This window comes from Rana temporaria, chromosome 6 (genome assembly GCF_905171775.1).
Source record: "Rana temporaria chromosome 6, aRanTem1.1, whole genome shotgun sequence".
NCBI classification, from domain to species: Eukaryota; Metazoa; Chordata; class Amphibia; order Anura; family Ranidae; genus Rana; species Rana temporaria.
Genome location: NC_053494.1, coordinates 137216047 through 137360225, shown reverse-complemented (window position 1 = coordinate 137360225; position 144179 = coordinate 137216047). Strand labels below are relative to the sequence as shown.

Here is a 144179-nt window from a genome sequence, read left to right as displayed (position 1 = left end):
TAGGGAATCGGCTAGTTGTTTAAAATATGAGCAGTACTTACGGTTTACGAGATGCATCCTCTCCGTCGCTTCCGGGTATGGGCTGCGGGACTGGGCATCCTATTTTGATTGACAGTCTTCCGAGAGGCTTCCGACGGTCGCATCCATCGCGTCACGATTTTCCGAAAGAAGCCGAACGTCGGTGCGCAGGCCGCACGGACGTTCCGGCTTCTTTCGGCTACTAGTGACGCGATGGATGCGACCGTCGGAAGCCTCTCGGAAGACTGTCAATCAAGAAGGAACGCCCCGCTCCCGAAGACCCATACCCGGAAGCGACGGAGAAGATGCATCTCGAAAACGGGTAAGTACTGCTCATATTTTAAAACAACTAGCCGATTCCCCTAGACAAAACGAGCAGGAATCTAAGGGGAAAAGGTCACAAAATTAATAAATGGGTGAACTCCCGCTTTAAGTACTGAAAATGAAGATATATAGACCATATACAGAACTTAGGAAATTTGCCTTCGGATACATTATTGCTCACCTACTTGGGAAGTCGTTTCCCATAAGTTGAAAGGGTAGATTATTTGCAAAATGATATAACCTGCCACAATATTTGGTATTCATATGGACACATTTAAACCTGAACTTCAGGAAAATAAGAAATGTTTTGTTGCAGTGGTGCTGCCAGCACACTGCAAGAGTTAAATGTTCTTTTTAGGTCTAGTGGACCACTGTAAGATCTGTCCCCACAGCCTCTTCTATGCCCCAGCAGCCAGAGATCCTCTGACATCAACAAGTCCAATGCAGAGTCCATAGCCCTTCGATGAATGTGATGATGCCAAGGACTGTCCACTTAGGCCCCGTACACACGACCGAGTTTCTCGGCAGAATTCAGCCAGAAACTCGATCGGAGCTGAATTCTGCCGAGAAACCCGGCCGTGTGTACACTTTCGGCCGAGGAAGCCGACAAGTTCCTCGTCGAGCCAAATAGAGAACATGTTCTCTATTTCCTCGTTGTTCAATGAGGAAAGTGGCTCGCCGAGATCCTCAGCGGCTTCACACAGAACTGACGAGCAAAACGATGAGTTTTGCCCGTCGAGTTCCTCGGACGTGTGTACGGGGCCTGGCAGAGTGTAGGGGAGTAGAGGAGAATGTTAGCTTCCGGGGTGGTGGGGCAGGGGGGTCAAGTAAGTAAAAATTATTTTTGTGGCCTCGTAGACCTAAATGAGCATTACATTTTGCAGTTAAAGAAGAAACATTTTTTTTATCAATACAATGGAATAAAAAACAGTACATAGAAAAGAAACATAGGATGCATGTCCATCATTCAAATCACCAGTTCTCTATCAATCTACAGCAATAGTCATGTACCAGGTGTGACCAGAACTGTGTGGCTAGCAACAGAACACCAAACACATATAAGTGAAAATATAATGATTTATTTAGGTAAGTGAATAATATAAATACAACCACCTCCAATATGACACAGTGCAACAAACCAACCAACAGACAGAGACCCACAAATAACAACAGACAGATGTACAATAATAGGGAAATGCCAGAATCATAAACAATAGCCAGGCCAGGGTCATACACAGCAGATCGGCAGATGCACAAAGGGATATTCCAGAAACATAAACGTTAGCCAGGCCAAGGTCATACACAGGGAGATCAGCAGATGGGGTAAGGAACACAGGACAGGGAGAGGATGGATGGTCAGGACAGGGAGACAGGATCAGGAACTCAGGTAGCAGGTTTCAGGAACAGGTTCAGATAATCAGGCAGCGGGTTCAGATCAGGGCACAAGGACGATACCAGGGCAAGGTATGTTTACACTTGCTGGGTATTTATAGGAATGCCTGTAATTGGCCTCAAGTCACACCAAAAGGTGCTGTCTGCTCCACACTGCCGGGATCCATCCGCTGATGGACACCAGCTGTGGCCCAAGGATGATATAACACCAGCAGGGAGAAGTTCCCTTGACAGTTCAAAACTGCCAGGAGACACTGCTGGTGGACCTCAGTACTGCATGCCAAATGTAGATATTACCAGCGGATGGAACCTTTCCTGACAGCAATGTACTGTAAAAATACATTGCAAAGAATGAAAATCGGGTAGAGGTGATGTTCCTGTACAAAGGCGGTAGGCCAGGGGAGAATCGAGTTACAGCATAGTACAATATATATAACCAAATACAAAGTGGTTAATGCTCGATACCAAAGCATGGATGAGTGTTTTGGACACAGCAATACAGAAAAAAAGGACAGGACATAGCAGTTTCCCATAGAAAGGGGGAGAACAACAACTAAGGTCACGGGTTGAAGTTTCTCCAGAGATAAATAATACCCTTGAATTACTATGAAACATATAAAAAAGACCAAAGGTCTATAAACAGTCAGGTGTAAAATGACAGAGGGCCACACTTGATAAATATTGACAGAAGCGGGAGAGATATGTTATTCACAAAGTAACTAGCGGGGGCAAAAAAAAAATGGTACAGCGGGTCAGAGGTCGGTGCAGTTTGGACCATCAAGTCCCAAGAATAGTACATCCAGCTAGACCAGATATCGTGACATTTCTCAAGGGTATTTTTAACAGTGTAAATCCACTGCTCTGCCTCCATTACTCTGTCCACTTCCCACTTACACTCTTGTAAAGTGGGGCAATAGGTTTGTTTCCAAATATTGGTATAAGGCTCTTAGCAGGGTTCAAAAGGTGTGGGGGGGTTAGGACTTTAAGAGAGAAAAGGGTGGCATGAAACAGGTAGTTAAGGGGAGTAAATTGTATTATTTTTTTTGGACCCAGGGTGAGATGTCTGTCCAAAAAAACTTGATTTTGGGGCAGTGCCCCCCTAAGTGCATAAAGATGCCCTCCTGGGCGCAACCCCTCCAATAGTTACTGTTTGTGCCTGGGAAGATCCTTGCTAGTCATGAAGGCAATTTGTACCAGCGGGATACAAATTTATGACACGATTCTTGGGGCTTAGAGCTAACTGAGGACACGGGTGTGGTGTAAAAGGGTATGGTGTAAATTCTAGCCCCAACTCCAGTTTCCATTGTATATATAGTGTATATAACTTGGTTCATGCACGTTAATTACCATTAAATTCCACCTTTGTGTAGACATCCAAAAGCCTTGAGACAGCTGATGTGTTGCTGTTTCGGATGTGATACCGGCAGCCCTAGAAGACTCAGAGCTGTCACTCAAGTGATATTTCATAGTATTCCCCTTCACTCCTCCCCTAGATAAAAGGTTATGTAGGGAGGTGAGGGGAGGGGTGGAGGAGCTGGGCCAACACAGAGAGTAACTGGACACTACTAGAAGAGGGGAGGGCTATGATATGCAAGGAAGAAAGAGGCTTGCTAGGGAATTTACGAGTCAATCTTTCCACCATGGTGAAAGGCACCCTGCATTAATACAAATAATTTATGTAAAAGAAATACACACATTAGTAAGATTTAAAAACTATTTTTTTATTCTTTTTATTGCAAGTTTGAAAAGTTAAGTACAATACAGAGCATATTGGGCATACCCAGGCTCATGGAACAACCCAACATCGAAGAAAAAAAAAAGTAAAACGGAACAACACAAAAAGTAAATGCCACGTACACACGATCGAATTTCCGACAACAAAAGTTGATGTGAGCTTTTGGGCAGAATTTCCACATTAGACCACAAAAAACTGATTGAAATCACAGTGAGTTAAAACCTCAAATCAGGTCTTAGGGACAAAGGAGGATAATAAACAAGGCACCTTTCCAGGTGTAATCACCTAGCCGAGTACTATATAACAAAGAACAATAACACAAAATACCATTTCTCTGGGACACATCAATTACACTGGTATACATGTTAATTAATGTAAGGAATATTAGAATCAGCATTCGTACACTGGGATTCTACCTAAATGTCCCATCCTTTTGGAACTTTGTGGCACAAGTAAGTAGCCTTATAAAGTGATAAAGCTAAATTAACCAGATTCTTTCAAAAGTTTAGCGAAGAAGCTGAGTACAATAGCTTTACAGGCATAGTAAATAATAAACCCAAAAGAGCTTCTGGAGGCCCTACGAGGGGCTAGAGCAGGGGTCGGGAACCTTTTGTCTGAGAGAGCCAAGAACGCCACATATTTTAAAATGTAATTCTGTGAGAGCCATATAATATGTTTAAAACTATAATATCCACATCTCCCCCACTGTAATATCCACATCTCCCCACTGTAATATCCACATCTCCCCCACTGTAATATCCACATCTCCCCCACTGTAATATCCACATCTCCCACTGTAATATCCACATCTCCCCCACTGTAATATCCACATCTCCCCACATCTCCCCCACTGTAATATCCACATCTCCCCACTGTAATATCCACATCTCCCCCCCACTGTAATATCCACATCTCCCCACATCTCCCCCACTGTAATATCCACATCTCCCCCACTGATAATATTGTCTGCTTGCTTACCACTACACAAGCAGGTAGATCCACGAGCAGTTGAGGCAGGTGATGATGACGTCAGTGCGCCGCTCACCTAGGCCTCCACCGGGTGTACCAAGATGGCCGCGACTCCGGAGCTAGGCCGAAGCCACTGCCTTTCCTATGGGCTCAATCCGCAGATCGGTACACCACGTGATCCACGGATTGAGAGGCGAGAGTCAGATGCAGCCATTAAAAGAGCCTACCATCGCGAGCCATAGGTTGCCGACCCCTGGGCTAGAGGGTCTACCAGTCCCAGTAGACACACCTCAATCTTAAGGGGCACCAGAGAGAAAGAATGAATGAAGTCAGCATTATAAATACTTAATTTTTACCTGCATTTTTTTTAAATTGGTGACAGGATCTATTGAAGATAACACTAGAAGCATGTATAGTACTGAAATCACTTCCTATCTGCAGTATTGAGTCACTACTCTAATGCCCATCCACATAGGGAAGCACTGCTTTTTTCATGGCTAGCTGCATACAAATTTCTGTGATATGATGCCCCTGTTTTACATTGATGTATTTTTTATTAAAATCTTCTCTTCTGCAACAAACTGCTAGGCAATTCTTGTTAAAACGTACTCTGTCTTTGTCTGCAACTGCTTGCCTCATTCATTGTAAAACAGCACATGGCTTCATCTAGCAGGAACAGTGATTAATTATGTAGATTGCATATTAACTGACACCATGTCTGGGCTGCTCTCCCACTTGATATTCATGGAACTGTTTTATTCAGTAGTATACAAGACCTGGGTTTCTATCTCATGTCATATGGCATCTTAGTCAGGTTTGTTGTTTTCCCTGGAGTTTACTTTTTGTTTTTGTCATTTATTTGATAGTTATTCTAATTATATTAATTTAGTTGTTCTCATTAGTGATCTCCATATAAACATATACAAAGAAGTAGGACCACTTTCATGTCTGAACTTGCTCTTGTATGCTAGAAGTCATACACAAAATGTTTTAGGCTATACCCTTCATCAGGTGTACCAATTAGAGAACATTGCAACATTTTATATCAATGTAGTCATGTGATCCCGTTATGTCATGTGATTGCACCAGCAGTGTCCCACCTGCTTTCTTATTGGTACATTAAGTCCTTCACATATGAATATTCTACTTGCGAAATGTCAAGATGCGATCATTGTTCTGTCCACCAGACTTATATTCTGATTACCTGTATCTGAGTTGTTGAAATAACATTTAAAGTTTGTAATTTACATAAGACAATCATATGTGGAGTGCAGGCTCCATCTAGTGTTTTTTTTTTTTTGGTATTGTTTCAGTTCTGTTATTTGATTACTACTGTATGTGTAGTTAAGGAAGTTGTTAGTAAGCAGGGAATTTCTGGGTACAGGGCCAGATTAACAATGGGGCTGATGGAGCTGCAGCTCCAGGCCCCTTTCTCAAGATAGGCCCATTTGCCCAAAAAAAAAAAAAAAAATTTTTTTTTTTTTTTTTTTTAAAAATTTTTTTTTCTAAAATTGAATTTGGGGGGTTGTAGCTCGATGACCAGAGGTCACAGAAACCCCACATTTGGGGGTAGGCATGGGAAGAGCTACCCCACAACTGGTTAAAATATGGGACGGCTATCATTTTTGGTTCCGGAGATACGGGCCTGCTTGCACAGCCTGTCAGAAGCTACATTCAGAGCGGCCAATATAAATACAAGCTGACACACTGCAGCAGACTGATAGGATCACAGTGCTTATATTAATTATTTGTATATTACTCATGGTAATTAACCCCTCGCCACCCAGGCCAATTCTGAGGCCTCGTACACACGACAGAGAAACTCGACGTGCCAAGCCCGTCGAGTTCCTCGTCGAGTTCCTTGTTGAACTTGTCGAGAAGCTCGGCAGGCCTGCTTTGCGTACACACGTAACATACCAAAATCTGGTCGTTCTCCGGCGCGATGACGCTCACGACGTATGACGCGACTATAAAGGGGAGGTTTGATTTTGTTGGCGCCACCCTTGGGGCTCCTTTTGCTGATTCCGTGTTTACGCGTGTTAGTAAAAGTTTGGTGAGTGACGATTCGTGCTTTTCAGTCTTTGTGCTTTCAGATTGATCTCTGCCGTTCAGTTTGTACTTGTGGGGGTCGTATCTAGGCAATCGAGATGTGCGGTCAGGTCGTATTGTTTTACATTGCGGTCCTGTCCCCGCGTTTTTCATTGTCAGGGTCGTTCTTCATAGGTCTTGCTAAGTCGTCGCCGACTTCGTGCTAAGCATCTTCTGTGTATAGGTCTGTTTGTTTATGACCTAGACGATGAGGAGTTCATGAACAGGAGGAGGACGCGTTCATGGACCAAGAATTGGTTGCTCCGTAGGAACCAATTCTCTCACATGCCTTTGCTGCGGGAGCTTCAGGAAAATAATCCTGTTGATTACAGGAATTTCCTGAGGATGTCTGATCCCGTCTTTCAGCACCTGTTGGCTTTGGTGTCCCCCTATATTACCAGGCAGGACACCGTTATGCGGGAAGCCATCAGTGCTGAGCAGAGGCTAGTTGCCACCCTCCGTTATCTGGCAACTGGGAGAAGCCTTCAGGACTTAAAGTTCTCGACGGGCATCTCCCCCCAGGCTCTGGGCCTCATCATTCCTGACACCTGCTCTGCCATCATCCAGGTTCTGCAGGAGGAATATATGAGGGTAAGTTTTCTCCTTTAATATCACATTTTATGTCTATAATGTATGCTAATGTCTTGTAGTTATCTCCTCCTTCCCTAATTACCATGTCTGGAATATGCTGTGAATGTCCCCTTTGCCCCCATGCATGCTGTAAACTTTGATGCCCCTTTTTTGGCCTACATGCATATTTCCCATCACTTACCTCCCCAGCATGCTATCCTGGGCCCCAACCTACCTAGTCTAGTCACTTCCCAATGTATTGTGTTATATCCATTGTAATGTCCCCCCCCCCTCCCCTCCAAAATGTGTTGTAAAGTCTATGTTCACCAATAATCCAAATTATATTTTTTTAGTACTCCCAAACTCATCTAGCCCTCCCCTCCAAAATGTGTTGTAAAGTCTATGTTCACCAATAATCATAATTTTTATTTTTTTAGTACTCCCAAACTCATCTAGCCCTCCCCTCCAAAATGTGTTGTAAAGTCTATGTTCACCAATAATCATAATTTTTATTTTTTTGTACTCCCAAACTCATCTAGCCCTCCCCTCCAAAATGTGTTGTAAAGTCTATGTTCACCAATAATCATAATTTTTAATTTTTTGTACTCCCAAACTCATCTAGCCCTCCCCCAAACTTGGGCACTGGCCCATCAGAGGGGGTGTTTAATGTGTTAATTGTCTAAATATATTTAGATATAATATGCTAGTTCCCAGAAATGTTAGAATGCTTATAATGTCTTTGTATAATCTGCTTGCAAGGTTATGTGGCTAATTTTTGCATTTTTTCTTCCCCAGCTTCCGTCCACACCACAGGAGTGGCAGTCTGTGGCTTTGGACTTCCAGACCCGATGGAACTTCCCCAACTGCGGGGGAGCCATCGACGGGAAGCACGTCCGCATCGTGCCTCCACCCCGTTCAGGATCCCAGTTCTTTAATTTTAAGGGGTTCAACAGTATTGTGCTGATGGCGGTGGTGTCAGCACAGTATGAATTCCTTTTTGTGGATGTCGGGATGAATGGACGGATATCGGATGGGGGAGCCTTCAGGCAGACGGAGTTTGCGCTTCGCCTTCAGGATGATGATCTGTCATTGCCACCGGATGACCAGAATGTAGAAGGCCTGCCATTTGTTTTCCTGGCTGATGAAGCGTTTGCCCTGGGACCCCATCTTATGAGGCCATACCCTCAGCGCACCCTCACCCCAGAGAGGAGTGTCTTTAATTTCCGGCTGGGCCGAGCACGTAGAGTGGTTGAGAACGCTTTCGGCATCATGGCCAGCCGGTTCCGCCTTTTCCTCACCTCTCTCCACATGGCGGAATATAAGTGGAATACTATTATTTTTGCATGCTGCATTCTCCATAATTTTTTGCGGAGACAATCTCCAAATTATATGGCCCTGGTTGGGCCTGAGGCACAACTTTTGGCTCCATCAGAAACTTTGGCGGGCCTTGAAGCTGGCCACACAGGACTGCCCCCCCAGAGTGCCCGTGAAGTCCGGGACAAATACATGGACTATTTCATGGGTAGGGGGGCAATACATCTCAAGCAAATTTGCCATAATTTTAGCTTTCACCAAAATAAATCATAATCTTTTTTATAAACTTGTTATGTCTTGCTTGTGTTGTTTGGAGTTCTTTACTAAGTGTAACTAAGTGTATTTTCATTATCAACTAGCAAACATTTCCCAGGTGACCCCCAAACCAAACACATAGAAAATTTAACGTATTTTAGGAAAAACACCACACACTTTTTTGATGTTCAAAAGCTCTTTATTTTCCTAATTTTTTTTTGTTTTTTTTCCAAAATACCCTACAAAATTTTTTTTTTTATTTTTCTCATACAATATACAATCATTTTTGTATTTTTTCTGGTCTTTTTTCTCATACAATATACAATCATTTTTGTATTTTTTTTGGTCATTTTTCTCATACAATATACAATCATTTTTGTATTTTTTTTGGTCATTTTTCTCATACAATATACAATAATTTTTGTATTTTTTTTGGTCATTTTTCTCATACAATATACAATCATTTTTGTAGAAAGTGCGAGTATTGCCTCTTTTAGATTTGGATAACAATATCAATAAAATGTGCCAGCATCCCTATTAATTGTGATTGGTATGACCTAATCAATAACTCAAACAAGGGCTGCTTGCGGCCTAGTTGATTGACTATAGATCAAAGGGGGAGGAGGAGTTTGTTTGGGATTTTCGAGGCACTGATATGCAACAATATAAAAAGTAGTATAAATATTTATTTAACAAATTATACAAAAAAATACAAGGCATTTGGGACAAACCCCACTAATCAGATAGATCAGAAGACCGTTGGTCTGATCGGTGGAGTCGTAGTCTCGACCGGTTTCGCAGTATACAACTGCTTCTTCAGGAGAAATGTCTACAAGTATACAAATAAAATATAATAAAGCAACAAGCAATTGTGTACAATAATTTGATAAGAAAGAAAAATACATAAAGTCAATATTGTGCTTTGTAAGGGAGTCTCAAGACTACTCACCTTGGTTTGCCAGAGTGATCATGAAAACGCTCGGGCAAGGAAACCCCCTAGGGCGCACGTGGGGGATAATAAAGACAGGCTCTGGTGGAAGAGGTTAATGAGTTATTCTTGATGGTTAATATGTTTAAGGACGGTTGTGCAGGGATAAGCCGGGATACAGTGAAAAAACCGTGAAGGGGAGAGGAAGTTAGGACATATGTCCTAACTTCCTCTCCCCTTCACGGTTTTTTCCAACGGTATTCTGATCTATCTGATTAGTGGGGTTTGTCCCAAATGCCTTGTATTTTTTTGTATAATTTGTTAAATAAATATTTATACTACTTTTTATATTGTTGCATATCAGTGCCTCGAAAATCCCAAACAAACTCCTCCTCCCCCTTTGATCTATAGTCAATCAACTAGGCCGCAAGCAGCCCTTGTTTGAGTTATTGATTAGGTCATACCAATCACAATCATTTTTGTATTTTTTTTGGTCATTTTTCTCATACAATATACAATCATTTTTGTAATTTTTTTGGTCATTTTTCTCATACAATATACATTCATTTTTGTATTTTTTTTGGTCATTTTTCTCATACAATATACAATCATTTTTGTAATTTTTTTGGTCATTTTTCTCATACAATATACAATCATTTTTGTATTTTTTTTGGTCATTTTTCTCATACAATATACAATCATTTTGTATTTTTTTTGGTAATTTTTCTCATACAATATACAATCTTTTTTGTATTTTTTTTTGGTCTTTTTATCTTAATAAACATTAAAATCTGGTTATTTTATTTTTTTGTATTTTTTTTTTTATTAAAGAAACTGTCAAATCTGGTTATATTATTATTATTTTTTTTTTATTAAATAAACTGTCAAATCTGGTTATATTATTTTTTTTTTTTTTTTTTTTTAATTAAATAAAGTCTAAAATCTGGTTATATTATTTTTTTGTTTTTTTTTAATTAAATAAAGTCTAAAATCTGGTTATATTATTATTTTTTTTTTTTTTTTATTAAATAAAGTCTAAAATCTGGTTATATTATTTTTTTTTTTTATTTATTAAAGAAACTGTCAAATCTGGTTATATTATTTTTTTGTTTTTTTTTTAATTAAATAAACAGCAAAATCTGGTATTTTAAATTTTTTATTTTTTTTTTTCTGATTCAGACTCTCCCCAAAACATCTAGTAAATTCTTTAATTTATTTTCCACCCTCCTTGTTCTTTCGTTAATTTTTCTGTTGGCCAGATGTATCTCCTCCACCTCTTCTCTGCAGGCCCATATTTCTGAGATCACCATCTGTATAGTATGCCTGTCCAAGCCACCACCTGATCCTGAAATGTGGGACAAAACAATTTTTAAAAATTAGGCAGGCCTACATCTACATTACCTGAAGCTGGGTTAGTTATATGTTACTTTACCTGATGTGGTGGCAGGCTGCGCATCATCACCATCCCTCGGGGGTGTGGCTTGCTGGACTTCTTGCTCCCGTGTTGAAGCTTCATGACGCCCTACGAGAATGAAGAAAATGGAAACAGGATTTTTATAGCTTATAGGCCTGAAAGAGGAATATGATTCACTTTATACAATTTCTGGGACTATTGATGTTTTGAAAAACCCCTCAGGGCAAAACACAGGATTGAAGGCATTCACAAAGATCATGACAAATCTTTGAGCTTTGGTCTACTTTTAAACATGTAAGCCAACCAAGTATACACTGGATCACCTCACCTCTGTGTGAACCCCAAAAAGGGTTATTAAAGGGGACAACAATTATGCAAATGAGTCCACATGTGTCACCGACTGCTGAGCAGACTCTCCTTTTACTGTATATTTAATTTTTTTAAAAAGTTTTGTGGTTTTAATAGCACATCTACATAATTTTCACGATTGATCTCACCACAATTTTAGAAAAATGTCATAATTTGTAGGATTTTAAACACAATATTTTGTCGTTCCGAATGGACGTCCAGTTTGACGATAAATTCTTGTGCATAAAAAAATAATACAGTACAACCTGAAATAAAAAACACATGGCGCGGAACAAATCTTACAAAATATATAACAAACTTACTTCTTCTAATCACTCTCCTGATCCTCTTCATTTGTTCCCGCTCACGTTTTTTAAGGTCACACCACCTTTTCCGGATCTGTTCCTTGGACCTTTTCACCCCAAATTTCTGATGGAGACTCCTCCTCACCTTCTCCATTATTTGGGCCTTGACCTTATTAGGGTACTTATATGGCCCATGCCTCCCATCGTAGTCCTCTGCTTTGAGGATGAGGACCATCTCCACCATTTCCTCAAAGGTCATGTTGGAGGCCTTAAAACGGATTCGCCGTGCTGCCATATTCTCCATGTGCTTCCAACAAAAAAAAGATGGAAAAGGGGCGGGGAAAATACGACACCATGAACGTCAGGGGCGGGGAGACGTGCGTAAAGTCCCACATGCGCGTGTATAAAGGGCTACCACGTGAGTAAAAGGGGCGTTCACAGTTTGTGGAAGACGGCGGAGATAACGATGGGGTCAAAGACCGGTATGTAACTACATTTTACATGTTATTCTTGATTGAATGATTTTGTGGCCTACATCTTAGGTTCATAAATTAAAACATAGCTAGTTTGAAATTTTAAGGTAATGGGCCGCTATAGTGCCGTCGTACGTAAACAACGCTTTGATTATGCATTTTGATCCAACTACTGTTGTGTGGGCAATCTCGGTTCTCATCAGGATGTCTTCTAAAAACAAGTCGGTTTAAACATGATGCAAATGGTCGCTTTTATGTCTTGACCAAACTATATCGGAGTGCTTTTCTCTAACTAACGTTTCATACACAAATGAGGATGAGATCTGGCTTATTAATTCGACACAACTGGTCATCTGTTTCCTAGGAACTGACCCAACATGATCTGCTGCCAATTCCTCCTTGTCGTTTTTGCGACGGAAGATAAGGGGCGGGGGGGAAACATCAATTTTTTGTAAGCATGGGCGGATGTCGTGTGCGGAGTGTATATAAGGCTCGAACACATGTAGCGTCCATACGACCGGGTTGCGTAAGAAAGACGTTTGAACGACAAGCGTGTAGGTATGCTTCGAACTTGGGACAGCAGTGGCATATTCAGGAAAGACAGACATTTAAAGGAGCAATAAGCCAAAATTGTTTGGGGCAGAAATAACTAACTTTACATTATATCAGTCTTGATTTCATGTCCTCATTGTCCCTTTTTGCTTTTAAGCAGCTGTAATCCTTTGCATAAATCATCACTTCCTGGTTCTCTGGCTCCCTCTCAAATTTATCAGGGGAGCTTGTCACTGTGGTCTAAGCTGTGTGTCTAAAAATCCACCAAAACAATGCTAATAATTTTAGAACTAAAAATATGCCCTGCTTTTTTGTTTTTTGGTTCTGTGTGTCTCTTTACTTCACAGAAACATTAAATACATTTAAAACCAAAAGTGAAACTAGAGGCACATTATATGTATGCACTTGTATGTCTCTAGACACTGTAAACAGTCATTTCCTCCAAAAATATAGTTATCCATTAGTGACCCTTTAAGGGCTAGCTTGTGAGAAAGAGTAATTGACTTTATAGACTGTGTATTGACATTATTTTTTTATCCTTGGTTTTGGACAGGAAAAGATGAATCTCTTTAACAGACCAGAATTCTTGGAGATCTTCATTGATCGGTGGCAAGAACTTCCTGTTCTGTGGGCCACCAAAGACCCCATATCTAGAAATAGAGAGTTGCGCAAAACTGCACTGGAGAGCCTGCTCCCACTTGTGCGGAGACAGGTGGGGTTTGATGTGACAACTGACCAGTTGGAGGTCAAAATTGGGACCTTGAGAGGCACCTACAGGAAGGCACGCAACAAGGTCTTGGCTTCGATGAGGTCTGGAGCTGGAGCAGGGCGGGTATTTAAAAAGTTGTGGTACTACAGCAAACTGAGCTTCCTGGATGAACACCTGGAGGTAAGGGAGTCACTTTCTAGCCTTCCCCCCAGAAGGCACAGAAGGTCCAGCCTTCCCTCCAGCCAACCTGCTGCTCCCTCTGCAGATGAACCCTCTCAGCAGCCTTCCATCCTGGATGAAGATCCGGATTTGCCCAGCTGGAGCCAGGTATATAGTACTTTCAATGTGCAAATGTGTGGTGTTTAAATGTTGTTAAAGAGATGTAAATTAAGATGTTAAAGGTAAAAAAAAAATTAGATCTAAAAGTGTTATACCGAAAATTTGTCAGTATTGGCCATGAATTTTTGTGGTGTGATTGACCATAAAACATGGGTCAGAATGATTGGCTTAGCTAAGTCGTGACTAAAAAAATGCAACAGTCAGGAGCTTAAATAACTAAAAAAAAATTTTTTTGAAATAGTAAAACTGTACTTTTTTTCCATACACAGGACGAGACCAGGCAGCAGGAGGATCAGGAAAATGCCAGGCAGGAGGAGGACAGGGTGAGTGGCTTGGAGGAGGCTGCAGGCCCAAGTATCTGTAACGTGGTGGCAGGCCCAAGTGGAGCGGATGAGGTGGCAGGCCCAAGTGGGTTGCACGAGGTTGCTGGGCCAAGCACAAGATGTCAGGTGTCTCCTCTTCGCCTGCGTCCGAGAAGGCAGGTGAGGGATACAAGGGTGCGTGACGCCTCACTAGCCCTCATTCGGGACGCCCATGCAACCCTACAACAGCCTCCCACTGCTCAGGAGGGATTTGTAACAGTGGTTTTGGCCAAAATGTCAGAAATGACATTAGACCAACGCCTCCTCTTTGAGGGACTCCTCATCACCCTCGCAAATCAGGGGGTGAGGGGTCTTCTCACGGAGGACACTGTGATTTGCCGCCATCCCCATCCTCACACACCACATAACTCCCAAGCTCCCCCACCTTCTTCTTCTTCTCATGCTCCTTCTCAAGCTCCCCCACCTTCTTCTTCTTCTCATGCTCCATCTGAACATTCTTCTTCCTCTTCTTCTCCTGCTCCTTCTGAACATTCTTCTTCCTCTTCTTCTCCTGCTCCTTCTCAACATTCTTCTTCCTCTTCTTCTCCTGCTCCTTCTGAACATTCTTCTTCCTCTTCTTCTTCTACTACTCCTCCTCCTTCTACTCCTCCTCCTTCTACTGCTCCTCCTCCTTCTACTCCTCCTCCTTCTACTCCTCCTCCTTCTACTGCTCCTCCTCCTTCTAGTGCTCCTTCTACTGCTCCTCCTCCTTCTACTCCTCCTCCTTCTCCTGCTCCTCCTCCTTCTAGTGCTCCTTCTACTGCTCCTCCTCCTTCTACTCCTCCTCCTTCTACTGCTCCTCCTCCTTCTAGTGCTCCTTCTACTGCTCCTCCTCCTTCTACTCCTCCTCCTTCTACTCCTCCATCTTCTACTACTCCTCCTCCTTCTACTACTCCTCCTCCTTCTACTGCTCCTCCTCCTCCACCTCCTCCTCCACCACCGTCGGCTACTCATCCTCCACCACCTTCGTCTACTCCTCCTCCTGGCATGAGTACTACCCCTGTGGCACCACCTCCAGCCAGGCAGAAGAGGAAGGCTGCTGAGAAGGCTGCAGAGAAGGTGAAAGAGCAGGCTGCAGGGAAGCCACCAAGGAAGGCCTTGAAGAAATCCAGAAAGTGACTCCCTTACTTCCATGTGGTGTACCAGAGTTCAGGCTGCTATAGTACCACAACCTGGTGACATCTGCCTGCCCTGCTCCAGTTTCTGACCTCGGGGAGTCCAAGACCTTGATGCGTGACTTCCTGAATGAACCTCTCAAGTCCCCATTTTGGCCTCCAACTGCTCACAAGTCACATCAGGCCACACCTGGCTGTGCACAAATGGCAGCAAGCTCTCCAGTGCTGACTTTTGCATAGTTAATTTATTTTTATAACCAAAATAAATGGTACATTTTTTTTTTACAGTTCATACTTGTCCTTGTATTTTTTTACATTTCAATTTTGCAAGTGAGAAGGCAGGTTATTATTTTTTAAAAATTGGATATAAGGTGTAATTTGAAAGGGACACATGAGATAAGACAAAGCAATAAGGTTTCTATGGGGGGAACTTGACATTACAAAAAAAAAAAGGATTTGCATTTTTTTTAAATTTAAAATTAAGGTGAATATTAAAAGCAGGATTTAAAACACACGACCAAAATAAGGTGACAATAAAAAAAATAACAAATATTGAGACCAGTAAGAAAAAGGTTCCACCTAATTTTAAGGAACTCTGTGTGAATATCTTAAAAAAAAAAAATTATATTGCTGTTTTGTGCCCTTACAAAAAATTGTGTAAAGCGCTGCAAATAAACGATTAAATAATGTTGGAAGCGACACGAATGTGCTATCTCCATTCCAAACGCTAGTTTTACCTATGTTGGTCTCCAGTGTCTAAGTTTTTGACAGGTTTCTTAGCATACACACGACCGAGTTTCTCGTTTAAAAAACAGCCCGATGAAGAACTCGTCGAGCCAAAATCCACTGCCATCGAGAAAATAGAGAACCTGCTCTCTATTTGCTCGACGAGTTCCTCGGCGGCTCCATCGGGCTGAAAATGTACACACGACAGAGTTTCTCGACAGAATCCGGCTCTTCACCGAGATTCTCGACGAATTCTGCCGAGAAACTCTGTCGTGTGTACGATGCCTGACACTTCTCTACTACATGTAAAAATCATCATTTGTTTTTTGCTAGAAAATGACTCTATGGTGGTCTTTGCACTTTTTATGTTGCACGGTATAGAGCTGCACGATTCTGGCTAAAATGAGAATTGCAATTTTTTTGCTTAGAAGATAGATCACGATTCTCTCACGATTGTTGCGGCGTAACATCATCTTTCACATTAAAACAAAACAAAAAAAAAATGGGCTAACTTCACTGTTTTGTTTTTATGGTTTTTATTATTCATTGAAGTGGGCAAATGCAGTGTGACATAAAATATTGCAGCAATAGCCATTGTATTCCCTAGAGTCTCTGCTAAAATATATATAATGTTTGGCAGTTCCAAGTAATTTTCTAGCAAATAATATTACTTTTTAACTTAAGAAACAAGTGTTGGACTTTAGGTGGTTAAATTTAGATACAATGTTAGTTAGTTACAATGTTTCATTTTGTTTACAAACTTCGCAGACTGCCCAGATGTTTTCTTTACACACAGAAGTCTATCCCTTTGATCTAAGAAGGAAGTGTCAGTTACAATTCATTCATTAAAAAAACAGTTAGTTAGTTAAGTTAGCACATTTTTTTTTGGTATCCTAAGCGATGCTTTACATTTTTTTAGGTTACATGTTTAGAGTTACAGAGGAGGTCTAGTACTAGAATTATTGTTCTCGCTCTAACGATCGTGGCGTATGTAACCTGTGTGTATCTGGCTCTGATACTACCAGTGCCTACCCAGCCACTGACTAGTATCTCTCCCCAGCCTGTCCCCACACACCCTCTCACCTGCTGACCTGTGGATGGGGGAATCACTCCTGCAGTGTTATTGTGTTCTGCCAGTGCGTACAATGATCAGTGTTGCTAACTTTAGCTGGCAGCACTGATTGTTTTAAGAAAAAAAAACAGGCTGGTTTTACTCAAGTTGATTAATAGATTGACTTGTGTAAAACCAGCCAGCCCATACATAGATCGACTATGGCTGGTCTCTGCATAATTGGCGTAATTTCAATCCATGTATGACCCGCTTAACCACTACTCAGTCCCTAAATATCCTTCCACTCCTGTACATAGTGCTCACTGTCATACTCTCCACACTCCTCTCCTGTACATAGTGCCCACTGTCATACTCTCCACACTTCTCTCCTATACATAGTACCCACTGTCATACTCTCCACACTCCTCTCCTGTACATAGTGCCCACTGTCATACTCTCCACACTTCTCTCCTATACATAGTACCCACTGTCATACCCTCCACACTCCTCTCCTTTACATAGCGCCCACTGTCATACCCTTCACACTCCTCTCCTGTACATAGTGCCTGCTGTCATACACTTCTCTCCTGTACTTAGTGCCCACTGTCGCACCCTCCACACTCCTCTCCTGTACATACTGCTCACTGTCATACCCTCCACCCTCCTCTCCTATACATAGTGCCCACTGTCATACCCTCCACACTCCTCTTCTATACATAGTGTTCACTGTCATACCCTCCACACTCCTCTCCTATACATAGAGCCCACTATCATACCGTCTACATTCCTCTTCTGTACATACTGCCCACTGTCATACCCTCCACACTCCTCTCCTGTACATACTGCCCCATCATACCCTCCACACTTCTCTCTGGTACGTACTACCCTCTGTCATACCCCCTCACTCTTCCTGTACATACTGCCCATTGTCATACCCTTCACACTCCTCTCCTGTACATAGTGCTTTTTTCCGTACCCTTTGTACTCCTCTCCTGTACACAGTGCCCACTGTTAGACCCTCCACATTCCTCTCCCTCACCTGCACATACTTCCCAGTTATATACCGTCCATACTCCTCCCCTATGTCGCTCACCCACAAAAACAGTTCTTTAAAATTATACTGAATATCCTCAATGTTACCAGCTCTAGAATGGACACACTTTTGTTAGTTCAACTAAAGAAAATATCAGTCCTCATATTTGTTCTGCCCCATTATTAGTACTCATTTAATTTTGTGATTACTACTATGATGTATAGAGGAACATTGGGGATCTCAGCTACTCTAAATATAGCACTTATATAAAAAAGTGGCCCTGAAAATATTTTTTAAATGTTGGCAACTGTGCACTTAGGCACTGCCCAAGGGCCACCGTCCACCGGGTCAGTAGGGGCCCCATGAGAGGCTCCTGGGATCCTGTGATAATAAAGCGGTAGTAAACTTTCCTGACATTACTACTTTTTAGAGGCCCTGGGGTAGGTTATGCCACAACGTACAAGTATGCACAGCATATTAGCACATTAGTGTACACTTACATTTTCAGACTGAGCCCTACAGTGCTGCGATGAATTAGGCGGGGCCTGGACACTTCCATCTTCACCCGGTCTTCCTTCTGGGTTCTGTGCCTTTGGTCACTTGCCTTGGCTGGGCTGCGTTCATGTCATTCCCACGCATTTATTTATTATTTATTACACCCCATTCACACCTCTGCGACAAAACGCCCGACGCCGGCCGCTCGTGCCGCTGGAGGGGAGAATTCCCATTGCTGTCTATGAGATGGTTCACATCTCATAGACGCCGTACACCTGCGGCATGAAAAAAAGTCCCGGACCCTTTTTTTCAGGCGGCATTGGCGTTCGGCCATACAAAGCAATAGGAAGGATTTGTAAAAAAAAAGTTACACTATTCGCGGCAAAATACGCCTCGTACGCGGCGTTACTTGTCGCGGAGGTGTGAATGCAGCCTAAAAGGCCCCACCAAAATCCTCAGCACCAGGCCCATGATGTTCTTAATCTGGCCCTGTCTGGGTAGAATCTTCACAGGAAGTAAACAGCCACCATGTCTTGAGAAGACACTGCAGGGAGCAGGACATGTCTTGCTCAATCTATCCCCATCACCCCTTAGAGAACTTAAAAAGTATGTTTTTACTATCACATCTTGTATTGTATATCGTTGTTTCTGCTATGTATGCTGTATTGTATGCAATAGTGTACTATGCAATAGTCTATTTCTGTTATTTTGTAGTTTCACCTAGCTTGTTCTAGAAAAACTGAGATCAAAGAAATATGGTATCTGAAGTTTATGGGATAAGAAGATTTAGTTGAATGTCCTTGAGACAGAACAATCATGAATTCACATGTACAATCCTGTAAATATGGGTACAAACAGGATTACTGTAAAAGAAACGATGACCATACCAATACAAGCAATGTTGGTGCAGCAATCTCCCATGCTGTGCCTTTGTGTTCTGACAGAGAGGCACCCTCCAGAACACACTAATCAGCGCTCGCAGTCTCCCAAAATGGAACTCGTACGTAAGTATATGACTTAAAGTGTTACTAAACCCAGGACTCTGCATTCACTATTAGGGATGAGCCGAACACCCCCATGTTCGGTTCGCACCAGAAACTGTGAACACACCAGACGTTCATGTGAACTTTAGAACCCTGTAAAAGTCTATGGGACTCGAACATCTGAAATCGAAAGTGCTAATTTTAAAGGCTAATATGCAAGTTATTGTCCTAAAAAGTGTTTGGGGACCTGGGTCCTGCCCCAGGGGACATGTATCAATGCAAAAAAGGTTTTAAAACAGACGTTTTTTCGGGAGCAGTGAATTTAATAATGAAACAATAAAAGTGAAATATTACTTTAAATTTCGTACCTAGGGGGGGTGTAAAGTAAGCATGTGAAATAGCGCATGTTTCCCATACTTAAGTTAGAACTGTCTCTGCACAAAGTGTCATTTCTGAAAGAAAAAAAGTCATTTAAAACTGACTTGCGGATATAATGAATTGTCGGCTCCCGGCAATTCAGAGAGAATTTGTTCATAAAAAAAAAAAAAAGTGTGGGGTCCCCCCAAATTTAATTACCAGGCCCGTCAGGTCTGGTATGGATATTAAGGTGAACCCTGCCGTCAATTTAAAAAAAAATTACGTGGGGTTCCCCCCAAATATCCTTTCCAGACCCTTCAGGTCTGGTGTGGATCTTATGGGGAACGCCACCCCAAATAAAAAAAATGGCGTGGAGTTCCCCCAAAAATCCACACCAGACCCCTTATCCAAGCACGTAACCTGGTCGGCCACAGAAAAGAGCGGGGGGGGTTTATCAGAATCTGTAAGACCCCTTTAACAAAGGGGACCCCCAGATCCTGCCCCCCCCTATGTGAATTGGTAATGGGGTACATTGTACCCCTACCATTTCATGAAGGAAGTGTAAATAGTTGTAAAAAAATACACACACACACCGTGGAAAAAAGTCCTTTATTAAATAGAAAAAAAAAATCCAGCGGTGGTAATCCACTCTTGATCCCGGGGGCTGCAACGTTGCCGGGATCCAGAGCGCAGCATTGCTGGCCGCCTGTCTCCACCGGAGACAGCCCGGCGAATGACGCTGCTGAAGCTGTGACATTTCTTATATTGGTGAGGCGGGGCCAGCCGTCACATGACCCCGCCCCCTCTGACGCAAGGGGGAAGCCTGGGCTTCCCCAGTGACGTAGCAGAGGGTGCACCAGAGGGGGCGGGGTCACGTGACGGGTGGCCCCGCCTCACCAATAAAAGAAATGTCACAGCTCCAGCAGCTGTCTCCAATCTCTCATCGCTGGACCGGAGAGGAGATCACCCCCCGTCGCTGGATACCGACAACGTTGGTCTGGAATGGATATTTGGGGGGAACCCCACGTCATTTTTTTTTAAATTGAAGGGCCTGGTAATAGAATTTGCGGGTACCCCACGCTTTTTATTTTTTTTATGAATGAATTCTCTCTGAATTGCCAGAGCCGACAATTTATTATAGCCGCAAGTCAGTTTTAAAATACTTTTTTTCTTTCAGAAATGACACTTTGTGCAGAGACAGTTCTAAGTACAGGAAACATGCGCTATTTCACATGCTTACTTTACACCCGCTTTACATGCGCTATTTCACTTTAATTGTTTCACTTTAAGCATTATTAAATTCACTGCTCCCGAAAAAACTGCAGTTTTAAAAAATTGCATTGATACATGTCCCCTGGGGCAGGACCCAGGTCCCCAAACACTTTTTAGGACAATAACTTGGATATTAGCCTTTAAAATTAGCACTTTAGATCTCCCATAGACTTTAACAGGGTGTTCCGGGGCTTTTTGAATTTGCCGCGAACACCCCAAATCGCCGAACAGGCGAACAGGCAATGTTCCAGTCGAACATGAGTTCGACTCGAACTCGAAGTTCATCCCTATTCACTATATCTGGTCTCCCACAGTATACAGAACATGGAAATACAATTATTTTAGTAACTATAAACTGCCAAATGACTTTTCTCATCAGCAGTATATAGCAGTCTTGTGACTTCTATCAGTGTCCAGCTGAGCATTGGTTAATGCTTTTAGGAGGAGTTTTCGTTCTGCTCTGACTGTCCTATGAGGCTGCATGACCCCTGACCCTCTGTCTGGACATTTCTGATTGGCCCTGTGCCGATTACATACAAAAAAACAACACATAAAACCGAGCATGTGCAGAGTGCTCCCAAGGCTCTCTACAAACAGGAGATGGTTTGGGGACAGTGGAAGAAGGGGAGGATCAGGTTCAGAGACGATAGGGTCAAACAGCCTTTTTACACAATGCTCAGGATTAACCCCTTAGGTTCCACAGTGAGTATAACAAGAATGCTTTACTGCATATACAGACTGATTTTACTGTTGGGGTTTAGTAACACTTTAAGTTGGGTGGTGTATTCACAAAGAACTGGTACTTGCAATCAAGAGCCTTGCAACCAGAGGGACAATTTGCACTTGTACTTGGTGTGTTTTCCAGTATATTGTCTGATCCACCAGCTGGAAAACTGTCCTTTTATAAAACCTCTGCTCTGGGGATCTTTGTAATCTAAGCTACCTTGTATCTGTGTGCCTGAGTAGTACTTTTAGGTAATTTCTTCATGATCTAAGCCATAGCATTTGTCATTTGGACTGATATTGGCCTCATTCCAGAATCATCAAATATAACTTAGGTGGGGGTAGTAAATCTTTAAGACCTGGTACTTGCAATCAGGGTCCTTGGGACATGATTTTAGAGGTATCACCTGCACTTGTACTATGTGTGTTCTCCTGTAGACTGTCTGAGCCACCAGCTGGAAAATTGTCCTTTTATAAAGCCTGTACCTATTTCTACGGAGATCATTGTAATCTAAACTATCTTATGTCTACAAAGATGGCTGTTGTTTGCAGGAGGTAGCATTCTTGAGTAGCCATGAAATCTATAATGCATGCAACGTCTTGTACAATGCAAGGTGGCCTGATTAGTGCCCATTTGTCATTCGGATCGACACTACCCTCATTCAAGAATCATCGAGCACCAGTTTAATTAAATCTACCCCACTGTGTTAATTCTCTTGCATTGCACACTAATTCACTAATCACTATTCAGTGGGCTTTCCATAGGACTTCATGGTAAGACTACAGTCTCTTGTTACATGCTTCTGTGCAGTGAAGCATCATTCTCTTTCCCTAAAGTATACGTAAAGGCAAAACTTATTTTTTAAGTTTTGGATAGAGTGAGGAGGGAACGCTTGTCAGTTTGTATTGCTGTCTGTGCCCTCATTAGGGCCTCTCTATTTGTCCTGTTTACTATTATCTTTGAAAGTGAAAGCAAATTAAAACCCCACATTTTGGGTTGTCACCAAAAAAGTAATAGGGGGGAAATCTTCCAATGGGGAAACTAGTTCTGGTGACTTGTGGGTCCCCAAGAAATTCCTTTCATTTGCAAGGATTTCCTCTAACTTCCTGTTTGGCTATGGGACATTAATCGAAATCTCTGCAATGGGACAATGGCATCTGGAACGATCAAACAGGGGTTATAACCCTCTTTCACTCTATCCAAAATGAAAAAAAAGTTTTGCCCATAGTTCTACTTTAATGTAAAGCTTTATTGGGCTAATTTAGAAGGGGTGCTTGAAACCTTTCTTGCTCCATCAAAATTTAGCAAGTGAGGCAGCCAAATGTAAAAGAGAAATTCCAGGGTGAAAATTAGAGTAACTCAAGAGATATTTGGGGTCCCTAGGGTGAGTTTAAATATATACCAAATTGTATTTAAAACTAAAGAGAGTTTTCCCTTTGAGCATAAACCCGTATTTTTTAGGTTTAGATTTCATTAAAACAGAAGTAAATTGCACATTCCTCTAATTACACACTACTAATTTTATGGCTGCTTCAGTTTATTTCTATCCTAACTATCTCTCTTTTGTATAATAGACGCTAAGTAATTGAAATACAAATTGTGCTTTTGCGTATACTTGTTTAAATGGTTATTCCATTTTTGTTAAAGTAGATGTGTCGAGATTATGATGTAATCGCAAAGCTTGTGAAAAACACACATTCTAGCATGACATGTTTGTTAAACACCCAAGTAATTATAGGACATGCCTAAGCACAAGGTGTGTACCTGTCAGCTGTATTTAATCATTTTTTTATGTAATCTTGGATGCTAATCACCCTTGTTCTTCTTCCTTTTAAATATATTTAGGTAATACACTGTTTTTCCGATGCCAATAAGCAGTGCCGGCCCAAGACATTGTGCTGCCTGGTACCAAGAATGAAATGCTGCCCCCCCAAAAAAAAAATTACGCCCACCAAAATGCCCCCACATGCATTATTTTATATTATGATAACTAAAGTGGACCTATCATGGCTCTATACATGTATATAAGAGTATAAAAAGGACCTGTTATGGCTCTATTCATGCAATTAACCCCACAGTGGAGCGGAGAGCGGAACGGGAAGAGCGGTCGGGCGGCAATTAGCCCCACAGTGGAGTGGAGAGTGGAGCTGGCGGAATGGGATGGCGTGCAGGCAGGAAATGTGTTGCCTCCCTGAAAGTGCTGCCTGGTACAATGGTACCATCGGGTCCCATGGTAGGGCCAGCCCTGCCAATAAGATACCATCAAGCAAAAACACTGATAGGAACTGCAGCGTAGGAAGATGATGCAGGAAGACTTTCAACCATGGCCTAATTTTTACTTTTGCCTAAACCAGGGGTGTCCAAACTTTTTTCAAAGAGGGCCAGATTTGATCAAGTGAACATGCATGACATTCTTTGAACCATTAAAATTTGGTCTAAGTGTGTTCGTTCGAGCACTAATACACGCCAAAGATTACCTACAGGAGAATCTCCTGTTTACACGGCGGCCTCTTTAAAATTTGGTCTAAGTGTGTTAGTTTGAGCACTAATACCCTGCCCAACAAAAATTCTCTTGCCTTTGTGGCTGTGTGTGAGTAAAGAGATGAGCTCATATGTATTATTTGGATATACCGTATTTATTGGTGTATAACACGCACCTTCACTTTAAGAGGGAAGCTTTAGGAAAAAAACTTTAAATTTTAAATAAAGAACTGTGAAGCAAAATAAGGGTCAGTGCCCATCTGCAGACCCCCAATTGCCATGAATGCAGCACCCCCAATTGCCAGGAATGCAGCACCCACCATTGCTAGGAATGCAGCACCCACCATTGCCAGGAATGCAGCACCCACCATTGCCAGGAATGCAGCACCCACCATTGCCAGGAATGCACTCACCATTGCCAGGAATGCAGCATCCACCATTGCCATCAGTGCAGTCTTGGAGGGGACAGGGAAGGGACAGGACAAGCGCCAAAGATTACCTACAGGAGAATCTCCTGTTTACACAGCGGCCTCTTTAATAGAAAGTCCCGCCTCCTTTGATGGACAGAACAGTCGTTCAATGGCAGCACCGGAGACGGGAGACGGGACTTCCTATTACAGAGGCCGCCTGCAAACAGGAAATTTTCCCATGTGCATGGCACTCGTCCCGTCTCCTCCCTGTCCCATCCAAGGCAGCCAGCCTATATATCTTTTGTGGCCCTGGCGCTGGGAGATCAGCAGGGCCACAAAAGATATATATGTTTAGATATCCAGGCGGGTCATTCAAAACCGGACTGCAGGCCGCGATTGGCCCGTGGGCCGGACTTTGGACATACCTGGCCTAAACTATTTCCGCACCAACATATGGTCAAAAGTCTGAACTTCAGGCAGATAAAACACACAAATAATGGAGCTTTGTATTCATAAGGAATCTTTAAATGTATTTTAAATGCAAGCAGTGTAGTACCTGAACTTGACCTGGCATCAGCCTTGTAGTACCTGTACAGCAGAGCTGACTGTGAGAGGAAGAAGCAGCATAAAGAGCCAGTCAGATATGTTGCAATGCTCTATCAAGTGCTATCGAGTGACATTCTGAGAGAAGGAAAGAGTTTGCAGAGTTTGCTGCTTCTCATTCACTAACTTCTTACTGTCTAGTCAAGTTAAAATTAACTACAGGTAGCCTGCCTTTCTAAACACTGTTATACTTTGTGTCTGAGCTGTGTTAATTTCAGAACTGGGTGGACAGAGACACTATAGGGCAGTACACTACAGGCTATAATTATCACATTTGGGGAAGAAAAATATTCAGGCTGGTTAGAAAACATTGTCCAATTAGTATGCCCAATTTAAGATCATAATATCATGTATCCATGTCTGAATGCTTACTAATTGCATAGGGACTTGGTGTGCAAGGAAGAAAGTGCTAAAAGCAAAACACTGCTTATAGATTTAATTTTAAACAGACTCTTGTATCATAAAAGAGTGATAACAAATCCAATGAGTTTTAGGGGTTCATAGGGTCCTCCTTCATTAGGGTTTGGTAATGTTGAACAAAGCATGTATTGAACTGATAAAAGTGGACCCTGAAGAGTAGTTTGTATGATCGTTCCAGATGCCAGTTAAGCCATCTAATGAGTGTAGTCTATGTTCTCCACTGCGGAATTGTTGTTGGAGAGAAAGACAAGAGGAACAAGATTGCTGTATGGTTTCCTCGGTCACTGGAGAATTTATCCTATTGGATGCTGCTGCCCAATGTGACTCTGGTGACCATCTTGGGTCAGTCAGAGCTTATTTAAAGCCCTGGTTCCCAGGTATAGCACGCATTTCACAATTGCGCAGTGTAGGGAAAGGTACCCTGCCTGTTAGGGACAGTGGTAGCAGTAGGGAAAGATTCCTGATGACGAGGTAAAGTTTAGGGTATGCGACTCCTCTTGACATCTTCTCAATTAGGCACGAGCCAGCCTGGCCGCATTCTGTCCTCTTTACATGACATGAACTTCAAAAAGTCCACCACAGGGTTCATGAGTCCCTCCTGGACCCTGACACAATAACCAGTTTACATTCTTTCCAACCAGGTGACTAGGTCGTTGTAAAGAAGCTTGAGGGATGAGACAACTGGGTCCACGCCAGCCACTGCAAGAAGCTGCTCAACTACACAAAAGGATGAGAAGTATCTTTGTTTACCGTATTTAACGGCGTATATCGCGCACTTTTTTGCCCTGAAAATCAGGGCAAAATGGTGGGTGCGCGATATACGCCGATACCTGCTTTCCCGCGCCGAGTTTTGAATACTGCGCCGACATATACCGAGCGCAGTACACTCGGGTATAGTCGGCCAGTCTCGGCTTCTTCCGCAGTCACGTCCTGGACGTACAGGACGTGAGCGCGACAGTTGCCGAGCCTGCCCGAGTGTACTGCGCTCGGTATATGCTGGCGCAGTATTCAAAACTCGGCGCGGGAAACGAGCGGGGAGGACGCGAGGACGCCGCAGAAGGACGCCGGACCCGCCGAAGAAGACACAGGACCCGCCGAAGAGGACACCAGACCTGCCGAAGAGGACACCGGACCCGCCGAAGAGGATACCGGACCCGCCGCAGATGGACACCGAAGCCGCAGAAGGACACCCGAAGCCGCAGAAGGACGCCGGACCCGACGAGGCCGCCGATGGACGCCGCGCAAGACACCAAAACTGTAAGTACAAAAATAACTTTTTTTCCACATGATTGGGGGTCACTTTAGGGGTGCGCGGTATACGTGGGAGCGCGTTATACCGCGATAAATACGGTATTTATATTTTTAGTTTGGTGTATTTTCCAACTAGCTAAGAAAGTGAACAGGACCTATGAATTCACAGAATCCCCCCTTGGGGTCTACTCTGAATCTCCACCAAGCTTTAGTGCCCCAGCGATGACAGCAGTACATGTATGTATGATGTTCATATTGGTATGAGGAGTTTTGACTAGTAAAAACTCCAAACAGACACTTGTCAATAGGACTTAACGATACATTTTAAAAGGGTAAAATTATTTATAGTTTTAACAATGGCTCTGGTTCTTGCCAGTTTGGGTATCGGGACAACTTGGTAGCCCACAAGTGTTCTTCAGCTTTTGTTAGGTGCTTATGCGGGTCTACAGCTTATAAGGTAATTCTCCCTAAGACCCCTTTCACATTGAGGAGTTTTGCAGTCTCGGTGTGAAAGCCTGAGTGCTTTCACACTGAGGCGATGCGCTGGCGGGACGACTCCAAAAGTCCTGCCAGCAGCATCTTTGGAGCGGTGTGTTTACCGCTCCTCCACCGCTCCTTGCCATTGAAAACAATGGGACACCGCAAATGCAGAGGCGCATTGCCGGCGGTATTAACCCTTTTACGGCCGCTAGCGGGGGTTAAAACCGCACCGCTAATGGCCGAATACCACCGCAATTCCGCGGTAATTCCGACGGTATAGAGCCGCTAAAAATAGCGGCTCTAAACCACCCCGCACCTCCCGCCCCAGTGTGAAAGGGGCCTATTGCAAAAGGTTCATGCATTCTGGTGAAACTCATCCCAGCATCTTATGTTACGGCCAATCGTGAGGATCTGATGGCCCGAGAGAAGGTAAAAATGGCAGGAACAGCTAGAAAGGAATTGTTTACCAACCCCGACCAAGTCTGGGCATGGTCTCCTGCTTGTACAAGGTGGGGGCTTGAGCTTATAAAAAAATTGAACAATTTCTCATGCAGTGTGGATGGGATGTTCAATGTAACGGTTGAAGCTACAAGGAAGATCCCACAGGAACAATGGCAGATCAAGACCCTTCTATTAAAAGATGGCCCATGATTATCTGTTGGCATCCAAGGGGGGTTTCTGTGAATTCATAGGTAAAGATTGTTGTACCTGGATCGGGGATACTAGTGACAAAGTTCAGGCCCATATGGATAAGGTTAGATCCCTGCAAGGCAAAGCCAGAGCTATAGCTATTGAAGGTTGTAATCCTTTTAAGGGTCTTGGAATCTTTGGGGATTTATTTATTTTTCAGCTGATCATGGTTAAAGGAAGTAGGGGTATATATACTCATCTTGTTTTTGTTTCTATTCCTTCTATATGCTGTGAGGAGGTGCTACTGTTGCCTGATTGGATGAGTGAACAGAGCCCAAGCAGATGACCACATCTTCCTTGCTGAGATGAGACGCCCCAAAGCCCAACCCATGTACAAGACACGGAGGACCCCAGACAGACCGGCCTTCATGTCCTCCTCTAAGTCATCCCTCCTGAAGAACAGAGTCTACAAGTCAAGCCGTGTTTTCCTGTTTATGGACTGTAAGGACTAATTCATTTCCAGGTATAAGAAGAAAATCAAGATATATCGAGGGACACATTGGAGCATATGAGTCTGGTGGGAAAACGTGGAGGGAAAAGGAAAGGACGTGTATAAAAATAAAAATAAATATTTTTATACACGTCCTTTCCTTTTCCCTCCACGTTTTCCTTCTCCTCCCCTTTTATATACAACTACTAGTGATGGAGACATTAGCCTTTCAACAGTCACTGCCTCATTTAAAGTCCTAAAAATATACCTTTTCTTTTTAATGCTCTAAAGAGTGGACTGGGGCAGACTGATGCCAGTTGAGACCCGTTTTGGTAGTGGAAAGCTTCTTGAGGATGCAGAGAAGTGTTTGCAGAGTAGGGATATGTCCACCAGCGAAATGCCCCTGTGCAATGCACAGACGATCGTCTGGTGGGGATGTGTTCACTCTGCAAAGACGTTATCGGTTATGGGGGGATGCCCGCTTTTTTCCTTCTGTGTGTGTTTGATCAGCACATGGAGGGACCATGGCTTGCCCCTGCAGATAATCTCCCATCCACAGGAATGGTAGTATAATACGGGTATGCATTGTTCTCTGAACAATGCAGAATAAGGATTCAGGCCAACGGTAAAAGCGGCGGTTTATGGGTGCATTGTGGTCAGACAGCGTCCATGATTTCAAGGCCAGTCATGTGGTTTCTTTTGTCTTACTGCTGAGCATGGCTTACAGGTACAGGGGGTGGGAAATCATACATACTGCCCCTTCATAGATGCACCCATACCCCACCCTAGTCATTGTTTATTGGTTGAGATTTGTATAACTTCTCCTGTTTGAAGGAATGCCTGTGCTTGATTGTGAAGAAACCAAGCTCTATTGTTATATAAATAAAGATTACTCTGATGATCAGCAGATGAGTTGATCGAGCTGTGGCGCCAAGGATATAAGGATTGTGGTTATGTCTGTGTTACTTATACGGGAAACAGGGGTTTACTAAGATGCATTATACCAAGAAGCTAAAAGGGCGCACTATTAGCGCAGCAGACATGGATTATGCGCAGCGTATAGTGGAATTCCCACGACACCACACACACACACACTACTTGCCCAAAAGTGGTAAACTGATATACCAGAGTTGCCAAACAGATCTGAGGCTTTTTTTTTTTTTGGTGGTTGGCCTTCTTTAGGCTTCTTCAGGTATCCTAGTCTGCTTTTGGAAACCCATTGGTGTTCAATGTAGACTGTAGATTATAGGCATTGAAAACTACATGGGAGTTACCTCAGAGCTTCTTGGCTGCACTCTTTATTCCACTGATTATATGGATCTCACAGGCAGCACAGAGCTTTGATTATGAATGTTTTTGACTTTCTCTCTGAAAGAGGAAAACCACTTTATAGCATTGGCTGTCCATTACAGCAAGCTACAAAAGTAATATTTTTATGACACAGTGCTTTACGTACTGTAAATTCACACTGGACTGCCCTCAAGGAGCTTATAAGCCAATGTCCAGTGGCGGCCCGTAATGCAAGGAACAGGGGCGTTGCCCCCCTATCCATGTATCTAGCCCCCTAATCTACATGTGAGGCGCCGGATGCATGGATTCTAATGTTTTTTTTTTATTTTTTTAAGCACATTATTAGAGCCAGAGGCTCTATACATATTGGTATACTTATCATAGGGATCTAATCATCTGACATACATAATGCACTCTTGACACCCACCCCTCCCCCTCTATGTTTCTCATGGAATGCAATCTCACTTAATGGGCTGCTATTAAACCAGGGGTCCTCAAACTACGGCCCTCCAGTTGTTCAGGAACTACAATTCCCATCATGCCTATTCATGTCTGTGAATGTCAGAGTTTTACAATGCCTCATGGGATGTGTAGTTCTACAGCTGGAGGGCCGTAGTTTGAGTATCCCTGAATTAAACAAACTCAAGAACTGTCAAGGCTTAAATATTCACAATGGGTCACCGAGGTTTGTTGTAGAGGGAAGGCTAGAGAATGACATCTAACTGCTGCAAAGTGTAAAGTTTCACATATCTGTAACTGGAACCAACAGTCCCCATACATTTAGAAAAAAAATTATATTTAAAATGTTTTTTTTTTTAAGCAGACCCTACACATTTGCACTTGCATAGCAGCATTTGTGATTTATTTGTGAACTACAGTGTCCAGCGTTACTTTGCTCTGATTAAGCACTATCCAATTGGTGCCTGGGAACGTGCTGTTTGTTTTGCAAATGCAATTGTGAATTAATGCATAAGTTAATAAGGATGCAATTGCTTCGTCTTCGGGTGGATAAAAGATGCAGTTTATAAACCAACTATGACAATTACAGTATCTCACAAAAGTGAGTACACCCCTCACATTTTTGTAAATATTTTATTATATCTTTTCATGTGACAACACTGAAGAAATTACACTTTGCTACAATGTAAAGTAGTGAGTGTACAGCTTGTATTACAGTGTAAATTTGTTGTGCCCTCAAAATAACTCAACACACAGCCATTAATATCTAAACCGCTGACAACAAGAGTGAGTACACGCCTAAGTGAAAATGTCCAAATTAGGCCTAAATTAACCATTTTCCCTCCCCGGTGTCATGTGACTTGTTAGTTTTACAAGGTCTCACGTGTGAATGGGGAGCCGGTGTGTTAAATTTGGTGTTATCGTTCTCACTCTTTCATACTGGTCACTGGAAGTTCAACATGGCACCTCATGATAAAGAACTCTCTGACGATCTGACACTGGGGAGCTACAGTTCATTGAGGGAAACATGAATGCCAACATGTACTGTCACATACTGAAGCAGAGAATGATCCCCTCCCCTTGGAGACTGGGCTGCAGGGCAGTATTCCAACTTGATAACGACCACAAACACACTTCCAAGATGACCACTGCCTTGCTAAAGCAGCTGAGTGGTAATGGACTGGCCAAGCATGTCTCCAGACCTAAACCCTATTGAGCATCTGTGGGGCATCCTCAAACAGAAGGTGGAGGAGCGCAAGGCCTCTAACATCCACCAGCTCCGTGATGTTATCATGGAGGAGTGGAAGAGGACTCCAGTGGCAACCTGTGAAGTTCTGGTGAACTCCATGCCCATGAGGGTTAAGACTGTAGTGCTGGAAAATAATGGTGACCACACAATTTGGGCCCAATTTGGACATTTTCACTTAGGGGTGTACTCACTTTTGTTGCCAGCGGTTTAGACATTAATGGCTGTGTGTTGAGTTATTTTGAGGGGACAGCAAATTTACACTGTTATACAAGCTGTACAGTCACTACTTTACATTGCAGCAAAGTGTAATTTCTTCAGTGTTGTCACATGAAAAGATATAATAAAATATTTCCCCAAATTTGTGAGGGGTGTACTCATATTTGGGAGATACTGTATATTCTTTACAGGACCATTGCCAGAAAATAAAAAAAAACTCAATATAGACTGCACATTTTTATCTGAGCAATCTTTTTAAAATACAAATGTTGCACCCTCCTAGGTAGGTGCTAGGAAGAGTTAATAGGGATTTTGATAGGTACATTTAATAGCCACACTGTAGTCAGTGTGACTGTATTGTTTGGTAGGCAAAAGCATATTCTGTTCACTATAATCAGTAAAACTGCTAGACAGGTTTGCCCAAATGTGTTCAGCTGCTGCCATTCTGGTCTATAGTTTCTTCTGTATCCAGGGAACGGGATAAGTTTCTGGATGATAGGTGTGAAGCTATTCAGATGGCAGCCCTGGCCTATCCCAGAGAGGCAGGTAACTGTATATATTCAGTGAGCACACTGAACCCTGAGTCTTTTGCCCTGCCCTCCCAGACAGAAGTTGCTGTTGGTAATGCCTTTAGGTAGGCAACCAGAGGGGCTTGAATGCTGAGACCCAGAAGCTAAAGGGAGTTGACTAAGGGGAGCTGTCTGCTGAAGATCTGTTAGGTATCATGGGAAAGTTTAATTTGGAAGTTGGATGGAGGCCACCAGCTGCCCAAGGACCTTGTGAGTACTGATCCCTGAGAGATCTTGGGGAACTGTATGCTTTAGGTACCCATCTAGTACTACATAATCAGCCATGGATCCATTTAAAGGGAACACCAGTTGGTGTCCTGAAGAGCTTTGTCCACATAAACTCCTTCGTAAAAAGGGACTCTGCTCTTGTGGCTCTAACTACTACTTCTAAGCTGAAACCTACTGTTTGTTTCAAGCCTGGACTTAAAGGGGTTGTAAATAAAAAACATTTTTTTCCCTAAATAGCTTCCTTTACCTAGTGCAGTCCTCCTTCACTTACCTCATCCTTCGATTTTGCTTTTAAATGTCCTTATTTCTTCTGAGAAATGCTCACTTCCTGTTCTTCTGTCTGTAACTCACCACCGTAATGCGAGGCTTTCTCCCTGGTGTGGAGAAAGCCTCTTGAGGGGGGAGGGGGCGAGCAGGCAAGTCAGGACACTCTCTACTTTGCAGATAGAGAAAGGAGCTTTGTGTTAGTGGGCGTCCTGACACTCCTGCTTGCCCCCTCAACCCATAAGAGGCTTTCTGCACACCAGGAAGAAAGCCTCGCATTACGGTGGTGAGTTACAGACAGAAGAACAGGAAGTGAGCAGAAATAAGGACATTTAAAAGCAAAATCGAAGGATGAGGTAAGTGAAGGAGGACTGCACTAAGGTAAAGGAAGCTATTTAGGGGGGGGGGGAATTCCTTTACAACCCCTTTAATTATAGCTTGCTCTGAAAAATACCTAAGTCCTCAGTTATACATAGTTTTTGTTTTTGGCGTATCCCACCACTACCTTCAACCCCATCCAAGTGCTTCAAAAATAAAAACCACAAAAAAAACACCCCCTAGACTGGTTATTGAAGAAACGTGTGAATGAGCCTGTAATGATCTGTGGGGAAGACCTAGACAGTAATCCTGCTGCCCCTACGGGAGTAGTGCTACACAAATGCATGTTGTTGGTACTTTGCGAATATTCTGGTCAGTTTCCTCCCTCACCCTGCATTTTTCTGAATGGGCAGCAAATGCAATGGATGGCCATAGTAGCCAATAGAGGTTTAAGGGGTGGCAGGAAAAGGCGAGTTAGGAATCAACTATGTAAACTAGAGTCTCCTTTACTTTACCTACCCTCTGCAGTAACATTGTAGGAGATCACACCCCATGCAAATTAGTGCCTGGGTATGAATTGTGTGGTATGCATGTGCAGTTATACAGCTGTAGCACCCTCACCCTAAAACGGGGTTACGGTAAATTCAGCTGTGCTATGTGGTAGCTAACCTGGCTAATTTGTAGTCTTTAGAGATCAAATGGGTCTCCTAAGCCTGCTTCAGCTGTGGTTTCTCCCTTTTACCAATAGGTAGCACTGTTGCCTTTGGCATTAGTATGATGAGCGACATTGAATTCAGGTTAGGAATAAACATACCTTTCTCAGCCAATCAGTCCTGGCCACTATGCATGCTGGGAGAAGGTATTTATTTGTAGAGAGTTAGGTGATCTAGGTCTTCTCCGCCCATACTGTGATTTGGGTGGGTGCGTGAGAAACAGCTCCTGCTGGGGAGGCCTAAAGCCTGAGGCCTAGCTATGTGCTCAAGGCAATACTCAGAGGGATGGAGTTCTAGGGAAGCACCAGAGGTGACTCTACATGAGCTGGGGACTATGAAGTGGCTGGGAGGACTTCAATAGAGAACTCATCCAAAGGAATCTGCATATGGTGCAGTGGAATAAGTTCAGTTACTATAGGAGACAGCCTATTCTAAAAAGTACATATGTGCTGGTTCAGCCCAAAGGCTCTTTACCTGTATGGCTGTCTGCCTAATCTGACCTTTTTGTCTAAGGAGTCTGCCTGTCTCCTGCAGCTTCAGGAGAGTTGTGAGGGCCACATGAAATAGCCTGGAGGGCCGGATTCGGCCCGTGGGCCTTGTGTTTGACACCTTTGCTGTAGATCAGGGGTCTCAAACTCAAATTACCTGAGGGCCACAAGACAAGTTTCCATATCCCATGGGGGGCCACATGCAAACTTTCAAACTTCAAAAACAGTACTGGTGTCAGCGAACGCATTATTAACCCTGACCACTACACTGCACACTGACCACTACACTACACTACACACTGACCACTCACCATCAGGGTACAGCACATCAGGGCACAGGGCACAGCACACATGAGTGCACAGAGCACATCAGGGTACAAAGCCCAGCACATCAGGGTACAAAGCCCAGCACATCAGGGTACAAAGCCCAGCACATCAGGGTACAGGGCACATCACAGCACAGCACATAGGGGTACAGCACAACAGGCCACATCATGGTGCACGGCACATCAGGGCAGGGCATATCAGGACAGGGCACATGGCACAGTGCAGGACATGGCACATCAGGACAGGGCACATGGCACATCAGGGTACAAAGCCCAGCACATCAGGGTACATGGGGCACATCAGGGTACATGGGGCACATGGCACATCAGGGTACATGGGCCAAATCAGGGTACATGGGGCACAATCAGAGCACATCAGGGCACATGGGGCATATCAGGGCACACCAGGGCATATCAGGGCACATGAGAGCATATCAAGGCACAATCAGGGAACATGGGGCACACCAGGGAACATGGGGCACATGAGAGCACATCAGGGCACAGCACATCAGGACAGGGCACAGCACATCAGGACAGGGCACATGGCACATCAGGGTACAGGACATGGCACATCAGGGCACAGCACATCAGGACAGGGCACATGGCACATCAGGGTACAGGGCACATGAAACAGCACATCAGGGTACAAAGCCCAGCACATCAGGGTACCCCATGTACCCTGATGTGCTGGGCTTTGTACCCTGATGTGCTGTTTCATGTGCCCTGTACCCTGATGTGCCATGTGCCCTGATGTGCTGGGCTTTGTACCCTGATGTGCTGTTTCATGTGCCCTGTACCCTGATGTGCCATGTGCCCTGTCCTGATGTGCTGTGCCCTGATGTGCCATGTCCTGTACCCTGATCTGCCATGTGCCCTGTCCTGATGTGCTGTGCCCTGATGTGCTCTCATGTGCCCCATGTTCCCTGGTGTGCCCCATGTTCCCTGATTGTGCCCTGATATGCTCTCATGTGCCCCATGTGCCCTGGTGTGCCCTGATGTGCCATGTCCTGTACCCTGATGTGCCATGTGCCCTGTCCTGATGTGCTGTGCCCCATGTTCCCTGGTGTGCCCCATGTTCCCTGGTGTGCCCCATGTTCCCTGGTGTGCCCCATGTTCCCTGATTGTGCCCTGATGTGCTATCATGTGCCCCATGGCACATCAGGGTACATGGGCCACATCAGGGCACAATCAGAGCACATGGGGCATATCAGGGCATATGGGGCACATACGAGCACACCAGGGCACAATCAGGGCACATGGGGCACATCAGGGCACATTCAGGGAACATGGGGCACATGAGAGCACATCAGGGCACATGGGGCACAGCACATCAGGACAGGGCACATGGCACATCAGGGTACAGGGCACATGGTACCCTGATGTACAGAGCCCAGCACATCAGGGTACATGAGGCACATCAGGGTACATGAGAGCACATCAGGGCACATAAGAGCACATCAAGGCACAATCAGGGCACATGAGAGCACACCAGGGCACATGAAAGCACATCAGGGCACATGAGAGCACATCAGGGCACAACCAGGGCACATGAGAGCACATTAGGGCACATGAGAGCACACCAGGGCACATGTCAGCATTTACTTGTTGTTTTCTTCAAAGGCAGAGTAGCGCAGGAAGCGTCTGTCATAAGTTCACTTGTCTCTCATGTCACGCTGCTACTCCCCGGCAGCCCCCCCCCCCTCTCTTCTCGTCCATCTCAGATAATGTCACAAGCAAATGGGGATGGACGAGAAGAGAGGAGGGGCCGCCGGGGAGTAGCAGTGTGACATGAGAGACAAGTGAACTTATGACAGACGCTTCCTGCGCTAATCTCGACTCTGTACCTCGATCTACACTTCCGCGGTACCGTCCTGCCTGCGGGCCAATTAAAACCGGTCCGGTACTTTGAGACCCCTGCTGTAGATGATAAAAAATAATGCGTAAATCATGTGTTACTGTTGGGGGCACTGCAGTCAGAAGACGTAGGGGCAGGGGCTAGGTAACAAAACAGCCACAGGCATAGCCCCCAACTGTCCCTGATTTCAAGGGACTGTCCCTGGTTTAGAACAAAGTCCCTCTGTCCCCCTCATTGGTCTCTCATTTTGTTTTGATCTATATAGATGTATTTAAAATGCACTATTTATCATTCAAAAAGTGTTTTACTGTGCTAAACCTTTCATCCAATTTCTAAATGGCTGCATTTGTAAATGTCAAAAGCCAATATAATAGAATAGTAGTGGTAAAAAAAAGCACATGTGGGTTTAACAATTTTTTTTGTGTAAATCTCCTTTAAGGGTGTGTGTCTTATGCCTACATACTTTTGCTGATAGGTGTCCCTCGTTCCCATTTCAAAATGTTGGGAGGTATGGCCACAGGTAGTGGTAAGAGTGCTTGTAGTGCTGTTTATTGACTATGGTGTCTTATCTTAGGTTAGGCTCACATCTGTGCGAGTGCTGGAATACGTGTAAATCACATGCATTCCCACACCCTGATTCAGTCGCACACAAAATGCAGTGCTTTAAAGGAAATATGCAGGGGTGCCATTAACTCTTAATGGCTCCTCCACTTACTGAAAAACATGCGGTTTCCTGCACATGGAAACGCGGCACGGAGAGCTGCATAGATGTGAACCGGGCCTTAAAGTGATACTAAAGGTTCAAATTGTATTTTTTAAAACAAACATGTCATACTTACCTCCACTGTGCAACTTGTTTTGCACAGAGTGGCCCCGAACTCCATTTTCTGGGGTCCCTCGGCGGCCCTCCGCTTCAGATAACCCCCTCTGGGAAGCACTCTCCCAAGGTGGTCACCTTGCGGGCACTCTTCCATGTCCTGCATTCAGCATTCATAGCCGCCAAGTGCAGGACTCAGCCCCGACCCACGGAGCCCACGTCATTAGATTTGATTGACAGCAGCGGGAGCCAATGGCTGCTCTGCTATCAATCTATCCAATGAAGAGCCAAGAACCCCGGACAAAGGAAGAGCATGTTCTCGACGTGTGACTTTCCAGGGCTCAGGTAAGAAAAATGGGGGGCTAAGGGGACCGGTAATAGTCAGATGTTTAAGGACAAAAAACAAGAGGGTTTACAACCTCTTTAAGCATAACGCTACCCATCTCCGTATCATATGGAGTAATTTGTCTTTATAATTTTTTTTGTTATTTGTTAAATGTTTTATTAAACCTTCTATTTAAGTCTTTACTACTGTATATCTAAACTTTATCTTATAATAATAAAGATACTAAAATGTAAGTTATGTCTGCTGTGTCCACAAAGACAGTGATGTTGGCAAAGAAAAATAAATAAAAACAAGTATTAGCTATATGGCTAGCTATGTTTTTATTATGTTTTTTTAGTTATTGGGGCTTTATGATTACATTTGTGTTTGTGCAGTGAAGATTTTTTTTTTTTTGCACACTTTTTTTTTACAAATGGCCTTGTTATGCTTAGAATGTGGAAAATTGAAAGCATTTTGTTTGGCTTTGGGCTAAACAGTACTGTTCAGCTTGTAGCAGCAGCAATTTTAGCAGATGTTAAGCTGCGGTGGTTGGCAATACACTGTCTGCTGCAGACTGCCACCTGGTGTTCAAATAAAAGAAGAAACTTTGTGTTGATAATGTGTGCTATACAGACAGTAGACAAAATACATGTAAGGCCGAGTACTCACGGCAGGACATGTCCGATGAAAACGGTCTGCAGACCGTTTCCATCGGACATGTCTGGCCGGGGACTGCCCGGGGACTTCTGTTCGATGGCTATACACACCATCGAACAGAAGCCCGCGCGTAAACATTACGCGGGGCGTGTCCGCGGTGTCGCCGCGTCGATGACGCGGTGTCGCCGCGACAATGACGCGGCGACGTGGGCGGGCCGCCTTAAAAATGGTTCCACGCATGCGTCGAAGTCATTCGACGCATGCGAGGGATGCGGGCGGCAGGACATGTACGGTAGGTCTGTACAGACGACCGTACATGTCCGGGCGGACAGGTTTCCAGCGGACTGTTTTAAAACAAGTCCGGGAAACAGTTGTCCGCTGGAAACCTGTCCGATCCGTCCCAAAATGGTCCGCTCGGGCCAACACACGGCCAAACATGTCTGCTGAAACTGGTCTGCGGACCAGTTTCAGCAGACATGTTTGGTCGTGAGTACGGGGCCTTAAAAGGAAAATACCCAATGATGCAACTTTACCCAATGATGCTACTTTAAGCCCCACTTAATTTTTGGTGTAAAACAAGCAAATACATTTCAGGTGCATCAAAACGAAAAGTGCACAAAGTTGCATTGCACTGTGAAGAGCGATCTGCAGTGGAACGCTTTTCACAGAACTGTGCAAGCTCAGCTGACAGGTATTGAGGAGACGATACTGCTGCCTTGTAAATACCTTTTCTTTGACAGGTGAACAGATTGTTCCACAACCACAAGCCTGGTATTTGGCTCACAGTTGTGATGCTACTCTTTTTATGTGAACATGTTGTGCTTGGTGGTGGTACTGCCCACTGAACCCGACGAGGTATAATTGTTGCTGCAATGTAAAGCAAATGGTGGTCATGTAGGATTGCCACCTGTCCAGCATTCACCCGCCTGAAACCCGGACACATTATCGAGTCAGGAATGTGGCTCGGAACAGGGCCTGACAAGAGGGCGAGAGGGGGCACTAAGCGTGCCGCATTACTATTATCTTTGGAGCACCCAAAGGTGTTCCAGGTCCGTAGTGTATACTAAAACAAAAAAATGTTGCTGTGGGCCGCTAAAATGTTTGGGTTTATCTAGAAGAATAAGTGGCAACCCTTTTGGCCATGTCATGTGTACACAGCCCTCTGGCTGCCTTTGAAGCTTAAGCTAAGGCGGTCAGGGGCAGCAAGACCGCAGCTCAACCTCATATTTTTATGCCCCCCCCCCAGCAGAAAATTAAAATCCTCACAGTTAGTTTTCTAGCCAGGCTGAAAGGAGATTTAGCCTGGCTAGAAAAGCCTGCCACCTGCCAGCATGATGCAGCAAAGGGCACGTGCTCTCTGTGAAGTGGTCTATTACTCTTAGCAGAGGTCCAACATTCCCCCTGTAGGGTCAGAACTAGATAAAGCTCTCTAATAAGCAGGGAGTAGGGATGGGTCAAGCTCCCCCCTGTTCAGTTTCCTCCAGAACTTTCAAACATTGCGAAAGTTCGAAACCGATTAACGAACCCCATTGAAGTCTATGGGACTTGAAAATTTAAGATCTTTGTGCAAGTAATTGGGCATACAATGGTTATGGCATACCCCCCAACCGTCCCGGATTCCGCGGGATCCTCCTGGAATTCTAAATGTGTCCCTGGGTCCCACGGACTAGACCAGATTCCCGGAAAACGGCCCCGGCGCGACATTACGGGTGGCGACATTCCGTGCCTCCATGTTTGATTTCCCCCGCCATGTTTGTTGTCCGGTGCCTGGCCTGTGATTGGGCGTATTGGCGTCATGTGCGTCGTGGGGCTGGCCTGTCTGCTAACGTCTAGAAGTCCCGCCTCCGTACATGACCGCTATACGCCCAATCACAGTGCGGGAAATACGGACCATGGTGGATGATGGTGGTGCAGGTGGATGGCGCTGGCGGGGATTTGGAACAGAGGTATTTGCACAGGTACAACTTTGATCCCCCCCCCCGCTCAACAAGATGTCCCGCATTGGATTTATTGGATTTATTAAATGTTAAGAGGTATGGTTATGGGGGTCTGGGAACTGCCCTGGAGGACATGTATCAATGAAAAAAAAGTTTGTAAAAAAATTCATTTTAAAATGAGCAGTGATTTATTGATGCTTAAATTGAAAGTATAAAAATGAAAAATTCCTTTCAATGTAGTGCCTAGGGCTTCCCTTATGCCATGTACACACGACCGGTTCATCCGATGAAAACGGACCGATGGATTTTTTCATCAGATATCCGATGAAGCTGACTTTCATCAGTCTTGCCTAAACACCAACAGTTAAAAATCCGATTGTGTCCAACGCGGTGATGTAAAACACAGCGACGTGCTGAGAAAAATGAAGTTCAATGCTTCCGAGCATGCGTCGACTTGATTCTGAGTATGCATGGATTTTTGACCAATGGATTTCCCCACAGACGATCATTTTTTTCTATCGGTGTTTTAACCATCAGAAAATTGTAAAACAGGTTCTATTTTTTTTCACCGATAGTTAAAAAAACTATGGGGCCCACACACGATCGGTTCAGCAGACGAACCGGTCGTGTGTACAGGGCATTAGTCCACCTGTAAAGTGGAACATCTATACTGTGTATAGAAGCTGCTGCAGCAATAATTGCATTTATAAACCCCAATAATGATATTTTCCCTGCAAGCTTTCTTTATTTTGTAAGCAACGGCTTGGGGAGCCAGTCTGCATGATGAGGCCACAATGTAGTGCACTGGGAACAAGATTAGAGTTTTTTGGATAAATTCTCTACCGCAGACTTTGGATCTCTACTTATGTAATGCCGCGTACACACAATCGGAAATTCCGACAAGAAAACCGTGGATTTTTACTGACGAAACATGTAAAGGTCTGCATCAGGGAACAGAAGCCGGCGGTTTTTACGTAGTTTACGTTGGACGTGTGTCTGGATGGGCGTAGATTACGTTCATGGCGCAGGCAGTGATCCGGCATATCTTAGGCAGTTGTTCCGACGTGGTTGTGAGCATGCACATGGAGATGCGTCCACGGCACGGTGCATGCGCAGCTCATTAAACGTACTTGTCTGGCGCTCGGACCATCATTTACATGGGGTCACGCCTCATTTGCATGGCTTTGCATGGGGCAAGCCCACTTCCACCTACACCAGCCTGCGCCTTCGTAATCTACGCCACGCCGACGCAGCTTTGGGAGCACTGGCTTCCTGAATTCCATGCTTGCCTCTCTGCGCTGCGTCGGTATAGCGTACATTGAGATACGCTATGGCGGCATAAATGTGAGCCGCTGTCTGTGAATCCAGGCCTATACCTTTAAACTTGCAGTAACGCACAGGAAAAAAAATGTTAAACGGTCACTACACTCACACTGACTGAACTATCCCAACATTCACACTAATGTAAAGATGAACGGTGGTCGCACTACACTCACAATGACTGAACTATCCCTACATTCACACTAATATAAAGATGAATGGTTGCACTACGCTCACACTGAACTATCCCTAGAGGCACACTAAACTGATATTCTACACTGACAATAGAATCAGAATAACACACTATGGGGCAGGTCCACATAGATCTGCGCCGGGTGCAGCGTATGTCAGATACGCTACACCGCTGTAACTTACTTTGGCTTAGTTTAAATCCTCAACGAATTTGCGCCGTAAGTTACGGCGGCGTAGTGTATCTCTCACAGCGTAAGGGCGCGGAATTCAAATGCGGCGGGTAGGGGGCGTGTTTCATTTAAATGAAGCGTGTCCCCGCACCGAACGAAATGCGCATGCGTCGTCCCTAAAATTTCCCGCCGTGCATTGCGCTAAATGACGTCGCAAGGACGTCATTGGTTTTGACGTGAACGTAAATGCCGTCCAGCCCCATTCACGGACGACTTAAAATTTTCAAAATTAGATGCGGGAACGACGGCCATACTTAACATTGAGTTCCCCACCATATAGCAGCTTTAACTATACGCCGGAAAAAGCCGAACGGAAACAACGTAAAAAAATGCGATGGCTGCTCGTACGTTCGTGGATCGTCGGAAATAGATAATTTGCATACTCAACGCGGATTACGACGGGAACGCCACCTAGCGGACGCCGAAAAATTGCATCTAAGATCCGAAGGCGTACGAAGATGGATCTAGGATCTAGCCGAGATGCCGTCGTATCTTGTTTTGAGGATTCAAAACAAAGATACGACGCGGGAATTTTGAAATTACGCCGGTGTATCAATAGATACGCCGGCGTAATTTCTTTGTGGATCTGCCCCTAACTGTCTAATAGCACTGAACAGAGCCCTGTTCTATCCCTCTCAATGCCGCTATCACACTACAAATGGCCACTATAGAAAGAAAACTTTTATAGTGTGGGGCGGGATTAAGAGCAATGAGCCATGATTGGATACAGTAATAATGACAGCATCCAATCAGTGCCTATCAGTAATACCAGTCAATGCCCATCGGTAATGCCTGTCAGTGCCTCCTCATCAGAGCTACCTATCAGTGCCACCCATCATTGCTGCCTATCAGTGCCGCCTGTCAGTGCCAATCAGTGCTGCCTATCAGTGCTGCATATCAGTGCCCATATTAGTGCCCCCTCATCAGTGCCACCTCATCAGTGCTCATAAATGATGCCTCATCAGTGCCCGTCACTGAAGGAGAAAACATACTTATTTTTCAGAATTTTATAACAGAAACAAAGAAAAGGTTTGTTTGCTTTTTCAAAATTTTCTGTGTTTTTTATTTGTAGAGCAGCAAATAAAAAGCCAGTGGTGATCAAATACCACCAAAAGAAAGCGATATTTGTGTGGGGGGAATTTAAACATTTCATTTGGGTACAGTGTAGCATGACCACGCAATTACATTCAAAGTGTGACAGCACTGAAAGCTGAAAGTTGGCCTGGGCAGGAAGGGGGTGAAAGTGCCTGGCGTTGAAGTGGGTAAAGTAGCGCAGTGCTTAATAGCTGGTCATGAAGAAGATCTGGAGCTGAAGTAATTTAAAAAAGTGAATAAACCGTTGAGAGAAGGTTGCAGTCGGTGTGTATCAGAGGATGGGTTTGTTCTGGTACTTTCTGTCAGGTCAGCATACCTCCCAACTTTTGGAGATGGGAATGAGGGACACCTATCAGCAAAAGTATGCACGCCCCCTTAAAGAAGAATTGTACAAAAAAAAAAAACAAGATTGGTTAAACCCACAAGTGCTTTTTTACCACTACTATTTCTTTATATGGTCTTTTGGAATAAAATGCAACAATTTAGAAATCAGGTGAAAGGTTTAGTGCTGGAAAACACTTTTTGATAGATAAAAAGTGAATTGTATATACCGTATTTATCGACGTATACCGTGCACTTTTTTCCCCTTAAAATAAGGGGAAAATCGTGGGTGCGCGATATACGGCGATACCCGCGCTCAGTTTGAATGCCTCCGACGACATATACCGAGCGCAGTACACTCGGGTATATTCGGCCAGGCTCGGCTTCGCTCGTAGTCACGCTCTGTGACGTTTATGCGTGAGAAGCCGAGCGTGGCCGAATATACCCGAGTGTACTGCGTAGTCATGCTCTGTGACGTTTATGCGTGAGAAGCCGAGCGTGGCCGAATATACCCGAGTGTACTGCGCTCGGTATACGTCGGCGGAGGCATTCAAACTGAGCGCGGGAAGCGGGGATTTGACTCGGAGACAGCGCGGGAGAAGCCGGGAGGACACCACAGAGGCCGCAGATGGACGCCGGACCGGACAAGGATGCCGGGCAAGACACCAAAACTGTAAGTATTACAATCTTTTTTTTTACAGGAAAAACGTGTCTACATTAGGGGTGCGCGCTTTACGCCGGAGCGCGCAATACCCCGATAAATACAGTACATCTATATAGATCAGACCAAAATGAGGGACAAATGAGGAGGAATGAGGGACATCTCCAAATCAGGGACAGTCCCTGGAAATCTGGGACAGTTGGGAGCTATGGGTCAGGCTGTTGTATGGCTGTAACATTATAGTGATTAGTGATCTATCTATATTCTTATATGTATAATGTACTGTATAGAAACTCGCGCTGAGATGGATATTATCAGTAACCATGGCAGCCACATGCAGTTCTATCTCAGCCTGCCAGGAGGAAGAGAGCGGACGGAGGTCTCCATGGATACGGAATGCCGTGGCCTAGACGGCGGAAGTGCAGGCCGCAGCTGTAGGTCGGGATATGGCGGCCTCCGTCCTGTTGTGTGCAGTATGGAGTGCGGCTATCTTCTTATCCGAGGCCGGGGGAGAGCAGAGGGAGTTCAGGCCGGAGCAGTCTGCGGCCTCCGTGCCTCTGGGGGCAGTTGCGGCGGAGAGGAGGTAGGAAGCTGGGCTGGGGACGTGGCAGCCATTGCTGGAGCTGCACAGCTTCATTCACTCACACAGAACTGCACTGTTCTTCCCACAGGAGCTCCAGTGATTGGCTGGAACCACACTGCTTGCCTTCTATTTACATACATTGCAGGAAAGGTGCATGCATTGTTGTTTTGTAGCGCTTTGCATGGTGGTTGCAGCAGGCAGGTCAGTGTGCCATTAAGAATCAATGACATTGCTGTGCACCAGCCTGCATTTCTGCAGCTACATTGTGAACCCAGCTTTAGCGCTCGATCACACGGGCGTACCGATCCGTATGTCTGTGCAAGGGGCCGTCTTCAGTGGCCTGGATTTAAGAAGCAATTGCGCCTGTGTAACCATAAGTTACACAGCGCAATTGCTTACTTGCCCCGGCGTAACGAATGCTCCTGATTCAGGAACCTCGTTACGCCGACTGCAGCCTAAGATATGCGCGGCATAAGGCTCTTATGCCCGCATATCTTAGGCTGCATTCTTGCGATGGCCGCTAGGTGGTGTTCCCGTTGTGCTCAGCGTATAGTATGCAAATTGCATACTAACGCCGATTCACAACGTTGCGCGAGCCCTGCGTACGCAATTTACGTCGTTTCCGCGTAAGGCTGCCGCTGCTATTAGCAGGGGCAGCCAATGTTATGTATACCCGTCGTTCCCGCGTCGCGAAATTTGAAAGTTACATAGTTTGCGTAAGTGAATCGTGAATGGCGCTGGACGCCATTCACGTTTACTTTGAAGCAAATGACGTCGGGAAAGTTTCCCGACGGAGCATGCGCTCTACGCTCGGCACGGGAACGCGCCTAATTTAAATGATTCCCGCCCCCTACGGGATCATTTAAATTGCGTGCGCTTACGCCGGGCATTTTGCCGGCGCGCCCACGCAATTTACGGAGCTAATGCTCCGTGAATCAAGGGCAGCGCAGTAAATTTGCGGGGGCGCAGGGCAAAAAACGTTGCCCTGCGCCTCCGTAAAAAATGCGCAAATCTACTTGAATCCGGGCCAGTATGTTTAAGCTGGGGGGGGCTGCGTATACCTGCGCACTGCTGTATTATACGTTATATGGCCAAACACGCACATTAACCCTAAGGGCTCATTCACATTGACAAACCAATTCATATGCCCGTGTGAAGGGCTGTTTTTAACCCCCTGGGATGCACAGGTGATCCATGCAGTGGCATGCCAGCGGCACAGACCACATGCATTCTGGAGCGCACATTCATGTGGTTCCAAAGCACAGACCACGACACACACAGACTGCGTTCTGATGCATGCATCAGACCCGCAGGGATGTACACTCCACGATGGGCATGGAGGTCCATGCATCCACCTGCCTGTCATTGATTTGAACAGGCTGACTTGCACACCCCCTGTATGGCACACATGAGCATCCCAGGTGGCTAAAAATAATCCTTTAAGATCCCTTTCACACTGGCACCGATCCACGTCAGCGGGGTAAAGCGCCGCTAAAACTAGCGGCGCTTCACCGTCATTTTATCAGCGCTTTTCGGCTGCTAGCGGGGCGCTTTTAACCCCCACTAGCAGCAGAAGAAAGGGTTCAATGCGGCCGAAAAGCGCCACTGCCGAATGGCTTTGCAGACACTTCGGCAGCGGGGCCTATTCATTTCAATGGGCAGGGGCAGTGGAGGAGCGGTGTATTCACCGCTCCAAAGATGCTGCTTGCAGGACTTTTTCTAACGCCCTGCAAGCGGAACGCCCCGGCTTTCACACTGGGGCTGCAGGGGAGGCATTTTACAGGCGCAATTTTTTAGCGCCTGTAAAACACCCCCAGTGTGAAAGGGGTCTAAGAGGTTGTAAACCTCAGACATAAAATCTGAACAAAGCACCTAATTCTATAATGTTTATTTTAGGAATGCACCAATACCGAGCATTTTCACAAGTACTTGTAAAAAAAATGCTCCCGATACCGAAACTGATACTTTGCTCTGCGATTTGTGTCAGTGCAAAATGAGTGGGTGCAAAGAATCGCATGCAATTTAAACAGGAATGTGGTATCCTGTCCCCTCTCCTCCCGAAAGGTGCCAATTGTGGCACCGGAGGAGGGGGGAGGAAACAAATGAGCGGAAGTTCCACTATACCCTATATTAAACAAATCTTCCATGCATTTCTAGAAATGGGGAACAGCTTAAGAGTCCAACACAAAGTCATGATGCATGTACAGTTGCATATTTCATATCCTAGGGCAGGGGACTATAATTTTTCTAAATAAAGTACCAGTTTACTGTCCTTCAGACTTTTTGGGGCGGATGTTGGTGTAAGTGGGAGAAATGGTGCCCCATTGTTGGTGTCAGTGGGAAGACTGGTGCCCCATTGTTGGTGTCAGTGTGAAGACTGGTGCCCCATCATTTGCGTTAGTGGGAAGACTGGTGCCCCATTGTTGGTGTCAGTGGAAAGAATAGTGCCCCATCATCGTTGGTGTCAGTGGGAGGAACAGTACACCATCGTTGGTGTCAGTGGAAAGAATAGTGCCCCATCATTGTTGGTGTCAGTGGAAAGAATAGTGCCCCATCATCGTTGGTGTCAGTGGAAAGAATAATACCCCATCATTGTTGGTGTCAGTGGAAAGAATAGTGCCCCATCATCGTTGGTGTCAGTGGAAAGAATAATACCCCATCATTGTTGGTGTCAGTGGAAAGAATAGTGCCCCATCATCGTTGGTGTCAGTGGAAAGAATAATACCCCATCATTGTTGGTGTCAGTGGAAAGAATAGTGCCCCATCATCGTTGGTGTCAGTGGAAAGAATAATACCCCATCATCGTTGGTGTCAGTGGAAAGAATAGTGCCCAATCATTGGTAGTTGGAAGAAAAGTATCCCATCATTGGTGTCAGTAGGAAGAATAGTGCCCTGTCGTTGGTGGCAGTGGGAGGAATAGTACCCCATCATTGGTTTCAGTAGGCAGAATAGTGCCCCATTGTGGGAGGAATAGTGTTTTGTATCAGTGAGAGGAACAGTGCCCCTCTGGCCGGATAAAGGCAAGCAAGGGGCCAAAGTTTTGGCGATCACTGTCCTAGGGGATTGTTATCAAACATACTTGTTGGGCTCTTTCCATAAGTAGAATGATTGGCAAGGTAGGCCCATAATGTCCTGTCTTGGTCTATGATCAGCCTTAAGCAGGGGTGCCCAACCAGTGGCCCAGGGGCCACATGTGGCTTGCTACCTCCTGCTCTGGGATGGAATAGAAGACTGTTATTAAAGATCAGTTTATTACTAAAATCACAGTGTATATATGGGCATATCTGGTCTGCAGTGGTTACTGGGCTGCTTTCAAACTGATCTGCAGATGCAGAGCAATGCACCTGTGGGTTACCTGCACTGAGCCATAGACTTCTGTTTATTACCTGCAGGTAAGGTGAGCTTTCTGAAAGTGCACCAAACCTGCAGAATATAATAGAAGTCTATTGCAAAGTGCAGGAAAGCCAAAGGTACATTGCAGTGCTGGTAAACCTCAGCGCATCTGTGTGAAAGCAGCCTTGGGCCCCTTTCACACAGTCAATCTGACCCTATTGGACACTCCATTCACCTCTAAGGAGTGGCAGATGTAAACCGACTTGTGTCCTACCTCCAATCCAAGAAGGCTGTGTCCGTGTCCGCTCTGCATATACAGAGCGGACACGGATCTGCCATCCTCCCGCTCCGCTGATTGTGGCCCGCGACCAGTTACCAAGTCGCTTAAAGTGGAGGTTCACCCTAAAAATGAATTTTTAACATTAGAGTCAGCATAGTAAGGGCATATACTTTCGGTAGTTTTTTCTCCGTACATACCTTTTTATATTCTGATTTTGTCCAGGGCTTCCGCGTTCTGATGACTCCGGGACTGGGCGTTCCTATCCCAGCCTCAGGGTTCCGATGACTGCGGGACTGGGCGTTCCTATCCTTCGGTTTGATGATTGACGGCTTGTGAAACAGGTGACCTGACGCACAACGCGCGTCACCAGATTTCCGGAAATAGCCGAGCTGCGAGTCGGCACTATTCGGCGCCCGCCACGTAGAGCTGACTGCGCAGGCGCCGTATAGTGCCGTCTCGCAGCTCAGGTATTTCCCGACATCTGGTGACGCGCGTTGGTCACCTGTTTCACAAGCCGTCAATCATCGAACGGAAGGATAGGAACGCCCAGTCCCGCAGTCATCGGAACCCTGAGGCTGGGATAGGAACGCGCAGTCATCGGAACCCTGAGGCTGGGATAGCAACGCCCAGTCCCGCAGTCATCGGAACCCTGAGGCTGGGATAGGAACGCCCAGTCCCGCAGTCATCGGAACCCGGAAGCCCTGTACAAAAACAGAATATAAAGTTATGTATGGGGGAAAAAAAAACCCTGCCGAAAGTAAATGCCCTTACTATGCTGGCTCTGCTAGATGTAATATTAAAAAATTGGGGTGAACCCCCGCTTTAAGTGGCCCTCGCGTTTCAAAAGATTGGGCACCCCTGGCCTAAAGGGTTTTAGTTTTAGTCATTTTCCATTTAATAGCTTTGTCTTGTTTGGATAGTTTACATTCATTTGTTTCATTATAATCTACATGATCAATAAGTTGTTGTGGTACTTTTGTAATATCTGTGCCCAGTCATGTGTTGGGGTAAAACTGTATATCTAATTTTATCATCTAGGTATCTGTTGTACGATGTGAATCCTCCAGAAGGATTTAATCTTCGCAGGGATGTTTATATCCGTATGGCCTCCCTTCTAAAGACATTAAGAAAGCGCTCAGAGTGGGTGTTGGTTCTTCCTCCCTGGGGGAGGCTTTACCACTGGCAGAGTCCTGACATCCACCAGATCCGCATTCCTTGGGCTGAATTCTTTGATCTCGACGGCCTCAACAAAAATATCCCTGTGATTGAATATGAAGATTTCCTAGCTGGTGAGTCGGACCATTTCAGAACAATAAAATGGGAATCTTTCACAGAAGTTTGTAAGGATGCAATCTTTATTCTAGACTCCTACTAATAAATGTGCGAAATGACATGTTTGTGATTGTCATTAAAAATGACAGAAAGCTTGAAGAGCTACACATGAATCACCTTTGATAGGAACAGTCCCATACACATCAGTCTTGAGCAGGGGTCGCCAAACGTTCTAAACTAAGGGCCAGTTTTGGGTCCTTCACAGTCTGTCCCCTCTAAAGTTTGGACAGTGGGAGTAGATGATGCCTCAGGCTTGGTGGCCAGCGGGGATAAAAAAAATTCAACGGCACCCCTGTGGTTAGATGGGAGGAATAGTTCCCAATCATTGGTATTAGCGGGAGGAATAGTTCCCCATATTTGGTGTCAGCGGGGTGTATAGTGTCCCATCTTTGGTGTCAGTGGGGTGTATAGTGTCCCATCTTTGGTGTCAGTGGGGTGTATAGTGTCCCATCTTTGGTGTCAGTGGGGTGTATAGTGTCCCATCTTTTGTGTCAGTGGGGTGTATAGTGCCCCATCTTTGGTGTCAGTGGGGTGTATAGTGCCCCATCTTTGGTGTCAGTGGGGTGTATAGTGTCCCATCTTTGGTGTCAGTGGGGTGTATAGTGCACCATCTTTGGTGTCAGTGGGGTGTATAGTGCCCCGTCTTTGGTGTCAGTGGGGGTGTACAGTGCCCCATCTTTGGTGTCAGTGGGGTGTATAGTGCCCCATCTTTGGTGTCAGATGAAGAATTTATGCTTCATCATTGGTGTCGGTGGAAAGAATAATACCATATTGTTGTCAGAGGGAGGAAGAGTGTCCCAAGGGCCAGATAAAGGCAAACCAAGGCCCGCAGTTTGGAGACCACTGGTCTTAAAGCGGAGGTTTACCCAAATAACATCTATATCAGACCAACTTCTTTATACTTCTAACATGTACAGTCCGCATTTTTTTTTTTAGGCTGTACATACTTTATAATCTATATTTGCAATCCGGCCTCCGGGTACTTCTTCCCGCGGGAGTAGGCGTTTCTATGCTGAGGAGGAATGTCATCTGGGAGGTCGCCCAAATGATTGACGTCCTTTCAGAAAAAGTTCCCCCCGGCGGATTAGGCCCCGCCCCCGGTATTGCGTAGGCGTTTCCGAAAGAAGCCGAACATGCAGAGCTGCGAGTCGGCTCTATACGGCGCCTGCGCAGTCAGTTCTACACGGCTCCTAGTCGGTGCGCAGGCGCCGTATAGAGCCGACTCGCAGCTCTGCATGTTCGACTTCTTTCGGAAACGCCATGACTCGTGACGCGCCTACGCAATACGGGGACCGGGGCCTTATCTCCCTGGGGGAACTTTTTCTGAAAGGACGTCAATCATTTGGGCGACCTCCCAGATGACATTTCTCCTCAGCATAGAAACGCCTACTCCCGCGGGGAGAAGTACCCGGAAGCCGGATTGCAAATATAGATTATAAGGTATGTACAGCCTAAATTTTTTTTTTTTTTAAATGCGGACTGTACATGTTAGAAGTATAAAGAAGTTGGTCTGATATAGATGTTATTTGGGTGAACCTCCACTTTAAGTATACAAGTGGGGAGTCTTGCTCTAGCTTTTATATACCTCACTGCTGCAAACATAACTACATGACAGTGACACTGTATACTTCCTTTACCTAAGCTCCTGGGTACCATATTGTTACCACTATTATTAAAGGAGTTGTAAAGATTTGTTTTTTTATTTTCTAAATAGGTTCCTTTAAGCTAGTGCATTGTTGGTTCACTTACCTTTTCCTTTGATTTCCCTTCTAAATGTTTTTTTTCTTTGTCTGGATTTCTCACTTCCTGTTTCTCCTCAGTACGCTTGCTCCCTTCATCCGAGCCGTTCTGGCTGGGGGTTAGTCGGCCAGAACAGCGTACTGATGAGGAACAGGAAGGGAGAAATATAGACAAAAAAAAAAAACATTTAGAAGGGAAATCGAAGGAAAAGGTTAGTGAACCAACAATGCACTAGCTTAACCACCCGGACCTTTATGCAGGTAAAGGACCTGGCCAGTTTGTTTTTTTTCGTGCGACGTGGCTCCCAAACAAAATTGGCGTCCTTTTTTTCCCACAAATAGAGCTTTCTGTTGGTGATATTTGATCACCTCTGCGGTTTTTATTTTTTGCGCTATAAACAAAAATAGAGTGACAATTTTGAAAAAAAAATCAATATTTTTTACTTTTTGCTATAATAAATATCCCCCAAAAAGATATAAAAAAAAGTATTTTTTTCCTCGGTTTAGGCCGATACGTATTCTTCTACCTATTTTTGGTAAAAAAAATCGCAATAAGCGTTTATCGATTGGTTTGCGCAAAATGTATAGCGTTTACAAAATAGGAGATAGTTTTATTGCATTTTTTTTTTTATATATTTTTTTTTTTTTTTACTACTAATGGCGGCGATCAGCGTTTTTTTTTTTTTTTTTTTTCGTGACTGCGACATTATGGCGGACACATCGGACACATTTTTGGGACCATTGGGCCAGATCCACGTACAGCGGGCGCAACTTAATTTTTGGGATTTAAGTTACACCGCCGCAAAATTTCTACCTAAGTGCCCGATCCACAAAGCACTTACCTAGAAATTTTCAGCGGTGTAACTTAAATCCGTCCGGCGCAAGGCGTGCCCAATCTAATGGGGCGAGTCCCGTTTAAATTAGGCGCGCTCCCGCGCTGGACGTACTGCGCATGCTCCCGTTGCGATTTTCCCGACGTGCTTTGCGCGAAGTTACGTTGCGCCGAGTTTTGTGAATCGCGCCGGGTAAAAAAAGTTGCGTCGGGAAAAAAAAGACATGCAGCGGGAAAAAAAAATGTTTTAAAAAAAATTGACAGCGTCGCGGGAAAGAAGGGTCTACTTTTACATGGTGTACTAACTTTACACTTTGTAAAAGCAGCCCTAATTTTGCGTTTGCAAACTAACAACTTACGGAGACTTCACAAAGGGAAACCGCTTTGTGGATCTCCGTAAGTGCTAATTTGCATACCCGGCGAGAAATGAGAAACTCGACGAGAAATGCCCCCAGCGGCGGCCGAGGTACTGCATCCTAAGATCCGACAGTGTAAAACTATTACACCTGCCGGATCTTAGGAATATCTATGCGTAACTGATTCTGTGAATCAGTCGCATAGATAGAAACAGGGATACGACGGCGTATCCCTTTTGTGGATCTGGCCCATTGTCATTTTCACAGCAAAAAATGCTATAAAAATGCATTGTTTACTGTGAAAATGACAGTGCAGTTTAGGAGTTAACCACTAGGGGGCGCTGTATTATGGGGTTATGTGTGACCTCATATGTTTTTCTAACTGTAGGGGGGCGGGGCTGGACGTATGACGTCATTGATCGTGTTTCCCTATATTAGGGAACACGCGATCAATGAAGCTGCCACTGTGAAGAACTGGGAAGTTGTGTTTACACACACCTCTCCCCGTTCTTCAGCTCCGGGGACCGATCGCGGGACTCCGGCCGCGATCGGGTCCGCGAGTCCCGCGGCCGCGTTTTTACGGAGCTTCGGACCGGGTCGCGGGCCCAGCCGTGGCATTCTGCCGATGTATATCTGCAGGAGGCGGTTCTTAAGTGGTTAAAGGAACCTATTTAGAAAAAAAAACTAACCTTTACAACCCCTTTTAAAACCTTATTCAAGTTTTTTTGTTGTTTAAAAATAAGTTGCCCAGCATTTGTAAAATAAAACCTGAAACTTTCCCTGCAACCCTTGCCTTATCCTCAGCACTGTCCCCTGCAGACTCGCCACTATCTAGTCCGGCTTTGGTCCTCTTCATGAACCACAGTGTGGTTTGTGATGTCCAACCCACCTCCTGTACCCCTAGGGTGTCAGGAACCACTCTTTGGGGATCTGTCATCATGGCAGCCTGCACAGCTTTCTTTTGCAGGAAGAACTGCTCAATCTTCAAAGTATTGGGACGCCTGCCTTTACACGCACAGGAATTTTAATATTTTATTGGCATCACAGCCTTGGACCATAGAGTTCAATATTGAGTTGGCCCACCCTTTGCAGCTATAACAGCCTTAACTCTTCTGGGAGGGCTGTCTGCAAGGTTTAGGAGTGTGTCTATAGGAATGGTTGACCAGTCTTTCAGAAGCACATTTGTGAGGTCAGGCACTGATGTGGATGAGAAGGCCTGGCTCACAGTTTCCATTCTAACTCATCCCAAGTGTTCTGTAGGGTTGAGGTCAGGCAAGTCAATTTCCTCCACCCCAAACTCACTCATCCATGTCTTTATGGACCTTGCCTTGTCATGTTGGAACAGGAAGGAGTCACCCCCAAACTGTTCCCACAAAGTTGGGAGCATAACATTTTCAAGAATGTCTTGGTATGCTGACGCCTTAAGAGTTCCCTTCACTGGAACTAAGGAGCCAAGACCAACCCCTAAAAAAACAACCTCACACCATAATCCCCCCTCCACCAAATGATTTGGACCAGTGCACAAAGCAAGGTCCAAAAAGATATAAAGTTTGGGGTGGGGGAACTTGATTGGCCTGCACAGAGTCCTGACCTCAACCCGATTAGAATACCTTTGGGATGAATTAGAGCAAAACTGCAAGCCAGGCCTTCTCGTCCACATCAGTGCCTGACCTCACAAATGCGCTTCTGGAAGAATGGTCAAACATTCCCATAGATACACTCCTAAACCTTGTGGACAGCCTTCCCAGAAGAGTTGAAGCTGTTATAGCTGCAAATGGTGGGCCAACTCAATATTGAACCCTACAGACTAAGACTTGTGCGTATAAAGGCAGGTGTCCCAATACTTTTGGTAATGTAGTGTATTTATAAAGCAGTGAATATTGCATTCACCAAATATTCACTGAGGGTGTGTCTTCCTGGTTCATGTGCTTAAAAGTGGCCCTAAAGGCTAAATAAAAGATGACATATATGATGCAATCTGTTACTAGCATTAAAGGGACACTAAAGTAAAAAAAATGTTGGTTTAAAAATAACAAACATGTTATACTTACCTCCGCTGTGGAGTTCGTTTTGCACAGAGTGGCCCCCGATCCACGTCTTCTGGGGTCCCTCGGCGGCTGTCTCTGCTCCTCCTCGCAAAAGCTTTCCACGTTCATGCGAGCTCCCTCGCATGGTGGAAAGCTTTTGCGAGCGCGCTCCCGTGATACAGCGGCGGCCAAAGCCGCCGACTGTATCACCCGGCGCGCCGCGTCATCCGCTGTGATTGACAGCAGCGCCAGCCAATGGCTGCGCTGCTATTAATCCGCCCAGCCTAGCCAATCAAGGGCAGGCTGGGAACCGAACAGGAGGACGAGAACGCGCACGGGACTTTCAAAGGGGGGAGGTAAGTAAAACGGGGGCTCGGGGGGGGGGGGGGGGGCGGTGCTGTCAGATGTTTTTTTACCTTAATGCATAGGATGCATTAGGGCCCTTTCACACGGGCGGACGAACGGACCGTTTTTTACAAGTCCGTTTAGAGACCTAAAGCACAGTTCAGTCTTTCAGCCATAAGGCAGAGGAGTCCAACCCATCTGGTGAGTGCAGAACCACACAGTGGTGAACATATAGTCACCTTTGGAGCACCAAGCACTTTTTTTAAGCTGTATTTGCACATATAATCATGAGTCACTTTTATATTGTAAATTCAAGTCCCTATATTCTTTAATGTAATATTATAGTCAGTATTGTATATTTACCACTCAGTCACGATTGTTATTTTTGACATTTACCAGTGTAACCACATACTTATTGATCAAGATTATAGTCCCCATTAGCTAGAGGTGGGGTGAGGCAAGCGCTGTTTAGTTCAATCAATCATCATACAGTATGTGCACATCCCCATAGATAAGAAAAAATAAATATATAACTATCACTACTGTACCATTATGATAGTTTAGCCTGGGATCCAAATAATTAAAGGAATACTAAAGATAAAAAAAATAAAAATAACAAACATGTTACGAGTGGCCCCAAACCTGGTCTTCTGGGGTCCCTCGGTGGCTGTCTTGACTCCTCCCTGCAAGAACTAACCACCGTAATGCGAACGAGCTCGCATGGTGGTTAGTTCTTGCGGGCGCGCTCCAGTGATACAGAGAGCGGCTAAATCACTCGGGGCCCCACCCCCCCGGCGCGCCACGTCATTGGATGAGATTGACAGCAGCGTGAGCCAATAGCTGCGCTGCTTTCAATCAACCAATGAATGAGCTGAGAAGCCGGCCGAGAAGTCTGCGCATTCACGGCGTGGGACTTTTGAGGGGTCAGTTAAGTAAACGGGGGGCTCGGGGGCAGCTAATCCACAGATGTTTTTTCACCTTAATGCATAGAATGCATTAAGGTGAAAAAACTTTTACCTTTACAACCCCTTTAAGTTATGACAACAATTTCATCAGTAACGTGTACGGGATTATCTGTTGCGGTAGTGCAATCTGCACAGGATTTCTGCACATTACACATCCCTCCTTTTTTTGTTTTTTTCCTCCTCTATACGTTAATTTGTTTTCCTTCAATCGCTTTTGCATGGATCCATTAGTCCTATCCGACCCTCATACTAATTTCTGAGCTATAGGAGGAAAAGGGGTTCTTGGCTGACCCTATAATGTCCCTATAAACTGTTCCTCATTTTATTTGTCTGTTGTCTCGGGACCATAGCACTTCATTTTCACACGTGACTCCAAAAACATGAATGAAAAACCAAAATGTTTGTTGGGTTTTCGTTTATTAACATAAAAATGCACAACCGTGTTCAAACCCGATTAATTGTCCCGTGTATGCATGTTTCTCCCGTTACGCTCTCGTTGTCTCTTTCTGTCATTTAATCAGTTAAACTGATTACTTCTAGAATCTGGAGGGCCATTCATTGACCAGGTGTATGTTCTGCAAGGCTATGCTGAAGGATGGAAAGAAGGCACATGGGAGGAAAAAGTGGATCAGAGAGCTTGCATTGATAAACTCATGTACTCTGAGGATAAGAATGGCTATTACAGGTACACTAATTACTATGTTATTTTTTTTTTACTCACTTTATTACTACAAAGGGTCCCCGACTTACAAACAAGTTAGGGACTTTAGGTTTGTTCTTGAAGAAGTTGTAAATAAAAAAAAAAAAATTATGCTGAAATGACTGTTACAGGGTATAGAGACATAATAGTTAACTTATTCCTTTTAAAAACGATTAAAAATAGATAAAAATCAATCATATAATGTACCTGTAGTTTCTAGTTTCGTTTTTGCATGTTGTTTCCTGCCTCTCTGCTGTACAGAGCCACAGAGCCAATACAGGGCAGTGATGGTTTGGAAACACAGTAATCACACCTCCTTGAAGTTAGTGACCACAGAGAGAAAGCTCCCAGTACTGTGGTTATCAGGAAACAGACAACCAGGAAGTGTGGAGATCAGAGAAGAATTACAGCAACTTGAGAGCAAAAACGAACAATGAGGACATGAAAACAGCACTGCATTAAGGTAAAGGAAGCTATTAAGATAAAAAAAAAATCCTTTACAAACCCTTTAAGTCGAAAATCTTCGTAAGTCGGAAACCGCAAGCACAGAACGGAAATTACTTCATTTTCCAATGTTCCGTCGATTGGCCGCGCATGCACAGAACGGGAAATACGTTGTTTTCCGATGTTCCGTCAAATGTGTCCGCCGTCAAAAATGGCTGTGCATGCACAGAACGACAGATACGTGCCGTTCGTAAGTAATAGTTGTTCGTAAGTCAGGCGTTCATAAATCGGGGACCCCCTGTATATGCAACAAAGATTATTGTGTGATAAATATTATTGAATGCATCCCAAGGACATTAGACCACAGCAGTTCCATTCAAGTAACATTCCTGATACTTTTGTATTTACCAAAGCTGTATATGTTCCCAGGTAAAATGTATTGTGTTCATAACAATAGGAGCTCAAACCACATGTGGACTTTTCAGTAATTTACGAGTTTTCATGCATAAATTCCAAGCACGTCAAAATATAGAATACAAATATTTTACTCAGAATACTGTACCTTTTTTAACCTTAAAAAGCAGTTCTCGAGCTCCAGTCCAGTGACTCCACATAGGCTGAGATGATGTCACCAGTTTGCTGCAGGTAGGAGGAATCGCTTCCTCAGTCTCTTGTTCCTCAGTGATCCGAATTCAACATTGGTACAGTGGTACCTTGGATTACGAGCATAATTTTTTTTCCAGAAGAATGCTTGTGATCCAAAGCACTTGTATATTAAAGCATGTTTCCCCATAATAGTCAACGGAAACTCAGATAATTTGTTACACAGTGCGTTCTATTGTATGCAGTACTGCATGTGGCCAGAGGTGGGGGGCGCCGGAAACACTTGGATGCACGCTGAGACACTCGGGAACAGAGGCCTGGATTCAAGAAGCAATTGCGCCTCTGGGCACGGGAACGCGCCTAATTTAAATGATTCCCGCCCCCTATGGGATCATTTAAATTGCGCGCGCTTGCACAGGGTATTTTGCCGGCGCGCCCACGCAATTTACGGAGCTAATGCTCTGTGAATCAAGGGCAGCGCAGCAAATTTGCGGGGGCGCAGGGCAAAAACGTTGCCCTGCGCCTCCGTAAAAAATGCGCAATTCTTCCTGAATCCAGCCCAGAGTGTTTTCAAGCGGCTCCGAGTGTCACCGACACCTCTGGCCAAATGCAGTACTGCACACCTCAGAGATATGAATCCTGCTCGTTTTATAAGACAAAGCTTGCAGAATCAGGATTTTTAAGAAATAATTGCTTGTATTGCGAAATGGTGTTACTCGTGGTGTTACTGCAGCAGAGGACTTATCTGTTTTAGACATTTGTGTATACATTTAACCACTTAAGACCCGGACCAAAATGCAGGTAAAGGACCTGGCCAGTTTTTGCGATTCGGCACTGCGTCGATTTAACTGACAATTGCGCGGTCGTGCGACGTGGCTCCCAAACAAAATTGGCGTCCCTTTTTCCCCATAAATAGAGATTTCTTTTGGTGGTATTTGATCACCTCTGCGGTTTGAATTTTTTGCGCTATAAACAAAAATAGAGCGACAATTTTGAAAAAAATTCAATATTTTTTCCTTTTTGCTATAATAAATATCCTCCAAAAATATATAAAAAATGTTTTTTCCTCAGTTTAGGACAATACGTATTCTTCTACCTATGTTTGGTAAAAAAAATCGTTTATCGATTGGTTTGCGCAAAATTTCTAGTGTTTACAAAATAGGGGATAGTTTTATTGCATTTCTATTAATAGTTTTTTTTTACTACTAATGGCGGCGATCAGCGTTTTTTTTTTTTTTTTGTGACCGCGACATTATGGCATACACATCAGACAATTTTGACAATTTTTTGGGGACAATTGTCTTTTTCACAGCAAAAAAATTCTATAAAAATGCATTGTTTACTGTGAAAATGACAATTGCAGTTTGGGAGTTAACCACTAGGGGGCGCTGAAGGGGTTAAGTGTGACCTCATATGTGTTTCTAACTGTAGGGGGGCGGGGCTGGATGTGTGACATCATTGATCGTGCTTCCCTATATCAGGGAACACACGATCAATGACAGCGCCACAGTGAAGAACGGGGAAGCTGTGTTTACACACAGCTCTCCCCCGTTCTTCAGCTCTGGGGACCGATCGCGGGACTCCAGCGGCGATCGGGGCCGCGGTCACGGAGCTTGGGCACTTAAAGCGGAGTTCCGGCCACAATTTCACTTTTTAAATATAAATACCCCTGTAATACACAAGCTTAATGTATTCTAGTAAAGTTAGTCTGTAAACTAAGGTCCGTTTTGTTAGGTTGTTACAGCATTTAGACACTTTATAAAATAGAAATTGACTGGGGCCATCATGAAGCCAGACTGTATGACTTCCTGGATTTCAGCCTTGCAGATCTCGCACATGCTCAGTGCTGCACAATAGGTTTCAGATCAGGTTTCAGCACCTGTGCTGTCCAAGTCACATGATTCTTTGAGACTGAGGAGTGCACAGACTCCTGGAAAGTTACACCCACTACATTCCCAGGAGTCTGTGCGGTGTAGATTAAGCACCTAGGTGCAGGAAGTGGGAAGATTAACTATTCTGCCTAGCAACAACACTTTGAAGGCATCTAAAAAAAAAAAAATGTTCTTAAAGGACTAATGACATTTTTTTAAAACTACTGATGTAATGTCATATTTATGGTAGGTACTCCACTTTAAAGAGGACGTACAGGTACGTGCTTGTGCCATTCTGCTGACGTATATGTGCAGGAGGCGGTCCTTAAGTGGTTAAGAATTGCACAGACACCAGGATTTATATGATTGTATCATCCCTGAGCCAGCCTCTCCATCCAGGAAGAAAATACTGACCCTGGATGATGTCTAAACAAAGATGGCTTCTTTGGGAGAGAAATAAAGGATGAAAGCTTTGTCGGGGGAAGTTATCTCTGTAAGGCTGATGACACACTGGTGATTTTCTTGCACCAATTACCCCCCCCCCCCCCCCCCCTTCCATTCAGTTACAGAGAATTGTCTCTAGGAATTCACAATGATTTTCTATGGGATCGCTAACAGTGACATTTTTAAAACGATTTGTCACTCTGTCACTTAGCGATCAAGATTCATTAGCTTTTCGACTTGATGGGAAAAACAAGCTTGCAACATCGGAAAGCAAGAGCACAGCTTGATGCTGTAGCAAATTACCAGGGAGTCTAGCAATTATATTGATGGCTACAGTTTGTGCTTTGAAATAGCGCAAATATTTTTGAATTGTACCCATTTAAAGAGAACATTATTGCAAGATTTCAAAGTACAAGTTCCCTTCATTTGAAAGCAACTGTAACAGAAATGTAAGGGCTTATCTGCTACTTATGCTATGTTAAGTTCTTATTGGTTCATTACTAACCTGGAGCACAATGACAACCCGTGTAATTACATTCTGGAGTCTAGTTCCCTGTCCCAGACTGAAGCAGGGTAATACAACGGATCGTTTCTTTTTTTGTTCTTTTCCGTTCAACCACGGGTTGAATGAAAAAAAAAAACTGACAGATCCCTGCATCCACACAAGCGATGTGGATGTAGGGATCTTCACTATTGCATTCTGACAGCAGGGACCCCTTCCATGTCAGAATACACAGATTGGCCATTGGCTGGAAGCGCTGATTGAATGCTGGATTTCCAGCAGGATCATTTGATAGAAGCCGGTTGTTAGACCAGCTTCTGTTGAACAGACAGCGGAACACACAGAGTGAAATTCAGCCGGTTCTTGCCGAACCAGACAATTTTTAGTCCATGTATACAAGCCTTAAAGTGGAGTTTCCATCCCAATTTTTTTTTTTCATTATTGTGCTCATTAGACCTAAAAAATAAAAAATGTTACTCATCTGGAAATGCCTGTTGCTATGCAGTCCCACAATCTGCCTTTGAAATCACCTAGGATCCTGACATCATCTCCCTCTAATGCTCCTGGGAAATGTGTGTCGTCATTTCCCAGGATGCAGTGCGCTACCCAATTATCACTCCCCATCCAAGACTTCCAGGAAGTAAGTGCTTGTGGGCTTCACAATGCCCACAAGCAAAATGACAAAGGTGTGGACATAGTTTATAAAACTATATTTTTTGAATAACTATGCGGAGCGGCGGCGGATTGTAAAATAGTAAGTGACCGGATTTATATTATAAAAACGCATGATGAAAGGACATACATTTAAAAAATGCTAATTGTGGTTGGAACCCTGCTTTAAGCCAGCTGAGCTTGTAGTCTACACACTTGACAAGGAATTTAATTTGCATTTGTCAGCTCATTCATCCACTCTGGAATCAGAGTTGTACTACCACCAGCACATTTCAATGACGCTCTGTAGGATCCGGTTTGTCCAGTAAATACAAATACGTAAAACACAGTAAAAATAAAATGACTATGGACGCTATTTTATTTTTATTTTTTTTACCTCTTAATTTTTGCAAGTTGACTTTGATATTTCAAAGTTTGCATTCACATTACATTTTTTTGTTCAGCAGCTAGTTGAGTTTTAAGTTTTATGCTTTAGTAAAAAAATAATAGTATTAAACGGGTATAAGGAAGTGGGTCATAATGGAAACTGTACATATCTCTGATGTTATACACATAGGGCTAGATTCAGAAAGCCCGCCGTAAGTTTGTGCGGGCGTAGCGTATCTCAGATACTCTACGCCGCCGTAACTTAGTGAGGCTGGGGCTGGATTCACAAAGAACCAGTGCCCTAAGTTACGGCAGCGTAGCGTACATCTGTCGGCGTAAGCACGCAGAATTCAAATTGAGAAGAGGTGGGCGTGTTTTATGTAAATAAAACATGACCCCACGTAAATGACGTCTCTAACGAACGGCGCATGCGCCATCAGTGAACGTATCCCAGTGCGCATGCTCCTAATCACGTCGCAAATAGTCAATGCTTTCGACGTGAATGTAATTTACTCAAAGCCCTATTTGCGAACGACTTACGCAAACGACGCAAAATTCGACGCTGTCCCGACGTCCATACTTAACGTTGGCTATGCCTCATATAGCAGGAGTAACGTTACGCCGGAAAAAGCCTTACGCAAACTACGTAAAAAAAATCCGCCGGGCGCACGTACATTTCTGAATCGGCGTATCCAGCTCATTTGCATATTCTACACATATTACATATTGCATATTCTACACTGAAATCGACGGAAGCGCCACCTAGCGGCCAGCGTAAATATGCATCTAAGATACGACGGCGTAAGAGACTTACGCCAGTCGGATCTTAGCCTAATTTCGGCGTATCTTGCTTTCTGAATACAGAAAGAAGATACGCCGGCGCAGCTTTGAATTTACGCGGCGTATCAATAGATACGTGGACGTAAATTCGTGCTGAATCTAGCCCATAGTCAGTAAGGTTGAAAAATGTCTTGTGTCTAGTAGGTTCAGCCTCGCACAGCGCCTGCACTTTTGGTCCAACAGAAGGCAGAGCAACCCCCTGGGCAAATGTTACCAACTTTGCTATATAGAAGAAATGGTGCTTCTGCCCAACCTGCACAGTTTTATAAGCTTTCTTGATCAAACTACCGTATTTTATATAGGTCTTTATAACGTTTATAGCAATTATAATTTTAGTAATAAGAAATATCGGAAGCACTAAGTGTCACTGATCCCAGCGCTCAAAAGATATTAAAATCACGCATTATAGCGGCTATTGTAAAAATACAAAAATGTTAAGAAATATGATTAGATCGCAGCATTAACAGTGCAATCAAATTACATTCAATGGGCTATACACTTCTTCCATGGAAAATAAATGTCAATACTGCAAACCTTGACCCGGTATAAGAAATATAGCATGCAGAGGGCTATGCACATCACACACACATAATGTGAATAATGTCAAAGTTCATGCAATCAATCCTTAAACAAGTGTGCCGTGCCGTGCCGTGTCGTATCCAGTCAAAGCTTAAATTGCTAACCTTCTCAGCTTGAATATCGCCACCGATCCAACTCGTGAGCACACCTTTAATAATGTACTCACCAGAGGTAAATATAAATTGAGCCTGCAAACTCCTCTCAATCTATGGAACACCTGGAGCCTTTCTCTTGATCAGGGGTCTCCAAACTTTCTAAACAGCCGGTTTACTGTCCTTCAGACTTCAGCAGGGCCAGATCGTGGCCAGCAGGATTGGAAATTTTTCTGGCATCAGTAGGAGTAAACATCACCACATTTGGTATTGGGTTAGAGGAATAGTGCCCAATCGTTGGTATCATAAGGAGGAATAGTGCCCTATTATTAGTGTCAGTGGGAGAAATGGTGCTCCATTGTTGGTGTTCAATGACAGAATAGTGTCTTGTATCAGTGGGAGGATTAGTGCCCCAAGGGCCGAATCTGGCCCCCAGGGCCGCCGTTTGGAGACCCCTGCTCTAGATCATCAGAGATTTTTCCTGGGACAGCTCGGCATAGTCGGTCCCTTTTAAGTGGTTGCTGGAATCCAAGAGGCTGCTGTAAGGCCAGACACTCTGCTATAAAGGCCAGGCCTTGCTTCTCGGGAGGGCTTCAGCTACGGTATGCCTAGCTGAGGCTGGTAAAGGTGTGAGGCCCCGTACACACGGCCGAGGAACTCGACGTGCCAAACACGTCGAGTTCCTCGTCGAGTTCAGGGATGAAGCCGCCGAGGAGCTCGGCGGGCCGCCTTCTCCCATAGAACAACGAGAAAATAGAGAACATGTTCTCTATTTTCTCGACGAGTTCCTCGGCGGCTCCATCGAGCCAAAAGTGTACAGACGACAGAGTTTCTCGGCAGAACCTGGGTTTGACCGAGTTTCTCGGTGAATTCTGCCGAGAAACTCTGTCGTGTGTACGAGGCCTCAGGCTTCCAAATGCTCCTTCTCTCTTGCTCTCGCTCTTTCTTCCTCCTCGCCTTCCTTCTTTCTGTAATTTTAGATTTTATTTGTAGCAAGAAAAGAGTTATTTTTTTATATTGAACTGTTGCTTTTGCCACTGCTAAATGCAAATCTTTACATGAAAAACTTAAATGGGGGAAAAAAAACTTGCACTGAATATATATAATGTTTCAATTTACAGGGGCTGGTTTTGGGGCTATGAAGAGACCAGAGGTTTAAACGTCACGTGCCTTTCAGTACAAGGTTCTGCGTCTATCATTGCACCGGTGCTTCTGAAAAACACAACAGCAAGGTGAGAAGTCATGCTTCTGAGCTCCATTGAATCTTACTATGTCCACTGTAATAACAGCCTAAGTCAAAGTTTCCTGTCCTCTTATAGGTCAGTAATGCTGGACAGAGCTGAGAATCTTCTACATGATCATTATGGAGGCAAAGATTATTGGGATGTAAGTATTGGAGAATTTTTTTTTTTTTGCTTTCTGAGCATTTATATTTATCTATTGTGTACCCAAACCTAATAATTTCTCATAAGCCTCGTGCACACGATCAGTTTTCCCGACTGGAAAACTGTGAGGAGAGCTTTTGGCCGTGTGTATGCTCCTCGCAGTTTTTCCAATGGGAAAACTGCCCAAAAAACAGTTCTCTTTTTTCCCGCCGGGACATCCGGCAGACTTTTGTCCGGCGTTTTTTTGGCAGTTTTCCTATGGGAAAAACTGCAATGGAGCAGAAACACGCCCGGGATTCCCGGCCAAAGCTCCATCAGAGTTTTCGGGAAAACCGGCCGCATGTAAGGGAAAGACTGAAACCAAGCAGGTTCTTGGCTTTCCCCTCAGCATTTCCGACGGGAACTTTTCCCGTCAGAAATCCCGTATGTGTGTACGAGGCAATACTCTCAGGGACTTTGGCAAGACTGGATTCATCCTGCCTTGTGTCACAAGTGATCTTATTCTCCTTTGCAGCAAAGGAAGTGAGACTGAACAAAAAATAGAACATAACTGGAAAAAAAAAATGGTTTGTCCAAATGAAAGATCTACCGTATTTTCCAGCGTATAAGACGACTTTTTAACCCCTGAAATTCTTCTTAAAAGTCGGGGGTCGTCTTATACCTTACATGCAGACCACGGCCGTCCATTTTTCAAAAGCCACGCCTCCTTCTGCTGTTCCGTGATAGGCGGAACACTCAGCTTCCCAGGAGACACTGTGTTCAGTGTTCCGCCTATCACGGAGGCCCTCTCGTCCGAGGACGAGAGGGCCTCCGTGATAGGCGAACACTGAACACAGTGTCTCCTGGGAAGCTGAGTGTTCTGCCTATCACGGAACAGCAGAAGAAGGAGGTGCGGCTTTTGAAAAAATGGACGGCCACGGTCTGACAGATACTGCATGTCTTAGGGTAAGGTAAGGGATCGTCAAGACATGCAGTGACACAGTGAGGCATGTAATGGGGCACAGTGAGTCTGGCATGTAGTGGCACAGTGAGGCATGTAATGGGGCACAGTGAGTCTGGCATGTAGTGGCACAGTGAGGTATGTAATGGGGCACAGTGAGTCTGGCATGTAGTGGCACAGTGAGGTATGTAATGGGGCACAGTGAGTCTGGCATGTAATGGCACAGTGAGGCATGTAATGGGGCACAGTGAGTCTGGCATGTAATGGCACAGTGAGGCATGTAGTGGCACAGTGAGGCATGTAATGGGGCACAGTGAGTCTGGCATGTAATGGTGGCACAGTCTGGCAGGTAATGGCACAGTGAGGCATGTAATGGTGGCACAGTCTGGCATGTAATGTTGGCACAGTCTGGCATGTAATGGCACAGTGAGGCGAGGCATGACTAGTAGGAAGGGGGTCATCTTATATGGTGAGTATATCCCAAAACCAGCTGGAAAATTAGAGGGTCGTCTTGTACGCCCAGTCGTCTTATACGCTGGCAAATACGGTATATAGCCACCAGCAGAATCAACATAACATACACCCCAATTGTAGAAATATCCTATATAATGCTGTTCATTTCTGCATTTAGACACGGCGCAGTATGGTATTTGCCCAGCATTTACGGATAGTTGGGGATGAGTTCCGAGCTCATTTACTCCAGTCAAATGATGAAGCAGATAAAACCATATTCCAGGAAGACTGGACAAAGGTCAAGGTATTGGGATGTTTTCCTAATTTTTATTTTTAAGGTTGAATAGAAATCCTCTAATATATGCAGCAGGGCAGAAACACACTCCTGGACATGGGCAGAAGTATTATATGTGAGGGGGATTCTAACCCCTAGATCAGTGGCATTCTTTGGCTTAAGAACTGCTTTAAACCTAATGCCGCGTACACACGATCAGTTTTCGGCATGAAAAAAACGTTGTTTTAAAAAAATGTCATTTAAAATGATTGTGTGTGGGCTTCACATAATTTTTCAGCTTCTGAAAAACGACAATTTTTTTTTTTTTCGAACATGCTGCATTTTTTAACGGCGTTTTAAACAATGTAGTTTTTCGGTTTGTAAAAAATTATCATGTGTGGGCTAAAACAATGTTAAAAACCTGCACATGCTCAGAAGCAAGTTATGAGACGGGAGTGCTCTTTCTGGTAAAACTACCATTCGTAATGGAGTAAGCACATTTATCACGCTTTAACAGACAGAAAAGCGCAAATCGTCTTTTATTAACACGGAATCAGCTAAAGCAGCCCCAAGGGTGGCGTCATCCGCATGGAACTTCCCCTTTATAGTGCCGTCGTACGTGTTGTACGTCACCGCGCTTTGCTAGAGCGATGGTGTGTGGGCAACGTCGTTTTAATGATGAAGTTGGAAAAACTGATCCCACTCTCTATTATAAAATCTATTCAAATCAGATTTCTTCATATATTTTGTCCAAAATGTATTCTGCTACATGTCTTTGGTAAACGTTATAGCATCTACAAAGTGTGTGTGTGTGTGTGTATGTATATGTATATATATATATATACACACACACACACACACACAGTCAGTATCCCTGATCACTGCCACGCTAATCATATGATGACGATGTAATGTACTGATGACAGTATGCAAAAAAAATTTATTTATATTCTTAATTTTTCAAAAAACTGTGGCAAAAAATTACAACTTCAAAAAACTTGCCATGCCTCTGATGGAATGCCTCAGATGGTCTACTTTCCTAAAAGGGGGTAATTTGGGTGGTAATTGTATTGTCCTGGCATTTTAGGGCCCCAAGAAATTAGATAGGTGTGTGTGTGTGTATGTGTGTATATGTGTATACAGTGAGGAAAATAAGTATTTGAACACCCTGCTATTTTGCAAGTTCTCCCACTTGGAAATCATGGAGGGGTCTGAAATTGTCATCGTAGGTGCATGTCCACTGTGAGAGACATAATCAAAAAAAAAAAATTACAGAAATCACAATTTATGATTTTTTAACTATTTATTTGTATGATACAGCTGCAAATAAGTATTTGAACACCTGTCTATCAGCTAGAATTCTGACCCTCAAAGACCTGTTAGTCTGCCTTTAAAATGTCCACCTCCACTCCATTTATTATGCTAAATTAGATGCACCTGTTTGAGGTCATTAGCTGCATAAAGACACCTGTCCACCCCATACAATCAGTAAGAATCCAACTACTAACATGGCCAAGACCAAAGAGCTGTCCAAAGACACTAGAGACAAAATTGTACACCTCCACAAGGCTGGAAAGGGCTACGGGGAAATTGTCAAGCAGCTTGGTGAAAAAAGGTCCACTGTTGGAGCAATCATTAGAAAATGGAAGAAGCTAAACATGACTGTCAATCTCCCTCGGACTGGGGCTCCATGCAAAATCTCACCTCGTGGGGTCTCAATGATCCTAAGAAAGGTGAGAAATCAGCCCAGGACTACACGGGAGGAGCTGGTCAATGACCTGAAAAGAGCTGGGACCACCGTTTCCAAGGTTACTGTTGGTAATACACTAAGACGTCATGGTTTGAAATCATGCATGGCACGGAAGGTTCCCCTGCTTAAACCAGCACATGTCAAGGCCCGTCTTAAGTTTGCCAATGACCATTTGGATGATCCAGAGGAGTCATGGGAGAAAGTCATGTGGTCAGATGAGACCAAAATAGAACTTTTTGGTCATAATTCCACTAACCGTGTTTGGAGGAAGAAGAATGATGAGTACCATCCCAAGAACACCATCCCTACTGTGAAGCATGGGGGTGGTAGCATCATGCTTTGGGGGTGTTTTTCTGCACATGGGACAGGGCGACTGCACTGTATTAAGGAGAGGATGACCGGGGCCATGTATTGCGAGATTTTGGGCAACAACCTCCTTCCCTCAGTTAGAGCTTTGAAGATGGGTCGAGGCTGGGTGTTCCAACATGACAATGACCCGAAGCACACAGCCAGGATAACCAAGGAGTGGCTCTGTAAGAAGCATATCAAGGTTCTGGCGTGGCCTAGCCAGTCTCCAGACCTAAACCCAATAGAGAATCTTTGGAGGGAGCTCAAACTCCGTGTTTCTCAGCGACAGCCCAGAAACCTGACTGATCTAGAGAAGATCTGTGTGGAGGAGTGGGCCAAAATCCCTCCTCCAGTGTGTGCAAACCTGGTGAAAAACTACAAGAAACGTTTGACCTCTGTAATTGCAAACAAAGGCTACTGTACCAAATATTAACATTGATTTTCTCAGGTGTTCAAATACTTATTTGCAGCTGTATCATACAAATAAATAGTTAAAAAAATCATACATTGTGATTTCTGGATTTTTTTTTTTTTGATTATGTCTCTCAGTGGACATGCACCTGCGATAACAATTTCAGACCCCTCCATGATTTCCAAGTGGGAGAACTTGCAAAATAGCAGGGTGTTCAAATTCTTATTTTCATCACTGTGTGTAATATATATATATATATATATATATATATATATATATATATATATATATATATATATATATATATATATAGATATATATATATATATATATATTTGAATACATACATACGGTACATACACTTGAAAATTGATCAGACCTGATGTACTGACTACCTATGCCGGCTACCGGCATTCTGTTATGTCCGGTGGATACAGTGGTCACAGGGGGGACATGCTATGGCCCCAGCTGGTGCCCAGCGTGCTCCTAAACCACAGCAGGCCCAATCACGTATATACACTAGTATAGGGGGCATGTCAGAAGTAAATTATTTCTCACACTAAAGTGTAATGAGCTGTAAAGTTTCCTGAGATCTGAATGCTTTTTCAAGGGTTCCTCCATGATAAAAAAAAGTTAAAGAAAAGGTGGTGTTAGTGCTTTGTATGAGAACAATGATATTGCAATATTCGCTGCTACACTATATTACCAAAAGTATTGGGACACCTGCCTTTACACGCAAATTAACTTTAATGGCATCCCAATCTTAGTCTGTAGGGTTCCATATTGAGTTGGCCCACCCCTTGCAGCTATAACAGCTTCAATTCTTCTGGGAAGGCTGTCCACAAGGTTTAGGAGTGTGTCTAGGGGATTGTTTGATCATTCTTCCAGAAGCGCATTTGTGAGGTCAGGCACTAATATTGGTCAAGAAGGCCTGGCTCGCAGTATCTGCTCTAATTCATCCCAAAAGTGTTCTGTCGGGTTGAGGTCAGTACTCTGTGTGGGACAGTCGGCTTCCTCCACCTCAAAATCACTCATCCATGTCTTTATGGACCTTGATCTGTGCACTGGTCTAAATCATTTGGTGGAGGGGGGATTATGATGTGGGATTGTTTTTCAGGGGTTGAACTCTTAAGGCATCAGCATACCAAGACGTTTTGGACAATTTCATGCTCCCAACTTTGTGAGAACAGTTTGGGGGTGGCCATTCCTGTTCCAACATGACTGTGCACAAAGCAAGGTCCATAAAGGCATGGATGAGCGAGTTTGGGGTGGAGGAACTTGTCCTGACCTCAACCCGATGGAATATCTTTGGGATCAATGCCTGACCTCACAAATGCGCTCCTGAAAGAATGGTCAAACACTTCTAAACTTTGTGGACAGCCTTCCCAGAAGAGTTGAAGCTGTTATAGCTGCAAAGGCTTGGCCAACTCAATAGTGAACCCTAAGGACTAAGACTGGGATGCCATTAAATGTGCGTGTAAAGGCAGGTGTCACAATACTTTTGGTAATCTAGTGTAAATGTGAGCTTTTTTTTTTTTTTACTTTTCAACACATTTGTTTGGCGAGTGCTGCTGTACAAGTATGATACCAAGTTCTCCAGCTATGAGTAAGCACTGAGCATCAGTGTGAAACATCAGCTGTGTATACCACTTCTTCTTTTTGCTGTGGATTGTAGTGTATTTCCATTTCACTGTTTATCCACTTCCGGACCGTCTCCTGCACATATACGTCGGCAGAATGGCACGGCTGGGCACATGCACGTACCTGTACGTGCTGTGGTCCAGTCGCGCCCGCGACCCGGTCCGAAGCTCCGGGACCTGCGGACCCGATCGCCGCTGGAGTCCCGCGTTCGCTCCCCGGAGCTGAAGAACGGGGAGAGCCGTGTGTAAACACGGCTTCCCCGTTCTTCACTGTGGCGGCGTCATCGATCCTGTGATCCCTTTTATAGGGGGACACAATCGATGACGTCACACCTACAGCCACACCCCCCTACAGTTGTAAACACACACTAGGTGAACCCTAACTCCTACAGCGCCCCCTGTGGTTAACTCCCAAACTGCAACTGTCATTTTCACAATAAACAATGCATTTTAAATGCATTTTTTGCTGTGAAAATGACAATGGTCCCAAAAATGTGTCAAAATTGTCCGAAGTGTCCGCCATAATGTCGCAGTCACGAAAAAAATCGCTGATCGCCGCCATAAGTAGTAAAAAAAAAAAAATAATAATAAAAATGCAATAAAACTATCCCCTATTTTGTAAACGCTATAAATTTTGCGCAAACCAACCGATAAACGATTATTGCAATTTTTTTTTTTTTTTTTTACCAAAAATAGGTAGAAGAATACGTATCGGCCTAAACAGGAAAAAAAAATGATTTTTTTAATATATTTTTGGGGAATATTTATTATAGCAAAAAGTAAAAAATATTGCATTTTTTTTCAAAATTGTCGCTCTATTTTTGTTTATAGCGCAAAAAAAAAACACGCAGAGGTGATCAAATACCACCAAAAGAAAGTTCTATTTGTGGGGAAAAAAGGACACCAATTTGTTTGGGAGCCACGTCGCACGACCGCGCAATTGTCTGTTAAAGCGACGCAGTTCCGAATCGCAAAACCTGGCTGGGTCCTTTAGCAGCATTTTGGTCCGGGTCTTAAGTGGTTAAGGACAATTCAAGAATTTCCAGGAGTGTGGCTGTCCAAATATTTTTCTTAAAGTGGATGTAAACCCCAATTTTTTTTATTTTTATGTCACAATGTAGAGTATAAGATTTCCTATCATCTGTGCCCAGTCTTGCCACACAGAGTTAATCCAGCTCTGAGCAATCCTCTTTTATTGTTCAGTGAAAATTAACAGACTTCCAGATAAAACCCTGTCTAAATGAAAAGTCCTTTCCTCTCTCCTTGCTTTGAGTGACAGGTTATTTACATATCTAGCTTGTTATGTTTATCATAATATGAGGTGATCCACATTATAAAAAGTGAGAAATCCACCCCTCCCCCACATAACACATCCTGGTAATATACAATGAACTGTGGATCACCTCATATTATGAGTAACATAACATATGATAAACAAGTCCAAGCTAGATATGTAAATAACCTGTCACTCAAAGCAAGGAGAGAGGATTTGTGTTCCAAATGCACATCAGTTGCAGGAAAACAAATTTGGCACCCTCTCTAAAAGTAAACACATATATTTCTGGTAAAAAGATCTTTGACAGGATGAAGCTCATTGTTCTTCCCATTTAATAGCAGGAACTACTAAATGTTTACCTTTAGGATCAATATAAGGGTCATTAGATCCAAGCAGTGCACATAAAACCATATTTTTTTTTCCGTACAGTTCTTCTATTACACCCCATCCACAGACCTAAAATAACCCACCCAAGATGTATATTACCTGAAAAGGGCACCCATGACCCACAGGAATCTTCAGCTCCTTCAGTCATAATCCTTTTTTTTCCCCCTGGCTGCACTGTAGAAATCTTAAGCACCACAGTATCAATAGATGGCCCAATAGACATGTAGACTTCTCTGGGGTTCATATATGCAGTGAGAAGAAAAAAAGAATTTGGCTGGAGGCTTTAACCACTTGGGATCTGCGCTATGGACAAAAGACGTCCACAGCGCGGCTCTCAAGTGCCGGGTGGACGTCCCTGGACGTCCTGTTGTTGTTCCCCGTGCACGCCACTGGGGGCGCGCAGCGGGAAAACAACGTGCCCGGCGCATCGCTCGGAAGCCGATGCGAGTGCCTGGCGGGCGCGATGTCCGCCAGACACCCGCGATCATCGGTAGCACAGCAGGACGTGGAGCTCTGTGTGTAAACACAGAGCTCCACGTGCTGTCAGGGAGAGAGGAGACCGATCTGTGTCCCTTTACATAGAGACAGAGCATCGGTCACCTCCCCCAGTCACCCCCCTCCCCCCACACAGTAAGAACACAATGAGGGAATACATTTAACCCCTTCCTCACCTACTAGTGTTAACCCCTTCACTGCCAGTCACATTTATACAGTAATTAGTGCATTTTTATAGCACTGATCGCTGTATAAATGTGAATGGTCCCAAAATTGTGTCAAAGGTGTCCGATACGTCCGCCGCAATATCGCAGGCCTGACAAAAAAAACGCAAATCGCCGCCATTACTAGTAAAAAAAACAAAAAAAACATAAATCTATCCCCTATTTTGTAGGCGCTATAACTTTTGCGCAAACCGATCAATATACGCTTATTGCGATTTTTTTTTTTTTTTAACAAAAATATGTAGAAGAATAGGTATCGGCCTAAACCGAGGGAAATTTTTTTTTTTTTTTTTTAAATGGGATATTATTATAACAAAAAGTAAAAAATATTGTGTTTTTTTTCCAAATTTTCTGTCTTTTTTGTTTATTGCGCAAAAAATTAAAATCGCAGAGGTGATCAAATACCACCAAAAGAAAGCTCTATTTGTGGGGAAAAAAATATAAAAATATAATTTGGGTACAGTGTTGTATGACCGTGCAATTGTCATTCAAAATGCGTCAGCGCTGAAAGCTGAAAATTGGTCTGGGCACGAAGGGGGTTTAAGTGCCCAGTAATGAAGATGTTAAAGGTTCCTGTTGGTTACAGTTTTCAGATGCAGTTCTATCCATTTGGGATGGGCGAGTATGGGGTTTGTTTAGGTCAGGGGGCATGGGGAAAAAGGAGAACTATTTCTTTATCGTTACATCACGGGACACAGAGCGGCATTCATTACTATATGGGTTATATGGAGTACCTTCAGGTGATGGACACTGGCAATCTCAAACAGGAAATGCCCCTCCCTATATAACCCCCTCCCATAGGAGGAGTACCTCAGTTTTTACGCCAGTGTCTTAGGTGTTGGTCATGGTTTAGCTTGCCTCCGCATCCTTGGGATTAGGTGAGCTAACCGGTTCTGTCCAAAGGCCTCAGTGCTAAAGTGGTCAGTAACCGGACCCCAAACCCTTGGGGTATAGCCCATAATGCTTTTCTTTTTAGAGAGCTGGACCCTGGGCCCAGAACTTAGAAACCTTTGGGGGCCTAAATGTTTCTGTTGCCAGGGTGCTATATAGGCCCAGGACAGTGGATCCTTCATAGGAACCCAGGGCCTGAAGGTCTAGACAGCCCCACGGAGATGGGGGAAGATTGGGCCTCTTGCTTGGCAAAGTCCTGCGGCATGGAGCAGGTAAGTGAGGAGAAAACTTGCGGAACTTGGTTCTTAGCAGGTTTTTTCTGGGGGGGTCACAGGGGACATGCCTAAAGTTATGCGCTGCATCTGGCAAACTAGTCACATATCTTTTATGATAGGATGGCTCTATGTGTATTTTTCCCCATAAGAAGTGACCTCCCTTGTAGTGTTGGAAAAGCATTGAGTGGGGCCTGTGTGTATGATATGTGTGTGTTCAGAGAGCTATGCTTACCTGCAAGCCTCCAGGCGGTGCTCCATCGGTTCTTCCTCCTCAGAGCCTGCAAAGCAGGCAGACGCTGATCTCCTCGTGGAGAGGCTCTCTAACCCCCAACCCCCCCCCCCTGTCGGTGGGCGCGCGCGCGCATCCCCGTGTTATAGGCGCAATTCGCGCCGTTGAGCTGAGGGGGAAGGGCGGGTCAGCTGCTTAAGGAAGGGGCGGCCCTTCCTTTTTCGTTCCAGCAGCTCATTCTAAGATTGGAACTGAGGAGGGAAAGAACAGAGCGGCAGCACGGGGCGCTGAGGACACACAGTGGCCACAAAAGATATTACAGTCTTCAGAAGACTGTTTTCAAGCCTAGAAATAGGCTGTTCTTTTCCATTTCAATAGTTTTTCTTTGGCAATACTACTTAGGGGGACAGAATGCTTTTTCTTTCCTGGATTTGAAAAAAAAAAAAAAAAAAGGTCATCTAGGGGAGAGGAGGCATTTTTTATCCCCCAAACAGGTGTTTGGACAATTAACTATTTATAGTTCCAAGTACCAATAAGCTAGCAGGCGTACCTCGGTATTGTACCATGGCATCCGGGTCAGAGGGTACAAGAGGTGGGGATTCCCCCAGAGAGTCTGAGGTCTCGGACAAGGTTATGCCGCTGCTTTCCTCACAAGGAGCCTTGGGGCCATCGGGATCTGGGGCTGGAGCTGGCGCGGGTCAGTCCAACCCTAAGGTGGTCACGGACGAGGTATTACTCACCTCTTTAAAAGAGATGGAGAAAAGAATGGAAAAAATGATAGCCACAGCTATGCGGGGCAGTAAACGGATTAGGTCTCCGTCGCCCGAGCGTGGACCCTCGGAAGAGGAGGTCCTTTCCTCGGGGGAATTGGACGACCTCTTGGACAAGGACCAAGCAGGTTCAGGGATCGAAGACCCGGATACAGAGGAGTCTGGAGCAGCCTCCCAAGGGGAGAGCTGGTGGATTCAAGCCTTAACGGACTTGGTCCATAGTGCATTCAACTTGCCGGTACCAGATCTCCAAGTATCGACGGTTTCAGCTTTGGGCTCACTAAGGGCGCCTCAAAGCAATGCAGTGTTTCCGATCCATCTCTTCTAGAGGGAGTTTTGTTCCAAGATTGGAGCAAGCCAGATAGGATCTTTTTACCACCTAAAAGATTCTCTGCCCTATATCCTATGGAAGATAAAGTCTCCAAGAGATGGGCTACTCCTGCGGTGGACGCAGCCATCTCATGTGTTAACAAATCGTTAACATGCCCTGTAGAAAACATACAGGTGTTCAAAGATCCAGTTGATAAACGCTTGGAAGCACTACTTAAGAACTCCTTCACTACTGCAGGGGCAGTAGTGCAGCCAGCTGTGGCTGCGATTGGGGTTGCTCAAGCATTATCGGATCAAATTAAGCAGATGCTTAAACTTATTCCTGCCCAGCAGGCAGAAGAATTTTCGGATGTCCCTAGGGCCATATGCTTTACGGTAGACGCAATTAAGGATTCTATCCAGCAAGCGTCACGTTTATCATTATCCCTTATCCATATGAGAAGACTCTTATGGTTAAAAAGCTGGGAGGCCGAGCCCCCATGCAAGAAGCTCCTGGTAGGGTTCCCCTTCCATGGAGGACGACTCTTCGTAGAAGACCTAGATAAATACATTCAAACCATTTCAAGCGGCAAAAGTACTCTCTTGCCAACAAAAAAGAAGTTTCAGGGGCCAGGGTTTAAACGTCGGTGCTCCCCTGGGCAGGGGCCCTCTAATGCCAAACAGTATCGACGGCCTCCTGCGAAAGCAAACTTCAGCTTCGCAGGGACAGGCTGCTAGAGGCAGAAAGCAGTGGTTTCGCAAACCAGCAAAACCAGCCCCCAAGCCGACCTTATGAAGGGGCGCCCCCACCCACGAAGGTGGGGGGGAAGGCTGCGACTCTTTTCAGAGGTTTGGGAAGCAAGCATTCCCGACAAGTGGGTACGGTCTTCTGTGGCCACGGGCTACAAATTAGATTTCCTAAAGTTTCCTCCTCCTCATTTCCAGGAGTCGAGGATTCCAAACGATCCGGAGAAGGGAGCCGCATTAATGTCGGCATTAAATCATCTACTTTCCCAGGAAGTAATAGTAGAGGTACCAGTCCTGGAACAGGGGCTGGGTTTCTACTCCAACCTATTCATCATCCCAAAGTCCAATGGAGATGTCAGGCCAATTTTGGACCTAAAGATGGTAAACACTTACCTAAAGATCCGCTCATTTCGGATGGAGTCCGTGCGGTCAGCGGCTGCCACACTCCAAAAGGACGACTTCATGGCGTCCATAGACATAAAGGATGCCTACCTTCATGTCCCAATTTTTCAGCCACATCAGAGATATCTACGCTTTATGGTGGCTTCGCGTCATTTCCAATTTGTGGCGCTTCCCTTCGGGTTGGCTACGGCCCCCGGGTGTTCACGAAGGTCCTAGCTCCAATCCTAGCCAAGCTAAGGATCCAAGGGGTCACGATCCTAGCATACCTGGACGACCTCCTAGTCATAGATCACTCGTCTCCCGGCTTGGAGCGAGCAGTGGCCCTCACGGTCCAATACCTCGAGAGGTTCGGCTGGGTCCTAAATCGAGAAAAGTCAACATTCCAGCCCACAAGGCAGTTGGAATATCTCGGCATGAGGTTAGACACAGAACAACAAAGGGTGTTTCTACCCCTGATGAAGGTCAAAGCCATCAAGGAATTAATCCTACTGGTTCTAAGCAAGAAGGAACCGACTATTCGCCTATGTATGAGGTTACTAGGCAAGATGGTGGCCACATTCGAGGCGGTGCCGTACGCCCAGAGCCACACTCGCATCCTGCAGGCAGCCATCCTGTCAGCATGGAGCAGAAGGCCACAGGCCTTGGATATCCCGTTGCCGCTCTCATCAAGAGTCCGACAAAGTCTGTGTTGGTGGTTAGACCCTCAGAATCTACTGAAGGGGAAGTCTTTCAGCCCAGTGGCTTGGAAGATAGTGACCACAGACGCCAGCCTGACGGGCTGGGGAGCAATCTTGGATGGTTGCACTCGCCAAGGTACTTGGGCAAAGCCAGAGAGGCAGTTGCCCATCAACATTTTGGAGCTCAGAGCTGCTCGACTAGCCCTCAGGGCTTGGACGTCAAAATTACAGGGGTTCCCGGTGAGAATTCAATCAGACAATGCCACGGCTGTGGCATACATAAATCACCAAGGGGGAACCAGGAGTCAAGCCGCTCAGAGAGAGGTGAGCTTGATTCTCCTATGGGCAGAGGCTCATGTGCCCTGCATATCGGCAATATTCATTCCAGGAGTGGACAACTTTCAGGCGGACTTCTTAAGCCGCCAGACTCTATTGCCGGGGGAATGGTCTCTACATCCACAAATCTTTCAAGCACTCTGCCAAAGATGGGGAGTGCCGGACGTGGATGTCATGGCATCGAGACTCAACAAGAAGCTAGACAGGTTCATATCCCGCTCAAGGGATCCGATGGCCTGCGGAACCGATGCGCTGGTTTGCCCTTGGCATCAGTTCAAACTTCTTTATGCTTTTCCCCCGCTCCAATTACTACCCCGCCTGCTGCGCAGGATCAGGGTGGAGCACATATCAGTCATCCTGGTAGCTCCAGCATGGCCCAGAAGGGCATGGTATTCACTAATCCTGAAGATGGTAGTGGGAGACCCTTGGACTCTTCCTCTACGGCCAGACCTGCTATCGCAAGGTCCGATCCTCCACCCTGCCTTACGGCATCTAAATTTGACGGCCTGGAAGCTGAATCCCTGATTCTCAGGGGTAGAGGTCTGTCTCAGAAGGTAATCTCTACCCTAATCAGAGCCAGGAAACCGGTCTCTAGGGTGATTTATCACAGGGTCTGGAAGGCCTATGTAGACTGGTGTGAGTCCAAGCTATGGCTTCCTCGCAAGTTCACCATCGATAGAGTTTTAAGTTTTCTCCAGCTAGGAGTGGATAAGGGATTGGCATTAAGCACAATCAAGGGACAGATCTCAGCTCTGTCAGTGTGGTTTCAGCGGCCGCTGGCCACCCACTCGCTGGTTAAGACCTTCCTTCAAGGGGTCTTACGTATTAAACCTCCAGTTAAATCCCCGCTTTGCCCGTGGGATTTAAATCTTGTTCTGTCAAGTTTGCAGAAACAACCGTTTGAGCCGTTGGCTGAAATTCCTTTGGTTTTACTGACAAGGAAGTTAGTATTTTTGGTCGCCATAGTTTCCGCAAGAAGAGTATCGGAACTGGCGGCCTTATCCTGTAAGGAACCATATCTTATTTTTCATAAGGACAGGGTCGTTCTCCGCCCTCATCCTTCCTTCCTACCGAAGGTTATATCCAGTTTTCATCTAAACCAGGATTTGGTATTACCATCCTTCTTCCCTAAACCTACTTCCAGAAAGGAAGGGTTGCTGCATACCTTGGATATTGTCAGGGCCATGAAGGCCTATCTTAAAGCTACAGAGAAGATCCGGAAAACGGATGTGTTGTTCATTTTACCGGATGGGCCCAAGAAGGGGCAGGCAGCTGCAAAGTCCACCATCTCTAGGTGGATTAAGCAGTTAATCACTCAGGCCTACGGCTTGAAGGGGTTGCCTCCTCCAGTATCATTAAAGGCTCATTCTACTAGGGCCATGGGCGCCTCCTGGGCAGCACATCACCAGATCTCTATGGCTCAAGTTTGCAAGGCGGCAACCTGGTCTTCTGTCCACACGTTTACAAAATTCTACCAGTTGGACGTAAGAAGGAATACTGATACAGCCTTTGGGCAGGCAGTGCTGCAGGCTGCAGTTTGAGACCCTCGGATTCCGGGGGCTCCCCTTTTTTGAGTTAAATTTAAAATTTAAAATTATTTTTCTCAACTAAGTTGGATTTATTATGATTTGAGTATATCTCTAAAATTAAATCCTTTTGTCTTGGAGATGTTCTCCCTCCCCTCATTGTAAGCATTGCTTTGGGACATCCCATATAGTAATGAATGCCGCTCTGTGTCCCGTGATGTAACGATAAAGAAAAAGAGATTTTTAATACAGCTTACCTGTAAAATCTTTTTCTTGGAGTACATCACGGGACACAGAGCTCCCACCCCTCTTTTGGGGACCATTTTGGGAGGCATACTGCTTGCTACAAAACTGAGGTACTCCTCCTATGGGAGGGGGTTATATAGGGAGGGGCATTTCCTGTTTGAGATTGCCAGTGTCCATCACCTGAAGGTACTCCATATAACCCATATAGTAATGAATGCCGCTCTGTGTCCCGTGATGTACTCCAAGAAAAAGATTTTACAGGTAAGCTGTATTAAAAATCTCTTTTTTTTGCAACATGGCCTAACATGCAATTCATTCCAAAGTGAAGTTGCTAATGCTCTTTGTTCACTACATAGACAAAGCCCAGCCCGCCGTTAGGAGGACCTTATCTTGCTGTACATCTTCGAAGAAAAGACTTTATTTGGGGCCACAGAGAAGATGTGCCTAGCTTACGACGAGCAGCTGAAGAAATTCACAGCCTCTTAAAGAAGCAAAAACTCAAGAAAGTGTTTATTGCTACTGATTCTGACAGGCAAGGTCGGTGCCGGAAGTATCGCTGTGTTCTAAATACATTTATTTATAAAAATAGGATGTAGTAATATCTCCATTTACAAACATAAGTCAATTGCTATTTCTTTATAGATCTTGAAGAACTTCGAAAGTTGATCCCAGAAATGGTGAGGTATGAACCTACCTGGGAAGAGCTGGAGCTGTACAAGGATGGAGGCGTGGCAATTATAGATCAGTGGATCTGTGCTCATGCCAGGTAAGGTGATGCTTACAGATCCCTCATAGTGACCCATGTGGATCCACATTTTCTGTCCTTTTTAAAGTAGAATTCCAGGTTTAAAGCAGATCTCCACTGCATCTGAGCAGCACAAACCAAAAACAACATTTCATTTTTAATATTTAAAGCAAACTCCCAAATCCATCCATGTCTCTATGCTTTATTTTGTTGAAAAACAATCCCCTAGCATTTCTGGCCATGGCCATCTTGAGTAAGGGCAAATGTTTTATGCAGCATTTACTTTCCAGAACCCAGCTCTTGGCTCAGACATGCATGCAGGAGAGTATGCTTCGCTAAGAAAACCCCTCCTGAAGACTTTGGGGATGTATGGCATCATCTGCCTAGGCAAGAAACCAAATTGGGGCGCTCTGGTGGAAGTGAATGGCTGGTCAGAGGGATAATAGTGATGAAATGGCGCTTCTGGCAGCACTTTGGTTAGTGGAGAAGCAACTCCAAAGATATAAAAAAGGAAAAGAAAGGCGCCTCTAAGTGCAGTATGCAAAATTTAATAAAGCGCACAAAGGGTTAAAAGCACTTACAAGATCGTTCAGTGTTAAAAGACATGATAAAGTCAGGAGACCTCATCTGTGGCCTGTGTCCATCCTCAGCACTGTGGTAGAGAGCAGTGTAGAGCCATCCAGCAGTTGTAAAGCGTTCTCATACATGTTGGAGAGAGGAGGCAGCAGGGAAGCCTGTGTTCCGGGTCGACTGCGGGACACACACGGCTGATGGTGTCAGTGGGGAGAAAGGGGCGGTAATTTGTTTTGGAGCATGTGTGGCTCCTTTGTCAGACCATTACATATAAGGGGCATTGGGGAATCCTCCCGCTGTGTCTTTGTATTCTGGCAGCGCAGAGACTTCCTCGCCGTCAGAATACACTACGCAGCGCTACTGGCTATAGCTGGTGGCACTGATTACTTACATCCTCTGTGCAGTTGGTTTTGCACAGAGCAGCCTGAATCCTCCTCTTCTCGGGTCCCTCTTTGCTGCTCCTAGCCCCTCCCTGCCTTGAGTGTCCCTCAGCCAGCAGCTTGCTACAGGGGGCACCCAAGCCGAGTCAGAGCTCCGTGTATCCATTCAGACACAGAGCCCCGACCTGGCCCCCACCCCCTCTCTCCCCTGATTGGCTGGCTGACTTTGACAGGTGGAGGAGCCAATGGCGGAGGAGTGTCCTGGATGGCTGAGGGGATCATTGCTCTAGAGAGAAGGGACTTGGGGGGGTGCTGATGGGGCTGCTACACACAGAAGGTTTTTTTATCTTAATGCATTAAGATAAAAAACCTTCTGCCTTTACAACTCCTTTAAGGCTTACCTGTAGGTACTGTGAATGTCTCCTAAACTTGTTGCACAGTTTAGGAGATATTCAGAGTGCATGCTGCCGGTGATGTTACCAGTGCATGCGCTCTGGAGGTCCGGCATACAGTGCCGAACCTTCTGAGCCAGTGCCAAAGACGCAACGTCATCGCGCCCCCAGCCACTTGTGTAGCCGGAGGACGCAAACCCGTATGGAGGACTGAGCAAAGATGTCAGCCCTCTCTGCGGAGACCGCGCAGCTCTGGAGGGCTTTATTCTAAGGTAAGTCTCTCATAATGTGACATATTATGACATTGCCTTGCAGGGGATTTTTTTTTCCCATCCACTGCGGTTTACTACCGCTTTAAGAATGTGATTGTCATTAACATTACACATCAGATGTATACATCCACAGAGCATTTTTTGAAAAAGCCACAAAAAAAAAAAAAGTGCATGGGTCTAGTATTAAAAGAAATATTGTGATTCAACTGCTGATGACTAAAAATGCTAATTTCCTGGCAATCTCTGACTTTAGTCACTAACCTAAAATTAGAATATAGCAAGTTAGAGTCCTTATCTGCATCCTTGTCAACCTAAAGTATTGAAGCTACCAGATTAGCATAACACCCACATATTTAGCCTTTTCAGAGGAAGATGTTAGCAGTGGCTGTCATCATTGCCAAAAAGGAAAGTCTCTGTTGCTTATAGCATCCAATCAGATTGCCATTTTATTTGCCAACATGCAGAATAAAAATGATCAGCTAAATTTGGAATGGGTGTTTTGCAAAGCCGTTGGTAGTAAGGTTCTGCCAGAGAGATTTCGCTGTTGGTGCCCCAGAGAAATGTAAGAATAAAGGGCCAGATTCACAGTAGAAATACGCCGGCGTATCTACTGATACTCCGGCGTATTTTCAAATTTCCAGCGTCGTATCCTTAGTTTGAATTCTCAAACCAAGATACAACGGCTTTAGGCTTCGATCCGACATGCGTACGCCTTCCGATCGTAGGTGTAATACTTCGGCGCCCGCTGGGTGGAGTTTGCGTCGTTTTCCGCGTTGGGTATGCTAATTAGCTGTTTACGGCGATTCACGAAGGTGCGCGCATTCGTCGCATTCTCTTACGTCGTCGCTAGTCGGCTTTTCCCGGCGGATAGTTACGGCTGCTATTTCATGGCTTATATTTAGACTGCCCATGTTAAAGTATGGCCGTCGTTCCCACGTCGAATTTAAAATTTTTTTTATTTTTTTTGTGTAAGTCGTCCGTGAATAGGAAAGGACGTAACGCACGTCGCCGTTCAAAAGATTACGTTGGTGCGACGTCATTTCTCACAAAGCACGGGGGGAAATGTCAAAACGGAGCATGCGCAGTACGTTCGGCGCAGGAACGCGCCTAATTTAAATGATACACGCCCCATATGAATTAGGCGGGCTTGCGCCGGACGCATTTACGCTACGCCGCCGCAAGTTTACAGGCAAGTGCTTTGTGAATCAAGCTCTTGTGCTTAAAACTTGCAGCGGTGTAACGTAAATGTGATACGCTAGACCGCCGCAAATGTACCTGAATCTGGCCCAAAGTGTTTGTTTGAGTCAAACGCACAGCCATCCATATTGCTTGTATATGTTAAGGTTAAATATTTTCCAATAATTCTGGTCTGAAAGAGCTTTAATGTACATCCCAAATCCAGACCGAAATAAATAAATATAAATATATATATATATATATATATATATACTTTACTTTCCCCAAAAATAATACCTAGCGTTTTTTTTCCAGGAGTGCTCCAATATAAGCCCTATCCCTAAAGTAAGCCCTAGTTTAAAATGCTTGTAAAATCCTATAATCCACTCTATTGCAGTATTATATAATGTACAATGTGTGTGTTTCTGTAATATAATTGCGGGAAGGAGAGCTCCGGTGGGTCACAGAAGCGCAGAGCAGTTCTACAACGAAGGTATTTGGCACAATTATTTTACAGAAAACACTCACACATTGTACATTATATACTACTGTAATAGAGTGGATTATAGGCTTTTACAAGTATTTTAACTCTGTTCACACTGGGGATTCCTGCCAGGCAGGGAGAGAAGACTGCTCATTACATGGTAAGACCTGCCCCGAAAATTAGCCCTACTGTGTCTTGTGTAGCCCAAATTATTATAAGACCCAGGCTTTTTTTTTCAGGGAAACACTGTACCTATCAAGCAGTAGCAGAAATAATCCTCAAACCTTTCCTAACACTTACTTCTTTTATCATAATTTGTCTAATTCTGTTTACAGGTATTTTATTGGCACTTCCGTTTCTACCTTCTCTTTCCGCATTCATGAAGAGAGAGAAATTTTAGGTTTTGACCCAAAGACAACCTACAACCGATTTTGTGGAGAGCAAGAAAAGAACTGTGAGCAGCCAACACACTGGAAAATTGTCTACTGACCTACACTTCAGTAGGGGGCGATCCGCCCTGTAGCATTCACTCTACCCAGATGGCACATACCTGGAGGCTGCAGGTGGACTTTGCTGCTGTCTAATGCTCCGGTATAGGATATAAGGTTAAATAAATGAGGGATCTATTCAGTACCTCACACATCCAGAGTTGGGTGTATGAGTACATTTCTTTCAATGTAGGGCTGGCTACTTGTGGATTAGAGCAGTTAAAGTTTATCACAGCTCATCACCAGCTCGGTGTTTACAGTAATGGGAAAATGGGATGCAATGCAGGGGCAGCTAACTTGTTCTTGTATTCTACTCATGTGACTGTTTCCTTTAATGAAACAGTTTCTTATGATGGCACAATGACATCTAGTAAAAAATATAAAGTGGTGTTGTACTCATACAGCAGACCATTTTACTTTCTGTATCAGAATGTGTGGCACAGTGGGGTGTACATACCCTTGTGATTGCCACCTCCTCTTCTAGTTTTATTTTTACTATGCAGAGATCTTGGCAAGATATAAAATATAAGTGAAAATCTTAGTGTATTCAAACCCAAAGACTTAAACCAAATATAACATTGCACACATTTCTGTGTAAGGAAAATTCAAAAAATTGAATCCTTTTTTTAAATTTTTTTATTATTATTATATTTTGTGCTTTAATTCAAATAATTCCTGGTAGCAAGGTGAATCCTGATCTTAATTGCATACCTACATTGGTCTTAGGCGCCTTTCACACAGACGGCCGCAGTTAAAAGCATGTAAATGTTCTGTGAAATTTAAGGCTCCATGCACTGAGATTAGCTGCATTTGTACATTGCGATTACCTGCGTTTACATGCGGTTACATGCGGCCGCGTTTGGCTGCGGTAGTCATTCCCATCGCAACCCTTTTTTTTTTGATTATGATGTGCTTCCTGTTTGACACAAAAGACTGCGATTACCTGCGGTTATGTGCATATAGCTGCGCTAAATCGCTCCTGGACACATTCAATTCTATTTTTTTCTATTCGCATCAAACCGCATATATACTGTGACGTTGTCCATGGAAAGTTCATATTAGGAGTCTACTGCACATGTGCACAGGGGGACAAAGCATGGACACAAGGAGAGAAACGTTGTATTTATTTTTACAAACTAAATGCAATCTGTTTTATGTACAGTGCTCCTAAAAAGTATTATGCATTCGAGAACAGTCATTTTGGTCAGAAAAGGTGAGTAACTAGGAATAATACCTGTAATGGCTGACTTTAAAACCCAACTAAAAACAGAATTATAATATTCTTATCAACATACTTGTCTTACCTCTACAAATGTCAGCTTTTTTTTTTTTTTATGTCTTTTTCCCAAATTTTTGATGCCTCGAACTGGCTCATCGCTCATCCTTTATTTTTCTGTGTACAAGCACTAATTAACTCATTTTGACCAACATTACTATTCTCAAGCCTCGTACACATGCTCGGTTTTCTCGGCAAGAGATTTTATTTTAGAGGCAGGGAAGAAAAACACTCCCAACACTTCCAGGAGCTGCGTTTTGGCAGAAAAAATGTTTGATGCGTCTAACTGCATGTTAACGCTAGGCGTGTCAAGTGTTTAAGTCATTTCTGAGGACAGAATAAATTATTATTCTGGCCAATGAAATTAATTCACACCCAAGCACTTGATGCGCCTAGACACATTGGCCCAGATCCACGAAGAACTTACAGCGGCGTATCTATTGATACGCCGCGTAAGTTCTACGATATGCCGGCGTATCTTTGTTTTGTATTCACAAAACAAGATACGCCTAAATGTGGGCTAGATCCGACTGACGTACGTCTTAGTAGGCCATCAGATTTTAGGTGTATATTTACGCTGGCCGCTAGGTGGCGCTTCCGTTGATTTCTGCGTAGAGTATGCAAATTAGCTAGATACGCCGATTCTCAGAACGTCCGTCTGCCCGGCGCATTATTTTACGTCGTTTACGTAAGGCTTTTTCGGCGTAACGTTACCCCTGCCTCATGAGGCGTACGCAATGTTAAGTATGGACAGCGTCGAATTTTTCGTTCGCGAATAGGGCTTTGCGTTAGTTACGTTCATGTCGTCTCGGCATTGAGCGGGTGTAATTTAATTTGAAAATTCGACGTGATACTGAGAATGCGCACGCGCCGTTCGGAAAAAGCGTCATTTACGCGGGGTCATGCTTAGTTTACATAAAACACGCCCCCCTGTTCCTCATTTGATTTAGGCGCGCTTACGCCGGCAGATTTACGCTACGCCGCCGTAACTTTAGACGCAAGTGCTTTGTGAATACAGCACTTGCCTCTCAAAGTTGCGGCAGCGTAACTACGATACGCTACGCCCGCCTTTATGTACGCCTTTCTATGTGGATCTGGCCCATAGACAGGCGTCAAATGTTTTTTTTTTTTTTTTAAATGCTGCTGCCAGGAGGAAAGGCATCTGGGAGAGCTGGGCAAATGTCCTGTGCGCATGAGGGCTTAAAGTATAATAAATACAGCATCACCTTTTTAAGTCGGACCAAGCGTGAAAAAATAAATCGCTGCTCATCAACCTGGTTGTTTCTTGCATAGTAATAAATATGCTGCCTACCCCCCTTTCCTAATATTATTTCTCTAAATGCTCTGCCTCCTTTTCTTTTTTTTGTCGTTTGTTTCAGTATTATGATAAATAAACAGTAATTCTTACTGTTACACACTGCTAATATTTGTGAAAAATCTGTATCAAAGTAATAGGATTTGTCACTCAGAATTTCTGGTTTTATTCCACTTGCACATTTTAAATGTAAATACTGCAGGGAACAAATGATGTATAGATTATATTTGTTTTTTTTATGATTTGGGTAATTGTTAACTTGTTTTGTCTGGAAGAGGGTGAAAATTAAACCTCTGTTTTTTTAATGAACCATGGCTTGTAATAATTGTCCCTTTTTTTGTAGAAAAGTCCTCTTGATTCACAATAAAAACGTGTTTTGACCACAAGGTGGCACTGTCCTCCTAGTACAAAAAATAAACACACTTGTATACTGTATAACAGACTCCAGTTTATAAAATCATCATTTGGTTCACAGTGAAAACTACCTTCACCTTCCTTTTGTCACATATTCTTGTATATAAGTGCATAAGTCTCAGTGCAGTCCACTGTCGGGACCTTTGTCAGGTCTCTAGGTCTCTCTGTGTGTCATGGTATACTTATAGCATTGTATAGGGCTGCAAGTATAAGTGGGAAAAGCAGACGTTGGACCCAACATCATCAAGTCAGCCTTTAAATTGATGGCAAGGGCCCAGATTCAGGTACATTTGCGCTTTATTTGCGGAGGCACAGGGCACCGATTTTGCCCTGCGCCCCCGCTAATATTTTGCGCTGCCCTCGATTCACGGATTTGCGAATTGCGAGGGCGCGCCGGCAAAATTGCCTGGCGTAAGCACGCGCATTGTAAATGATCCCGCCGGGGGCGGGAATCATTTAAATTAGGCGCGCTCCCGCGCCGAGCGTAGAGCGCATGCTCCGTCGGGAAACTTTCCCGACGTGCATTGCGGCAAATGACGTCGCAAGGACGTCATTTGCTTCAAAGTGAACGTGAATGGCGTCCAGCACCAATTACGATTCACTTACGCAAACGACGTAGATTTTAAATATTGCGACGCAGGAACGTGGGTATCCTATAGCATTGGCTGCGCCTTCTATTAAGATGTGTAACCTTACGCAAAAACCCAACGTACGCAAACTACGTAATTTGCGTACGCAGGGCTCGCGCAACGTTGTGAATCGGTGTTAGTATGCAATTTGCATACTATACACAGATCACAATGGGAGCGCCCCCTAGCGGCCAACGCAAGAATGCAGCCTAAAATCTGCGTGGCATAAGAGCCTTATGCCACGCAGATTTTAGGCTGCAGTCGGCGTAGCGATGTTCCTGAATCAGGAGCATTCGCTACGCCGGAGCAAGTAAGCAATTGCGCTGTGTAACCTATGGTTACACAGGCGCAATTGCTTCTTGAATCTGGCCCAGTGTTCTTACTTTGTTGAATGCTGCCTGCCAATGAGCTGCTCCATTTTTTGTGCATTATTTGAAACATTCAGTTACTCCATTAAATGGGTAGGTCAGAATCTAAAGAGCATCGATCCCATCATCCACTACTTGAACAATTTCTTTTAGTTGGGTTATCCTAGAGTCTAGACCAGTGATGGTGAACCTTGATACCCCAGATGTTTTAGAAATACATTTGCCATGATGCTCCACCACACTGCATAGTGCATGAGCATCATGGGAAATGTAGTTCCAAAACATCTGGGGTGCCAAGGTTTGCCATCACTGGTCTAGGGCTTGAGGAATTTTACTGGCCACCCACAACATGTTGCCAAACACTTTTCTTAACCGATTAAGGACCGCCGCACACCTTTTTACATCTACATAATGGCACAGCTGGGCAAATGGACGTACATGTGCGTTCCCTTTAAAATTGTCACTCTATTTTTGTTTATAGCGCAAAAAATAAACGCAGAGGTATTAAAATACCACCCAAAGAAAGCTCTATTTGTGGGGAAAAAAGGACGTCAATTTTGTTTGGGAGCCACGTCGCACGACCGCGCAATTGTCAGTTAAAGTGACGCAGTGCCGAATCGCAAAAAGTGGCTTGGTCTTTGGCCAGCCAAATGGTCCAGGGCTTAAGTGGTTAAAGTGGTTGTAAAGCCAGAAGGTTTTTAACCGTAACCACTTCAGCCCCGGAAGGATTTATCCCCTTAATGACCAGTCAATTTTTTTGCGATATTGCACTGCGTTGCTTTCACAGACAATTACGTGGTCATGCGACGTTATACCCAAATAAAATTGATGTCCTTTTTTTTATTTTTTTTTCACAAATAAGCTTTCTTTTGTTGGTATCTTATCACCTCCTGCAGTTTTAATTTTTTTGTGCTATAAACAAAAAAAGACTGACAATTTAGGAAATAAGATATTTTCACTTTCTGCTATATCCCCAAAAAAATGTGTTCATCAGTTTAGGCCAATATGTATTCTGCTACATATGTTTGGTAAAAAAAAAACGCAATAAACGTATATTGATTGGTTTGCACCAAAGATATAGCATCTTCAAAATAGAGGAAATATTTGAGGGACTTTTTAATGTCTTTACTAGTAATCCGGCGATTTTTTTTATTTTATTTTTTGCGGGGACTGTGACATTGCGGCGGACAAATCTGACCCTGGCTTTATCCTCTCCTGGCTTATCCAGTTTTGCATTGGAATCCAAGGGGTGGAATCTGGAGCGTGTAGCACAGAAGCCCTGGGCAGTGTCTCCTTCAAGGTCTGGAAGAGTTTCTCACACTTGGGCATCCAGGAAATCAGCTTAGTTTCTTCTTGATTATGTCAGCCCGGGATTTAACCAATAGTATCCAGCTGGCCCAAAGAATAAGACACTTGGGGCCAGATTCAGGTACATTTGCGTATCTTTGCCCGGGCGTAACGTATCCGATTTACGTTACGCCTCCGCAACTTAGACGGGCTTAGACGGGCAAGTGCTGTAATCTCAAAGCACTTGCTCCGTAAGTTGCGGCGGTGTAGCATAAATCGGCTGGCGTAAGCCCGGCAAATTCAAATTTGGATCAGGGGGGCGTGTTTTATGTAAATCTACTGTGACCCGACGTGATTGACGTTTTTCCCGAACGGCGAATGCGCCGTCCGTGGAATTTCCCAGTGTGCATTGCTCCAAAGTACGCCGCAAGGACGTCATTGGTTTTGACGTGAACGTAAATGACGTCCAGCCCCATTCACGGACGGCTTACGCAAACGACGTAACTTTTTCAAATTTCGATGCGGGAACAACGGCCATACTTAACATTGTTGCGCCGCACTTATGCCACCATATAGCAGGGGCAACATTACGCCGGGAAAAGCCTAAAGTAAACGGCGTAAAGTTACTGCGTCGGCCGCGCGTACGTTCGGGAATTCGCGTATCTAGCTAATTTACATATTTTGACGCGTAAATCAGCTTACACGCCCCTAGCGGCCAGCGAAAAATTGCAGTTACGATCCGATGGCGTAAGAGACTTGCGCCTGTCGGATCTAATGGATATCTATGCGTAACTGATTCTAAGAATCAGGCGCATAGATACAACGGCTCGGATTAGGACTTACGACGGCGTACATGGCGCTGCGCCGTCGTAAGTCCTCTGAGAATCCGGGCCCTACTTCTTAGTTTGAAGGTTAGGCCAGGCCTTGATGGTCTCGTCCTTCCCTGTTTCAGGGTTTGTCTCCTCCTACCTGGCGTCCTAAGTACTAGACTTCTGGCATGTCTATCTGATACTTACTGGGTTTAATTTCCAGATTGACTGCAGAAAGTTTGTCCAGGACTTGAGACCAATGTGCAAGGTGGTCCTAACCAAATACTGCAATGTCATCCATGTAGACGATGCTCCCAGCCCTTCCAGCTGGTCAGTTACGATGCTCTGAAAGGTGGCCGACATGCTCTTTGTTCCAAATATCATTACTGTGAACCTGAATAATTTAAATATAGCAATAAAGACTTGGGCCCGGATTCTCGTACGAGTTACGCCAGCGTATCTCCAGATAAGCTGTCGTAACTCAGAGTCCGAGCCGTCGTATCTATGCGCCTAGAATCAGTTACGCATAGATTTGTATTAGATCCGACCGGCGTAAGTCTCTTACGCCATCGTATCTTAACTGCATATTTACGCTGGCCGCTAGGGGCGTGTACGCTGATTTACGCCTAGAAATATGTAAATCAGCTAGATACGCCAATTCACGAATGTACGCCCGGCCGACGCAGTACAGATACGCCGTTTACGTTAGGCTTTTCCCGGCGTAAAGTTACCCTTGCTATATGAGGCGTACCAATGTTAAGTATGGACGTCGGGCCAGCGTCGAATTTTTCACGGTTTGCGTAAGTCGTTCGCGAATAGGGCTGGGCGTCATTTACGTTCACCTTGAAAGCATTGACTTCTTGCGGGTTAATTTGGAGCATGCGCACTGGGATACTTTCACGGACGGCGCATGCGCCGTTCGTAAAAAGCGTCATTTACGTGGGGTCACATTAAATTTACATAACACACGCCCACATCTGCCACATTTGAATTAGGCGGGCTTACGCCGGCCTATTTACGCTACGCCGCCGCAACTTTGATTTGAGAATACGGCACTTGGCTGTCAAAGTTGCGGAGGCGTAGCGTAAATAGGATACGTTACGCCCGCACAAAGATACGCGGTTCTACGTGAATCCGGGCGTTGGTCCTGTGATAAGTCCAGGGAGAGTGAGAACAGAGGTAAGCGGTGCAGGGGAGGGCTGTGTGACACAGGGTCACTAACTGCTGACCTTTTTACTCTGTACTTTGCATCACTACTGACCTCTGAACTCTGTTTGATTTCATTTTGATCCCTGAGCTCTGTACTTAGTAATGCAGAGTTCAGAAATGAGTAGTAAATGATGCAGAGTACAGAGGTCAGGAGTAAGTGATGCTTGGTTCAGACATGGATGAGCGAGTTTGGGGTGGTGGAACTTGACTCGCTTGCACAGAGTCCTGACCTCAACCCAATGGAATACCTTTGGGATAAATTAGAGCAGAGACTGCGAGTCAGACCTTCTCGTCCACATCGGTGCCTGACCTCACAAATGCACTTCTGGAAGAATGGTCAAACACACTCCTAATCCTTGTGGACAGTCTTCCCAGAAGAGTTGAAGCCGTTATAGCTGCAAAGGGTGGGCCAACTCAATATTGAACCCTACAGACTAAGACTGGGATGCCATTAAAGTTCTTGTGCAGTGTCCCAATACTTTTGGCAATATAGTGTATATACTGTACATCTGTTCTATTTCCTTCCTAAGGTACTTTGTTGAATTTAATATGGAGACGGTGCTAGCCGTTGTTCTACACTGATGACTATTTGGCTGATTTACTAAAGTATTTGTGAATAATCGCACAATAAATGGTCTTTAGATTCACTTCAGTTATCCAAAGATGTGAAAAGAAAATCCCTGTTTTACCTTTTTATCTGCATATGTTGGAATACTAGAAGTGACTCTTCACAATTTATTGTGTGAATATTCTCAAATTGTTTAGTAAATCTGTCTTTTTGTCATGTTTGGGGATAATAAATGCCTTGAAACATGCCGTGTTTTCTGGAAAAAGCCATTTGAAAACGGGTAGATCGTAGTCATACAGGGGTTCACATGATTAGCAACAGTATCTGGGGGTCTTGCTTTTTCTGTTGGATCATCTGTTGAACATTATGGAGAATACAGCAGGAGAAGTGAGACTTCATGATGAGACAGATTGTAGAGATAGGAGATTCAATAGGATGATCTTGTTGCAACCACTATTATTTATCAGTAACATAATCTGCTCTGAGTCTATTAGTGTAGGCATATTCGGGAAGGTAGGTGAAAGTACATTGGAGATGGGCAGTCAGGGCTGCCATCAGGGGGTAGAGGCATTACACCTGTAAGGGGCCCGAATGTTCCCAGGCGCCCGGTCGCCCCCCTTCTCAGCTTGTGGCTCAGAGGAGAGGAGAAAACTTTAATTTCAGTAGTCCCCCCCCCCCCTTTCATGTTGCGGCGAGAGGAGAGAAAACACTTTTACTTTGTGGTCGGAGGAAGTGGTGAGTGAGATGCCAGTGTCATTTTCGGCAACCCTAGCCCCCTTCCCCCCAGTTTCCAATTCGCGGCCAGCCGCCCCGGTTCTCAATTCGTGGCAGCACCCCCTGATTCTCAATTGGCGGTAGAACCCCAGTTCTTAATTGGTGGCAGCACCCCCCCGGTTCTCAAATCGTGGCCAGCCCCCCTGATTCTCAATTTGTGGCAGCACCCCTCGGTTCTCAAATTGTGGCCAGCCCCCCCCCCCCGTTCTCAATTGGCAGCAGCACCCCTCGGTTCTCAATTTGTGGCAGCACCCCCTGATTCTCAATTGGCGGTAGACCCCCAGTTCTCAATTGGGGGCAGCACCCCCCAGTTCTCAAATCGTGGCCAGCCCCCCTGATTCTCAATTGGCGGTAGCCCCCCCAGTTCTCAATTGGTGGCAGCACCCCTCGGTTCTCAAATCGTGGCCAGCCCCCCCCCTCCCGTTCTCAATTGGCGGCAGCACCCCTCAGTTCTCAATTCGTGGCAGCACCCCCCGATTCTCAATTGGCGGTAGACCCCCAGTTCTCAATTGGTGGCAGCACCCCCCGGTTCTCAAATCGTGGCCAGCCCCCTTGATTCTCAATTGGCGGTAGCCCTCCCAGTTCTCAATTGGTGGCAGCACCCCTCGGTTCTCAAATCGTGGCCAGCCCCCCCCCCCGTTCTCAATTGGCAGCAGCACCCCTCGGTTCTCAAATCGTGGCCAGCCCCCCCTGTTCTTAATTCGTGGCCACAACCCCCCCCCCCCCCCCCGGTTCCCGGTTCTCTGCTCCAGGGGGCCCATGCCTGAAGCTATGTTCTGATGGCTGCCCCCTGTGGGCAGTAACCCCATAGCAACCAATCAAAATGATCTCTTCACTGTGCCAACTACAGTAAGATGAAATCTGGTTGCTGTGGGTTAATGTGCTTTACATGGAAATAAAAAAGAAGTTACCGCGCTAATATACAGTCAAAAAAATTACTAACAGAGCTGCAACAACACAGTGTCATACATACACAGTATAAATGGAGAAAAGGGAAGAGATGTTGCGCTAATAATTAACTAAATCTAAACAATAATTGATAAGATAAAAAATTGAAACCAGTAGACCCAAATTAATGGGAAGCTGAAAAGGAGGTAAAAAATAGTCCCAATGTGTCCACAATAAATAATTCATATGTAGGTGAACAAATAATGAAGAACAAAATGAGACAGCCACCACCACGATGCAATAAAGATTGGAGGCTTACCACAAGGCAAGCAGTAAATGCTTACGGCTGCAAACCCCAGCCAGGGCCTTTAAACAATCCTCACGGAGGGGGGGGGGAGGGAGAAGAGAAGAGGTCGGAACCCCCAATCGAATCCACGATTTGTTGTACCGTGTTACAAAAGAAACACTCAATGGTGAAGTATATCGTGAATCAATTGCACATAAAAATATAAATAGTGACTTGAGAACCACCACCACCGACACCCTAGGAATCGGAGGCTTACCAGAGCTTATGAAATAATCAGCGTGTGGCTAAAACCCTAGCCTGGGCCTTTAAGGGTCCTGGAATATACTGACAATCCTTGGTAATCCTCCGTGTTCAGCAAGTATGTAAAAAGAGTAATGGAGCCCACATAGTGAAGTATATAAAGGCTAGACGTTTTAATAGATAAGATTACACTTACAGTGTTAAAGCACAATAAAAAGCAGAGAGATAAGCCGGCCGGCTCGGAACAACGCCCGTCCACTCTGAACACCACGTCCTGCGTCAGCACGCTACCTTCCCGACGCGCGTTTCGTCATAAATTGACGTCATCTGGGGTACGGGCGACGTGCTGACACATCGCATAAAATACACTCCAGCCGTAACCAAGCCTCGATCTGAATCCGCGGGCTAATTGACCGCCCATGGTGGCCACGCTGGGACAATTTAAAAAATCAAATCAAATAAGAATTATAATTAAAAAGGCCCTCTTGTGGTCAAATAGTAAAAAAGCAACCAGGGCAAAATGAACATAGAGTATGTTAATAGTGTAGCAACATAGCAGAACGTCATTTTATACGGGCATCTGTTAGAATCTACAGAGGAAAAACTTGTTGTTTATATAAATAATCCACTCTGTATGACTAACAGAAAAAATCAAACAAATTAGAAATATGGAGCACATAAATTTTAAATTACAGTGCAAGAGTGAATAAGTTAGTGACAAAAAATAAGTGTCTTAAAAAATGTTTTATATTTTATATTTAAATATATAAAAATAAAAAGACCTAGATCAGAGCAAATATTTAAATAACAAAATTGATCTAGGATGGGTGAATGTCAATTCAATATGTAGGAATAAAATTAATGTGATTATGGTGTGTTGAATCAAAAATATAGTAAAATACATAAATAATATTCCGTGAATATGTGAATGTGATAGAAAATTGATGAATAATTTAATGAAAAATAGATATAATAAAACATAAAATGTGAAAAATGTGGAAAATAAATATATAAATAAGACTCCAAGAAAAATATTTAAACAAGGCCCATTAGTGACCATCATCAAAATAAAAGATATAAAAATAATTAAAAATGTATGTATAAAGAGTGAGTATAAATGTCTGGAATTTATAGGCCCAATTATGGGCCAACATAAGGGTCCACCTGCCATTCAGATCGAGTTCACAAATACAAAGTGGACCATAAAACATACAAACACCAAACTTTAAAAATCAAGAGTTGTCAATGAAAGCATTAACGTCAACCTCGATGTTGAGTCCATATGGGGTATAACTTTTAATTTTGTGGACCCATAGCATTTCTGATCTAGAAATGCTCCTCACTAGTGGGCTACCTCGCCAATGAGGGCTATATCTGTCAATCCCCAATCTACCAGTGTAGGAAATGTCGGGTGTGTTCCCTTAGTGGCTGTACCCATAGAAGAACTCATAATTTTACTTCTACGGTTACAGGTGAACAACACACAATTAAACCCTTCATCACATGTGGGACGGAGGGTGTGGTTTACTTACTTCAATGCCCTTGCGGGCTCCAATATGTGGGTAGAACCAAGAGAGCTCTCTCAGTCAGACTGAATGAGCATATAACAAACATTTTAGCTGGATTTTTAAACCATTCAGTATCAAAGCATTACCTCTTGGCACATAATAAGGACCCCTCAAAGACCATCTTTCTGGGGATTGACAGATATAGCCCTCATTGGCGAGGTAGCCCACTAGTGAGGAGCATTTCTAGATCAGAAATGCTATGGGTCCACAAAATTAAAAGTTATACCCCATATGGACTCAACATCGAGGTTGACGTTAATGCTTTCATTGACAACTCTTGATTTTTAAAGTTTGGTGTTTGTATGTTTTATGGTCCACTTTGTATTTGTGAACTCGATCTGAATGGCAGGTGGACCCTTATGTTGGCCCATAATTGGGCCTATAAATTCCAGACATTTATACTCACTCTTTATACATACATTTTTAATTATTTTTATATCTTTTATTTTGATGATGGTCACTAATGGGCCTTGTTTAAATATTTTTCTTGGAGTCTTATTTATATATTTATTTTCCACATTTTTCACATTTTATGTTTTATTATATCTATTTTTCATTAAATTATTCATCAATTTTCTATCACATTCACATATTCACGGAATATTATTTATGTATTTTACTATATTTTTGATTCAACACACCATAATCACATTAATTTTATTCCTACATATTGAATTGACATTCACCCATCCTAGATCAATTTTGTAATTTAAATATTTGCTCTGATCTAGGTCTTTTTATTTTTATATATTTAAATATAAAATATAAAAAAAATTTTAAGACACTTATTTTTTGTCACTAACTTATTCACTCTTGCACTGTAATTTAAAATTTATGTGCTCCATATTTCTAATTTGTTTGATTTTTTCTGTTAGTCATACAGAGTGGATTATTTATATAAACAACAAGTTTTTCCTCTGTAGATTCTAACAGATGCCCCTATAAAATGACGTTCTGCTATGTTGCTACACTATTAACATACTCTATGTTCATTTTGCCCTGGTTGCTTTTTTACTATTTGACCACAAGAGGGCCTTTTTAATTATAATTCTTATTTGATTTGATTTTTTAAATTGTCCCAGCGTGGCCACCATGGGCGGTCAATTAGCCCGCGGATTCAGATCGAGGCTTGGTTACGGCTGGAGTGTATTTTATGCGATGTGTCAGCACGTCGCCCGTACCCCAGATGACGTCAATTTATGACGAAACGCGCGTCGGGAAGGTAGCGTGCTGACGCAGGACGTGGTGTTCAGAGTGGACGGGCGTTGTTCCGAGCCGGCCGGCTTATCTCTCTGCTTTTTATTGTGCTTTAACACTGTAAGTGTAATCTTATCTATTAAAACGTCTAGCCTTTATATACTTCACTATGTGGGCTCCATTACTCTTTTTACATACTTGCTGAACTTGCTGAACACGGAGGATTACCAAGGATTGTCAGTATATTCCAGGACCCTTAAAGGCCCAGGCTAGGGTTTTAGCCACACGCTGATTATTTCATAAGCTCTGGTAAGCCTCCAATTCGTAGGGTGTCGGTGGTGGTGGTTCTCAAGTCACTATTTATATTTTTATGTGCAATTGATTCACGATATACTTCACCATTGAGTGTTTCTTTTGTAACACGGTACAACAAATCGTGGATTCGATTGGGGGTTCCGACCTCTTCTCTTCTCCCTCCCCCCCCCTCCGTGAGGATTGTTTAAAGGCCCTGGCTGGGGTTTGCAGCCGTAAGCATTTACTGCTTGCCTTGTGGTAAGCCTCCAATCTTTATTGCATCGTGGTGGTGGCTGTCTCATTTTGTTCTTCATTATTTGTTCACCTACATATGAATTATTTATTGTGGACACATTGGGACTATTTTTTACCTCCTTTTCAGCTTCCCATTAATTTGGGTCTACTGGTTTCAATTTTTTATCTTTTCAATTTTTTATCTTATCAATTAATGTGCTTTACATGCCACCTTGTACTTTTAAATACCCTATTAAATAAGATTATTTTTTGGAACAGTTCAGATGTGTGAGTAAGAACAGAGTAAGGTCCTTTTCACACAAGCATTGGACTTTACTGCCCTTCTAAAAAGCAGTCCACAATACTGCCACCTTCTGAATTACCATTTTTTTTTTGTTTTCTATCCCAAGGGGGAATTTACATTAAAATACAGCACCAAAACTATGTGGCAAGCATTTGGCCAGCGGCACCACCTGTTAAGTGCCATGGGTCAAGGTAAGTTTGACACACTGAAAAGCATTGCAACTTCAAGAATGTGTATGGACTTGAGCAGCAGTAATGTCAAGGCAGTCAGTGGTGGTAAAAACACAGATTAGCCACCTGTTTTTATTGCCCCTTTGCTGTCTGCAGGAAAAGGACCTAGGTTTCACCTGAACCAAACAAAAGCATATGTTACTGTATTTTCTGCGGTTATCTTCGTCACACACGTCTGTAACTGTTGTCTAAGGCTCCATGCACACTGGACGCTAAAATAATGTTATAAAAACGCCAGTAGCTTTGCAGTGAGTCTTTCAAAGTTGTTTTTTTTACGTTGTAAAGCGTATTTTAAGGGCCCTTTCACATGGGCGGACTGTATGTCCGCTTTTTTATCCATCCGTGTACGTATGAGATCGCGGATGTCAGCGGATGAACCTCCACTAACACCCGATCTCGCCCGGTTCCACATTCCTCTGATTCTGCAGACAGAGGAAAACCCTATTTTTTCATCCGTCTGCCGATCGGGTGAACACGGACAGATGGTCCGCGTCATCCGATCCCCCCCATAGAGGGGAGCGGAGAAAAGACAGGGTGGTCCCTGCACAGTGTGCGGGCTCCGCCCTGTCATCTGCCGGCTCAGCGGGGGTCAACGGAGCGATCCCCGCTAAGCAAGCGGAGGTTCACGGGGCGGATCATTACTGATCCGCCCCACGTGAAAGGGCCCTAACAGGTTTTTTTTTTTTTTTTTATCTTCAATGGATCATAAACGTTAAACGTTAAACGCTGGTGAGCCAAGTTTTTGAGCGTTTATCAGCGTTTGCCGTTTTTTATGGTCAGAAAAACAACTTCTGAATGCCATTTTAGGGCGTTCAGAAAACTCCACTGCTGATAAACGAACAAAAACTTCCATGTGTGCATGGACACATAGGATAACATAGTTTATGTGCTTTTAACGTCCGTTTTATAAGCTCCAGTGTGCATGGAGCCTAATACTATACTGTTAACATAAATAACATTACCCTCATATTGCAACCTATTCATAGGCGTGCACACAGGGTGTGCCAGGTGTGCCTGGGCACACCCTAATCACCCTGTGCTGCGCAGATTTCCCCTGCTGCTTGGCTGCAAGGAAAAGGTCCCTTTCTTTTTCTCCAAAGTGAGACATCATGGACCTGTTTAGACTCCTGATATGGGGCTCAGAAATAATAAAATAATAATAAAATATGTAAAAATAAATAAATAATAATAATAATAAAATAAAAAAAATAATAATAATACATAAAAAAATAAAAATAATAATAACACAAATATAATAATAATAATAATTTAAAAAAATTGTAAAAAATAAATATAATTGTAATAAAAAAAAACTACTGACACCAACCTCTGCCCCACTGACACTGTTCATGGCCCTGCTGCCCTATTTATATTTAGACACAGGCATGTATGTTGAAGCTTTGGGGTGCACACCCTAATGCAATAGGCTGCGCACACCTATGAACCTATTATATTATTACTAAAAACAGCTTCAACATGTCTGGACAGTAGCACAGCTAACAAATAGTTGTCCTTTTCCAGTCCGGTAGAATGTTCTATAATATCTATCTATCTATCTATCTATCTACAGTTGTGTTCAAAATTATTCAACCCCCCAATGCTGTAAAGGGTTTTAGGGAATTTAGTGTACATTTGTAATTGTATTCAGAATGAAATGCTACAAGGACTTCTTAAAGAACCATATGCAACTAAAATGACATCAATTGGTTTTGTAATACAGTAGTAAATGTTTCTTTTGTGAATTCTTCATTTACACAATTATTCAACCCCTTAAAGACTACCACTCTGAAGAACAGAGGTTCATTGAAGTGTTTTCAATCAAGTATTGAAAACACCTGTGGATGTCAGGGAGCAGCAATAAAGCCTAATAAGCACCAATCAGGCAGCTTTAAAATGACTGTGATACTCGGCTCCTTCTAGACATTTACTGGTGTGGTTACAAACATGGTGAAGTCAAGAGAATGGTCCGGGAAGACAAGAGAAGAGGTGATTACTCTTCACAGGAAGGGCAATGGCTATAAGAAGATTGCAAAGATGTTAAACATACCAAGAGACACCATAGGAAGCATCATTCTCAAATTCAAGCCAAAGGGCACTGTTGAAACGCTACCTGGTCGTGGCAGAAAGAAGATGCTGACTTCGACTGCTGAGCGCTACCTGAAGGGTAGAGTGGAGAAAAGTCCCCTTGTGACTGCTGAGGAACTGACAAAAGATTTGTCAGATGTGGGTACTGAAGTTTCTGCTCAGACAATACGGCGCACACTGCGTAATGAAGGCCTCCATGCCAGAACTCCCAGGCGCACCCCCTTGCTGTCTCCAAAGAATAAGAAGAGTCGACTGCAGTATGCAAAAATCATGTGGACAAACCACAGAAGTTTTGGGATTGTGTTCTGTGGACTGATGAAACAAAATTAGAAGTGTTTGGGCCCATGGATCAACGCTATGTTTGGAGGAGGAAGAACAAGGCCTATGATGAAAAGAACACCTTGCCTACTGTGAAGCATGGCGGGGGTCAATCATGCTTTGGGGCTGTTTTGCTTCTGCAGGTACAGGGAAGCTTCAGCGTGTGCAAGGTACCATGAATTCTTTTCAGTACCAGGAGATATTGGATGACAATGTGATGCAGTCCGTCACAAACCTGAGGCTTGGGAGACGTTGGACCTTTCAACAGGACAATGATCCCAAGCATACCTCCAAGTCCACTAGAGCATGGTTGCAGATTAAATGCTGGAACATTTTGGAGTGGCCATTGCAGTCACCAGACTTAAATCCGATTGAGAACCTCTGGTGGGACTTAAAGAAAGCAGTTGCAGTGCGCAAGCCTAAGAATGTGACTGAACTGGAGGCTTTTGCCCATGATGAATGGGCGAAGATACCCGTAGATCGCTGCAAGACACTTGTGTCAACCTATGCTTCAAGTTTAAAAGCTGTTATAACTGTAAAAGGATGTTGTACTAAGTACTAAGATTGAGTGTCAATTGGGGGTTGAATAAAACTGATAATGATGTGAGCACAGAAAAGACATTTGTGGTTATTTCATTATAAATGTTATGTTATATTTGTCTGACCTACACGTGCCTCTTTGATTTAATTGTAAGCAGGATGACAGGATGATCAAAATCAATGTCAAACTGGGCAAAACAATCAATTTCAGTGGGGGTTGAATAATTTTGAATACAACTGTATCTATCTACTACCCCTGTTTACCTTTTCTCTGCTACTTGATCCAAATCCTATACTGCCTGCAGGGCCGTCTTTAATATGATTTGGGCCCTGGGCAAACATTTTTTTTGGGCCCCCCTCCAGCTTATTTTGGGCCTGGCTGGTTCACATGTATGTTTTGGGCGGTCCTCATTTGTGCAGGTACAGCAGCCCATTGATTTGAATGGGCTGCCATGCCTTTGTTTCCTGCAGAAAAAAGGTGCATTCAGCATTTTAAAAATACAGTTGCCTTGAATTCTGCTTTTGCACCATGCTACTTACCTGCAGTTCTTGCACCATGCTACGTACCTGCAGTTCCTGCACCATGCTACTTACCTGCAGTTCTTGCACACACAAACGCACTGTGTTTTTAAAAGCGTGACCTAAACGTCTAAAAATGCAGCAAGTTTGACAGTGCGGGAACTGCAGATAAGTCACAGCAGACAGCAGAATGGACAGACAGTGCTGTATTTCAGTGTTTGATGGGCATAGGCGTGCCGTGTGCGCAGCCTAATACATGAAGCATGCGCTTTTCTTTGCAGGAAACGCAGGCATGGCGGCCCATTCAAATGAATGGGCTGCTATGCCTGCGCAAATGTGGGCCGCCAAAACACATACATGTGAACCAGCCAGGCCCAAAATAAGCCCATCAAGCAGTTAAATACAGACAGTAATGCCATGTGCTCTGAGGCCTTACTCAGCCTGGACTGCAGGTCTGGTCTGTGATTTAAAGAGTTCCTCTATTTTACACATGGCATGGCACAGGGTCCCATGGTGCTAAAGCAGAATGGACAGACAGTGCTGTGACCCCCATGCCATGCCATGTGTAAAATAGAGGAACTTTTTAAAACACTGACCAGACCTGCAGTGAATCATCAAATATTATAAAGACTTTGGGCACACTCTACAGAAAACTTCTATTTACAATATAGATTAGCAAACAGTGACATACCTTGAGGAGCAGGACATGAAGAAGTCAGCCTCGGGAAGAGCAAACTGGGGATGTTATAAAATCACATTCTAATTCACTTTTATATACAAGCAGCACCCAGTGGCAGGAAGGGAGAAGTGCACGTCTAAAGGGAAGCCAGGGGTGCTGTACATTTTAAAACACTGGGAAGGTAAGCAGTACTGTCACTGGCTGCGTGCCGCTGATGATTTTCAGCCTGATTTGTGGGCAGCACAGGGGCTTAATGGGCGGCAGGGCCGCCATCAGGAATTATGGGGCCACTTACACAGCTTCAGGCATGGGCCTCCTGGAGCAGAGAACCGGGATGGGGGGGTGCTGCAGCCTGAAATTGAGAAGCAGGGGGGGGGGCTGCCGCGAATTTAGAAGCGGGGGGGCCCTTTACAAAAAAACAAATAAAGAAAAAAGAAATAAACAAAAATATATATAAAAAAAACGGGTGTAGCCATCCTCTGGGCCCTTTAATAAAAAGAAAAAAAGAAATAAAAAATATATATAAAAAATATATTTTAAAAAGGGGGTTGCAATCTGGGGCCCTGGGGACCTCTGGGCCCTTTAATAATTGTTTTTTAATAAAAAAAAATTACAAAAAAAAGGGGGTTGCCATCCGGGACCTCTGGGCCCTTCAATAAAAAAAAAATATATAAACATTTATAAAAAAAAAAGGGTGTTTGCCACATGGGGCCCTGGGGACCTCTGAGCCCTTTAATAAATATATATATATATATATATATATATATATATATATATATATATATATATATATATATATATATATATATATATAAAAGAAAAAAAAAGAAATAAAAATTTAAAAAAAATGTTTTTTTATAAAAAAAGGGGGGTTGCCATCCGGGGGCCCTGGGGACCTCTGGGTCCTTTAATAATAATAATAATAACATTTATATTATATATAATATAATATAATATAATATATGTATATATATATATATATATATATATATATATATATATATATATATATATATATATATATATATATATGAAATAAAGAAATATAGAAAAAAATATTTTTTTTATAAAAAAAGGGGGGTTGTCATCCGGGGCCCTGGGGAACTACGGGCCCCTGGGGACCCCCAGACCTCTAAAAAAAAAATGGCCCTTTAATAAAAAATAAAATAAAAATATATAAAAAAAAAATATTTTTTTTAAATAAAAATAAATAAAAAATTGGGGGGTTGCCATCTGGGGCCCTGCCATCTGGGGGTTGCCTCCGGACCCCTAAAAAAAAAAAAAAAAAAAAAAAATTTTTTTTTTTTTTTTTTTTTTAAAGAGGGTTGCTTTGGGCCCCCAACAGTGACATGGCCCAGGGCACCTGCCCCATTTGCCCTGCGGTAAAGACGGCCCTGACTGCCTGGATACAGGTACAGTCATGATGAGCATTCATGGATTTAAGACCAACCTGACAAATAAATTCTGTTCATTTGTGCTGGGTCCTTAACTTCTGATAGTGGTGGTGTACATTTTATTATGGAGTAGATTTTTCAAGGAGCAGCAGCCAAAGCACTAAAAATGTATTAAATCAGACATTAGAAGCATCTTAATTAGCAACATTAAGTATCTTCCACTGCTGAATTTCAATTGGAAGCAATGAGCATGGAAATAAATATATTCCTGTCTGAGCGTCAGCGCTAAATGCAAATGCATTTCATAATTACTTAAATGAAAGCATGACAAACGTATTCATTAATGGGAATAAGATGGGACAGTTTGTCATAGCCTTTTATGTAAACAGTAAGACATTTCCTCTTAAGAGAAAAATGTAATCTGTAGTACTCATAATGCCACTCATTTATGCATTAGCTTACTTATTCCAATATGTTCTCACTTCCACCTTTATCCTATTATCCGTGTATGCTCATTGTAGATCCCCACTTAAATAAGTTCTAAAGTCAGAAGGTTTTTATCTTAATGCATTCTAGCATTAAGATAAAAAACCTTCAGTGTGTAGCCACCCCCCGATACTTACCTGAGCCCCATCTCGATCCAGCAATGTGCACGAGAGTCTTGGCTGTCTGGGACTCTTCCTCTTCATTGGCTGAGACTGCAGCAGGGCGCTATTGGCTCCTCAATCAAAGTCAGTAAGCCAATGAAGAGAGAGAGTGGCAGGGCCGAGCCACGGCTTTGTGTCTGAATGGACACAGAGCAGTGGCTCGGCTCAGATGCACCTCTAACAAGCTGCTTGCTGTGGGGGCACTCAGCAGTGCAAAACCACTGCACAGAGCATGTAAGTATAACATGTTTCTTATTTTTCACTACTTTGATACCGGGTTAATTCTGGCATTCCTCTCCTGCATGTAAAAATATTTTTTTTTGCTAGAAAATCACTCATCCAAACATTGTATATGTATATATCCAAATATAGATATAGATAGTTATATCTATATCTATATATATATATATATATATATATATATATATATATATATATATATATATATATACACACTCAGTGGCGGTGCGTCCATAGTGGGCGCAGGAGCGCAGCCACCTCTCTCCTGCACCCGTCACTCAACAATAGATTCATGCATTGCATGAATCTATCTTTTGTCGCCGCTGCCTCTCACTATTCGTGTGTCCGGCCCCCTGTTGAGCGCCGGCCATCTGAATAACAGCGGTGGGTGTGTTTTGGAAGCGCCTGATTAGAGCCGTCGGCTCTAATAGGCTTCCCGATTACAGCCTGTGGGCTCTAATCGGCTTCCAAATGGTTAATCAGAGGGCACACAGGCTGTGCGTTCCCTGGTTAAACAGTGCTGTGTTAGGGAATCACTTCCCTAACACTGACCCGCCTCTCAGCCAATCAGGTGCACCGGGTCTGGTTACCGGTCACCTGATTGGCTGAAGCAACATCGAGGGAGTGTGGAAAAGACGGCGCTGACCCGAGGAAGGTAAGTGCCGGGCTGGGGGGAAACTGGCTGCATTTGGGGGGAAACTGGCTGCCTTCCTCTGGCTGCGTTTAATGAGCACAGTGGTGGCAATTGATGGATGTTGGGTTTTTTCAGTTCATTATATAGACAGTGAGCAGAGTCACAGCCCATCCTCCCTCCGCTCATAGAAGGTGACTGACTGAATACTGAGAGATACAGGCCGCCATTGTTAACCCTTTCCCTGGCCAAGCTGTTCTTCCAATCCCCCCCGATTGAGGCTCCAGTCCACTGTCCAGCTCCTGTCACCATCACGTCGAACTCGGCTCTGAGACTCAAGTCTGACGTGACTCTGTGACGTCACTCGTTTCTAGACGTCAAGCGGCCCAGGCGTTAGCAACGAGTGCAGTTGAGAGGCTCCACCCACGTCCTCCTCCTGGTATTCTGGTCTGTCAGTGCGGTGTAACTACATTAGATGAGTCTCTCTCTCTGCGCCGCTGATCGGCTGATGTGAGAGAGAGACTCGGGCAGCGACAGCAAGCGAGAGTGACATGATTGTCAGTGCAATTTTTTTTCGTGGGGGGGGCAATTGCCCCCCCCCCCCCTGGATCCGCCCCTGGTGTACGTGGCAACAGGCTATGTTCAGATGGGCGATTAGTACACCCTGCGATTTCAATCGGCAGGAATCAGCAAACTCCTGCATCTGGGTCTCAGGAGCTGCTTCCTGATTGGCCGCGAGGAGAAGCAGGACGACATTATCGAATATTAATCTGCTAATGTCACACAAGTGGGTCGGCTTCAGCCGCAGTGCTCTGCCCCAACCCACCCTTATTTGATGCCAATTAGGGACTCTGGCTCTAATCACATACTTTAAAAAAAAACATAAAATCCTAATCTACATGCGGGGTGTCGGATGCTTGGATTAGGGGGGCGGTACCCCTGCTCCCCTAATGGACCGGCCGCCACTGTGCATGACCCTTTAATTTATTTTTATTATGCTTGTTGTTACAATGCATTTTGGCAAGCGCAAAAGAAAGGTGAGTTGGTGTGCTATTAGGAATTAATCACATTGCTGCGCTATAAAAGGGATACACGTTTTTTTTTTTTGCGTGCATTCCGACAGGACACAAATGTAAACATAGCCTTAGTCTCAAAGGGCACACATTACTCTTCCATCTCTCTACTAGGGGGACTGGCTGCAAACTACATTCATGGCCCATAATAAAAATTCATTTTGGGAGAATTATGCATACAGTATATAGCAAAAACACCTGTCAGACTTGACATAAAATGTAAATATATAAGGTAAAACATATGCTAATTGATCAATATAACACTGGCAATGGTCTGTTATAGGTATATGAATGGAAACAACAGAAATGACCCCATATAGCCACTAGATGGAGAAATACACTTATAACATAAAGGACCGTTAGCTAGTAGCAGTGTAGCGAAGAAATTATACTTGTGACAAATGTAACAATAAAAGGCAAACTAAAAATGGAAAACACATGGGATATAAATATATGTAAGAAATATGTATAAAATAAATACATATTGGGATAGTTACATATAACAACAAGAATACATTTGGGTTATCATTCACTCATGTTCATAATAGCTACCTTGGTTTTTCTGGATTTAGAATTGCTTCATAAGGACAAATTCCATGGGTGCCAATTCATACCCACCAACACGTTGCCACTACCCAAAATGATTTAAAAATATGCCTTAGCCCTGGTTCATATGGGTGCTACTTTGAAATCGTTTTACTTCACTTGAAGTAGCGCGATTTCAAAGTAGCAAGGTCAGCGCGATTTCAGGTGCTACTTAATAGACATCTGTGTGGCTTAATACACAGATGTCTATTGAAGTCATACCTGAAATCTGCAAAAGTAGTGCAGAAACTACTTTCGTAAATCGGTGCGGCGCCACAAAATCAGTGTCACACCGATTGTAACAGTGCCATTGCCTCCAATAGGCTGCTACTTGTCATGCGATTTGATCTCTCAAATCGCATGACAAATCGCTCCAATGTGAACCTAGGCAAAAAGTCAATGCTGTCCTCTCAGGAAGAATTGTATTCTTAAATGTATTTTTTAACGAGTTCGCAGTTAAAAAAATAAAAAAAAAATTGGATACCTTATTTATCTCTCCTCGACCAGGCACTTCCTGGTTCTAGCAGTGCGGGACTGGGCGTGTCGCGATCACCGCAATGGATTATGGGATCGTTCACGTGTGTCACTTCACGATGACGAGACAATATTCCTTTCAGTAGCCAGAGACGAATTCTCGAGAGATTTGGAACGTCACATGACTGCACCCGGTCATGTGACGAGGGCAGATCCAATTCGCCGCAGCATTCACCGCATCCCGGGAAGGAATATACAGGAGGGCTTCAGAGTGCCCGCAATTAAGATGGCAATGTCCATCATAAATTTTTATAAAATATCCTTTTTGGTGAAATCGTCCTCCTAGCGGCTGCGACTATGGGACAAGTTTATTTGTACTATCAGCGTTACAAAAACGTATTAAAAAAAAAACTTTTTCCCACGGAACTCCCGCTTTAACCACTTCCCGCCCGCCATATAGCAAAATTACGGAAGCAAAGTGGCTAAGTTATCCTGACTGCGCATCAGGATGCGCCGCCAATGCACACCCCGGCGATTAGGGATGATACGTGTCCCTCAGACACAACCCATCCCCGATCAGGGTGAACAGCCAATAAAATTGTCTGCTTACCACATGATCGGCTGTGTCCAATCATAGCTGGTCACAACTGGCAACAGAAGAGCCATTACCAGGAGATCCTGGCTTCTTCTCCTCACACACTGATCACGTGAGGAGGAGAGCAGGGATCAGTGAGTGTTTGACATTATACATTATTATACACATTACCGTGCACCACACGGGTCTGGATCTGTCTGGATCTGTCACACAGCACACCTGGATCTGTAACACAGCCCATCTGGATCTGTCAAACAGTTCATCTGGATCCATCACACAGGCCATCAGTGCCACCATCAGTACCGCCATCAGTGACCTTTCATACAGGCCATCAGTGATTAGTCACACAGGCCATCAGTATGACCATCAGTGATCTGTCACACAGGCCATCAGTACCAGCTGCCATGTCCAAAAGATTTTTCTACGCTTGAGGAGGCATATTCAATACTTACTATGCCGGATGATGAGAGCAGTGGGGAGCTCTCATCATCCGATTCTGGTTCGGAATTTGAGCCAGTAGAGAGTAGTGGATCAGGGACTGAATCAGAGGAGGAAACAGTCCCTTTCTAAAAAGAATAAGGAGAACAACAAGATCAGAAGACCTGCCTACCACCAGCAGTTCCATACACCCCAATGGCACCAACACAAACAGAGCTAGACCCTGACCCTAGGAAAAGAACGCCAGTAGCAGCACTGGAATAACACACCAAACCCAAAGAATCCAGGCCCAAACTTTCCTTCCCAATGCCCTGGCAAACCCCTTATGGTCCCCAGGGCCCCCGGATGGCAACCCCCCTTTTTTTTATATATTTTTTTTCTTTTTATTAAAGGGCCCGGAGGTCCCCAGGGCCCCGGATGGCAACCCCCCTTTTTTTATTTATTTAAAAAATAAATCAAAATTAAATTATTTTTTTATATATATTTTTTTGTTTTTATTAAAGGGCCCAGAGGTCCCCATGGCCCCAGGTGGCAACCCCCTCCCTTTTTTTTATATATTTTTTTTAATATATATATATATTTTTCTTTTTATTAACCACTTAAGGATCGCCTAACGCCGATATACGTCAGCAGCATGGCACGGCTGGGCAGAGGCACGTACAAGTACGTTGCCCTTTAAGTGTCCAGCCATGGGTCGCGCCCACGGGGGCGCAGGGGGGCGTGCGTGCAAAGGGGCCTCCCGGAAATTCAGGTCTGCACTGTAGTCATCATTCAGCTATAGCGCAGACGCATAGTGGTTAAGCATACCACTAATAATTGCATGTACACGCTCGTGTATGCCAATGAAAAGTAATGAAAAGTAATGTTCTGAGAGTGAGATAAAAATGTCTAAATAAGCTTATTGCTTTGCAGCTCTTTAGATAGTCCATCTGAATTAAAGAATCACAGATTTAGTTTTAAAAAAAAAGTTAATTTATGATCATCATGAACAAAAAATAAAAACCAATTTCATGCCTATAAAAGTCTTACCAAGAGGAAAAGAGCTTGAAATACAGCAAAATCTGTTAAAAGCTTAAAATGGGTTCCAGTAACTTGACCAGAATGAAAATAATTACAGGGTTCATGTTAAATAATTCCAGCCCAGACAGCTAATTGACTTGCTTGATGTGGCGCAACTAATATAGATGATGTTATAGACGTGGGAGACTTTCAGGCTGGGCTTCATAGAGGAGGTCACCAGCAGCTGGATAATTATCACGTACAAATGTACACAACCCATCTCACCTGGACTCACGGCAACTGCTCAGAGGTAATGTTCCACATTGTTGGACCAAAACAAGTCAAGCCTAATTACCTTAAACTTTATGCTGCTCATTTTACCATGTTATCACTATCGCACTCCAATTTTGACTGAAACTTCTGCTAAAAGACAAAGTGGTATTGTACTGAGAACATCTAAATAATAGCATACATGCCAACTTTCCGGGATTTAAAAAATGGATACGCTTCAGCACAATGTATATACTTAAAGTGGAGTTTCCATCCCAAAAAAAAAATTTCATTATTGTGCTCATTAGACCTAAAAAAGAAAAAAAAAGAAAAAAAAATGTTTTTTACTCATCTGGAAATGCCTGTTGCTATGCGGTCCCACGAAACCTGCCTTTGGAATCACCTAGGATTCTGACATCATCTCCCTCTAATACTCCTGAGAAATGTGTGTTATCATTTCCCAGGATGCAGTGCGCTACCCAATTATCACTCCCTATCCAAGACTTCCAGGAAGTGAGGCCTTGTACACACGATCAGTCCATACTGATGAAAACGGACTGATGGTCTGATGGTCTGATGTGCGTACACACCATCAGTTCAAAAACCGATCGAGTCCAACGCGGTGACGTAAAACACAACGACGTGATGAAAAAAATGAAGTTCAATGCTTCCAAGCATGCGTCGACTTGATTCTGAGCGTTTTAAACCAATGCTTTTGCGTACTAACCATCGGTTTTGACCGATCGGTCAGGCGTCCATCAGTCCGATTTTAAAGCAAGTTCTGAGGCCCTGTACACACGATCAGTCCAAACTGATGAAAACGGACTGAAGTTCAGTTTCATCAGTCCAAACCTACCATGTGTATGGCCCATCAGACTTTTGTCCTTCAGACCAAAGTTTTAAAACTTGCTATAAAATCGGACTGATGGACTAATGACCGATCAGTCAAATCCGATGGTTAGTACGCAAAAGCATCGGTTCAAAACCCGCGCATGCTCAGAATCAAGTCGACGCATGCTTGGAAGCATTGCACTTCATTTTTCTCTGCACGTCGTTGTGTTTTACGTCACCGCGTTGGACTTGATCGGTTTTTGAACTGATGGTGTGTAGGCACATCAGACCATCAGTCCATCAGACCATCAGACTTCAGCCTTCAGTTCGTTTTCATCAGTTTGGACTGATCGTGTGTACAAGGCCTGAGTGTCACGAGACAATAATGGGCCATACACACGGTCGGTTTGGACTGATGAAACTGAACTTCAGTCCGTTTTCATCAGTTTGGACTGATCGTGTGTACAGGGCCTGAGTGCTTGTGGGCTTCACAATGCCCACAAGCAAAATGACAACGATGTGGACATAGTTTTATAAACTATCTTTTTTGAATAACTATGCGGAGCAGCGGCAGATTGTAAAATAGTAAGTGACCGGATTTATATTATAAAAAAGCATGATGAAAGGACATACATTTAAAAAATGCTAATTGTGGTTGGAACCCCACTTTAAAGGACACACATCCAGTTACACAAAGCACAAAGTGATTTGCAAGATATAATTGATTAAACTGACAAGTGATTTTTTTTATCACCACTACTTTTCCTTTATACTGGCTTTCAAAATTATAGTTAATAATAATAATAATAATTTCGAAGAGTATAACACTTAAAGCGGGGGTTCACCCTATAAAATAAAAAAACATATTTTTTTTTCTTCTAGCCTAAAATTCGGCATTGTAGCGCGAGCTACAGTATGCCGGTCTTAATTTTTTTATCGCCGTACTCACAGTGTAATCGTACATAGTAGATTCCGACTGCCCACGGGGAATGGGCGTTCCAATCCAGACGGAAGGTGATTGACGGCCGGCTCTGGCGCGTCACGCTTCTCCGGAAATAGCCGAAATAGGCTTGGCTCTTCACGGCGCCTGCGCATAGTCTGTGCGCAGGCGCCGTGAAGAGCCGAGACCTACTCTGGCTGTCTTCGGGGAGCGTGACGTGCCAGAGCCGGCCGTCAATCACCCTCCCTCTTGAAAGGAACGCCCATTCCCCGCGGGCAGTCAGAATCTACTATGTACGATTACACTGTGAGTACGGCGATAAAAAAATTAAGACCGGCATACTGTAGCTCGCGCTACAATGCCGAATTGTATGCTAAAATGTTGTTCTGCAGGGTGAACCACCGCTTTAAGGCAGTTAAATAATATAATATACTTTTTTTTTTTAAATAAACATTTATACACCAAAAAGAGGGACAACTTAGAAATAAAGAGCAACAGAAGGATCTGGTTCTGAATCAGGGACAGTTGGTAGAAATGTGATAATTACTGACAAAGTTATCAGGCCCAATATAGTCAAATAGAGTTTAAAGTGGGACTAGTGTCAAATATATCTCTATGTTACAGCAGATTTTCTCTCACTTCCTGTCCCTGTGATTTTAAAGCGGAGTTCCACCCAAAAGTGGAACTTCCGCTTAAACCACTCCTCGCCACATTTGGCATGTAATTGTTTGGGGGGGGGGGGAGTGGGGGCTTTGGTAGGAGTGGGACTTCCTGTCCCACTTCCTCTTTCTGCCCAGGGACCGCTTAGGCGACTCGTCATATCGCCTTAGGAGGCCCCTCCCTGTAGGCGATCACCTGGGACATGTGACAGGTCCCAGGCGATAGCCTGTCCACTCCTAGAGCGCAACGCCGCAGCCAAAAGCTGTCACGGCCGGATGCCCACAGTCAGAATGGAGGTGCCGGCGGAGAGGGGGGGAGAGGAGCGATGCTCCGGGCGGCCACGTTGCTGGACAGTAGAGCAGGTAAGTCTCTGTTTATTAAAAGCCAGCAGCTGAGGGGCGATGACGTGGTGCACGTGAAGCACGCACGTCGGAGGGAGGAGCTGCCCGCGCGACGGATTCGACCTGGACACGGCTGCGGGTGATGGAGGGATCTAGACCCGGCGGAGCTCCAGTGAAGATGGACGAGATGTGGCGAGGGAGTCCGCCGAGCAGTTAGTCCGCTCACCCCGCAGCCAACATCATCCCCCGTTGATCTCCGAGAGCCCCGCGTCCTCCAACCCCCCCTCGCACGCCCCCGGCGGCAGGTGACAAGTGCGGTGGATCAGCTGGGAAGCTTCCAGCTGCGGCGAGCCGGCTGGCCGAACGCCCCCCCCCCCCACTTTGCTCGCATAGATTCCAGACCATCACAGCACCAGGTGAAAAAAAAAAAAAACAGAGAAGCACATCCAGAGAATCGGCATGAGGTAATATTAACCCTTTTCTCCATGTCACAAAACGGATTTGTAGCAGTATGTGGACCTTGTGATCTGGTGCTAAAAAGTGAAGACTGGGTAAGAAAGCGGAGTTCTCATACCTTATGTGCAATACTCTATGGGCCTGATTTACTATGCTCTGTGCGCTGCGCTGGTTCATGCGTTAATTAGTACTCCGGGTGGAGGCTTAATTGGGCGCATGAACCAGCGTAGCAGCCGGCGCATTGAAACTAATATGTAAAGCCGCGCCGAACTCCCTATAGAAGTCTATGGGAGAAATCAAAAGTGTTCATTTTAAAGGCTAATCTGCAAGTTTTGTCCTAAAAAGTGTTTGGGGACCTCAGTCCTGCCCCAGGGAACATGTATCAATGCTTTTTTTATTTTTTAAAACGGCCGTTTTTTCGGGAGCAGTGAAATTAATAATTCTTAAAGTGAAACAATAAAAGTGAAATATTCCTTTAAATTTCGTACCTAGGGGGGGTGTAATGTCAGCATGTGAAATAGCGCATTTTTCCCGCACTTAGAACTCCCCCTGCACAAAGTGACATTCAGAAGGAAAAAAGTCATTTAAAAATTCACACGCGGCTATAATGAATTGTCGGCTCTGACAATTCTAAAGGGATTCATTCATAAAACAAACAAAAAAATGTGTAGGGGTTCCCCCAAATTAAATTACCAGGCCCTTCAGGTCTGGAATGGATATTAAGGGGAACCCCGCCGTAAAAACCAAAAAAAAAAGACGTGCGGTTCCCGGCAAATATCCATTCCAGGCCCTTCAGGTCTGGTGTGGATTTTAAGGGGAACTCCACCCCAAATTGAAAAAAAAAATGGCGTGGAGTCCCCCTAAAAATCCACACCAGACCCTTATCCGAGCACGTTGACCTGGCCGGCCGCAGAAAAGAGGGGGGGACAGAGTGCGGCCCCCCCCCTCTCCTGAACCGCACCAGGCCACATGCCCTCAACATGGGGAGGATGTCCCCATGTTGATGGGGACAAGGGTCTCATCCCCACAACCCTTGCCCGGTGGTTGTGGGGGTATGCGGGCGGGAGGTTTATCAGAATCTGGAAGACCCCTTTAACAAAGGGGACCCCCAGATCCTGACCCCCCCCCCCCCTGTGTGAAATGGTAATGGGGTACATTGTACCTCTACCATTTCACCCCAAAAAAAATGTCAAAGTGTTAAAAATGACAGTAGCCGGTTTTTGACAAATCTTTTAATAAAATCTTCTTTTCTTCTTTCCTTCGGGTTTCTTCCGCTGCTTCTTTCTTCTCGTCCACATCTTGCCCGACGTGTTCTTCTATCTTCTCCGTCCGTCCTTCAGCCTTCTGGTCCCGCATCTTGCCCGTTGTCTTGTCCTGTCTTCTTCTCCGTCCGTCCGCCTCCTCGTCCGCATCTTGGGTCTTCTGCGGTCTTCTTCTCGGTCCGCAGCCTTCTCGTCCGCATCTTGTGTCTTCTCCGGACCCAGCGTTTGAATTGTAATTGGCCGCCGTTTTCCCGCTCCTGGGACCCGCCCCCCTCTGACGCCACAAGTAAACTCCTTAGAAGGTCATGTGCGTCAGAGGGGGGCGGGGTCACAGAGCGTCACACAGCGGGGGAATTCAATTTCAATCGCGCCGCCCGGAGAAGAAGTTCCCGCCGTGTCACACTCATGTGACCCCGCCCCCCTCTGACGCACATGACCTTCTAAGGAGTTTACTTGTGGCGTCAGAGGGGGGCGGGTCCCAGGAGCGGGAAAACGGCGGCCAAATCAAATTCAAACGCTGGGTCCGGGGACGAGAAGGCTGGCGGACCGAGAAGAAGACCGGAGAAGACACAAGATGCGAGGAGGCTGGCGGAAGGACGGAGAAGAAGACAGGACAAGACAACGGGCAAGATGCGTGACCAGAAGGCTGAAGGATGGACGGAGAAGATAGAAGAAGACGTCGGGCAAGATGTGGACGAGAAGACCCGAGAAAGAAGCAGCGGAAGAAACCCGAAGGAAAGAAGAAAAGAAGATTTTATTAAAAGATTTGTCAAAAACCGGCTACTGTCATTTTTAACACTTTGACATTTTTTTGGGGGTGAAATGGTAGAGGTACAATGTACCCCATTACCATTTCACATAGGGGGGGGGCCAGGATCTGGGGGTCCCCTTTGTTAAAGGGGTCTTCCAGATTCTGATAAGCCCCCCGCCCGCATACCCCCACAACCACTGGGCAAGGGTTGTGGGGATGAGACCCTTGTCCCCATCAACATGGGGACATCCTCCCCATGTTGAGGGCATGTGGCCTGGTGCGGTTCAGGAGAGGGGGGGGGGCCGCACTCTGTCCCCCCCTCTTTTCTGCGGCCGGCCAGGTCAACGTGCTCGGATAAGGGTCTGGTGTGGATTTTTAGGGGGACTCCACGCCATTTTTTTTTCAATTTGGGGTGGAGTTCCCCTTAAAATCCACACCAGACCTGAAGGGTCTGGTATGGATATTTGGGGGGACCCCACGCCATTTTTTGGGGTTTTTTTACGGCGGGGTTCCCCTTAATATCCATTCCAGACCTGAAGGGCCTGGTAATTTAATTTGGAGGGACCCCCTTTTTTTTTATTTTATTTTTTTAATGAGCAATGACTCTATTCTTTATAGCCATGAGTACTTTAACCACTTGCCCACCGGGTTAATTCTGGCACTTCTCTCCTTCATGTGAAAATCACAATTTTTTGCTAGAAAGTTAATCAGAACCCCCAAACATTATATATTTTTTTTTAGCAGACATCCTAGGGAATAAAATGGCAGTCATTGCAATACTTTTTGTCACACCGTATTTGCGCAGCGGTCTTACAAGCGCACTTTTTTTGGATAAAAATCACTTTTTTGAATTAAAAAATAAGACAACAATACATTTTGCCCAATTTTTTTATATATTGTGAAAGATAATGTTACGCCGAGTAAAATGATACCCAACATGTCACGCTTAAAAATTGCGCCCGCTCGTGGCATGGCGTCAAACTTTTACCCTTTAAAAATCTCGATAGGCGACGTTTAAAAAATTCTACAGGTTGCATTTTTTGAGTTGCAGAGTAGGTCTAGGGCTAGAATTATTGCTCTCACTCTAACGATCGCGGCGATACCTCACTTGTGTGGTTTGAATACCGTTTTCATATGCGGGCGCTACTCGCGTATGCGTTTGCTTCTGTGCGCGAGCTCGTCGGGACGGGGCGCTTTAAAAATTTTTTTTGGGGTTTTCTTATTTATTTTTATTTAGTTTTATAATTTTTTACACTGAAATAAAAAAATAAAAAAAAAATGATCAGTTTTCTTCCTATTACAAGGAATGTAAACATCCCTTGTAATAGGACTAGTGTGTGACAGGTCCTCTTTATGGAGAGAGGCGGGGTCAATAAGGCTGGAAAAATAAAAGATCTCATGCTTTCAGCTGCAATCAAGTTCGTTCACCACAGTGGTGTAGTGTATAGCACTTTGACCTAGCAGTAAAAGAGTCGTTGGTTCGAATCCCGCCCGTGACAGCATCTGCATGGAGTTTGCATGTTCTCCCTGTGCCTGCGTGGGTTTCCTCCCACAATATAAAAACACGCTGTAAATCGGTTCCGGTCTAAATAAGCCCTAATATGCAGTAGTATATTTAGGTTTGGTTCTGCCCTAGGCCTGACTACATATCTGCACCTCCTAATAGAAAAATGACCCACCCCTTCCTGTCAAGGCCACACCCTGTTTTTGTATAACCCCGCCCAGTAATTTTCAGGGGACCCACACACTAGTTCTGGGGGGGGCACTGGATTCCCTTAACCACTTCCATACCAGGCACTTACGCACCTTCCCGCCCAAGCCAATTTTCAGCTTTCAACACTGTCGCACTTTGAATGGCAATTGCGCGGTCATACAACACTGTACCCAAACAAAATTGGCGTCCTTTTTTCCCCACAAATAGAGCGTTCTTTTGTTGTTATTTGATCACCTCTGCGTTTTTTTTTTTTGCGCAACAACTAAAAAAAGACTGCAAATTTTGAAACAAAAAAACGTTTTTATTTTTTTAGGTTAATTTTTTTGTAAATAAGTTTTTCTCTTTCAATTACGGGCACTGATATGGCGGCACTGATGGGCACCGATGAGATGGCACTGATGGACATCGATGAGGTAGTACTGATGGCACAGATGAGGTGGCATTGATTGGCGGCGCTGCTATGCGGCACTGATGGGCACTCATAGGCGGCACTGATGGGCACTCATGGGCGGCACAGATGGGCGGCACTTATGGGTGGCACTGATGGATACTTATGGGCGGCACTTATGGGTGGCACTGATGGATACTTATGGGTGGCACAGGTGGGCACTGATAGGTGGGCACTGTGCATGGATGGGCACTGTGGGGTGGCACTGATTTTCCCAGTCAGTGCCCATTTGTGGGCACTGATTGGCATCTTTTTTCTTATTTTTTAATGCTTTTTGTTTTTTTGTTCTATATTTTTTTTGTTTTTGCACACCCTGGTGGTCCAGGGTGGGCATCCCTGGTGGTCCAGTGTGGTGATCCGAGGGGGGGCTGCGCTGATAAACAATCAGCGCGAACGCCCCCTGTCAGGAGAGCCGCCGATCGGCTCTCCTATACTCGCGTCTGTCAGACGCGAGTGAGGAAGAGCCATCGATGGCTCTTCCTGTTTACATCGTGATCAGCCGTGATTGGACACGGCTGATCACGTGGTAAAGAGTCTCCGTCTCCGTGAGAGACTCTTTACCGAGATCGGAGATGCAGGGTGTCAGACTGACACCCCGCATCACCGATCGCCGCGCTGCGTGCCCCCACAGGCGCGTGCGGCATGAAATCCTGCAGGACGTCCTGTCAGGATTGTGTAACCACTTCCCGGACGTAAATCGGCCATAGGCTGGGCGGGAAGTGGTTAATTTGCATAGTTTTTCTCTCACTTCCTGTTTGGCTATGGGGCAGGAAGTGAAGGCAAATCTCCCCAATTGGACACAGATAATACAAAATAAACTGACAGGGCCTATAACCCTCCCTCACTGTATCCAAAATTAAAGAAAATAAAACTTGTTGATTATAGTTCTTGTCAGGGGCGGACTGACCATTGAGTCACTCGGGCACTGCCCGAGGGCCCCATGCCACTAGGGGGCCCCATCCGGGTTGCCAGGCTCAGTAAAACCAGGGACAGTATGTAAAAATCTGTGTTTTTTTTAGATCTGTCCCTGATATGTCCGAAAATGACATGCTTTTAATGTGAATATCCCAAGATTTTAGCTGCCCGCCTCTGCACTACCTCCTGGCGTGGTGGTCATCTGTAAGCCAGAGGGGCCCCATAATCTTCTATTGCCCAGGGGCCCCATGAGTTGTCAGTCCGCCCCTGGTTCTAGTTTAAGCACAAATTTCATAGAGTTTTGAGAGCCCTAAGAAAATATAACCATGCCAATAGGCCAGGATAGAGCGTTGCTAATATGTAGGAATGTGTGTGTTAGAGCACCCCACCCAATGTTAACTAAAAAATTATTAATTTGCAAATAAGTATTATCTGCTCATTTTTTTGGGGATGTCTGCACCCCTGATAGTGACAACATTTGTGAGGTGTCTTCACCCTTTCTAATTCATTCACTTCCTGTCACATAGCCAAACAGGAAGTGAGGGTAAAACCTTACTAATATCTTTTCTTGGGGACACAGAGATCAATCTAAATAGTTTCCCATTATGTAAATTGCACTCTAGTATTTTGCTGTGTACACCCCAAATTATTAGGGATCTTGGACTTTGGGGTCCATTTACTAAAGGCAAATCCACTTTGCACTACAAGTGCAAAGCAAGGAAGAAAGAAAACAAAACAACTTTGCTTCTACAGGATTGGATGTTAAAACCATCAGTGCTTCCTCTCTGATTTTCAGCAACTATGCTTGTACTGCAGAGTGGCTTTGCCTTTACTAAACCCCAAACTAAATAATCATTTGGGGCAGGGATCCTCAAACTACGGCCCTCCAGCTGTTGTAGAACTACACATCCCATGAGGCCTTGTAATGCACTGACATTCACAGACATGACTAGGCATGATGGGAATTGTAGTTCCTGAACAACTGGAGGGCCGTAGTTTGAAGACCCATGATTTGGGGTGTACACAGCAGTGCTGGAGTGCAATTTGCTTAATGGGGACACTAGTTAGATTGACCTGTGTCCCCAAGAAATGACACTGGTAGGGTTTTAACCTCACTTCCTGTTCAGCTGTGTGACAGGAAGTGAAGCCAATTTTAAGAAAAGGGACACAAAGCTCAACACAAAAATAAAAAAACACAAAGCAGGGGTTCTAACACTCACTTGGCTTCCCTCAAACACTCACAATTTGAATAGGATTGCCTTGCGCTAGATTTAAGCACAGTGCTGTAAATCAGCACGTCAAGCCTGTCCACCAATAGCAAACCCCCCCCACAGGCCATGTTTGCAGGTTTTCCTTCATCTTGCACATGTGCTTTAAAATACAGTCTGGACAGCAATTCTTGATAAGAGAAATCCCCAAAACATGTCCTGTCGGGGGTACTTGAGGGCTGAGGACCACTGCAGAAAAAATAAAATACTTACCAGTTTTTGTCTTTAAAGTCATGGGGAATAAACATGGCAAACATTTCATGATTACACACCAGGAAAGAAGCTTAGACACACATAATTTGTTAGGCCCAAACCGATTTCAGCTGCAGCTGTCAACATATGTAGCATGAAAAAGTAACAAAAGACAAACTTAACAATTTTAAAGTAATTTTTATTGGTCAACAAAACAAGGAAAGCGAAAAAAGACAAACAAACAAACACAAACAAAAATACATTTCAAAATTCTAAATAACCATAGCTTCACACATTTTTCATAAAATAAGGCCACATAGACAAATACATCAAAGTGAACATCATTTATAAATAAACCAAAACCATTGGCAAAATAAAACAAAACCCATGCAACAAACCACATTTGTGTTTAGCAACAGCATTTCTGCCAGCCTGCCCCTTCTGAGGGCAGCTGAGGACTGATCGATCCAAGCTTTTTATAACAGTGCTAGTAATGAAGCAATTGAAATCACATGAACAAATTGCAGTCTCTAGTTTGGGTGAGCTTGTAATTGGGCACACCTGCAATTAAGCCAAACCACGCTCTATGAGCATCCAAGGAGTGTTTTTCACCTTTTAAAAAGAAAGGATATTTTTTTTCTAAGTGTTTGAGCATGCTCAGTTCATCACACATGTAGGAACCAAGCTGCAATGGAATGAGAGCTTTTTTTTTTTTTGTTTCCCCTGATCTGATGCTTTCCAGCCTGAAGGGGAGGTGTTAAAGACAGAAGTAAACACGCACATTTAATAATCTATTTGTGGGAAAAAAAAGGTTGCCAATTTTGTTTGGGAGCCACGTCGCACGACTGCGCAATTGTCAGTTAAAGCGACGCCGTGCCGAATCACAAAAACTTGCCCGGTCATTGACCAGAAATATGGTCCGGGCTCAAGTGGTTAAAAATTAACAAAACACAAAAGTGAGCCCAATTTTTGGGGATAATGTGAAAGATGATGTTACACTGAGTAAATAGATACCTTACATGTCACGCTTTACTATTGGAAACACTCCTGCAATGGGGCCAAAATGAATTCCGTGAATATCCCCATAGGCGACCTTTTATTTTTTTTTTCAGGTTACCAGTTTATAGTTACAAAGAAGGTCTAGTGGTAAAAGTATTGCTCTCGCTCTAAGGCACGCGTCAATACCTCACATGTGTGGTTTGAACGATGTTTATATATGTGGGCGGGACTTGCGTAAGTCCCGCCCACATATGTAAAAATTATTTTTACTTTTTGCTATAATAAATATCCCCAAAAATATATATTGTAAAAAATAAAAAAACCCTCAGTTTAGGCCGATACGTATTCTACATCTTTTTGGTTCCAAAAAATCGCAAATAGCGTTTAGTGTTTGGTTTTGGCAAAAGTTATAGCGTCTACAAAATTTTTTTTTTTGTTTTAACTAGTTATTGGGGCGATCAGCGATTTTTATCAGTACTGCGACATTATGGCGGACACATCGAACACTTTTTTTGAACCATTGGCATTTTTCTATCGATCAGTGCTGTAAAAATGCATTGCTTACTGTAAAAATGCCACTGGCAGGGAAGGGGTTAACACTAGGTGCGAGGGAGGGGTTAAATATGTTCCCTGGGTGTGTTCTAACTGTAGGGGGGGGGACTGACATGTGTAAATGACAGATCGCTGTTCATGAAGGGGAACTCCAGACCCCCCCAAAAAAAAAAAGGTGGGTTCCCTCCAGGTGCATACCAGGCTCTTAGGCTTGGTCTGGAACATAAGGGGTTAAACCCGCGCAAAAAAAAATAGCGTGGGGTCCCCCCCAAGATCCAAACCAAGCCCTTATCCCAGGCACGCAGTCTGGTCAGACAGGAATGGGGGTGGGGACGAGCGAGCGCCCCCCTCCCTCCTGAGCCATACCAGACCACATGCCCTCAACATGGGGGAGTGTGTGCTGTGGGGGAGGGGGGCACTGCACCGCCCCCCCACCCCAAAGCACTCTTGTCCCCATGTCGATAGGGACAAGAGCCTCTTCCCGACAACCCTGGCCGTTGGTTGTCGGGGTATGCGGGCGGAGGGCTTATCAGAATCTGAGATACCCCTTTAATAAAGGGGTTCCCAGATTCCGGCCCCCCACCCTATGTGAATGAGTATGGGGTACATTGTACCCCTACCCATTCACCTGGGGAAAAAAATGGAAAAAAATAATACACCACACATGAATAAATTAATTTATTAGTCAGCCGGGGGTCTTCTGCCGGGGCCCCTCACCACCACCCCATTAGGCCCCGGGCTTCGCCATCTTCTGCCGGAACCCCCTTCACCAGGGAGGCTCCTGCCTTTGGGGGAGGGTCCCGGGCTTCCACGACGGTTTCTGCGGGGGGGGTGCACTGGAACCCCACCCCCGTCTTCAGCGACGTAATTCACCGGGACCCCCTTCACCAGGGAGGCTCCTGCCTTTGGGGGAGGGTCCCGGGCTTCCACGATGGTTTCTGCGGGGGGGGTGCACTGGCACCCCACCCCCGTCTTCAGCGACGTAATTCACCGGGACACCCTTCACCAGGGAGGCTCCTGCCTTTGGGGGAGGGTCCCGGGCTTCCACGACGGTTTCTGCGGGGGGGGGTGCACTGGCACCCCACCCCCGTCTTCAGCGACGTAATTCACCGGGACCCCCTTCACCAGGGAGGCTCCTGCCTTTGGGGGAGGGTCCCGGGCTTGTACGGTGTCTTCCGCCGGAGGGCGCCACTCTCCGGGCTTCTGCGATGCCTTCCGCTTCTGCCTGTCTCCTCCGCGGAGCACAGGGCTTGTCTCCGCTGTCTTCTCCCTTCTCTTCCATTCGATGTTGACACGACGAGGTCCGGCGCTGGAATGCCGTCTGAGCAGTGGGCATGGACCCATCATGCCCAGGGAATGTGATGTCACATGGGTTGAGGTCACATGGTGGCATTACCCTATATAAGTCCATGCCCGTCGCTGACACGGCATGTCAGCGCGGAACCTCGTCGTGTCAACATCCAATGGAAGAGAAGGAAAGAAGGAAAGAAGGAAGAAGACAGCGGAGACAAGCCCTGTGCTCCCGGAGGAGACAGGCAGAAGAAAGAAGACGGAAGAAAGCCCTGGCTCCGCGGGGGAGCCAGGCAGAAGAGGGAGCAGAGAAAAGACCGGGGAGTTGGCGCACCCCCGGCAGAAGACCAGGAAGACCGGAACCCTGGCGGAAGGCACCGGAAAGACCGGGGGATAGGCGCCATCCCCCGGCAGAAGACCCCGAAGTCCGGATGCCCCTCCCTAATGAAAAAGAGCTTAAATGGGGTGGGGGCATCCGGCGGAAGGCTCCGGAGAGGACCGAGGGATGGCGCCCTCCCCCGGCAGAAATCACCGAAGCCCAGGGTTCCGGCAGAAGATCGGGAGAGAAGAAACCCCCCCTTCTAAGAGAGCTAAAGAAGAAAGGGGGGGCTCCGGAGCTGATTAATAAAATATTTTATTGTGTGGTGTTTTATTTTACTTTACATTTCCCCCATGTGAATGGGTAGAGGTACGATGTACCCCATACTCATTCACATAGGGTGGGGGGCCGGCATCTGGGGGCCCCCTTATTAAAGGGAGCTCGCAGATTCCGATTAGCCCCGCCCGCATACCCCGACAACCAATGGCAAGGGTTGTCGGGAAGAGGCTCTTGTCCCTATCGACATGGGGGCAAGAGTGCTGTGGGGTGGGGGGGCAGTGCCCCCCTCCCCCACAGCACACACTCCCCCATGTTGAGGGCATGCGGTCTGGTACGGCTCAGGAGGGGGGGGGCGCTCGCTCGTCCCCGCCCCCATTCCTGTCCGGGCCAGACTGCATGCTTGGGATGAGGGCTTGGTTTGGATCTGGGGGGGGACCCCCGCGCCGAATCGGCGCGGGTTTAACCCCTCACGTTCCGGACCAAGCCTAAGAGCCTAATGTAGCCCTGGAGGGGGACCCGCGCCGATTTCAAGTTTGAAATTTGGCGCGGAGTTCCCCTTCAGGGCTGAAAACAGCTCGGAGATTCCCGTGCGCCGCGTCACGCAGCGCATTCACGGGTACGCCGCTTGGTATTTACCAAGATTTTCACGGCGTACTGACAAGGCGCACGGGAATCCCTGACTTTTCTCTCTGCGCATGCCCAGTATGCAAATGAACCTCCCGAGGTTCAGGCGCACTGTGCAAGCGTATGGGGATCTGTTTTCAAAAAACACTTTCCCTTTCAATTCGGCCCGCCAAACACTTCAAAACACATGTCACTTCACTTCCCCTGCATCCCCCCACCTCCCCCCCTAATAAACTCCCGCCCGAACCCCCGCAATTTACAGTTTAATGTGCCGTGCGCCAGGTCTGTACTGGTGCACAATGCACCCTCTCCTGGGCGCACGGAGCACATTAGTAACTAGGGAAATACACTGCACTAGCAGCGTATTTCTTTAGTAAATGGCAAAACGGATGCTACTCCTGCTTTTACTCCATGAGTCATGGAGTAAAGGCTTGGTAAATCAGCCCCTATGTGTCATAAGTGGACATGTGAAAGTTTTACTTTTTCTTTACTCCTTTTATCCTTCTAACTTGGTCAAGCACCTATGGTCTTCTTGATTCTAGTCTCATACCTGGTGGATACAAACACTGATACCGACTGGAGGGGGAGGGGTGGAAAAGCATGAGATACCCCCGCTCCACTGTACTTGCCTCTATCAATTGTTGTTTGTCGATGGGTCTCTAGGGGGCATTGCTTGGGTCTACAGATGATAAATATTGGACGGCTGCTCACAAAGGGCCTTACCTACCCCGACCGGCTATTGGGAAAAAAATAAAAAATAAATATATATATATATTTAAAGGGGTAATAGTGCTAATGTGTTACATCAGGAGCTTAAGCTTTTACAGACTATAACTTCTAAAGATCTTATATGCTGCGGGAAAAAAAAAAAAAACCCTGAGGTATAGGTTGGAAGGCACCAGTCACATAAGAGACACTATTCCCACCTCCGCAGGGATAGGTAAATTCACTGGAGGGCCGGACCGGAGCATCAGGGGAACACTAGAGTTGCAGCCACCACCCCTGGCCTAACCTAGTTTTTCTGCTGGGCGAGCAGAGGTCGATAGAGGGCATAGCGTGTAGCAGGCCCACTCTACCTAAAGTCTTTCCGTACCCCAAGAGGAAAGAAGGTGGAAAGGAGGGAAAGAAAATAAAATAAAATAAAATAACATATATATATTTATACAAAAGGGACACGGAAACACATTACCCACCCCCGGCTTGTTGCCGTTAAAAGAATCTCAGGATCCTCAAAGGGGAACCTCCCCAAAGACGGTTTCTAACGGTTTCGAGGGTGAAAACCCCCTCAAATCAGTGGGTATGCAACTCTTTTTGTATGCACCCACCCTAACGTTCTGGGCAGTTCACGGAAACTTTCAAAAATCTCTGGAAATACTGGGTGTCAGAATTCTTGCCGTTTTTCAGAAACAACCAATATCCCCCCCTAGTACTCACAACTTGCGTCTCAGTAAGCTTTGAAAAAAAAAATACAGCGTCAAAAGGAGGAAAAAAAAAAGGGAAAAAAAAAAAAAAAAAGAGAAGGGGGGGTGGAGGCCTGCCCCTCTCCGCTCAAACTGGGGAAACGTATCAGAACGACAAAGAAATACAATATGAACAAGTCAACAAGGGGGGCTGCCCCGAAAATCCCCAAAGAGACTTCTTCCGTGAGTACGATCAGACACTACATGACCCCGGACGGGAGCTCAAAGAGCCCAGGTCCGACAAAAAAAGTTGAAAAAACTGGGATTACTAAAAAAGGAGTGGGGGGATTGCCATCCCCAATTGCCGATATTTCAACAGAATCTGAACACGTATCTAACCAAATGGATGACCCCAGCCTGGGCTCCCATGTCCCCACCATGGGGGAAATGGACGTAATGTTAAAAAGGGTGGAGAACGTAATAAGAGAGGAAATTAGTACATTAAGAACCGACCTATTTCATATGTTAGAACGAGTAGAGGAAGTCGAGAAAAGAATAGAAAAGCAGGACCTTGATCTTAGCGAATTAAAAAACCAACACTTGACTATGAAACAAAACCAGAGATGGCTGCAATACCGATTAGAAGATCAAGAGAACCGTAATAGAAGGCAAAACTTAAGAATACGATCAATCAAGGAGGAGAAGGGTGAAGACTTGAGAAAAATCCTCAATGATCTGTTTCTCCCCCTCCTGGATAACGGCACGGAAGGTCCCCTTAAATTGGAACGGGTCCACCGTGTGGGGAAGATCAGAGAGGAAGGAGGAAATTGGCACAGGGACATCATTGCTAGGTTCAGACACTTCGAACATAAAGAGGAGATCTGGTCAAAACTGAGAAGAAAGCCTCCCTTATCCTATGCAGGCACGGAGATTCAGATCTTCACGGATTTGGCATGGGAAACCCTGGCCAGAAGAAGACTCCAAAAACCCTTATTGGAGCAGATGCGTCTGCATAACATAAATTACAAATGGGGCTTCCCGGCTTGTCTGATAGGCCATAAAGAAGGGGTGTCAGCAAAATTAATATTTCCCGAGGACCTGGCAGGGTTCTGCCGCAAATTGGATATGCCTGCTGTGGACTTACCCGGATGGGTTGAATAGTTAGCGGATAATTGCCTGGTCCTCGGGGTGGAATCTGGAGGTGCTCCCGGGCGCTGGGGGGGGGCTAGGGGGGGGAGGGGATGACTAGGGAAGGGAACGGGGAGGGCTGATCTGTTACCCCTCCCATATAAGATCAAGTCCCCGGGAAAGTCCTGGGGAAGATGGGTGGGAGGGGCGCAGGGGTGCTCCACCTCATCCATAAGAACCGACGGGTAGGGGGTACCAAGGATCCCTACGGTTCAGAGGTGATGTATAGGCCTGGGCAAGGGGGGGAGGGGGGAGGGGGAAGGAGAGGTGGAATGCAGTGGCCACGGAGGGAGGGGGGAGGAGGGTGCGGGGGTGGTAAAGGTGAAGGGAATAAGGAATTTGGCTCCCAAGGAATCTCAGGGACAGTTTAGCACGAAATGATCTAGTTATAGAATAATGACAGAAGTAAAATTTTTATCCTACAATGTTAAGGGATTAAATTCCGCTGTTAAAAGACTTAAGGTCCTTGCAGAGATCGAACAATTAAGAGCGGATGTAGTATTTGTGCAGGGATCCCATTTAACCATAGACGCGAATATCAAGCTTTTTTCTCCAGCATACCCCACCTGGTTCTATGGTGATTCTATCTCGAAACGTGCTAGGGGCGTGGCAATCGGGTTCACAAGGGGGTTTGGATTCACCTTAGAGGCAAGGATGACAGACCCAGAAGGGAGATTTTTATTCCTAAGGGGAAGGATTGACAACATTGTTTATACCTTAGCAAATATATACGCCCCAAATGTTCACCAAACCCAATACTTAGGGAAAATTCTGGGAAAGTTAAATGATTTCGCAAAGGGATACACTATTCTGATGGGCGACTTTAATTTTGTTTTGGATCCGAAAGAAGACAGTACGTTCCGTGGGAGGGAGACAAGAAACAGGCTTCTACAAAGAATTAAACAGAAGATTCATGACCACCAACTAGTTGATGTATGGCGGATTTTTCATCCAAAAGCTCACGATTTCACGTTTTACTCTACCCCCCACGGAACATACTCCAGAATCGACTACATCTTGGCGGACCATAGGTTGCTGGACTCTATAACAGAGACGGACATAGGAATTATGACGGTGTCAGATCATGCACCAATTTCTATGAAAATCAAACTCTCTACACAAAAGAGACAGAGGCCGGTGTGGCGTCTAGATGATAGTCTGATACGAGACGAAGGAGGGGCAAGTAGGGTAGAGGCGGAATTGAAACAATTCTTTCATATCAACGATACAGAAGGGATAAACAGCGCAACCCTTTGGGAGACACACAAAGCGTACATTAGAGGAATTCTAATTGCGGAGGGCGCCAAAAAAAAAAAAGAGATGAAAAGTAATGCAAACACCCTGATTAAAGATATAGAGATTCTAGAACGTGAACATAAAGAGCAGGGATTAAAAGAAACATATCTAAATTTAATTATTAAGAGAGATGCTCTCAAGGAGATTATGGAACAGGAAGCGAGAAATAAACTTAACTGTATCTCCAAAGAGAGATACCTATGGGGTAACAAACCAAGCAAGCTCTTAGCTAAAATGGCTCAAAAAAAGAAAGCTAGAAACTACATCGAAAAAATCAAAAGGAAAGACGGGAAAATGGTTTATGCAACCAGAGAAATTGCGGATTCATTCAAAAATTATTAAGAGGAACTTTATACATTAAAAAACCCAAGGTGCCAGGCAGGGGAAAAAGAGGGGAAGATCCGAGACTTCCTAGACAGGGCAGGACTTCCCAGATTAGAGGAGATGGATAGCTTAAACATGGACCGCCCCATAACCGAAGAAGAAATAAAAGTAGCTCTAAACACCACTACTGGCGGAAAAAGTCCGGGACCGGATGGGTTTTCCTCCCTGTATTATAAGAGATATAGCAACATCTTGATACCGTGGATGTGCAAATATTTCAATGGGCTCGGGTCTGAATTCGAAATCAGCAGGGAAGCCACTGCGGCAGTGGTCGCAATAATTTTGAAGGAAGGGAAAGATAGTTCTCTCTGTTCGGCTTACAGACCTATCTCTCTCCTAAATACAGATACCAAGCTTTTTGCTAAGATTCTTGCGGGGCGACTGAAAGGGGTTATGCACGCCTTGGTTCACCCCGACCAGGTAGGCTTTGTGCCCAACAGAGAGGGCAAAGATAACAGCCTAAGGGCAATCCTCTTGCAGCAGTCCATAAGGCAGAATGAGCCCCCAGGTCTATTTCTGTCAGTTGATGCTGAAAAAGCTTTTGACAGGGTAGACTGGGGGCTCATGATGGAGACTCTAAAAGTTATGGGATTAGGAAACAGGATGTCCCGCTGGATTAAAACACTCTATCACCATCCCACTGCAAAAATAAAAATCAATGGAACATTATCTGATTCCTTTGAGATGAAAAATGGGATAAGGCAGGGATGTCCCCTGTCCCCTCTTCTTTTCATTCTTTCGTTAGAGCCTCTGCTGTCTACAATTCGTAACGACCCCGACATCAATGGAGTTAGAGTAGAAGGAGAGGAACATAAATTATCGGCTTTTGCCGATGATATTTTGTTCTACCTGACCAATCCGGCTAATTCTATTCCTAAGCTCTCTGAAGTGTTGCAACAATACGGTGCCTTTTCAAACTTTAAAATTAATGTAACTAAATCTGAGATTTTGAATATCAACTTAAACAAAAATGAGGTGGGACGTGTCAAGGAGATCTGTGCGTTTCCCTGGACCAAGGAACTTAAGTACCTAGGTATTAAATTGGCCAACACAGCCCAGAAGATGTATAAAATAAACTACGTTCCCTTATTAAATGAGATCAAGAGCGAATTAAAAAGAACGGTAAATAAACCCATATCATGGATAGGACGTATTAATATGCTGAAGATGGTTGTTGTCCCAAAAATTCTTTATAAATTCTTATTAGTTCCCATAGCCCTCCCTCAGCAATTTTTGAGAATTCTCAATGCCCTGTTACTAAACTATGTCTGGAAAAATAAGAAGCACAGAATATCCCTCTCCACCTTAAAACAGGGAAAGCCACTCGGCGGTCTGGCAGTTCCGGATATTAAAAGCTATTATAAGGCAGCGGTCTTATCACGTGCCATAGAATGGGCACGGGATAGGAGGGACAAAAGGTGGGTGCAAATTGAGAAAGCATCAACAAGTAAATATTTGAATAATATTATTTGGATCCCTGCACAACACAGAGCACTAGATCACAAAACACAAGATTTAACATGGGACACTTTAAGAATGTGGGACAGGACCCTGACACAATTAGAGGGGAAATTTAACTCCCCATTAATGAACTTAAAAGAAAATTCTTATTTTGCACCAGGCGAAAATAAAATCGGAGGGAATTGGATTAAAGTAGACACTGTTCACTTAGGGGATATTATTAAAGACGGAGAAATAATGACCTATGAAGATTTGAGATCCAAAACGGAATTTTGGAATCTAGATAGGTGGCATTATTCACAGTTGCACCACTTTGTGCGGCACCTCCCCCGCCCATTACGGACGGAGGCGGAGCTAACCCCACTTGAGAAGATTTGCAAAACTAAGAATTCAAAGGGCACTATCACTAAATTATATGAGTTATTGGTAAAGATAGGTTCACGGAGCGAAACACCCTTTATAGGTAAATGGGAAAGAGAGTTAGGAATCACAAGAGGGACAAATTGTTTTAAGAGGATTATGCACCTTATCCATGCATCCGCAATCGATATACGAACTGCTGAAACAAATTACAAGTGTATCTCAGGGTGGTATATCACCCCGGATAAAGCAAATAAATACAAAGCGGATCAGACCGCAGAGTGTTGGCGGGGCTGTTCAGAAAGAGGCACGATGGCCCACCTTTGGTGGTTATGCCCAAAAATACAAACCTATTGGGACATAATTTTGAGTCAAATCAAGGTTATTACGGGCGAAGATTTAAAGAGAGACCCTTGGGTCGTGCTCTTTCATTGCAGCCAAGAGGGAAAAAAAAAATATAAGCAGTCTTTACTTCCTCATCTTCTAAACGCCGCTAAGAAACTTATACCCAAAAAGTGGCAGGAGACGGAAAGTCCACACGTCTGGAACTGGATAGACGAAGTGGAGGAAACGTATAGGCTGGAAGAGTTAAAAGTCAGTCATCTAGAGATGATCGGTGAACATAGGGAGAAATGGGAAAAATGGAGAGATTATAAAAAAACTTGGAGTTATGCAGAGAGAGTAAGGTTAAGCTATTAACAAGCCATATGTAGTAGCATGAAAACTATAGCCTCTTCTTCTATGGTCATTTCCTTGAGGAAATCACATACTATTTATGATTGATAAATGCTAGAGACTGCTCTAGTATCCTGAGGGATAAGTTTGAGATTCCTGGGAGCCAAGGGGTGGGGGGGGGGGTGTAAATAATTTAGTGCCATAATAGCAAGTCAATGTAATAAGCTATTTTTCTCTTTCTTCAATTTGCGAGTTGGCCTAAATAATTTAAAATTAAAAAAAAAATAAAAAAAAAAAAACATAAGGAACATAGAATGTATACCACATATGATGCAACCCACTAACGGAGACGTAAGAAGCATCAAATCATGAGCTGGTCTCTAGGATTTGACAAAAGCTGAGGTGGTAAAAAAAAAAAAAAAAAAAAAAAAAGCCAGCAGCTACACTTTTTGTAGCTGCTGACTTTTAATAAACATAAAAAAGGCTGTAACTCCGCTTTAAGATAAGAAAGGGGGTGCAGTTGTCACCAGGACAGGAAGGCACAAGCAGCAATAGAAATAATGTCAAAAGTCCCGACCTTTCTCCAACTCTACTGAAAGTCTCCACCATGGGAACATTGACAGCTCCCTGGTTTTGGGTTAGGGACCACACGTGATGAATTGATGTGGATTCATGGGTATTTGCAAATGTATGCAACAAAAACTCTGTTTTTAATCTGATTAGTTGAACTGGTTTAGTTATTATTTAGGAATTATTTGCTCACTTGCTGAATAGTGTGCTGGGGAAACATTTTGTGGGGTGACAACACAGTACATTTGGAGTAACCTCCAATTCCAAAACAGGAAGGTCTTGAATAAGGACACCCATAGCTGGTTCAGTGGGTGATCCTGCTGCCAACACATTTTCTGTCCTAGGGTGATGAATGATACTCACTATGGATCTATGGAAGAGCATAGCTGTCACCATAGGACAGAAAGTGTGTTTTGTAGGTCCAACACAGTTCCTGATAACATTGGTTGAGATAATGTGGCATAGTGCACACACTAGCACTGGACAGCTGACAGGATCAACTGTTTTTTTGATTTATTATTATTATTATAATTATAATACAGGATTTATGCAAGGTCCGAAACACTATACACAGCTCTAAAGCCAGAAGCTGATAGGCCTGAGTAAGTCTGTACACAGGGCATGGAATGAACCATCAGCGAGGCACACAACACAGCGGAGCTCTCAGCCAGGACCTTTGGCGTTACAGAGAAATACACACACAATTACCGCAACTGTACCGCTACAATCACGGCTTGTGACTGCCAGTTCCTATCGAATTGACGCAGAGAGACTATGGCCCAGATTCACAGAGTGTGGGCGCACATTACGCCGCCGTAGCGCAAACGCTGTACGCCGCGCCAACGTAGCGCGGAGAGGCAAGCATTGCATTCAGCAAGCTATTGCTCCCAACGCTGCGTCAGCGTGCCGTAGGTTTCGAGGGCGCAGGCGGGCGTAGGTGGAAGTGGGCGTGACCCCATGCAAATGATGGGCTGAGCGCCAGACAGATACGTATCACAAACTGCGCATGCGCCATGACGTGGACCGTTGGTCCATGTGTATTTACCTCATGCCTGCTGCTTAACTAATGTAGTGCCTGTGTACTTTTCAGTACAGGTGCTATTTCAAATTTAGTGGGATGAGAGAGTTATTTGCTCTCATCCATGTTGATTTGTTTAAATTTGGCTGTCGCCAGCCCTGGACTGTCCTGTGGGTCATTCTGTGCTCCAGAGATGTAGTTCCATCTCTGGATGGCAGGTGGCGCCAGAGGGGTCCAGGCGGAGGCGCCCTTTCTCCAGCAGCCAATGAGAGGAGTGTTTCCCTCGCGGGGCATGCTGGGGGAGGGTATTTCTGGGGCGGACGCCATTTTGTGGGGTCTTCGCGGGTTCCTGGTTCCAGGTGCGATACCCACCTTTAGGGTGTGCGCACATCACGGGCCTCGGCAAAGTGGCCTACCAGGCCGGGGCGCACGTGCTACGCAGAGTTCCTGACTCTGGGACCCCATGGCCCAGAGCAACCAAAGCTGAAAGGGGGCCCCAGTGACTTACTGGGTCCCCACACTTCAAAAGGAAGATCCCAAGCTTATTGTTCTGTTCGGTGGGGAGTCGGTGTGAGGTGAACCTGGAGGCAGGTGATCCAATAGGACTCAGACAAAACCATCGGGGATCTGGGTGACCGAACACTGGCAGGTTGTATGCTGCAAACTGTCAGTCAGTGGCCCCAACTGTAGGAAATCTACCTGAGGGAGATTCAGGCAAATTATTGACTGAAAGGATTCGCTCTACTATCCATGTTCCTGAGTACTTAGCGTTGACTGTTGGTCATGTTGGACCCAAAATAAAGGCACACAAAACATCAACTAACTGTCTGGACATTCCGTCATTGCTCTCATCATCGTCATCACCCCTAGACACATCACAGAGATAACATTATTATGCTGTCCCAATCTAACCAGCGGCTCCTCCGGGGGTAGCGCTACACTAATATAAGTCCCTTGTGGCTACTTAAAGCGGGGGTTCACCCTAAAAAAAAATTCTAACATTACAATGAGCTGACCTGTGACACAGACATTATGCTAGTCTTTTTTTTCGTACATACCGTTTTATCTGTATTTTCTCCCCGGATTCACCGTGGGAGTGGGCGTTCCTATTCACAGGGTAAGTGATTGACGTTCTTCCGACGGGCGCATACCGCGCGTCACGAGTTGCCGAAAGAAGAAGCCGAACGTCGGTGAGCAGGCGCCGTATAGAGCCGACCCGATGTTCGGTTTCTTTCGGCAACTCGTGACGCGCTGTATGCGCCCGTCGAAAGAATGTCAATCACTTACCTTGTGAATAGGAATGCCCACTCCCGCTGGAAATCCGGGGAGAAAATACAGATAAAACGATATGTACAAAAAAAAAAAGACCAGCATAATGTCCGTGTCACATGTCAGCTTATTGTAATGTTAGAATTTTTTTTAGGGTGAACCCCCGCTTTAACCTGAGCTGTCTACACTTTGGGACCTGCTGTGCTTCCACTCCTAACTGTGCCACTATTTCGCTTTGGCTTCAGCTTCACTAACATCTGGCTTCAGCTGTGACTAAGATACTGAGTTGACCCGCATACACTTCTGTGGCCATATGCCCCATTCCATGGACACTATTATGTTTACCATTGGCATCTTAGAATTTTAGTGGTGTATCTATTCTCAGTAGCCCCATGTGTATAGCTGCCACTCACATCTATTCCTGTCTGTTCTCACTGAGTTCCTTTACTTGGCTGAGAAAAAAAGAACAATATCTAGCAAGTGGACATTGATGGTCAGACTTTCAGGCCAAGGAAGTATTTTTAAAAAAAATATATTTAATAGCATATAAATACATAAACAATATTACAAAATGATTTAACAAAAAATTACCACTGTATATTCCTCAGAAGTCGCCAACGCACGTTTCGCCGTGGGGCTTCTTCAGGACGAAGACGAGGAATGCAATTTAGCAGTAAAACAGAACTTTATATGACAAATGGTCCTTCAACGGAAATATCCATGAGGCATACCGTGTTGCTTTTGTGTACACCCTGGGACACAGACGTGAGCACTACACGCTGCCCTGTGGCCTTTATTTGGACTGCAATACTGCTGCCTATAGACGGCACCGTTGGCTAAGGCGTCCCTTGGATCTATATGTTTTGCTATCCTGCCACTGTCTGTTGTCCCAGCAAGCCTGAGACCATTCAGAATAGTGCATTTGAGCTGTAGTTTTTGGTTGGGGTGATCTACCCTTAAACCCACGGACCATTGTGTTTAACCCTTAGTGGCTACTGAAAACATTCCTGGCTTTCTTGAAAAAACTTCTACCAAAGTTCATCGCTGACTTTGCTGCTTTCTACCTCTACATATGTCATGTATGCCTCATGGATATTTCCGTTGAAGGACCATTTGTCATATAAAGTTCTGTTTTACTGCTAAACATGCATTCCTCGTCTTTTAAAAATACTTCCTTGGCCTGAAAGTCTGACCATCAATGTCCACTTGCTAGATATTGTTCTTTTTTTCTCATACTACTACAGATGTGGCCCATGTGAGTGCTATCAATACGTTTCTCCTTTTCCTTTCTTTTTATTCTACTTATTTCTCTCCCCCTTCTCCCCTTTTTTTCTCCTTTTATCTCTTTTCCCTCCTTCCTCTTTTCACCTCTCCTCCTCTTCTTTTTTGAATCTTTACTTGGCTGAGTAAACTATCTGCAGTACCAGACTTTTGGATCTGCGATACATTCATTAGATGTCATTATTCTGGCAATCTGCAGAGGGAATATGCATGCATGTATCTTATGTGACGTAGCCTGTTTTTAGACCAGACATTTTTTTTCTATATAATAAAATTTATACAATTTTTTCATGCAGCGTGGCTGTGATATATTGTAAAAATTATGAAAATATTCCAGTTGTTCCAACTATTTGTCAGTTTGTTTACTGATAAGTGTCATGCCATTGCTGTTATTCTAGCTGTCAGCTAGATATATAAATGTTTGTGGATATATCTTGTTTTGTCTTGATGGTACCCAGTATAACATTATACACATTGTCAGGGGACCAGGATACCATCTCTTCAGTAGGAGAAAGCCCTTTATAGAGTAGGGGAACATCTGAGTGTCTCTGTTGCTGCAGGCTTCTTCTTTTCTGTGTGCTTAGTGACAAGGTTGGGTCATACTGCCAAGAAACCTGTCACACAGATTCAGCTCCTCGTGTCCCACATCACCTTACATCAAGTTCAACTGCAGTATAGAGGGAAGAAAAAAAGCAAGAGGATGCACAGATATTAATTTGTGCCACAGGGTTTAATACTGTAAAAAAGGTTAAAGCAGGTGAAAATGGTGCCATATGTTGAATCCTAATTGAGCATTTAATTTGCTGATATTAAAATTAAAGAACATGTCTTAGTAAATAAATAAAGGTGCCCCTCTGTCACTGTACTCCTTCAAAATTCATTAAATCATTTTTATGCTTAGTTAGAGTAATTGCCTGTCTTTACGCTGACTTCTCATGTATCAGTTGAAAATTAAAAGTGTATATAAACCAAAATCTAATATTAAGAGTGCTGCTGCTTACCGACCTTTAAATCTCCTATTCTTTTTTTTAATCTTTGTCCTAGCCTGGTTATACTGGCATCCCACTAGAATTCCTGGTATAGGGTGAAAAAACTTACTATTTTCCAAAAAAGCAGTGGCGTTATCATCCTTTCGTTTCCCATTGTGCTTACACAGTTTCACTTGTATCCATATAGCTTCTTCAGGCCCACAGGCCATGTCATGTGACTGCTGAAAAATCTTCAAAAAAAAATACTTAATTTTTTTTTAAATTATACTTTTTATTAAGTTTTACATAGAAATTAACAAATCATTCACAACATCTTAAAGGGGCAGGTCCCTCAATTAAATTTTACAGACTATAGTTCAACCAGACATTAATATCATGCAGGAACCGACTTAATACTTATAATCCTCATATATAACCACTTGCCGACCAGCGTACAATGATATGCTCGGCTGGGCATATGGGCGTACAGGTACGTCCCCTTTAAGACGCGGCAATGTGGGCGCGCGCAGCGCCGGCAGCATGTGTCTGCAGCAGCCGTGAGCTCCGTGAGTGTGACCGCGGGTCCCTTGGACTCAATGTCTGCCAGGAGTCCCTCGATGTCCGCCGGGAGTCCAGCGATCATTTCACGGAGAGGAAGAACGGGGAAATGCTGATGTAAACAAGCATTTCCCCGTTCTGCCTAGTGATAGGACACTGATCACAGCTCCCTGTAAACAGGAGCGGTGATCAGTGTCATGTCACATGTAGCCCATCCCCCCTACAGTTAGAACACATCCCTAGGACACACTTAACCCCTTCAGTGCCTCCTACTGGTTAACCCCTTCACTGCCAGTGTCATTTACACAGTAATCAATGCATTTTTATAGCACCGATCGCTGTATAAATGACAATGGTCCCAAAATGCCGTCAAAAGTGTCTGATGTGTCTGCCATAATGTAGCAGTCACGATAAAAATCGCTGACCGCCGCCGTCACTAGTAAAAAAAATATATTAATAAAAATGCCATAAAACTATTCCCTATTTTGTAGACGCTATTATGCCACGTACACACAATCATTTTTCGGCATGAAAAAAACGACAGGGTTTTTTCGCACATGCTGCATTTTTTAACGCCGTTTTAAATGATGTAGTTTTTCGGGTTGTACAAAATGATTGTGTGTGGGCTAAAACGACGTTAAAACCCCGCGCATGCACAGAAGCAAGTTATGAGACGGGAGCGCTCGTTCTGGTAAAAATACCATTCGTAATGGAGTAAGCACATTCATCACGCTGTAACAGACAGAAAAGCGCAAATCGTGTTTTATTAGCACGAAATCAGCTAAAGCAGCTAAGTGGCATCATCCGCATGGAACTTCCCCTTTATAGTGCTGTCGTACGTGTTGTACGTCACCGCGCTTTGCTAGAGCATTTTTTAAAAACGATCATATGTGGGCAATGTCGTTTTAATGATGAAGTTGGAAAAAACAACGTTTTTTCGAGATGCTGAAAAACGTTGTTTTTTTCATGCCGAAAAATGATCGTGTGTACGCAGCATTACTTTTGCGCAAACCAATCAATAAACGCTTACTGCGATTTTTTTTACCAAAAATAAGTTGAAGAATACATATTGGCCTAAACTGAGGAAAACTTTTTTTTATATATATATTTTTTGGGGATATTTATTATAGCAAAAAGTAAAAAATATTGTTTTTTTTCAAAATTGTCACTCTATTTCTGGGGCTGAACTGGTTAAAACACTCACCCAAAAACAATTAATAATAGTACTTTTGAGCTTATTTGGGTAGCAGAGAAGACACACTGTGATTGTTCAGTATCTGCACCATAGTCTACATAATTAATAAACCTTCAATTCACTTCTCTTTAAATAGGTTCTAAAGGCTACCCATTTTTTATCCTAATGCATTCCCTACATTAAGGTAAAAGATGCCCCACAGGTTGTACTGCCCCCTTTTCTCCCTTTATATTTACTTAATTCCTCTCTCAATCTAGTGCTGTGCCTGTCTGCAGTGGCACTGGTCTCTCTCTTGCCTCACGTGCTCAGAGACAGCAGCAAGAGACATTGGCAGAGCCAACCCTACCCCACCCAAGCTATTCTGGAGGCAGTACCCGCCTCTTTGCATACGTGCGGCTGTGAGGTGGGGGCTGCCCTGCGCTGCTTGACACCTCTGGGAGAAGACCAAGACAGGTATCTATTCAAGATCTACTGATCACCTGCCCACGGTTGACCAGCAGATTGTGATCGACGGGTAGCGGACCTCGGTTCAAAACAAATGAAACTTGGAATCTTATTGTTTGGTTTGAGAGACTCTGCGTGAAATTAATAAAGTATTTTGGTTTGGAGGGTCAGGCGGGTACGGTGCAAGGGGGGTCAGGAGGGCGTGGTGCAGGATGGGTCAGAAAGGTATGGTGAAGGGGCTCAGGAAGGTGCGGTGCAGGGGGGTCAGGAGCATACGGTGCAGGGAGGTCGGGAGGGTGTGGTACAGAGGTGTCAGGAGGGTATGTTGCAGGGAGGTCAGTCCTGAGCACCTGCTACCATTTTACTGCACCCCAGTTCCTATGTTTTCATACATAGTTGGGTCACATCAGAGGTATGGGTTTTTGGCTGTATTTCTTTTATCAAGATCACTTCTGGCCAGACTTCACCAGACAGTAGATGGGTTTTCCTGGGACCCACTGGTTTCCTTCAGCTCTGTGCTGATGGCACTGCTGGACATCTTCTGATGTTTAAGGGAAGTAAGTTTGATGTGTGTTTCATTTGCTGCATACTTTTTCTTGGCTGACCACTGTGTTGACAGTGCTTACTGTTGCCTGTTTCATTGTACTTCTTGAAAAGAGCTTGAATCAGAAAATCTTAAAATCCCAGTCTGCTTTGAAATGTATGCCTTAACCTTGCAAATGCAGTATAACTACCTTGTGTCTTGTTGGTGTGCTCAGTCCTGCAATGATGTATGACCTGTGACATGAAACCATCTTCCACAACCTCACCTTAGTAGCAGAGTTTGGCTGTTCCTCACCAAGTTAAGACCTCCTACACAATTGTTTCTGTTTCAGTTAACGACTGTGTTTCATCCTATATATAAAATTGATAAACATTAGCACCTGCTTGGTATAATTGGTTAATCATACATCTGACGCTAATCCAACAAAATTCTTGACTTTGTGCAAGTGTAATGATTGATGCTGTTTTAAAGTCAAAGGGTAGACATTTTTCTTCTGTTTGCTCACTTTGCAATTTGTAAATTGATAAAATAAACAATTAAAGTATATATTTTTGAAAGCATTCTTACTTTACTTTCTTCACACCTGCTGAAAACCTTCTCACATTATTGTTTACTGCATATGTAGGTAGGTGCTAAAGTGTTTATTTTTTTAGTTGGTAAAGTCAATTTAAGCAGGCCTAGCTGGCAAACCTGTTTGTTCTTATTTGAGCTGGGCTGAGAGTGGCTCAGGATAGCAGCTGGTGACTCACAGGCAGCATCACTAAGACCTCTCTCTTCTCTCTAGAGCTTTCTGGAAAGTACTGGAAAGAGAGGAGAGGTAAGGTGGAGCTGCCTGGGGTATTCTATAGAGCCCTGATCAATCCCAAACTTGGATTGGCAGGGGGCAGGCCTCCTTTAATACCTAGGGTCAGCTTAGCTTGGGGGAGTTGAAGTCGTTCAGAGCTTGGATATGGAATGCTAGGCTGTCGGGCCTTTGAGGGAGCTCCCCGGCAAGGTAAGTCTCAGAGGAGAAGAAAAACTCGTCGGAGCCAGGAGGGCTGGTGAGTGACAAGCGCAGCCAGGAAGACTGGGGAGGCACACCTGAGAAGACTGGGAGCATGCAGTCTGGGATGGGTGCAGAGCCAGTGGAGTGGACTGTGTTGTCATGGGCAGTGGAGAAGGGCAGCTGCAGCCAGGAGGGCTGGAAGGGCTTGAAGATGGGTTACTGGGCTTGGTAACCAAAGATAGGACAGATCTGCTACACTATAGGGGCCTGCAGTCTCTGCCTGCAAAAGGCAGTTGCTAAGGCCTGGCTGAGCCAGTGTCAGGCCTAATCACAATGTGCTAGCTGATGGAGAAAATCTTCTGGACTGTACATCGTTTGTCCCAACCAAATGTCTACTATTTCCACTGGGCATCCCATATTGTCCTTACCCCATCCAAGTTCTATTTCCTTAATAAAACACAAAAACAAAGCTCATGGACTGTTCATTGTCTTGGAGTGTCTGGGAAGTGAATGCCAGGCTGGGCAGGGTGACAGGTGGGCCACATCACTTAGCAGCCCCTACGGGGTACCGCTACATATATCATTTTTTATGTATATATTAGATTTGGATAATGGAAAGAAGGTGCCACTTAAAATTCATTACTGTATTTAAAGTAGGTTATTAATTATCATCCGATTACTCATTATGCATCTGGTGGCGAGACAGTAGAGATTTATAAGAATAAGCTTATTGCAATATTATGCACTCTTTATATTATGACTCACACCCATCAGTCTGTGCCAGCAAGTTACATAAGCACAATTTATACATCTACAATTTACTTTTCCGTGGATTAATAAAAATATATGGGACAAATTTAGTAATCTTTTCTCTGTGTGTTATGAAACAGGGATGAAGCTGTCTCTCAATTACTGCATTTACTGGGCCATTTCAGAACTGTCCAGAGCCTCGCCATTCATCCTATACTTTCATTTTCTGCTGGCTAAGTGCGCCTTGCGGAGACAATTGTTTACTGGAACAGCTGTGCACCACACCTCCAAGAGACAGGGACAGATGGAAGTCCACAGATGTGCTGACCCTTTAATGGAACTATGGGCTTGTCCTGAACTTTTTTTTGATGGGTCTTTTGCAGAAGCAGATCCAGAAAATAACACACAAAATGTGTTTCTGGCTACGCTCCAGCAGTGGTCTATAACTTTCTGCACAGGATTAATAGAATCTGCAAAATCTAATCACAACAGGCCAGCAATCCCCCAAACAGCACTCCATAGTCTGATTCATATCAATTCACAGCAGATGAAATGAATTAGACTTGGGCTTTTATTGTACATAAATCTCTAATCCATTGGGATGTTTTTTTTAAGGTTTGGTAACCCCTTTATTTCCTTGGAGTATGTGTGAACAGAACGCCTGCCTGTGAGTAATGTATGTTCAGTTTAGAACTACCATTGCTGCAGCACATTTTTCAATCTTCTTCAGTACTGATTCTTGTGACAAGAGTAGAAAGGGCCACATGGAAGAGTCAGAAACCAATCTTTTAACAAATAATCTTTGTTCTTGCTTTGTTGTAAAATTGGTCTTATTTTCTCTGTACCCAGTCTGTTAACTTTCTCATGTTATCTACTCCAACTTTAAGATTTATGCAGCACACACGGTCGGAATTTCCGACAACAAATGTTCGATGTGAGCTTTTGGTCAGGTATTCTGACTGTGTCTAGGCTCCATCAGACATTTGCTGTCGGAATTTCCGACAACAAATTTGAGAGCTGGTTCTCAATTTTTCCGACAACAAAAGTTCTTGTCGGAAATTCTGATCCTCTGTATGCAATTCCGACGCACAAAAATCTCAGCTTGTCGTAGTGTTGTACGTGTTCTTGACGTTTGGAATTTTCGACAACATTTGTGTGACCGTGTGTATGCAAGACAAGTTTGAGCGAACAATCCGTCGGAAAAAAATCCACAGTTTTGTTGTCGGAATGTCCGATCACGTGTACGCGGCATAAGACCATACTTTCTGTATCTACATGTTTTTTCTCTGCAACACGTCTGAAATGAAACATACCTATACTCTTTAATCTGACTAACTTGCTTTCCTAATCCCCTTCAAGTGATTAAAGCAAGGGACTATGAAATCTGTTTTTACATTTTTACATAATAAGTGAAATCAGATCTCCTAACTGTCCCTGATTTCAAGGGACTGTCCCTGATATGGAGCAATGTCCCTCTGTCCCTCATTCCTCCTCATTTGTCCCTCATTTTGGTCGGATCTATATAGATCCATGTTCATGTCACATCGGTGCTCATCCATGCCATATCCATGCCACATCAGTGGTCATCCATGCCACATCCATGCCACATCAGTGATCATCCGTGCTACATCAGTACTTATCTGTGCCATATCAGTGCTCATCCGTGCCACATCAATGCCACATAGTGCTCATCCATGCCACATCAGTGTTCATCTGTGCCACATCCGTGCCACATCTATGCCACATCAGTGCTCATCCGTGCCACATCCATGCCTCATCAGTCCTCATCCGTGCCACATCCATGCCACATCAGTCCTCATCCGTGCTCATCCATGCCACATCAGTACTCATCTGTGCCACATCCATGCCACATTAGTACTCATCCATGACACATCAGTTCTCATACATGCCACATCCATGCCACTACAGTACCCATTAGTGCCACTACAGTGCCTCACAAAAGTGTAATAGGTTGTCAAATTAGATTTGACATGTATGTCTCTAGAACACCTGATGGTGCTCCTTGCATGTTGGGCCTCTGTATGTGGCCAGACTGTGAAAAAGCTCACACATGTGGTATTACCATACTCGGGAGGAGTAGCAGAATATATTTTTGCATCATAGAATATATGTTGGTGTATTTGCTTACCAAAATGGGGTAATTTTTTTGGCGTTTCCATTGATTTAAATGGGCAGGGGCGCATTAGGAGTGGTGTATTCACCGCTCCTACAGCGCCTCAAAGATTCGGCTGGCAGGACTTTTTCAGGCATCCTACCAGCACACCGCTCCAGTGTAAAAGCCTCTTTTAGGGCGCCTTGCAGGCGCTATTTTTAGTGCAAAGAGCCTGAGTGTGAAAGTAGCCTAAGAGGTAGTCAAGAAATTATATGTTTAATTTATGCTCCTAGAACACCTGATGGTGCTCACTGCATGTTGGGCCTCTGTATGTGGCCTGGCTGTGTAAAAGTTTTGCACATGTGGTATCACCATATTCAGGAGGAGTAGCAGAATGTATAGGGTATAGTTGCAAGTATGCATATGCTGTGTGTGAGAAATAGCTTGTTATTATGACAATTTTGTGGGAAAGAAAAAATAAAAAAAAATCTTAATTTTGCAAAGAATTGTGGGAAAAAATTACAACTTCAAAAAACTCATCATGCCTCTTATTAAATACATTGGAATGTCTACTTTCCAAAAAGGGGTCATTTAGGGGGCATTTGCACTGTCCTGACATTTCAGGGCCTCAAGAATTTAGATAGGCATCAGTACATCAGGTATGATCAATTTTCAGTGATTGGCACCTAGCTTGTGGACTCTATAACTTTCACAAAGACCTAATAATATACACTGATTTGGGTTATTTTAACCAAAGATATGTAGCAGTATGAATTTTGGCCCTAAAAATTACTAATTTGCTAAATTTTATAACAGAAACTAAGAAAAATGCATTATTTTAGAAAGTTTTCGGTCTTTTTTCCTTTACTGTGCAAAAAAAAAACCTCAGTGGTGTTTAAATACCACCAAAAGAACGCTCTATTTGTGTGGTGAAAAAAAGGACATACATTTCATATGGGTACAGTGTTGCATGACTGAGTAATTGTCATTCAAAATGTGAGAGCACTGAAAGCTGAAAATTCATCTGGTTAGGAAGGGGGTTTAAGAGCCCAGTATGCAAGTGGTTAAAGTAATGTCCGCGCAAATGTCAGTTAAAGTAATGCAGTGCCGTATCACAAAAAATGGTCCTTAAGGGGGGGTTCCTGGAGCTGAAGTGGTTTACAAGCCATGTTATATTATTTTATTATCACTGTCTAATAAAGACATTTTGTACATTTTTAATTTCCCATATATGTTATGGTATTTTTAAAAAGGTGCCTATAAAATTCCCAGCTACATGTATATAGTGTGATGTTTCTTTGTATAGTCTGAGCTCACATGGACCCCCAACATAATGGAGTATTCTTCCCATTAACCATTAAGGTAACAGGGAATTACACTGACCACCAATGTAATGGCAATGCTTCCCACTGACCACCAGTGTAATAGAGGATTCTTTCCAATGACCTCCAATATAAGGGGTCATTTTACCACTGACCAACAATCTAATGGGTCACCTATTTCTGTGACAACCAATGTAAGTGGCCTTTCTCCCACTTACCTCCAATGTAATAGGCATTATTTTCACAGACCGCTGATGTAAGGGGGCGCTTCTGTTGTAACCAATACTGTAGCATAATGATTTCCACTGCCTTCATGTATTTTCCCATAATTATTAAACACTTAATTTCATGCCTATTACTGAAAATAATTGTGTCTTTTAGAGCAAGGCAGTTAAAAAAGGATCAGCTCTGGGTGTCAAATAGGGTAGGTTTACCATATTCTCTTATTTTTTTATTTACTGTTGTATACTGTTGTGAACTTACAGATCATATCAATATACACTTAGTTAAAAATTATTGTAAGGGGTCTTCCATGGTAAAAAGGTTGTACAAGCAAATATGATACATATTTTATTATTATTATAAAGAAATTATATCTTTGCGTCAGAGAAAGTATAAAAACCCTGAATAGTTGTAACTTTTCTGGGTATATGTATTTATTACTACAGTTATAGCCAAGTGAATGATAATGAAATTGTAAAACACAACAATAAAATGCTGAGACATGTGTTAACGAACACTCCACTATTAATATCTCTGTCTATTTGTGGAAATAACAGCCATTTAAATTGTTTTGCTATTTATTAATCTGCAGAATGTAATCAATTTCATTAAACTGGTTCATTTGTTCAGAGATATAGAGATACAACTAATTAATCCTGGTTGGAATCATAGGAAGTCGCAGAAAGCATTCCATGGATGATAGCTATTAATATATTAGATTGCATTATATATGCTAAATGGCCTGTTTTACTTGTCCATAATAATATCAAGTGTATTCTAAAAGAGTCATTATGAAATATCTTTGTACATAGTATCATGATTTATCCCTGTAATGATAAAAATCTTTATATTAAAATCTTTAAATTAATTATCTTGTGGGGGTTCCATATTTAGTCTTTCCCTGGCTGGCACGCTAGGTGGTACAGTTCTGTTTTGGGGCTCTCTGATTATTAAAATGATATATTGTAGTACAACAATTAGCCCTGAAGAAGTGGGTGCAGATCCATGAAATGTGTCAGTGGCTTCCTATTGACCTCCAATAAACAACCAACATTGTTAGAAAGCGGCGCCTTCTAAGCTCTTCGAACGCGTGCACCTCCCCAATGACCTCACACCCGGAAGTGACGCCATCTACGGCTGTGCTCCACGGAACGCCGTCCTCCTTCTCCATCCACTGAGAGTGTTTGGTCCCCCCACCGCTGCTGACAGAGGCAAGGAGTTACAGGGATCCTGTCTGTTTACATCAAGGCACTAGCAGCACCAGCAGTATCCGGGACAGAGCGGATGAATAACTATACAGATAAGCCCTAGATTTTAGCTCCTTTGTGAGTGTATTTCTTATGCCTTTTGTAATTTTTTAATAAATATTAATTTGCTATGCTTA

The 144179-nt window shown here is 44.3% G+C and overlaps 1 protein-coding gene across 1 annotated transcript; it reads left to right on the top strand.

Annotated features, from left to right (window-relative positions):
- The first annotated feature begins 44532 nt into the window (after nt 1–44532).
- POFUT2 (protein O-fucosyltransferase 2) lies at nt 44533–84157 on the top strand. Its single transcript, XM_040357422.1, has 9 exons — nt 44533–44729; nt 49381–49631; nt 56479–56623; nt 64173–64283; nt 64371–64437; nt 66008–66133; nt 79400–79580; nt 79686–79809; nt 83401–84157. The coding sequence occupies exons 1-9, from the start codon at nt 44593–44595 to the stop codon at nt 83552–83554; spliced, it is 1296 nt and encodes a 431-aa protein (XP_040213356.1). The 5' UTR covers nt 44533–44592; the 3' UTR covers nt 83555–84157.
- Nucleotides 84158–144179: the final 60022 nt, after the last annotated feature.

What these genes read in the sequence shown, in the direction of transcription:
- POFUT2 (XM_040357422.1), top strand. Translation starts at nt 44,593, where the DNA reads ATGGCGGCCTCCGTCCTGTTGTGTGCAGTATGGAGTGCGGCTATCTTC. An exon ending in ATATGAAGATTTCCTAGCTG is followed by an intron (nt 49,632 to 56,478) that starts GTGAGTCGGACC and finishes GATTACTTCTAG; the next exon opens with AATCTGGAGGGCCATTCATT. An exon ending in CTGAAAAACACAACAGCAAG is followed by an intron (nt 64,284 to 64,370) that starts GTGAGAAGTCAT and finishes GTCCTCTTATAG; the next exon opens with GTCAGTAATGCTGGACAGAG.